This window comes from Tachyglossus aculeatus, chromosome 3, assembly GCF_015852505.1.
Source record: "Tachyglossus aculeatus isolate mTacAcu1 chromosome 3, mTacAcu1.pri, whole genome shotgun sequence".
Lineage (NCBI taxonomy): Eukaryota > Metazoa > Chordata > Mammalia > Monotremata > Tachyglossidae > Tachyglossus > Tachyglossus aculeatus.
The window spans coordinates 105220331-105364509 of NC_052068.1; the positions used below are offsets into that span (position 1 = coordinate 105220331).

At 42.7% G+C, this 144179-nt stretch overlaps 2 protein-coding genes, 1 non-coding gene and 4 pseudogenes across 3 annotated transcripts; all 7 read left to right on the forward strand.

Annotated features, from left to right (window-relative positions):
- Positions 1-15661: 15661 nt before the first annotated feature.
- Positions 15662-19301, forward strand: LOC119925349 (annotated as a pseudogene).
- A 1762-nt stretch (positions 19302-21063) lies between these two features.
- On the forward strand, positions 21064-22035 carry LOC119925872 (annotated as a pseudogene).
- An 11770-nt stretch (positions 22036-33805) lies between these two features.
- Positions 33806-34769, forward strand: LOC119925810 (annotated as a pseudogene).
- A 20769-nt stretch (positions 34770-55538) lies between these two features.
- LOC119925350 (olfactory receptor 502-like) lies at positions 55539-56465 on the forward strand. The gene has a single exon (XM_038743438.1). It carries the CDS (start codon positions 55539-55541, stop codon positions 56463-56465), a length of 927 nt encoding a protein of 308 aa, XP_038599366.1.
- Positions 56466-70847: 14382 nt separating this feature from the next.
- LOC119925351 lies at positions 70848-82774 on the forward strand (annotated as a pseudogene).
- Positions 82775-83906: 1132 nt separating this feature from the next.
- On the forward strand, positions 83907-84044 carry LOC119926449. The gene has a single exon (XR_005450324.1). It is a non-coding gene; the product is annotated as a small nucleolar RNA SNORA7 (small nucleolar RNA).
- Positions 84045-131512: 47468 nt separating this feature from the next.
- LOC119925352 (olfactory receptor 1052-like) lies at positions 131513-132451 on the forward strand. Its single transcript, XM_038743439.1, has one exon. The coding sequence runs from the start codon at positions 131513-131515 to the stop codon at positions 132449-132451; it is 939 nt and encodes a 312-aa protein (XP_038599367.1).
- The last annotated feature ends 11728 nt before the right edge of the window (positions 132452-144179 follow it).

The following is a 144179-nucleotide window of genomic DNA, read 5'->3' on the forward strand; positions in this document are numbered from 1 at the left end:
TGTTATGCTTGCAAGGAAAGAATTGATACAAATTATGGTGGTAAAATGAACACAGGACATATCCAAAATTTTAATAAGGTGATACTCAAAAAAGGGCCAATCAATAGTATTTACTGATCGCTTAGTGTGTGAAGAGCACTATGCTAAGCACTTGGGAGACACAATCTCTACCCTGACCAGGACCTGAAAATTCAATGGGATGGTGGGGGAGTTAAGGGCTTAGAAATGTGTTTTGCACAAAGTAAGTGCTCAATAAATAGGATTGAATGAATGAATGAATATGAATTTCAGAGTAAAGGCCTTGTTCACGCCATGTGAGCACGTATAGCCGCTAAAATGCTACAGGTGGTGCATATGGTTCAGCACAAAGGTAATTTCATCTGTTACAGTGGTACATTAGAAAATATATCGTTTTTGCTTTTATTGACATGGCTGGGATGACTTTATAGCCTGCATGAAGCTCTTTCTTAAAGTCTCATGTTTTACTGATGTCTTTAAAAGGTTGCTTTAGTTAAAATTTGGGGGATATTTAACAGCTTTGCATTTCTATGGCCTAAAAGAAAGAACACCGTATTCGGAATCCTCACTGTACCATTTGAATGCTGTGTCACTTTAAACGAGTCACTTAGCTTTTCTATGCATCTGCAAAATGAGGATAAAATTTCCATTCTCCCTCCCTCTTAGATTGTGAGCCCAATGTGTGACAGGAACTGTGTCCAATCTGATTATCATTTATCTATGCCAGTGTTTAGCACACTGTTTAGCATAGAGCAAACACTTGAAAGGCACCATCACCATTACATTTAGGATTTATGTTTCTGTATTTTTCCTTTGTTTCTTACCCTTATTTTTAGCTTATTAGACTATTCACACTTTTTTCCTCCCTGCATTTATTCCACTGGAATTTTTATTGAAGGCCTCAAATTTCAGGATGATCTTGTGAATGAATGTTGGTTCTGGTGAACATCATCAGATTTTATTACTTAGGGAATGTGACTCTGGCATCCCTGCCCTTTGACCTTGATCTTTGGGTCATTATCATCTGGCAGATGATAGCCCTAATTACATCAGTCAACCAATCAGTGTCATTAAGTGAGTGCTTACTCTGTGCAAAGCACTGCACATTTGGGAAAGTACAACATAACAGGTAGACATGATCTCTGCCCTTAAGAAACATAATTTAAGGGGATTGTACAATTTATTCTCCCTGTCCATCTGAGATGCTTGTTGAACTCCAGAACGAATCATTCAGTTTAACATACCAGACTCAGCTAGACCCCAAAAGCAAATCCAGCATACACAGCTTTGAAAGAGCAGTAAGAAACAGCCCCAAAACTGTCGGTGAATAAGTAGCCCAAATATTGAGAAACTGTTTGCAGTGTTTATTTCTACCAATCCAGAACCAAAATCTGTAGAACTATAATTTGTTCCATTAATCTTTAATCTAATTCATTTCCCAAAAATTGTACCATTATTTGTACAGGCTTGTTTCAGGCTACAAAGTGCTTACGTTCCTTTAAAACATGGTTGTACTGAGAACAGAACAGAACTGTGAACAGAACTGTACTGAGAAGCAGTGTGGCTTAGTGGAATGAGCACAGGCTTGGGAGTCAGAGGATGTGAGTTCTAATTCATTCATTCATTCAATCGTTGAGTGCTTCCTGTGTGCAGAGCACTGTAATAAGCCCCTGGAAAGTACAATTAATCCAGGCTCTGCCACTTGTCTGTTGTGTGACCTTGGGGAAGCCACTTAACGTCTCTGTGCCTCAGTTACTTCATCTATAAAGTGGGAATTAAGACTGTGAGCCCCAAGTGGGACAAGCTGATTACCTTGTATCTACTACAGTGCTTAGGACAGTGCTTGGCACTTAGTAAGTGCTTAACAAATACCGTAGTTATTAGTGGTAGTAGTAGTAGTAATAATAATGATGGTATTTATTAAGTGCTTACTATGTGCTGAGCACTGTTCTAAAGCACTGGAGTAGTATTAACAGTTGCACTGTAGCAAAGGTTTTCCCATAGATTAACTTGTTATAAATTGGAGTCCATTCCAGAACTGCTGAAAAAGCAATGACATTCCCGTTTGTGCTATATATTGCTCATTCGCCATGAAATTTTAGTGAATCTTTGAAGGAGAGTGCAGAATTAGACCCGTATTCTGCTGTATCAATGGTTTTTCAACTTTTTCAACTTCTTTGGTTTTTAAACCAGTTTGTAGAAATCTAACACTTTCTGAATACTCATCTGTTCCCCTGGGGACTCCGCACTTTAAGAGTCTTAAATTCAGTCATATTTATCAATTCATCATCTTTCTTGAAAATTGCTACAAAATGTTTTCATCTGAAATTTTTGCTGGTGGTGGGGAAGCCTTAACTCCATCTCTTCCATGCCTCAAAAACCTGACACCACATGTAGGCAAAGCTTTAACCAATAACCATTGACTGTGGAGTCCTTAATCTCAGCCCAGGGAGGATTCATTCATTCATTCAATTGTATTTATTGAGCGCTTACTGTGTGCAGAGCACTGTACTAAGCGCTTGGGAAATACAAGTTGGCAACATATGCATATGGTCCCTACCCAACAGTGGGCTGATCAGTGTTGCTTAGTGAAAAGAGCCCAGGCCTGGGAGTCAGAAGTCCTGGGTTCTAACCCCTCTTCTGCCACTTAGCTGTGTGACTTTGGGTGAGTCACTTAACTTCTCTGGGCCTCGGTTCCCTCATCTGTAAAATGGGGATGAAGTCCGTGAGCCCTATGTGGGACACCCTGATTACCTTGTATGTACCACAGTGCTTAGAACAGTGATTTTCACGTAGTAAGTGCTTAACAAATGCCATCATCATTATTATTGTTATTATCAGCTATCTTCATGGGTAAGGCATCAAATAATATAGGTTGGACCCCAGGGGTGGTGAATTAGTTGTAAACAGGAATGGGCCTGTGTAGAGATTTGTTGAAAATTATTGTCAAACTTGACTTAATGTACCTGTTTCGTGGGACCACAAGCTCACTGCCTAGTGGAAAACCTGATGGTTTTCTCCTAATAGAAAGAAGCATCATCACCTAATGGGTAAAGCACAAGCCTGCAAGTCAGATGGACCTAGGTTCTAATTCCATCTTTGCCACTTAGCTGCTGTGTGACCTGGAGCACTTAATTACTCTAGCCTCAAGTTACCTCATCTGTAAAATGGTTGTTTTGGGACATGAACTGTGTCCAACCTGATTAGTTTGTATATACCCCAGCACTTAGTATAGTGGCTAGCACATAGTAAGTACTTAACAAATGCTATTTTTTTAAAAATGAAACCCATTTTCTATGTCTAGCTTCTTTACAGGGAACTCAGGTTGGAACTACTCTTCTCCGTAGCTGGAAAGGAAATAGCTCTTTGTTCCCTCTGCTGCTCTGGGAATTCTCTCATTTCTGCAAAGGCCCTCTGGGTTAAATTCAAGCACAGAGCAACAGAGCATTAGGGAGAAAGAGAAGAGGTACAGGGAGGAGTCAAGGAAAGAAGAAACCTCATGGAGAGGTAAGATGCTCAGCATCCAGGGAAGCGTTGAAGAGTTGTGCACACTGAGACCATGAATAAGTAAAGGTTTGTGAGTGAAGGTTTGTGACTGACATTCTGTATTGTAGAAATTTTGTTGTTAAATGAATGAATAATGTCTATGATGGCTGTCTGAGAAGCAGAAAGGCTTCTGGATAGATCACAGGCCTGGGAGTCAGAAGGCATGGGTTCTAATTCCGGTTCTGCCCCTTGTCTGCTTTGTGACTTTAGGCAAGTCACTTCACTTCTCTGTGCCTCAGTTACCTCATTTGTAAAAAGGGAATTGAAACTGTGAGCCTTACGTGGGACAGGGACTGTATCCAACCCGATTGCTTGTATCCACCCCAGTGCTTAGTATGGTGCCTGGCACATAGTAAGCTCTTTACAAATATCATGATTATTAGGTATGAATATCTCTATTCCTCATTAGTTTCTTTCAAAGAAACTTAAAACCCTGCCTCTGACCCCGATTTTCCCATCCCTGTAGACAGCACCACCATCCTTTCATGTGCCTGTATCCTGAACCTGTAACCTTGACATATCCTTGACCAATCTCTCATTCCACCCACATATTCAATCTGTCACTAATTTTTGTCTGTTCCCATTGCTAAATTTTATCCGTTCCCCTCCATCTAAACTGCTATGATGTTACTCCAAGAAATTATCTTATCCTGTCTTGATTACTGTATCAGTCTCCTTGTTGACCTCCCTTCCTGCTGTCTCTCCCCACTCTAGTCCATACTTTACTCAGCTGTGCAGATCATTTTTCTACAAAAACACTCAGCCCATTTTTCCACTCCTTAAGAATCTTCAGTGACTGCCTGTCCACCCGACAATCAAACAAACAGAAATGCCTTACCATTAACTTTAAAGCACTCAGTCACTTTGCCCATCCTAATTCATCTCACTGCTTTCCAAGCCAGCCCGCACACATCTTCTCTTGCCAATCTACTCTCTGTAACTTGATCTTGTCTATGTAACCTCCGACCTCTTGCCCGTGTCCTGCCTTTTGCCTGGCACATCCTCCATCTTTAAATCCAACAGTGAAGCAGCATAGCCTAGGCAAAAATAGAACAGGCCCGGGAGTCAGAGGACTTGGATTCTAATCCCGGCTCTGCTAATTGCTCTTTCAGTTTGCTAGCTGTGTGACCTTGAGCAAGTCACTTAACTTCACTCTGCCTCAGTTTCCTCAACTGTAAAATGGGGATTCAATGCCAGTTCACCCTCCCACTTAAGATTGTGAGCCCCATAAGGAACAGAGACTGTGTCCGACCTAATTGACTTGGATCTACCCTAGCACTTAGAGCAGAGTTTGACACATAATGAGTACTTAATGAGAACCATGGAAACAAAAAAAGATTACTCTCCAAACCTTCAAAGCTTATTGAAGGCACAATTTCCCCTAGAAGACTTCCCTGACTAAGCCTTTATGTCCTGCCCTCTCCCTGTCCTACCCTGCCCTCTCCCTGACTTTCCCATCTCTGTTGATGGCACTACCATCCTTCCCATGTCACAAGCCCACAACCTTGGTGTCATCCTCGACTCCTGTCTCTCGTTCACCCCTCACATCCAAGCCGTCACCAAAACCTGCTGGTCTCAGCTCTGCAACATTACCAAGATCCGCCCTTTCCTCTCCATCCACACCACTACCCTTCTCGTTCAAGCTCTCATCCTATCCCGTCTGGACTACTGCATCAGCCTTCTCTCTGATCTCCCATTCTCGTGTCTCTCCCCACTTCAATCCATACTTCATGGCGCTGCCCGGATAGTCTTTGTCCAGAAACGGTCTGGGCATGTTACTCCCCTCCTCAAAAATCTCCAGTGGCTACCATTCAATCTGCGCATCAGGCAGAAACTCCTCACCCTGGGCTTCAAGGCTCTCCATCACCTCGCCCCCTCCTACCTCACCTCCCTTCTCTCCTTCAACAGCCCACCCCACACCCTCCACTCCTCTGCCGCTAATCTCCTCACCGTACCTCGTTCTCGCCTGCCCCGCCATCGACCCCCGGCCCACGTCATCCCCAGGGCCTGGAATGCCCTCCCTCTGCCCATCCGCCAAGCTAGCTCTCTTCCTCCCTTTAAGGCCCTACTGAGAGCTCACCTCCTCCAGGAGGCCTTCCCAGACTGAGCCCCTTCCTTCCTCTCCCCCTCGTCCCCCCCTCCATCCCCCCATCTTACCTCCTTCCCTTCCCCACAGCACCTGTTTATATGTATATATACATATACAAATATATATTTGTACATATTTGCTACTCTATTTATTTATTTATTTATTTTACTTGTACATATCTATTCTATTTATTTTATTTTATTAGTATGTTTGGTTTTCTTCTCTTTCTTCCCCTTTTAGACTGTGAGCCCACTGTTGGGTAGGGACTGTCTCTATATGTTGCCAACTTGTACTTCCCAAGAGCTTAGTACAGTGCTCTGCACACAGTAAGCACTCAATAAATACGATTGATGATGATGATGATGTCCTCTTTTCCCACTCCCTTCTGTGTCACCCTGATTTGCTCCCTTTATTCACTCTCCTCCAGACCCACAGCACTTGTGCACATATCTGTAATTTATTTATTTACACTAATGTCTGCCCTGCCCTTTAGACTGTAAGCCCACTGTGGGCAGCAAATGCAACTACCAACTCTGTTCTATGGTATTCTCCCAAGAACTCTGCACACAGTAAGCACTCAGTGAATACAATTGACAATGAATACAGAATACAATGAATACAGAAAGATACTGAAATTGATTGACTCGTCTTTCTGTCAAACTTGTTCTTTCCTGCCTAGATGAAAATTAAGTTTGGATATAATTGCATGAGACATGACTACTAGTCTTAATACAATATACATGCAATTATGGTCTCAAAGTCAATATCCATATTAACGCAAATCATGCTAGTCAGTATGAATGGGGAGGAAACTAGTACCTGTGAGTAATAGGCTTAATTCACCCTCAATCAATAATTCACAATGGACTGTACTAAATATGGGAGAATGTCTCCTTTTCCATTTTGTTCATTTTTCTAAAATCCATCTTTTTTAAAAACAGATACATCATCATGAGATAATGGCTGATGGAAATGACACTTCAGTGTCAGAGTTCATTATTTGGGGATTAACACAATTTAATCCTCTGTATCTTCCTCTTTATGTTCTTTCTAGTGGTTTATGTTGTCACTGTACTGGGCAGTTTCAGCATTATACATCAATTGGGGTAAGTTCCCAACATCATACATCAGTGTACCATGAGCCATCTGAGCCATTTAGGATGCTCCTGAGCTTCTTGGTGGAGAGAAGCACAATAACCTTTGCTAGCTGAGCTGCCAAGTTCTGTTCTATCTCTGTCTTTGGGACCTCAGTGGGAATCTTGCTGGCTATGATGGCATATGGCCGTTATGTGGCCATCTGTAATCCCCTGCTCTATGCCATCTCTGTGTCCAATAGGGTCTGCATCCAGCTCATAGCTGCTTCCTATTTGGGGGGCTGTTTGAATGGCATGCTATTAACCTCTTTTTATTTAGTTTAGCCTCTGTGGACTCAATGAAATCAATCATTTCTTTTGCGATGTTCCCGTCTTAATGGAACATTTGCTCTTACATTCACCTCATACAAATTCTTTCTTCCATCTTTGCTGCCATCATTATATTGAGCACTGTCCTAAACGTAGTCTCACATCTTAATTACCATCATGAGAATCCAGGAAAGTGATGGGAGACAGAAAGCTTTCTCTACTTGCACCTTCCACCTGACAGCCTTTATTTTATATTATGGAACCCTCACATTCACTTACATGCAGCCCAGTTCCAGCTACTCTTTGGAGCAGAATAAAGTTGTTTCTCTGCTCTATGCAGTAGTGATCTCCATGATGAACCCTCTAATCTACACTCTGAAGAACAAGGATGTGAAAGGGGTAGTGATTAAGATAATGGGAAAAAATGTTTGTTCTTTTTAATACTGGATAATAACATTTTGATAATGGAACTGGGTTAGTATGCATTGTGTGACATTTTGGGATTTGGGGTCTGTTTTCAACCATAAATCGCTTTTGTGAGTTGTGGGTAGGGAACGTGTCTGCCAACTATATTCAGTCAATCAATCAATAGTATTAATTGAGCACTTAATATGTGCAGGACATTTTACCAGGGGCTTGGGAGGGTACAACACAATATTATAACAGACAAATTCCCTGCCCATAACAAGCATACAGTCTAAAGAGAGAGACAGACATTAATATGAACAAATTATTGGTATGTACATAAGTGCTGTGGGGCAGGAGGTTTATAAATGAAACAAGTAAGGGTGATGTAAACAGAAGTGGGAGAAAAGTAAGAGCTCAGTCAGGTAAGATCTCTTGGACGAGATGTGCCTTTAGTAAGGCTTTGAAGTGAGGGGAGATTATTTGTCCTTAGAATAGGAAAAGGGAAGGTGTTCCAAGCCAGAGTCAGGGCATGGGCAAAGGGGCGGTGGTGAGATTGATGAGATGGAGATGCACTGAGTAGTTGGGTGTTAGAGGAGCAAAGTGTGAAGACTGGTCTATGTAGGAGAGCAGCGAGATGAGGCAGAAGGGAGCAAGGTGACTGAATGTTTTAAAGGTGATGGTAAGAGGTTTCTGCTTGAGGCAGAGGTGGATGGGCAACCACTGGAGGCTCCAACCCATTGCTAAGTACAATGCCTGGCTTCTGGTGAGAGCTTAACAAATACCATAAAAAATACTAATATACGGGTGTGTGTTAAGGCAATGTTTCACTCAGCTCAGTGTTCTGTTCCCCACATGGACTCCAGGATTCTTGGAGGATTCATATGAAAATGGCCCTCCTTAACTATAGAGCCTAGGAGGATACCATCCACTATTCATAACTTTCATCGCTAAAACCCATTTTGTTACATGTTCCCATGCATTATCCAACCCCCTCTCGAACCCAGTGATTTTTTTGGCCTATATAAATTCCTATCATAATTAATTTCTTATGCTAACTATCCCAGGTGTGAAGAATTTTTCCTTTTGTTTACTGTGAATGTCCCACTTTCAAATTTAATGTCTTGTTATCATGGAATTTAGTGAACAACACATTTTTTTGTGCCCAAATCCTGCAGGTTTCAGTAAACTTGCATCATATTCATGCCCAATCTTTTCTAGACAGAAGAGTCCTATTATTTTCCATTTATTCTCAAGCAGATCAATCAATCCATCAGTGGTATTTAATGAACACTTACTGTGCACAAGCATTGTACTTTGTTCTTGTGAGAGGATAATATGAAGGTTGGTGATGATGATGATGATGATGATGATGATGATGATGATGATGATAATAACAACAATAATAACATTGGAATTTGCTAGGCGTTTGCTAGGTGCCAAGCACTGATCTAAGGGTTGAGATAATCAGGTCATTCCACGTGGTACTCACAGGCTTCCTCCCCATTTTGCAGATGAGGTATCTGAGGCCCAGAGAAGTTAAGTGACTTGCCCAAAGTCACACAGCTGACAAGTGGCAGAGGCGTGATTAGAATCCATGACCTCTAACTCCCAAGTCTGTGCTCTTTCCACTAAGCCATGCTGCTTCTCCATATAGACTTGGTCTCTGCCTAGGCCGACCTTCAGATACTTCCACATCGTCCTCACAGCAGCCACCTCGATTGCCCTTCTCTGTCCTATCTCCAGGTGCTTTATATTGTTTCTAAGGTATAGCATGCAGAACCATCCACAGATTTCCAGGTGCAGACAAATCATGCTTTTACACAGGAGCAAAACTCATTCAACTCCTGCATTTTGAATCTCCTTTTTCAAACCTCATCCTTGCTTGCTTTTTTTGGCTGCTTCTGTATACAATATTAATGATTTAATACATGCAGCTATCATATCTCTAAGAGATCCCTGTTGATAGACCCCCACACTGGATCTATCTTCCCCTTTCACACTGCCCAACCCATTTTCCACTCCCCAGTCCCCTATCCTCAAAAGCCCAGCCCCAGGTAAAATGAAACAGTGGCCCTGATGGAGGTGGTTGATTCTGTTTATAGTCACTTTTCAATTCATAGAAACCAGTTAATTAACACCCCCCATCCCCCACCAGGTTCTCCAGCCTACCTTCCCATACATTCAGTTAGGTAATAGAGGCTGATCACGTGGAGCTTGTTCTCAAAGCTATAGTAACCAAAAATTCCCTTAATCAGAGCCAGTAGAGAAGAGAGAATTATTTGTTTTACTCTCCTCCACCCCTCCAAAAGAACTCTGGGGGCGTGGTTCCATCCATGATCACTCTTTACTGTGGTAAAAGGTTTGGGGTAGTAAAAAATGTTAATTGATCAGGGCCTTTGATTCCTGGGTAATGTGGTTTCTCCTTTCCACCTCAATGAATCTCTTACCCACTTTCAACAAGACTGTTGGCTGAATATTTTGAAAACACAACTAGCACCCAACACTGAATTTGCTGCACAATCTAATAGGTGTGAAGAAGGCTGATACTTACTCACTGACAGGCTTGGCTATTCCTTATACACTCACATACACAGCCCTTTTTCAGGATGTCACAACTGTTGTTGGCTGCACCAGTCAGAATCATCAAAAAGAGCTATTTTTAAGAATTGCAATGCACCAGCCTTGTCTAATAGCTTTCAACTTTCCTGCTTTCATTGGTGATACCACATTGTCTTGGTTGCTTTTCCTTCATTTGTACATTATTTTGCTTGCTTCAGTTGCTTTCTGTTGTCCAATACTGCTCAGCATACAACAACTGGGTATCTTATTTTCATCCATTCTTCACATATGTTCCTCCTGACAAAGTCGTGTTAAGATGAGTATCGCTTCAAATCTTGGAAACTGACTTCACGTGAGGATATCACTGTTTGTTGCCCACGTTTTTTAATGGTGTCTGTTAAGAGCTTACTATTTGCCAAGCTCTGTACTAAGCACAAGCTTGTTCAGGTTGGATCCAATCCATGTCCTGCATGGAACTCAGTCTCAAATCCCCATTTTACAGATGAGGTGTCTGAGGCAGAAAGAAGTGAAGTGACTTACACAAGGTCACAAGTGGCTGAGTCAGAATTAGAACACAGGTCCTTCTGACTCCCAGGCCCACCCTGTATCTACTAGACGACACTGCTTCTATGTTGGGCCAACTATTTCCCCTATCATGCTACTATTTTCCCTTTCCCTAATCCATTTTAATGTCTGTCTCCCCCTAAATACTGTAAGCTTCTTGTGGATCGAATCTACCAACTCTGTTGTATTGAATTATACTTCCCAAGCATAAAGAACAGTGCTCTGTAATCGGTAAGTGCTCAATAAAAAATACCACTGATTGATTGATTGAATGAGTGTTCATGGGTCCTTGGACTTCAGGACAAGAGTCCAGAGAGAAGCAGCTTGACTTAATGGATAGAGCACAGGAACTAATCCCGGCTCCAACACTTGTCCACTGTGTGATTTTGGACATCACTTCACTACTCTGGGCCTCAGTGACCTCATTTGTAAAATGGGAGTTAAGAGAGTGTGCCCCATCTGGGACAGGGAGAGTGTCCAACCTGTTCACCACCCTAGTTCTTAGAACTGTGCTTGGCACATAGTATGCCCCTAACAAGTACCATAATTATAATTACTATTCCACAGACGCAGCACTCAATGACCATTGAGCCTACAAGGCTGTTTCCGGGAGCAACTGGTGCAGTAGCTCACCATAGAATTGAAATCATAGGACAAAATCTCTCACATCAATTTGATGGATCTTATTATTAATAACAATAATGATAATGATAAACTGTGGTATTTGGTAAGGGCTTCTTTTGTGTCAAGCACTGTACTAAGTGCAGGGGAATCAATCAATCAATCAATCAATCATGTTTATTGAGCGCTTACTGTGTGCAGAGCACTGTACTAAGCTCTTGGGAAGTACAAGTTGGTAACATATAGAGACAGTCCCTACCCAACAGTGGGCTGGCTCACAGTCTAAAAGGGGAAGTCACAAGACCTGACATTACTGCAAGGAGAGAGGGTGTTCCTTTTCATTGTCCAGTTCAGGTGTGAAGCCTCGGAAAAGCGATTTTGAGGACACTGCCTGCAAATATTCTCAACATCAAACAGTCAATAACTATGGGTGTGTTCTGCCTTTAATGAGGTGCTGTGGGTGGGAAGGATTCTGTGTCTTAGACATTTCTTTAATCCCTTATCCCATACTGAAGAATTATCTTGGGAAATTATGGAAAATGTTTACAGAGTCCTCAGCAGAGATCTATTCATACGGAGGCTCATGAGACCCGGATTTAAGGCAACACACTTTGGTGGGCAGCCCGGTTTGCCATTTCTGCCTTTACAGGCCGAACCCATCAAACGTAGCCATAGACTTTAACTGGTGGTGTCAATCCTTTCCCCAGGCAAGAGGAACAGAAAGGCAAGGGAAAGTGTATCTCTCCAGGATAAAAATAGAGATGTCAGGCAGGAGAGAGAACCTGTGGGAAAGGAATTGATCATAATGCTAATCGTCTGTACAGCACCTCTTGCTCTCTCACCCCTGCCACCCACAGGGACCCAGATTGCCAGGAACATGCAGGTGGTCAGTGTTGTTGCAAACGTTTACAAAATTGAACATATGAGGAAATGTTGTTAAAAATGGATACTAGGAGGTAAAGTTGATGATGAATTAACAAAGGTCTTGAAAAGCAGCATGGCCTAATGGAGAAAGCATGGGCCTTGGAGTTAAGAAGACCTGGGTCATAATCCCTGTTTTGCCACTTGCCTGTTGTGTGACCTTGGAAAAGTCACATAACTTCTTTATTCCTCAGTTTCCTCATCTGTAAAATGGGGATTCAATACCTACTTAGACTGTGAGCCCCATGTTGGATAGGGACTGTGTCTAATTTGATAACCTTGTGTCTATCTCAGTGTTTGACACATTGTAAGTAATTAACAAATACTGTTAAAACAAGTCCTTAAATTTTCAAAAGTTTAGTAAAAGAAAGGCTAGGAATAAATGTTATTCAACACCATGTGGAACACACTTAGATAAAAAGGGATTTATCTGGAAGGAGATATATTGATGACTTTACATTGGGTATGAGAGAATTCCTGACATGGGAACAGGTTAGTGGATAGACTTGAATAATGGGAAAAATATTAATTTAGTCTCCTATGCCTAGGTGGGTAGTTCTTATTTCAGTTTCTGCAAGAGTAAATACTTAGTTTATTTATTACGTCCCTGTAAGCTCCTTTCTAGACTCTAAACTCCTTTTGACCAGGGAACATAGCTACCAACTCTCTTATATTGAACTCTTCCAAGTGCTTAGTACAGTGTTCTGCACACAGTAAGTGCTCAATACCACTGATGGATACTATGAACAAAGTGTTGGGGACACAGTCATTGTCCCCTTCAGAGGTAACAAACTAAGAGGGAGGGAAGGCAGATATTTGATTCCCATTTTAGAGTTAAGGAAACTAAGACCTACAGAGATTAAGTGCTTTCTTTCTCAAGTTCGTGCTTTCTTTCTCAGGTCAGTGACAGGGCTGGGATTAGAACTTGACTTCTAGTCCCAAAATCTATCAATTGAATAATTTTTTGCTTCTTTTGGGGAAATGAAATGGAAAACAAAAACCTTAAAAAGCAATGAGGTTTATAGAGGTAGAGTTGAGCTAACATTTACAATTAATTTTGCTGATATTTTTATCTGTTCTTTTCCTTCTTCAGCAGAAATGGCTCCAAACCATCTTAAACTAAGACCTGAATTCTTCTTCTTGCAAGATCCAGGAGTGATCACCAAAATAGATTAGCCACCAACTCTCAAATCATCAGTGTTAAGTTTCATTCAATTTTACCACATATGAAAAAAGGACATTTTTTATGTCCTACTAAGAGATGTAACCCTGGCTTGTAGCTCCAAGGTATACATTTCCTAAATGCCCTAAACTCATGGCACACATGATAAAGCGCTATTTATACTCCAATAATCCCTTTGTGATCCAGAGATGTTTCTTTCCTGCTCCAAAGGTGAGTGTCATACTTCAAAGGGATTTTAAAGAATTATTTTCAGTAGAGCTGATTTTAGATTTTAAAGCCATAACAATGCAGCAGACTTTATTATTATTGTGACACTTGTTAGTGTTTACTATGTGCCATGCACTGTACTAAGCACTAGGTGTAAATACAAGATGGTCAGGTTGGGCACAGCCCCTCACAGTCTTCCCAGATTTTAATGAAGTGATAAAAAAGGACAAGAATATGAAAATTCTAAAGACTTTCTTAGGTTATAAGGGGCTATTTGGATTTCAGATTAGAGAACTAATTTCCAGAATTGAATTCTCACATACGGTGCTAAAAATACTAGAGATAGTGGATCTTGTACAGCTCAGAAGCAGTTAATTTCACCAAGTGAGTGTGCTTTAGAAAAATCCACTGTTTTAGTATTTTCTGCACATCTGAAATGAATTATAGAGTTTATAAACTTCTTTGATAACAATATCTATCAATGAATCTATCATATTTATTGAGCACTTACTGTATGCCGAGCATTATACAATCTTTATAGTTTTCTTTGACTTCTATTGCTCAAATCATTAAATATAAGATACTTTCTGGAGCTCCAGTAGTGTTTAGTACCACAAATACAACAGATCGTTCCAATTTTTGACACAATATCCTAGTTTATACTGTTGTACTTTTTCGTTTATATTTAGTTTCCTATCCTTCCTTTTAGTTTACTTCCCTAACTCCTCTTTTGTCTCTGTGACTTTTATTGAAGTAAATGTTCAGTTAGATTGCAGTAACTCAGAAAGCCCTGTTACTATGACAGCTACTATAAAAGGTTCTGGGATTCCAGGCTACCATTGCAATTACTGGCTCCAGTAAATGCCCATTTCTCTCAGCATGTGATAGTATTATAATATTAAGTGAGTGAGACCGGTTGCTGAGACTGGCATTACAGTATCCCTGTCCTTATACTGTGGTCTAGTAAGTAATAATGATAACCATATGATATAATTGTGGTATTTAAGCACTTATGATATTGGCAAGCATTGTACTAAACTTCGGGAACTATGCAAGATAAGGAGATCAGACACACTTTTTGTCCCACTATCAGCCACATTAGACTTCATTATGTGCAAGGGGCCTCTATGGCATTTATCATTTCTGTCAAACTCATTGTTGTCAAACTGTGTAATGAATCATTTGGTTTAACAAACTTGACTCAGGTAGAGTCTGAAATAAACCACAGGGCTCAATCCTGAAACCATCGAGGAAGGTAGTGAGGAAACTATTGTCACCTACCTAATATTAGGAGCCTCTTTGCCATCTCATTTCTCCCACTCAAGGAGCACAATGGGTAGAATTATCGTTACAGCCAATATATTTGACCTAAATAACATTCTGCAAATACACTAATATTTTCCATCTTTTGCGGAGGAATTTTTTGTGGGTGAATTTCAACTAAGTCTAAAGTATATATTCCAGGAAACCAGAAGACTCACTGTTTCATGGACAGTCTAATAATAATAATGATAAAAATAATTATGGTATTTTTTAAGTGCTTACTATGAACTGAGCAGTGTTCTAAGCACTGGGGTGGATACAAGGTAATCAGGTTGTCCCACGTGGGGCTCACAGTCTCAATCCCCATTTTTACAGATGAAGTAATTGAGGCACAGAGAAGTTAAGTGGCTTGCCCAAGGTCACTCAGCAGACAAGTGGTGGAGCTGGGATTTGAACTCATGTCCTCTGACTCCCAAGCCAATGCTCTTTCCACTGAGACACACTGTGGCAACACATTGTCCACACCTCACTCCTTCACAGAGCATTCAGGGCAGAATTACTGCTCCCTGTAGCTAAGAAAGAAGCATAGCTTTCTGGCCCAACTTCCAACTCCATTTTCTGCCTGCCATTATTCTCTGGCTTCTTAATAGCCCTACTGGGATAGTGTCTAGCAAAAGGAGTCAGAGAATAGAGGAGAGATAGGCAATCTTGATAACACCAGTCTTTTTGCTTTTAGTTTTGAACAGGTAGAAGACTGGGCAGAGAGAAGTGGATGAGGAAGACACTTTTCTGAGAAGAAAGACACCCAGCCAACAGGAGACCTTTGCTGAGTTGTGGTGATTGAGTAGGTAACTGAGTGCATGTGATGCCACCCTAAGGATGCCACCATTAGGGATGTCATTCTATGGAGGGAGGCCATTTCCTGTCCTCAATTTGGAAGGAATTGGCTATACCCTCTTTGGAGCTGCATTACCAACGTATAAAGCACTCTGGGTTTAGTGCAGGGCAAACAGGGCTGCACAGTGATGTCTTGTGAAACATTTTGAACATTGCAATTGAACACATCTCAAGAATATATATGATAGCATTAAAAAGTGATGTGTGGTCTACTAGTAATTTTAATCGTCCAATTATCAAATGTTAAAATTGCAATTCTTCAAAGTTGCAAAATGAAAATCCTTGCATTTTTCAAGGTTGTCCTGCCACACCCACACCATTTGCTGCATCCTGGTGACAGTGCACTCTGTGAGCTGTCCCTGTTTGTTATCATCTGAAGGCAATCCTGTTTTGAAAGAGCATGTGTGGAATCTCTAGTGAATGACATTCTGTAGTTAATATTGCAGTGGAATTTGACAAAACTTTGAAGATCTCTGCTTTTTTTGAATGGCATCTTATGTTTTCTGTCTTTTATCTGCTAGCCTGACAACTGAATTTGTAGATAGTATTACTGGTCTTTATACAAAGAATTAACTTCTCATGAAAGCACTCTCTGTATTTACCCAAATTAGGCTAGTCAGTTTTACTAGAGAGGAAATACAAAGCTGTTATTTCCAAACAATACATTTAGTTTGTTGTCTGCTAATGCATTTTTTCAATTATTAGTAATTCTAAACTCCATTTTTTATATATTTTATATTAAAAATGGGTGAAGAATGTATTTATATCAATCTGTCAATGAGGTTTACTGAGTACCTACAGTGTGTGGAACACTGCACTAAGCATGTGAAAGAGAATGTTGGATGCAAAAGATGCAATCCCCACCCTCAAGTAGATCACAGAATAGAGAGGGAGATGAATGCAAAATTGTTTAAAGTGAGGAAGAGAAAAAGAATGAAAAGATGAATAATGGAATATATGTCCTTAAATTATGTAGATTGATATATGCAAAATGCTATGAGCAGCTGAGTTCTCAAGGCCTGAGACCTCTTTCTTGACTAAACCCTATTTCCCCTACTTCCCCTCCCTTCTGCATTGTCCTTGCACTTGGATTTTTAAGCTTCATTCACCCCACCCTCAGCCCTCAGCACTTACGAATTTTAATGTCTGTCTCTCCCTCTGTACTGTACACTCCTTGTGGGCAGGGAGCATGTCTACCAGCTCTCTTCTGTTGTTCCCTCCCAAATGTTTAGTACAGTGCTCTGCACACAGTAAGCACTCAGTAAATCCGATTGATTGATTATTAGTTGGGAAGAGAAAACCTGGGGAGAAGAAAATCAATGGAGGAATTCCTCCTGGAGGTGGAGGGTCAACAGGAGGATTTTGAGGCTGAGGAGAGCTGTGGCCTGAAAGATTCGAAAGGGATGTAGCTTCGGGCAGAGGGGAGGGCATGAGCAAAAGGTGGGGAGCTGGAGAAAGTGTCCACTATAGTTCTCTCCTTTCTACCTATTCTTGCTCCTCTCCCCCTACAGCTCAACCCACACTTGGCTTTTCTAATACCAACCTACTTACTGTGCCTCAATCTGGTCTTCCTTTCCATCAGCCCTTTGCTCCCAAGCTCTTTCCTTACTGGAATTCTCTCCCCACCTCTTATTCAACAGGCCACCAAAACACTATTAATTGTGGTATTTGTCAAGTGTTTACTATGTGCCAGGCACTGTACTAAATGCAGGTGTGGATACAAGCAAATCAGGTTGGACACAGAGCCTGTCCCACATGATGCTCACAGTTTTAAAATCCATTTTACAGATCAGGGAACTGAGGCACAGAGAAGTGAAGTGACTACCCCAAGGCCACACAGGAGACAAGTGACAAAGCTGGGATTAGAACATATGTCCTTCTAACTCCCAGGCCTCAGTTCTTTTCCAGGAGGACTTCCATGACATAATAATAATAATAATAATAATAATAATAATAATAATAATAATAATAATAATAGTACTTGTTAAGCACTTACTATGTGCCAAACATTATTCTAAGCACTGGGGTAGATAAAAGTTAATCAGGTTGGACACAGTCCCTGTCCCATTTAGGGCTCACACTCTTAATCCCCATTTTACAGATGAGGTAACTGAGGCCCAGAGAAGTTAAGTAACTTGCCTAAGCTCACACAGCAAACATGTAACAGGTCCAGGAATAGAATCCAGGGCCTTCTGACCCCCAGGCCTGTGCTCTATTCATTAAATCATGCTGCTTCTCTGCACATTCTCCTTCCCCCCTGCCTCGTCTTCACACCTTGGTCCTTTCCTTCAAAGCATTTTGTTAGGCACTCCATCCACTCAGCACTTGAGAACAGATCCTTACTCTTTGTTGCCTCCCTTGGTCGTAATTTTTTTAGTGTCTATCTTAACCAAAAAACTGTAAACCCCTTGAGAGCCAGAATCATGTCTACCAACTATATTGTTATCATTATTATTATTATAAATTTTATGGTGCTCTCACAAGTATTTAGTACAATGATCTGCACACAGTATGTGCTGAATAATTACCACTCACTGATTGAGAGTTAGGGATGGTTACAATACTTGGCAGGTAGGACTAAGGCTGGCAAATAGTGGGTGAAGGGGAAAGGTAAGTATGAAGGCGAGAGCTGGAACAACTGGAATCCTTCTAAAATCAATGTTTTTCATTCAGAGTCTTTATCCTGAACAACGTGGCTGATGGAAATGACACTTCTAAGAGAGAGTTCGTTATTTTGGGATAAACAGATGATCCTGTCCTCCAGATCTTCCTTTTCACATTGTTTCTCGTGGTTTATGTTGTCACAGTCGTGGGTAATCTCAGCATTATCATGTTTATCAGGGCCAGTTCTCAACTTCACATGCCGATGTACCATTTTCTGAGCCATTTGGCTTTCATTGATTTTTGGTATTCATCAACTGTCACACCAAAGATGCTTAAGGGCTTCTTAGTGGAGAGAGACACAATATCCTTTGCTGGCTGTGTTGCCCAGCTCTGTTCTGTCTTTGTCTTTGGGACCTCAGAAGGCATCCTACTGGCTATGATGGCATATGACCGTTTTGTGGCCATCTGCAATCCCCTGCTCTATACCATCTCCATGTCAAATAAAGTCTGTGTCCAGCTCATAGCTACCTCCTATGTCGGGAGTTGTTTAAATAGCATTCTATTTACTATTTGTGTGCTTGGTTTAGCCTTCTGTAGATCCAAAGAAATCAATCATTTTTTTCTGTGATTTCCCTCCATTAGTAGAACTTGCCTGTTCTGATGTTTTCCTGGTTCAAATCATTTCTTTTATCTCTGCTGCCATCATTATTTTGAGCACCGTCCTAACCATAGTTGTCTCTTATATACACATCCTCTGTGCCATTGCGAGGATCCAGTCAACCGGTGGGAGACAGAAGCTTTCTCTACCTGCACCTCTCACCTGATGGCTGTTATTCTATATTATGGAACCATCGCGTTCACTTATGTGCAGCCCAGCTCCAGCCACTCCTTGGAGCAGAATAAAGTTGTGTCTCCATTTTACACAATGGTGATCCCCATGCTGAACCCCCTAATCTATACTCTGAGGAACAAGGATGTGAAAGGGGCAGTGAAAAGGATAATGGCCAAGTATGAATAATTATTTTTAAATAAAATTTGGGGTAATCCATTGATAATTCATGGGCAGTCAGAAAAAAGTACGTGATTGTTGTTTGGATGACACATTCTAATTGTGAGTTTGAAAGAAATGAAAAATTGGGTACAATTCGTGGAAAAGTATCATTTTAGTTAAGAAAAAAGTCATTATAATTAACGTCTATATCCCAGGGATGTACTCTGTACTAAAATTATGATGCCAGAAAATTAATTTTTCTTCGATTAACACTTCCTTTAGACAATGTTGGGAAGCAGTATGGCCTAATGGAAAGAATACAGGCCTGGGATTCATAAGAAAAGTGCTTGGCATATAGCGCTTCACAAATGCCATTGTTATTTTTATTATTACTCTCCTAAGCACATAGTAAAGGGACTGCACTCAATAAATATCATCGATTAATTGAATGATTGTAACTTTATCTTGCTTTCTAAATTCATTTTTTCTTATCTAATCTTTACTGAGGCTTTTTTTCCTACTATAATGTCTCCATTTTTTTTAAAAAAAATGTATTCTTTCTGGAAGCTTTCCCATGAATTGTAGATACCCTTCTTTAATGCTGTGTTCTGATTTATTCACCAGTTTCATCTCCCAAAACAGAGGTGACTGATAAATGGCTGGGGGAAATCAATCTATGGTCATGGGATTCATTCCTCTTGGATTAACAAATGATTCAGTGGTCCAGATCATCCTCTTTGGGAGGTGTCTAATGACCTATGTGGTCATCATGTTGGGGAACTTTATTTTTCCCTTAACCACTTATCCTCAACAGATGTATGTAAGTTCTCAACCACCACTTATAAATTACTTGAGAACAAAACTTTTGGAGAAGAAAAGCATTTCACATATGGACTGTGCTGTCTAATTCCTTATCACTAAAATCTCTGGACAGGCTAAGTGCCCCCCTTTTAACTATGACGGCATGTAACTGATACATAGTCATCTGCACCCACTGGTTTATCCAATGACTATGTCTAAGAGACCCTAATGGTAGTAGGCTCCTATTTAGGAAATATTTTAATGAATGAATCAATCATTTTTCTTAAGCGCTTACTGTGCATGGAGCACCATATTTAGGAGTTTTGATTTATTTATATGATCCTTCAGAGAACCTAATGTAATCATCATTTATTTCTGTGATTTTCCCACATTACTGAAACTTCCTTGCTCTCCCAAGACGTTTACTAAAATAATTCCTTCAGTCTTAGGGTCCCTTATAATTCTACCCACTCTGGAGAATCCACTTGATTTTTCTTGTAGATGCTGTTGACCAGTCTCAGAATAAAGTCATCCAAAGAACAAAGAAAATCCTTCAACACCTGTGCCTCTCATTTGGAACATGGTCCCTCTATTCTATGGGTCTTCAGCTACCAGGAAGGGCCGTGGGTTTGTAAATGACTCTTTTAACCTCAATCTCTAAATTTGAAATCTAATCTATACATGTTTCGTAGTACATGCATGACTTCTTGGGAACTGTTTCAGGTTCTTCCCATATTTCCCTCTAGAGTGTAAGCTCGTTATTAGCAGGGAATATATCTGTTACATTGGTATTATTTTACTCACCAAATACTTAGAAAAATACCCTGCACAAAGTAAGTGCTCAATAAATACTATTGATTGATTGATTGATTTCCCTGAATCTAATGAATACACCTTTCAGGAGAGAGACATTTTTATGAAAATTTGTCAAATAATTACCACATTGATCTGTTGTTTAGTGAAAGGTCCCCTTTTGTTTCAACAGAAACTATTTCTAGAATACTTCATGACTGGAAGAAACCAGAGCACTGTAATGGAATTCATTTTTTGGGGGTTAACTGGAGATGCCACCCTTCAGGCCATCATCTTTGTGATATTCCTAGGGATTTATGTTGTGACTTTAATGGAAAACTTCAGTATCATCTTCTTAATTAGGGTCAATTGCCAAGCTTTATACCCCAATGTAGTTTTTCCTCAGCCATTTGGCTGCTGTTGAAATTGAGTATTCCTCCTGTGTAACGTCAGTAATGCTTGGAAGCTTCTTGGCTGATCTCTACACAATGCCTTTGGCCAGTTGTATTGCTCAGCTGTGTTCTGTGGTGACCCTTGGGACAACTGGATGCTTCTTATTTGCTGCTATACGATTGATGATGCTATGGCTTATGACTGATATATGGCTATCTGTAGCCCTGTACTGCACTCTGGCAAAATATCTGACAATGTCTGCATCCTGATGATAGTTACTTCCTACATAGATGGTTGTATGAATGCTTGGACATTTACCAGTTGCTTATTAAATGTACATTTCTGTGGGCCTAATCAGATAAACCACTTTTTCTGTGATTTTGCTCCACTTTTGAAACTTTCTTGTTCAGACATTTCAGTTATTAAAATCATTCCTTCGATCTTCTTGGGGTCAATAATAGTTATCACCATACTTGCTGTTGCAACTTCTTATGTATACATCATCTTGACAATAATGTGGATGAACTCAAGGGACGGGAAACACAAAGCTTTCTCCACTTGTATCTTCCACCTCACTGCTGTCACTTTGCATTATGGGACCATCACTTTCACATATGTGGTGACCAAATCCAGTTATTCAATCAATCAGAATAAAGTGGCGTTTGTGTTCTACACCAATATGATCCCGAGGTTGAACCCTCTGATCTAAAGCCTGAGGAATGAGGATGTGAAGGAGGCCCTGAGTAAGGTGATTAACAGGAAAAAGTTTTCTTAATCATGATGACGATTTGGCAGTGTTACAATGAGGGATATTCCCAGGGTCTGTTTATTGAAGTTATATAAAGACCTCTTCAAATTAGTCATACAAATACGAATGTCCCTTCAGATCTCCCTTGTCACCCACCCACCACCCTGGTGTAGAATTTTATTCAACATCAAGATCTTGAAAAAAATTCATTTTTTAGAAAAAGTTATATTTTGATTACATTGAAATTTATCTAAAATAACGGATCTTCAGTCCTTTCTCACCATCCCTGTCATTGCTACAATACTGAGAAGAAAAAGAAGGAGTAACGGAATAGCTTGTGGTAGCCTGGGAGCATGAACCATGCTTTAATTACAGATTTTAGTGAACTGTAAATTCATTCAATCATTTATTCAATCAATCAATCAATCAATCAATCGTATTTATTGAGCGCTTACTATGTGCAGAGCACTGTACTAAGCGCTTGGGAAGTACAAATTGGCAACACTTAGAGACAGTCCCTACCCAACAGTGGGCTCACAGTCTAAAAGGGGGAGACAGAGAACAGAAACAAACATACCAACAAAATAAAATAAATAGGATAGAAATGTACAAGTAAAATAAATAAATAAATAAATAAATAAATAGAGTAATAAATATGTACAACCATATATACATATATACAGGTGCTGTGGGGAAGGGAATGAGGTAAGACAGGGGGATGGAGAGGGGGACGAGGGGGAGAGGAAAGAAGGGGCTCAGTGTTTATTGAGCACTTACTGTGTGCAGAGCACTGTACTAAGCATTTGGGAAGTACAATGTTTTCATAAGCTAAATTTGAATTTGAGATGAAGCTATCAGTGATGAAGAATTGTGCTATGTATCGAACCTCATGCCAACCAGTCATACAAATATATCTGTATGTCAGAATTAGAATGATCGGCTCAATGATGAAATTATAAGAGGCCATGACGGTTGTGTTTGATGTGGGCAGGGAAGGTGTCTATCAATTCTGTTGTATTGTACTGACACAAGCACTTAGTACAATACTTCACACACAGTAAATGCTCAGTAAATACCAGTGTTGATTATGTTTCCACCTGGGACTAAGTCACAAATGATAATAATGATGGTACTTGTTAAGCACTTACTATGTGCCAAGCACTGCTCTAAACACTGAGGTAGATACAAGGTAATCAGGTTGTCCCACGCAGGGCTCACAGTCTTGTTCCCCATTTTACAGATGAGGTAACTGAGTAACAGAGAAGTTAAGTGACTTGCTCAGTCACACAGCTGAGAAATGGAAGAGCTGGGATTAGAACCCACAAACTCTGACTCTCAGCCTGTGCTCTTTCCACTAAGCTACGTTGCTTCTCTAGGAACATTCACATGCCTTGGAGTGCCACAAGGGTGCTGAGGGGCTAATTACCAAGTGTAAACCAATAATTAAAATTGTTGGAAAGACATTTTTTCAGTGTCTCACAGAGCACACAGATATTACATTGCCAGCTGACTGTCAAATCTCTCTAGTTATTTTGCTTATGCACATATTTCTTGTTTGTCTTGTGCTGTCGAAGCAGCGTGGCTCAGTGGAAAGAGCGTGGGCTTGGGAGTCAGAGGTCATGGGTTCGAATCCCAGCTCCAACAGTTGTCAGCTGTGTGACCTTGGACAAGCCACTTAACTTCTCTGAGCCTCAGTTACCTCATCTGTAAAATGGGGATTGACTGTGAGCCCCAGGTGGGACAATCTGATCACCTTGTATGACCCCGAGCGCTTAGAACAGTGCTTTGCACATAGTAAGAGCTTAACAAATACCACCATTATTATTATCTGCAACCCATAGCAGCACAATGGGCTCATCTCTCCCAGAATGTCCTACCTCCATCTGCAATTGTTCTAGTAGTGTACTCAAAGAGTTTTCTTGATAAAACTACAGAAGTAGTTTACCATTGCCTCCTTCTGAGCAGTAAACGTGAGTATCCACCCTCGACTCTTTCCCATGTGGCTGCTGCCCAGCACAGCAGGTTTTAGTGTTAACTTATAGCAGAGTGCCTTCCACTTGTTAGGCACTGCCCAAGCTAGGATTGGAATGGATATGCCTCTGCTTGACTCTCCCTCCCGTAGTCGTGACTGATTGAGTACTGGAAACTCTCCAGGTGTGACTCTGAGAGTGGACAAAGTTCTAAGATATCATTTTTTTTTTAAATTTCCTTCTTCAACTGTAGTGATTTACAATGCCTTAAAAAAGTTTTCTATAGAAATTGACGTAATAGCCTAGTGGAAAGTGTGTTAAATATTGCCTTCCCAACCAGAATATGTAGGAGGCAACACTAATAATCTATGACACCAAATCGATATTTATGGAAGTGGCTCTGAAAACCTTGTGACCCCATTTCCTTCTCAAGTCCTCCCTTAGCTCTGATGTTTCCCACTTTAATGAGAGACCGTAATAATTTGGGACCACTCTTCTTGCTCTGCCTTTTGTTTAGATTTCAGCAGTCTTTTCACACTCATTTGCTTGGGGGGCTCACAACTGACCTGATCTAAATTAAACCTTCTAACCCCATCTCCCTCCTACCGTCCCTCTCAAAACTCCTTGACTGAGCTGACTACACTCGCTGCCTTGAACTCCTTTCCTCAAATTCTCTCCTGGACTCCCTCTGATCTGGCTTCTGTCCCCTTCCTCCACTAAAACCACCCTTTCAAAAGGCACCAATGACCTCCTTCTTGACAAATACAACGGCTCCTACTCCATACAAATCCTCCTTGACCTCTCAGCTGCCTTCGACACTGTGGACCATCCCCTTGTCCTCAATACATCATCCAACCTTGGCTTCACTGACTCCATCCACTCCTGGTTCTCCTCTTATCTCTCTGGCCATTCATTCTCAGTCTCCTTTGTGGGCTCCTCCTCCCCCTCCCATCCCCTAACTGTAGGGGACCCTCAAGTTTCAGTTCTTGGTCCCCTTATATTCTCCATCTATACTCACTCCCTTGGAGAACTCATTTGCTCCTATGGCTTCAAGTATCAACTCTATATGGATGGCACCCAAATCTAAATCTCCTCCCCTGTTCTCTCTCCCTTCCTCCAAGCTCACATTTCCTGCCTTCAGGACATCTGTACTTGGTTGTCCTCCTGCCACCTCAAACTCAACATGTCCAAGACAGAGCTCCTTATCTTCCCTCCCAAACCCAGTCCTCTCCCTAACTTTCTCCAACACTGTAGATGACACAACTACCCTTCCCGTCTCACAAGCCCAAAACCTGGTGTTATCCTTGACTCTTCTCTCTCATTCACCCTACATATCCAACAGTCACCAAATCCTGTCAGTCTCACCTTCATAACATCACCAAGATCTGCCCTTTCCTATCCATCCAAACCGATACCACGTTAGTACAATCTCTCATCCTATCCCGACTGGATTATTGTGTCAGCCTCCTTTCTGACCTCCCAACTTCCTGCCTCTTTCCACTTCAGTCCATACTTCACTCTGCTTGCCGGATTATCTTTCTAAGGAAACGTTTAGGGCATGTCACTCCCCATCCTCAGAAACCTCCAGTGGTTGCCTATTCACCTCCGTATTAAACAAAAAAATCCTCACTATTGGCTTTAAACCTCTCAATCACCTTGCCCCTTCTTACCTCATCTACTTTCTCTTCTTGTACATCCCAGCCCACACACTCTGCTCCTCTTGTGCTAACCTTCTCACTGTGCCTCGTTCTCACCAGTTTTGCCACCAACCCCTGGCCCAAGTCCTACCTCTGGCCTGGAACACCCTCCCTCCTCAAAATCTGCCAAACAATCACTCTTCCTCGCTTCAAAGCTCTACTGAAGGCACAACTTCTCCAGGAGGCCTTCCCAGACTAAGCTCCCTTCTCCTCAGTTCCCCTTCCCTTTTGTGTCACCTCGACTCATTCCCTTTGCTCTTCTCCCCTTACTGCCCCAAAGAAATTATGTATACATGTATATATCTATAATTCTATGTATTTATATTGATGCCTGTTTACTTTTTTTGATGTCTGTTTCCCCCCAGCTCGACTGTAAGCCCGTTGCCCATTGTGGGCAGGGATTGTTTTTCTTTATTGCTGTATTGTACTTTCTGAGAACTTAGTACAAGTTCTCAGCACATAGTAAGTGTTCAAAAAATGTGATTGAATGAATGAATGAATGAACGTATCAGAATATACTCAATCCACAATGGGATTCATTTTATAGTCTTCCCTTCCCCACCACTCCTTTCACTCACTCTGTCATTACATCTGAAGCAGCCTCTATGTTTGCCACACCAGTGGAGTTTATTTTGCTTCCCTGAGTTAAGGGGAAATGCTTGTAAGGTAACTCTAGAGTGTGAGGGGAGAAGTGGCTTCTTTCACTCTCCTTCTGTTCTCCTATCCAATCTGGGTTGCCCAACAGGGCAAGAAATTACCCCAAACTCGAATTGCAGCCACGCTCTTGTTTGATAGTTAATGGGTATTAGAAGGGTAGGGGTTCTTTGTCCACTTATATATATACTTGCCTAACCTCCCTCCTCCATGCAGGAAAATAAGGTAATTTGGAAAGGCACTAGGTGGCTGTAGCCCCAATGATATTATTCTCCAAAATCCACCTGGACAACTCATTCTAACATGTGTCGCTTCCCTATCTAACCCTCAAAATAAATAAATATAAGTTCATCTGATAAAGACCATAGCACCAAATTCTCTTGATGACCAAATATATTTTTCATGTTCAGAATAATTTGTATTTTTTTAACTTTTGATTTCAGGCTTAATTAAAACTACAATCAAATATTGGTAAGCCAAATAAACACAAAATTTAAATAACATCATTCCCAGCTCTTCTAAAGTCTAAAAGGGACTTTATATGCTTGTGACTCAGGTGGCCCTGGGAATACAGCTGAGCTTCAAATATTCCATGCCTCAATGTAGCAAATGAAATACAACTGGCTGCATCCTGTTGCAATCCATCTGGAGTTCTTTCCTCTTCTTACCAGAGGTAAGAAGGGGTTTGATTGGGATTTGGATTGTCAGGAATAATAGATGAGGTATAATAATGGGATTTATAGGGAAGTCCTATCTCAAACAGATTCAAATGAATTAAAATGAATTTGCAGAACAACCTCTTAGTTTATTGATGTCGCAACTCTCAATCTATAAGTACTGTTAGGAAAGATGTTATTTTACTTTTCATGGAAAGAAATCTCCATATTAGAATTGGAGATGTTGCTGATTTATGACATTGATTCCTTTTCATTGGCCTCATGAGCAGAGTCATTAGGTCAACACTCACAGTTGGGAGAGCTACCAAGAATAATATTAATTATGGTATTTTTAAATCATGATTTCTCTCTTTCTCTGCAATCTCCTATGTCCCCCCACACTCAGAACCTCTTTACATGGATGTTCCACCTATTCCTCAAACTTAACATGTCCACAACAGAAATCCTTATTTTCTCGCCAATCCCTATCCTCCCCATGACTTTCCCATCACTGTAGCTAGCATCACCATCTGCCCTGTCTCACAAGCCTGTAACCTCATCTCTTTCATTCACCTATATATTGAATCTGTCCCCAAATCCTATCAGTTCAATCTTCACAACATCACTAATATCCACCCTTTCCTTTCCATCCAAACTGCTACCATGCTAATCCAAGCACTTATCCTATCCTTGCCTTGATTATTTCATCAGCCTCCTTGCTGACCTCCTTGCTGCCTGTCCCTTCCCAATCCATACTTCACTCTGCCCCCAGACCACTTTTCTACGAAAATGTTCAGTCCATGTTTCCCCATTTCTCAAGAACCTCCAGTGACTGCCCATCCACTTCCGCATCAAACAGAAACTCCATTCCATATGCTTTAAAAAAATCAATCACCTTGTCCCCTCTTACCTGATAATTCTGATAATTGAATAGCCCAAAGCAAGATGATGTCTGTGCTCTGTGTGGTTATGATCACATTGTTGAACCCCTTGATTCATAGCCTGAGAAACAAAGATATATTGGTTTCTCCTCAGAAAAATGAATGATATAAAATTGTTGTCCTAATATAGTTTATTATATTTTCATAGAATCTCTGACAATAGCTTTGAAAATTTTGTATTAGTAGAGATGAAAGTGCAGATCCGTGACATATGTTTAAGGAAAAATAGAAAGATTTTAGTAGTAGATTGGCTGATAACAGTGAGAAATTTCCATTTTGCTCTCGGCTTGGAAGCCCAGGTTTTTAGGACTTGCTAAGATTTGAAAGGAAAATCAATCAATCGATTGATGATGTTTAATTGGGTGCCTACAACATTCAGAGTGCTGTTTGAAATTGGATTTCTCAAATTGAACCTAATAAACTATTTGTAATACTCTTCATAAAACTGTTCATATCTCTCATAGCTGTACCTCCTTTGAGCACCTTCCACCTCGGTGTGAAAATGCCAGGATTAGACACAATGAAAATCAGCGGACATGGTTGCTTTTTTAAGGAGGTTGCAATCTAAGTTGGGAGAAGACACGGACATGGAAAGGTCCAGCTCTTAAAAGCTAGTGCAGTGCCTAATAACCCCAAATAAACCAATAGCAACAACTGAGATATAAGGCCCTCAGTAAATATGATAAATTGATTGATCCAAACACAAGCACAAACAGCTAGCAGCCTGCCTAGGAACTAAAGTGATTCAATACATGCTAGCATTCTAACCAAAATTGAAGTATACTTTTCTCTCATATCCTCTGCAAATAATTTTCTTGGTTACGAGTTAAAAATATCATAGCGTTTTGAGGATGCTTATTCCCATCCTTTACATGATCTTAAGAATATTCATTTTATTGTTAATTCTGGGAATAACATTGGGGATAGCATTATGCTTTTGGGATTCAGTCCCAGTGCAACACAGAACCTAATATACCCATGTCTGGATGGTTCCCTTTCAATCTTCTTAGAACTTGAGGTGAAATAAAATATTAATGATAATAATGGTATTTGTTAAGCCCTTACTATGTGTAAGGCACTGAACTAAGTGCTGGGGTCTATACAAGGAAATCAGGTTGGACACAGTCCCTGTCCCATGGAAGGCTCACAGTCTTAATCCCCATTTTACAGATGAGGTAACTGAACCACAGCCAAGTCAAGTGACTTACCCAAGGTCACACAGCAGATCAGTGATGGAGCTGGGACTGGAATAATAATAATTATGATATTGCCTGTCTTATTGCTTTGTTTTGTTTTGTTTTATGTCTCCCCCCTTCGTGACTGTGAGCCCTTTATTGGATGGGGATTGTCTTTATTAATTGCCGAATTGTACTTTCCAAGCATTTAGTGTACTGCTCTGCATACAGTAAGTACTTAATAAATACACTTGAATGAATGAGTAAATAAATGAACATTTGTTAAGCATTTATATCTGCCAGGCATTGTACTAAGTGCTGGGGTGGATACAAGTAAATCGGGTTGACACAGTCCCTGTCCCAAATAGGGCTCACACTTTCAATCCCCGTTTTAAAGATGAAATAACTGAGACACAGAGAAGTGAAGTGACTTGCCGAAGGTCACACAGCTGACAAGTGGCAGAGCTGGAATTAGAACCCATGACCTTTTGACTTCCAGGCTTGTGCTCTCTCCAATACACCATGCTGCCTTGAAATGAGTCAGGCAAGGTCTGTAAATTCCCAGAAATTGATCTAATTAGGTTTATTTATTGTTTAAGGTGCCTAATTGATCCATTAGATTAAGTTTCTCCAATAACTAGTACCTGCATAAATCAAATAAATAGAAATGCTGACTGTGTGCTAAACAGGTTTGGGAATCTATTAATAAATAAGGTAGTCAAGGGGATGAATTCAAAGGTCAATGCTCCCTTCGTGTTGATTGCAAGTTGCCTTAATCTTGTTTACCAAAGCAGGGAGTATACGTGATTGTCCATGGGTTTCTCATTTATTTCAACAAAATATCTACAAATTTAGTTAGTTGAATTATGCAATGCTGAGGCAATTCAATTCCACTGAACCTGGAGGCAAAGCTGATAAATTCCCAGTGAGACTCAGATTAGCTAAGGGACTTTGGGAACCAAAGAAATGGGAAAGAAAAAGAAAAGATGGTACAGGAAATAATAATAATAATGGCATTTATTTAGTGCTTACTATGGGCAAAGCACTGTTTTACACACTGGGGAGGTTACAAGGCGATCAGGTTGTCCCACGGGGGGCTCACAGTCTTAATCCCCATTTTACAGATGAGGGAACTGAGGCCCAGAGAAGTTAAGTGACTTGCCCAAAGTCACACAGCTGACAAGTGGCAGAGTCGGAATTTGAACCCATGAACTCCGACTCCAAAGCCCGAGCTCTTTTCTCTGAGCCACGCTGCTTCTCCAATAAAGGATATGGACATTAGAATGCACGGATGCAGGAACCGCAAATATTCAAAGTCGTACTACTCCTCTAAGACTTTACTTGTAAAAACTGGAATTTATTTCATGTCAGTCATTATTACTGAAATGTAATAAATGTATTTATGGAACTAGGAAGCTGAATATGTTACTTAATTTGTTCCTCTGACTTAATGCATGGTCTCACTTAAAACTATCCCTGACAGAAAATAATTGATGCTATTGTTAAATACTTCCAGTGGGGAGAAATTGTCCACTTATGTAATGCATAAGTACCCTCAGGTAATTTAAACTGGTAATCACGAAGGGTATTTTGTTGGGGCCACTGATGAGGGTTCCCCTCTCAGGGAAGCACCTGGAGAGTTTCCAGTACTCCACCGGTCTTGGCTACAAGAAGAAGTATCAAGTAGAGGCCTACACATTCAATTCCTAGCTTGGGCAGTGGCTAGTAAATGGAAGGCAATCTGCTACTTAGAAGCAGCATGGCTCAGTGGAAAGGGCCCTGGCTTTGGAGTCAGAGGTCATGGGTTCAAATCCCAGCTCCACCAATTGTCAGCTGTGTGACTTTGGGCAAGTCACTTAATAATAATGATGGCATTTATTAAGCGCTTACGATGTGCAAAGCACTGTTCTAAGCACTGGGGAGGTTACAGGGTGATCAGGTTGTCCCACGTGAGGCTCAGTCTTAATCCCCATTTTACAGATGAGGTAACTGAGGCACAGAGAAGTTAAGTGATTTGCCCAAAGTCGCACAGCTGACAATTGGCGGAGCCGGGATTTGAACCCATGACCTCTGACTCCAAAGCCCGTGCTCTTTCCACTGAGACATGCTGCTTCTCACTTAACTTATCTGTGCCTCAGTTACCTCATCTGTCAAATGGGGATTAAGACTGGGAGCCCCCCGTGAGACAACCTGATCCCCTTGTAACCTCCCCAGTGCTTAGAACAGTGCTTTGCCCATAGTAAGTGCTTAATAAATGCCATTATTATCATTAATGATATGCATATAGCTATGATTCTATTTATTCTGATGGTTTTGACAGCTGTCTACTTGTTTTGTTTTGTTGTCTGTCTCCCCCTTCTAGACTGTGAGCCCATTTTTGGGTAGGGACCGTCTCTATATGCTTCCGACTTGTATTTCCCAAGCGCTTAGTGCAGTGCTCTGCACATAAGTAAGTGCTCAATAAATACGATTGAATGAATGCTACAAATCAAAACTCACCCTTGCTGGGCAGCAGTGGCATGGGAGAGAGTCGAGGGAGGAGACTCAGGTTTACTGCATGGAAGGTGGCAGTGGTAAACCACTTCTGTGTTTTTACCAGCAAAACTGTATGGATACACTACCAGAACGATTGCAAATGGAGAGCGGGGCATTCTGGAAGAGATTTGTCCGTGGTGTCACTATGGGTCAGAAATGACTCAACGGCATAAGACAAGTGTTGAGGGTTGGGATCATGTATACCTATTCCAGTGTACTCTCCCAAGCACTTAATAGAGGGACTACACTCAATAAATACCATTAGTTGATTGATTGTAACTTTATCTTTCTTTCTAAAGTCATTTTTGTTATCTTAACCTTAATGATTTTTTTTTCTACTACAATGTCTCCTTTTTTAAAAAACGGAATTCTTTCTGGAAGCTTTCCTATGAATTGTGGATACCCTTCTGTACTACTGTGTTCTAATTTAGTCTCCAATTTCATCTCCCAAAACAGAAGTGGCTGATAAATGGTTGTTGGAAATCAAACTCCTGTCATGGAATTCATTCTTCTTGTATTGACAAGTGATCCACTAGCCCAAATCACCCTCTTTAGACTGTTTCTAGAGACTTACATGGTCACCCTTTTGAGGAACACTATTTTTCTCTTAGCCACTTGTCCTTCACAGATGTGGGTAAGTCCTCAACCACCACTTCTAAGTTACTTGAGAACAAACCTTTGGAGAAGGAAAGTATTTCATATATGGAGTGTGCTGTCTAATTCTTTATCACTACTATCTTTGGACCAGCTAAGTGCTCTCTTTTGACCATGATGGCATGTAATCAATACGTAGTTATCTGCCCCTGCTGGCTTATCCAAAGACTACATCTATGAGATTGCATGTCCTTAGGCTAATAGGCCTCTATTTAGGAAACTTGTTAATCAATCATTTAATCATATTTATTAAGTGCTTACTATGCACAGAACACCATATTAGGGAATTTTGTTTATATTAATCTTCAGCAGACCCAATGTTATCATCATTTATTTCTGTGATTTCCCCACCTTACTGAAGCTTCCCTGCTCTTGCAAGACATTTACTAAAATAATTCCTTTAGCTTTAGAGGCCCTTATAATTCTACCCACTTTGGGGTACCCAGTTGCTTTTTCTTATAGATCCTATTGGCAAGACTCAGAATAAAATTATTTGAGGGGTTGAAAATCTTTCAACACCTGTGCCTCTCATTTGAAAACAGTCACTCAATCCTATGGGTCTTCAGCTACCAGGAAGAGCCCTGGGCACACAAATGTCTGTTTTAGGCTCCATCCCTCATTATAAATTCTAGTCCATCTTGTTTTCAGACATCTTTCATAGTACATGCATGACCTTTTTGGAACTGATTCAGGTTCTTCCCATATTTCTCTCTAGTGTGTAAGCTTGTGGGGGGAGGAAGTGTGTCCATTATATGGTTGTACTGTACTCTCCCAAGCACTTAGTTCAATACCATCCACGCAGTAAGTGTTCAAGTATTAATAATACTGAGAATAATAATAATATTTATTGTATTTGTTAAACACTTAATATGTGCCAGACACTCTTCTAATCACTGGGTTAAATACAAAATAGTCGGGTTGGTCACAGTCCCAAATAGGGCTCAGAGTTTTAATCAATATTTTACAGATGAAGCAACTGAGGCACAGAGAAGTGAACTGACTAGGCCAAAGTCACACAGCAGACAATTGGCAGAGCTGGGATTAGAACGCATGGCCTTCTGACTCCCAGGCCCATGTTCTAACCACTTTGCCATGCTGCTCTACAATTAATATGATTCATTCACTCAATCGTATTTATTTAGTGCTTACTGTGTGCAGAGCACTTTACTGAGCTCTTGGGAGAGCACAATACAACAGTAAACAGACACATTCCCTGCCCACAGAGAACTTAGAGTCTAGAGATGGGGAGATGGACTTTAATATAAGTAAATACATTTCAGATATGTACATAAATTTGGTGGGGCTGGTAGGGAGGAAGAATGAAGGGAGAAAGTCAGGGTGATGCAGAAGGAAGTGGGAGACAAGGAAAGGGGCTCTTAGTCAGGATCAATCTCCCTGAATCTAATTAACACACCTTTCAGTAGACAGACATTTTTAAGGGAATTAGTCAAATAATTACCACGTTGATCTCTCATTGATTGAAAAAGTCCCCTTTTGTCTCAACAGAATCTATTTCTAGAATACCTCATGACTGGCAGAAACCACAGCACCATGACAGAATTCATTCCTTTGGGGTTAACCAGTGATGCCACCCTTTGGGCCACCCTCTCTGTGACATTCCTCCGGATCTATATGGTAACCTTACTGGGAAATCTCAGCATCATCATGTTAATTAGGGTCAGTTCCAAACTTTATACCCCGATGTACTTCTTCCTCAACCATTTAGCTGCAGTTGATACTGGGTATTCCTCCTCTGTGACACCAGCAATGATTGGGGGCTTCTTGGCTGATGGCTACACAATGCCTTTGGCTGGCTGTGTTGTTCAGGTATTTTACATTGTGACTTTTGGAACAGCTGAGTGCTTCCTGCTGGCTGCTATGGCTTATGACCCATACACAGCTGTGTGTAGCCCACTGCTCTACTCTGTCAAAATGTCCAACAAATTCTGTGTCCTTCTGGTAGTTGATTCCTACATAGGTGGTTTTGTGAATGCTGGGACATTTACCATTTGCTTATTAAATATAAATTTCTGTGGGCCTAATCAGATAAACCACTTTTTCTGTGATTAGTATCCTTTAATGAAACTTTATTGCTTGGACATTTTGGTTATTAGAATCATTCCTTCTGTCTCCTCAGGGTCAATAATAGTGTTCACTATGCTTGTCATAGTCATTTCTTATGTATATATTGTCTTGAAACTCCTGAGGATGAACTCAAAGGAAGGGAGGCACAAAGCTTTCTCCACATGCACCTCCCACCTCACTGCTGTCACACTGTACAATGGGACCATCACTTTCATTCATGTGATGCCCATATCCAGTTATTCCATAGAGCAGGACAAAGTGGTGTCTGTGTTCTACAATTATGATCCCCATGTTGAATCCTCTGATCTATAGCCTGAGGAACAAGGATGTTCAAGAGGCCTTCAAACAGGTGATTGAAAAGAAAAGGATTTCCTTAACTATAATGATGCATTGACACTGTTATAATGAGGGATTCATAAAGAAGACAAGTTTCCAGAGTTGCTTTATTGACTTTTGCTGATGAGCTTTTTAATCATTAATATTTATTAGAATGTCACTTCATATCTCCCTCCTATCCCCAATGAAGGCCTAGAACTTATTCAAAATCAAGTAGAGCTTCAAGACATGAAGTTATAGAAAAAGCCCGATTTTAATAACATTGAAAATGCTCCCAAATATCTCTGAACCTTATGCTATTCTCATCACCACTGTCATTGCCAAAATCCTGAGAAGAATTAGGAGGAACAGCACAGTCTGTAGAATCCTGGGAAAATCCTGCTTCAGTTACAGACTTTAGTGAGCTGCAAATGTTTTTGCGACCTGTGTTTGAGATGCAACTGTCAATGAAGAATTGTCCTATGAATCGAACCTCATGTCGACCAATAATACAAATATATCCTTATGTCTAGAGAATTACAGTTAATGTGGGACATCAAAAAGCTTGTTGTTAGTAAAGTTTTTCTATTCTATGAGTTGTAGAAGATTGAGTCAGGTTTCACATATTCCCAGTGGCAGACTGGCAAAGATGGTTCCATTAACATACTCTATGAAAGCCTTTTCTGGCCCACCTACTTTTCTCACTCAAATAATTCCTTTACTTTTAGAGATCCTTACAATTCTATCCACTCTGGGGAACCCAGTAGCTTTTTCGTATATATCCTGTTGCCCAGTCTCAAAATAAAATCATGAGGGACAAAGAAAAGTCTACAACACTTGTGCCTCTCATTTGACCACAATTAGACTCCATCCTGTGTGTCTTCAACTACTGTCCCATCTCCCATCTACTCTTATTCAGAAAGTGTTGCCTCAGGGAACACATTAATTCCTCTGCAGTCCTGGACTCTCAATTGCTTTCTGATCTCATGTCTCTTCCTGCCTCCAGAACACCTCCAAATGGTAACCTGTTGTCACTTTCAGCTTAACTGCTCATCTTTCCTCCCTCTTAAACCTTTCCCTCTTCTTATCTTTCCCATTATTATCAGCTCCACCTTCATCATCCCTGCCCCAGAAATCTGTAAACTTGGTGTCCAACCATGCTATTTCCTCTCCACCCTTCTAGCCACCACCTTGAGTCAAGCCTTCTTCATCTTCTGGCTGGATTGCCAACTGCTTCTTTACTTGTCACCCTTTATTCAAATCTCTTTCCTCTTCAATTTAGACTACATTTAGCCGCTCAGATCATCACCTTCAGGCGACATCACACCCCTTCTCAAAAACCTTCAATGGTTACCCATTTCTACTAATAATGGGATTTAAGATTTTCCACCAGTTTTCTCCCTCCTACTTACCTTCTGTTTTCCCTTACTATGACCTATCTCACACTTTCCTCTTCCTAAACCCCTAACCTAAGTTTCTCATTGTTTCATGTTCATGACTGTCAAATTTCTGACCCATTAGTCATACCCTTCCCTCATGCATATGCCCTCCAATCCCTCAAACGATGTTATTGGCCTTCTGATACCTTTCTCCTGCTTAAAGCAATCCTCACTTTACGTATTGGCCACCTTAGTACTTATCTGAATACCTATTTACGTTTAATTTAATTGCCTACTCTTCAACATTTGTACCTCAACTGTTGTTCTTTTGCCTATTGTTTGTCGTGTTTGTCATGTCGTGTTTGTTGTGTATATGTGGCTGCTTGTTTCTCCCATTTTACTGTAAATCAGTGAGGGTAGGGAGCCCTTTAACTCCATCATATGTTTCCAGGTGCTTAGTACAGAGCAAAGAGAAGGTGTTCAGTAAATGCCCTGGATGATGAAGTATGGCACCCATTAAAACCCAGGTATGATATCCAACTGTTATATTAGTTTATATTAGACAAGTGGCAGCATGGGGATTAGAACCCACAAACTCTGACTCCCAATCCTGTCCTTTTTCCACTGTGCCACGCTGCTTCTCTGTAGACTGTAAACTCCTTGTGGGCAGGGACTGGGTCTATTCTATTATTATTATCATTATTGTTATTACTATATTTGTTAAGCACTTACTACATACCAAACACTGTACTAAACACTGGGGTAGATATAAATTCATCAGGTTGGAAACAATCCTTGTCCTATTTGGAGCTCACAGTCCTAATATTCTATAGTATTGAACTCCCCTAAGCTCTTAGTACAGTGCTGTGCACACAGTAAAGGCACAGTGAATATAATTGATTGATTGGCGACCCTATAATCCAATAACAAGTACTTTTTGCTTGAGGCAGGAGAAAATTCACTTTTGAAATGTTTTGAGGAAAGGAGAGATGTGCTCAGTGACATTTCCTGAAGATGATCCAGGCAGTCGTGTGGAGTCTAGTACCAAAAGGGGGAGTTGCTGGAGGCAAGAATACCACCGATAAGGTTGAGACGATACTCTAATAGTGACATGATTTATGTTTAAATTTGAGGAATGGCTTGTGTGGGTACAGCTGAATGGGTAGATCCATGAGATATTTTAAAGGAAAAATTGACAGATTTGAGCTGTAGTTTGGCGGTAAGAATAATGGTGAGAAGTTTCCTATAAATTCTGAATCTGAAAGCACATGATCCTAGAACCCAGTGAGAAACGATGGGGAAATAAATCAATAAATGGTGTTTAATTGAGAGTCCAAGACATGAATAACTCTGTACTAAGCACTTGGGAAAGTAAAGTTGAAGAAGAGAAACATTCTCTACCCAGGTTCTGGCTTGAAAATGAATTTACCAAATGAATCTAATAAATTACTTGCATTAGCATTCACTAAACCTCTCCAATATCCTTCATACCTATACCTCCTTTTGCACTCCTTCCCCCCTGGAGTGCAATACTGGGGATAAATATAACGAAAAATATCAGAAATGGAAGCTATGGTATGGAGGTTGCAATCTAGGTTGGGAGAAACCCTGCACATAAAAAGGTCCAGCTCACAAAAGTCAGCAAAATAAGCCAGCAACCCTCTGAAATAACCCAATAAGAGCAAATGTGGCACATCACAAACACAAATACAAACAGCTAGCATCTTGACCAGGGGCTAAAGGTGATTCAATATGTGCTAACTTTCTATACAAATTAGAAGTAACCTTTCCTCTCTCGCATCCTCTGAAAAAAAATCTTCTTGGTTACCAGTTAAAAATATCATATGGTTTTGGGGATTCTTTATTCCCATCACTTCTGTGAACTGAAGGGTATTCATTGTATTGTTTATTCTGAGAATAACATTGGAGATACCATTATGCTTTTGGATTTCAATCCCAATGCAATACAGAACCTAATATACCCACATCTGTGTGGTTCCTTTTCAATCCTTTTGGATCTCGTGCTGATGGTTGCCTTGCAATGAATCAGGTAGGGTCAGTATTTCTGAGGCTTCACAGAAATGGATTTAATGGACTTATTTTAATTGCTTAAGATGCCTAATTGATCCATTGGATGGAGTGTTTCCATTATTAATCCAGGAATGGTCCGATGTACAGAAATGCTGACTGTGTTCCAGATTGCTTGGAAATCCTTTGGTAAATCTGATGAAAAATTACCTAGTGGACAATGCTCCATTGTGTTTACAGCAAGTTATCTTGATCTTTTTTACCTGAGCATGGACCCTAGGTGTTTCATGTGTGCTTTTTCTTTGTTTCACTAAAGAAAGAATCCCCAATTCTATTGAGATAAAGATTGCAGTTCTGAGATCATCCTATTCAACTGACCTTGCAGGCACAGTTCTGAAATCAAATTTGCTATGTGGTTGAGGAGTCAAAGAAATTGGAAGGAAAAGGGGGAGCAGGTATAGAAAATGAGAGACATGGACATTAGCATTCAGGGATGCAGAAATAGGGCTACCATCCACAATTAACTTTTGTCCTTAGACCTTTTTTATTTTGAAAATTTGAATTCATTTCATATAATTTAATGTAATTTTAAGGAATGAAATGTATTCATAGAATCAGGAAGCAAATATGTCACTTAATGGGTTTCTCTGCCTTCAGGCAGGGCCACGCTGAAACCATCAGCACACAGTTAATTAAATTCCACAATTCAACAACTCCTTATAATGCCTAATTTTCTCAGGAAAGTGAAACCAAGTATCATGGAGGAGCAAAGCATTTTGATTGGGCAAGCTTTGAGTGCAGGGAGCATATCTATTTACCCCTTTGTGCTTTCCCAAGTGTTTAGTACACTGACTTTGGGCAAGTCACTTAACTTCTCTGTGACTCAGTTACCTCATCTCTAAAATGGGGAGTAGGACCGCGAGCCCCACATGAACAACCTGATTACCTTATATCGACCTCAGTGCTTAGAACAGTGCTGCCACATAGTAAGTGCTTAACGAACACCATAATTATTATTACATGATCTGCACACAGTGAGGGTTCAGTGCATACCACTGATTAATTGATTGATTGGAATTTTATCTTGTTTACTGATATTTCTCTAGTTATTTTCTTTTTAATGCTGCTCTTGCTACTAAATTGTCTCCATCATTTTGTTTATATTCTTTCTTCAAGTGATCCAATGAGCTGTGGATTCTCTTCCTCACTGCTAAATCCTCTCCATTTTTTTTATTAATTCTGGAAGCCTCCTTATGAGCTGTGGATTCCTTCCATGCTACTGCATTCCAATTTAGTCTGCAGGATTCTCTCCTCAAAGGAGATCTGGCTGATAAATGGCTGGTGGAAATCAGACCGCTGTGGTGAAATTCATTCTTCTTGGACTAACAAGTGATCCAGTGGCTCAGGTTATTCTCTTTGGGCTATTTCTAGGAAGCTATACTGTCACCCTGTTGGGGAACTGTAGCATCATCTTGTTAATCGGGATTCATTCTCACCTCCACACCCCCATGTATTTCTTCCTTAGTCACTTATCCTTCATAGATACGTGTATCTCCTCAGCTGCCACTCCAAAATTACTTGAGAATGCACTAATGTAGAAGAAAAAGTATTTCCTATGTGGAGTGTGCTGTGCAGTTCTTTATTGCTAGTATTTTTGGACCTGCTGAATGCCTCCTTTTGGCCACGATGGCATATGATTGATTCGTGGCCAACTGCAAACCACTGGATTACCCAACATTTATGTCTAAGAGATTCTGTCTTCTTATGGTAGTGGGCTTATACCTAAGAAGTTTGTTAACTGCTTTCATATTTACAAGTAATTTATTCAGATTATCCTTCTGTGGGCCCAATGCTATCAATCATTTTTTCTGTGATTTCCCTCCACTATTGAAGCTCTCCTTTTCTGACATGACACTTGTTAAAATAATTCCTTCGTCTTTTGCCGCCCTTCTAATTCTGTCCACATTGGCGATCATAGTTGTTTCTTACCTATATATTATGTCGGCCATTCTCAGAATCAAATCGTCTGTAGGGTGAGGAAAGCCTTCTCCACTTGTGCCTCCCATTTGACCTCAGTGACTCTAATCTATGGGTCTTCAACATTAATTTATATGCTGCACAAATCCAGATACTCAGTGGATCAGTAGAAAGTTGCTACCATGTTCTACATGGTACTGATGCCCATGTTGAACCCACTGATCTACAGCCTGAGGAACAAGGAAGTGAAGGAAGCTTTGAAAAAGACACTTGGTATCAAATGGGATTTACTTTGGGCAATTCTAGTCAGAAAGGATAATGCAAACTATGTTCTCAGTGTCAGCAAATTCCAGGGTAGTTAATTAATTATGGTAATGATAATAATAATAATAGTTATGGTTATCATTTAGCATTTATTATGTGCCAAGCACTGTTCTCTAAGTTGTAAGCTCACTGTGAGCAGGGAACGTGCCTACCAACTCCGATGTATTAAACTCTTAGTGCTTAGCACAGTGCTTAGTACAGCACTTAATATGGCTTGGTACAGTACTCTACAAGCAGAAAGTGCTCAATAAATAATATTGATTTTTTATGATATTCATTAAGTGTTTATTATGTGTCAAGCACTGTTCTAAGCACTGGGATAGATACACTTTCAACAGACAGAACTGATTGATTGATTAATACTTTCTAAGTACTCAGTACAGTGCTCTGCACACATTAAGTGCTCAATAAATGCCACTGATTCATTGACTAGTTGTTCTAAGCACCTGAATAGATACAAGATAAGCAGGTTAGACACAGTTCCATGGCCTAGTGAATAGAGCAAAGGCCTGCAAATTAGAAGTACTTGGGTTCTAATTCTGGCTCCACCACTTGTCTGCTGTGTGGCTTTGGGCAAGTCACTTAACTTCTCTGTGCCTCAATTACCTCATCTGTAAAATGGGAATTAAGACAGTGAGCCCCATGTGGAACATGGATTGTGTCCAACTTAATTTCCTTGTATCTACTCCTGCTCTTAATAGAGTGTCTGGTATATAGTAAGTACTTAACAAATATATTTCTTTAAAAAAAAGTTCATGTCCAACTTGGGGCTTGTATTCTATGTAGGAGAAAGAATAGGTACTGAATCCCAGTTTTACAGATGACAAACATGAGGCACAGAGAAGTTGAGTGATTTGCCCAAAGTCACCCAACAGACAAGAGACAGAGCCAGGAGAGAAACCAACTTGCAAAATGAAGACCTTTCTGCATTACTTAGAGAGATAATATGTCCAAGACTAAACTCCTTATCTTCCTTGAATGAGTTGTCTACACGCGCTGTCTCGAATTCCTCAACACCAACTCTCTCCTCGACCCCCTCCAATCTGGCTTCTGTCCCCTAAATTTCACGGAAACTGCCCTCTCAAAGGTCACCAATGACCTCCGGATTACCAAATCCAACGGCTCATACTCTATCCTAATCCTCCTCAACCTCTCAGCTGCCTTCGACACTGTGGACCACTCCCTTCTCCTCCACATGTTATCCAACCTTGGCTTCACAGACTCTGTCCTCTCCTGGTTCTCCTCTTAACTCTCCAGTCGTTCATTCTCAGTCTCTTTTGCAGGCTCCTCCTCCCCCTCCCATCCCCTTACTGTAGGGGTTCCTCAAGGTTCAGTTCTTTGTCCCCTTCTGTTCTTGATCTACACTCACTCCCTTGGTGACCTCATTCGCTCCCACGGCTTCAACTATCATCTCGACGCTGATGACACCCAAATTTACATCTCTGCCCCTGCTCCCTCTCCCTCCTTCCAGGCTCGCATCTCCTTCTGTCGTCAGGACATCTCCATCTGGATGTCTGCCCGCCACCTGAAACTCAACATGTCCAAGACTGAACACCTTGTCTTCCCTCCCAAACCCTGCCCTCTCCCTGACTTTACCATCACTCTAGATGGCACTCCCATCCTTCCCGTCTCACAGGCCCGCAACCTGGGTGTCATCCTCGACTCCACTCTCTCGTTCACCCCTCACATCCAAGCCATCACCAAAACCTGCTAGTCTCATGTCCGCAACACTGCCAAGATCCGCCCTTTTCTCTCCATCCAAACCGCTACCCTGCTCGTTCAAGCTCTCATCCTAACCCGTCTGGATTACTGTATCAGCCTCCTCTCCGATCTCCCATCCTCCTGTCTCTCCCCTCTCCTATCCATACTTCACGCCGCTGCCCAGATTGTCTTTGTCCAGAAATGCTCTGGGCATGTTACTCCTCTGCTCAAAAATCTCCAGTGGCTACCAATCAACCTACGCATCAGACAGAATCTCCTCACCCTCGGCTTCAAGGCTCCCCATCACCTCGCCCCCTCCTACCTCACCTCCCTTCTCTCCTTCTACAGCCCAGCCCTCACCCTCCGCTCCTCTGCCTCTAATTTCATCGCCGTGCCTCGTTCTCGCCTGTCCCGCCAACGACCCCCGGCCCACGTCATCCCCTTGGCCTGGAATGCCCTCCCTCCCCACATCCCCCAAGCTAGCTCTCTTCCTCCCTTCAAGGCCCTACTGAGAGCTCACCTCCTCCAGAAGGCCTTCCCAGACTGAGCCACCTCCTTCCTCGCCCCCTCCTTCCCCTTTCCATCCCCCCTGCCTTACCTCCTTCCCCTCCCCACAGCACCTGCATATATGTATATATGTTTGTATGCATTTATTACTATATTTCTTCCTTTCTTTATTTTATTTGTACATATTCTATTTATTTTATTTTGTTACTATGTTTTGTTTTGTTCTCTGTCTCCCCCTTCTAGACTGTGAGCCCTCTGTTGGGTAAGGACCATTTCTATATGTTGCCAACTTGTACTTCCCAAGCGCTTAGTACAGTGCTCTGCACATAGTAAGTGCTCAATAAATACAATTGATTGATTGAATGAATGAATGAATGAATCATGGTGTCGCAATGGGTCGGAGACAAATCAACAACATAAGACAAGACAAGGGGAAGTGATGAGGAGGAGAAGATAGAGCTATCACTCAGTAAAGGCGTGAGAATTACTGAAATGCCCCATTTTCTGCGAAAACCCATTCAACTGGAAAAATTGAAGACAAAGGAATGGAGCACAACACATGGCAAAGAGCTCCAATCCCATACCTGGTTATATTGGAAGGATACATGGGCAGTAGAGACGTTGATTGATAGGAAATGGAGAGGTGGGACAAAGCAGGAAAGTATCTCTGAATCATAGAAGCCAGAGTGGCCTAGTCTTTCCCTTATTAAAGATCCCCAACACAACACTCAGGAGCTTATTAAAATGTTTTATCATCATCACCAACAACACCAACTGCTTATTTTATTGTTCCCATCGAATGCTAATTGTTAACATCTCTCGATGATATCACCATCTGCTTATTTTACTGCCATCGCATTTTGTTAACTGCTGTCTGTGATGTCATCATCTCCTTATTTTTTGCCATCACTAGCAATTGTTATCTGCTCTCTGTGAGATCATTAACTGCTAATTTTATTATTGCCATAGCATGTTAATTGTTAACTAACGTCTGTGATGTCATCACCTACTTATATTGTTGCTACTGCATTATTGCTACTGCATTTTAATTGTTAACTCCCACTGTGCTGTCATTTACCTTGCTGACCTCACCATGAACTATCAATTCCCCTGCTCCCAACTGCCATTTTCATTCATCACCTTCCCTTTCCCCTCTCCCACCCAGCTCTTTCCCTCCCTTCCCCCCCCCCACCCCTCCCCCTCACTCCCTACCCAGGATCCCTCTGTACCAGTGCCAACCTTCAGCTCCTCCCTCTCAGCCCCCTCCCTCCCCTCCTCTGCGCCCTCACCCCATCCCAGTTCTCGTTTCTCGTTGCCACCCCTTTTCCCACTCTCCCCGCCCAGGCCCCCGCCAACTCATCCCAATCCAAACCCTCCCCATCACTCGCACCCTTACTCCTCCCTCCCCTCCCTCCACAGCTGCTGCCAAGTGTGGCCTTTGGAACCCTAGCTCCTTTATAGGTAAGCTTCCTTTCATCCTGGACCTATTCCTTTCCAGCTCTCTACTCCTCCTTGCCCTAACTGAAACATGGTTGTCTCTGGACAACACGGTCTCTTCTGCTGCTCTCTCCAGTGGAGGCCTCTTCTTCTCCCACTTCCCCAGACTCACCGGAAAAGGAGGAGGTGTCTGTTTCCTTCTCGCTCCCCAATGTTGCTTTTGCATTATCCCTCCTCTCCCTCCCCTTTCCTTCCCCTCCTTTGAAGCCCACATTATTTGCCTCTACCCCCTCCAGATTCTTGTAGCCATCATCTACCACCCCCCCGGTACCACCTCCAACTTCTTTAACGATTTTGACCCCTTTCTCACCTTCCTTCTCTCCTTTTCCATGCCTACTCTGATCCTTGGAGTCTTCAACATCCACATGGACGTTCCTGGTGACTCCTCTGCCGCCCACCTTCTATCTCTCCTTGACGCTGCCAACTTCCTGCTCCACCCCACCTCGCCCAGTCACCAACGTGGTCACACCCTCGACCTCATCATCTCCTACCACTGGACTATCTCCACCCTCACCAGCTCTGAAATCCCTCTCTCTGATCATAACTTTCTCACCTACCTCCTCACTCACACTCCTTTCCCCTATAAATCTATATTACTACCTCACAGAGACCTTCGCTCTCTCGACCGCATCCATCTTTCTGAGCATCTCAATCAATCAATCAATCGTATTTATTGAGTGCTTACTGTGTTCAGAGCACTGTACTAAGCGCTTGGGAAGTACAAGTTGGCAACATATAGAGACAATCCCTACCCAACAGTGGGCTCACAGTCTAGAAGGGGGAGACAGAGAACAAAACAAAACATATTAACAAAAAAAAATAAATAGAATAGATATGTACAAGTAAAATAAATAAATAAACAAATAGAGTAATAAATATGTACAAACATATATACGTATATACAAGTGCTGTGGGGAAGGGAAGGAGGTAAGACGGTGATGAAGAGGGGGACGAAGGGGAGAGGAAGGAGGGGGCTCAGTCTGGGAAGGCCTCCTGGAGGAGGTGAGCACTCAGTAGGACCTTGAAGGGAGGAAGAGAGCTAGCTTGACGGATGTTGGGAGGGAGGGCACTCCGGGCCAGGGGGATGATGTGGGCCGGGGGTCGACGGCAGGACAGGTGAGAACAAGGCACGGTGAGGAGATTAGCGGCAGAGGAGCAGAGGGTGTCAGCTGGGCTGTAGACGGAGAGAAGGGAGGTGAGGTTGGAGGGGGCGAGGTGATGGAGAGCCTTGAAGCCGAGGGTGAGGAGTTCCTGCCTGAGGCGCAGATTGAATGGTAGCCACTGGAGATTTTTGAGGAGGGGAGTAACATGCCCAGAGCGTTTCTGGACATAGACAATCCGGGCAGTGGCATGAGGTATGGATTGAAGTGGGGAGAGACACGAGGATGGGAGATCAGAGAGGAGGCTGATGTAGTAGTCCAGACGGGATAGGATGAGAGCTTGAATGAGCAGGGTGGCAGTTTGGATGGAGAGGAAAGGAAGGATCTTGGCAATGTTGCGGAGCTGAGACCGGCAGGTTTTGGTGTGATGGCTTGGATGTGAGGGGTGAATGAGAGAGCGGAGTCGAGGATGACACCAAGGTTGCGGGCTTGTGAGTCGGGAAGCATGGTAATGCTGTCAACAGTGATGGGAAAGTCAGGGAGAGGGCAGGGTTTGGGGGGGAAGACAAGGAGTTCAGTCTTGGACATGTTGAGTTTTAGGTGGCGGGCAGACATCCAGATGGAGATGTCCTGAAGGCAGGAGGAGATGCGAGCCTGGAGGGAGGGGGAGAGAGCAGGGGCAGAGATGTAGATTTGGGTGTCATCAACGTAGAGATGATAGTTGAAGCCGTGGGAGTGAATGAGGTCACCAAGGGAGTGAGTGTAGATCGAGAACAGAAGGGGACCAAGAACTGAACCTTGGGGTACCCCCACAAGAAAGGGAATGGGAGAGGGAGGAGGAGCCTGCAAAAGAGACTGAGAATGAACGACCGGAGAGATAAGAGGAGAACTAGGAGAGGATGGAGTCTGTGAAGCCAAGGTCGGATAGCGTGTTGAGGAGAAGGGGGTGGTCCACAGTGTCGAAGGCAGCTGAGAGGTCGAGGAGGATTAGGATAGAGTATGAGCCGTTGGATGTGGCAAGCAGGAGGTCATGGGTGACCTTTGAGAGGGCAGTTTCTGTGGAATGTAGGGGATGGAAGCCAGACTGGAGGGGGTCGAGGAGAGAGTTGGTGTTGAGGAATTCGAGGCAGTGCATGTAGACAACTCGTTCAAGGAGTTTGGAAAGGAATGGTAGGAGGGTCTCACACCCCAACTAGCCTCCCTTTCCTCTCTACCCAGTCTTGATGATCAGATTATTGCTCTCAACTCCACCCTCTCTCAGCTCAACTCGCTTGCTCCCCTTTCCCTTCACCGCTCTTGTACCACTACCTCACAGCCCTGGATCATTGCCACTGCTGAACGCTGCTGGTGAAAATCTAAACACCAAACCGACCTTGTTGACTTCAAGTTTATCCTTTCCTGCCTTAACTCTGCCCTCTCCTCTGCCAGACAAAACTATTTCTCCTCCCTTATTGACACCCATGCCAGTCATGCCCATCAGCTCTTCCGTACATTTAACTCCGTTCTCATGCTCCCTGTTCCTCCCACTCCTCCATCCCTCACCCCCAAAGATCTGGCCACCTACTTCATTAGTAAAATTAACTCCATCAGGTCTGAGCTCTCCAAAGTCACTCCTCCCCCTTCTCCAGCCGCCCTGATCTCAACCCTCTCTGCTACTCTCCCATCCTTCCCAGCAGTATCCTCAGATGAGATCTCCTCCCTCCTCTAAAGTGCTACTCCAGCCACCTGCGCTTCTGACCCCATTCCCTCTCACCTTATGAAATTTCTCGCCCATTCCCTCCTCCTTTCCTTAAATTCCATCTTCAACCGCTCACTCTCCACTGCTTCCTTCCCAGCTGCCTTCAAACTTGCCCATGTCTCCCCCATCCTAAAAAAACACTCTCTCGACCCCATCTCCTCTTCTAGTTATCATCCTATCTCCCTCCTACGATTCCTTTCCAAACTCCTTGAACGAGTCATCTACACCCCCTGCCTCGAATTCCTCAATACCCACTCTCTTCTAGACCCCTTCCAATCTGGCTTCCGTCCCCTACATTCCACCGAAACTGCCCTCTCAAAGGTCACCAATGACCTCCTTGTTGCCAAATCAAACGGCTCCTACTCTATCCTAATCCTCCTCGACCTCTCAGCTGCCTTCGACACTGTGGACCACCCCCTTCTCCTCAACACGCTATCCAACCTTGGCTTCACAGACTCTATCCTCTCCTGGTTCTCCTCTTATCTCTCCGGCCATTCATTATTAGTCTCCTTTGCGGGCTTCCCATCCCCTTACTCTAGGGGCTCCTCAAGGGTCAGTTCTTCGTCTCCTTCTGTTCTCTATCTACACTCACATCCTTGGTGAACTCATTCGCTTCCATGGCTTCAACTATCATCTCTACGCTGATGACACCCAAATCTGCATCTCTGCCCCTGCTCTCTCTCCCTCCCTTCAGGCTCGGGTCTCCTCCTGCCTTCAGGACATCTCCATCTGGATGTCTGCCCGCCATCTAAAACTCAATATGTCCAAGACTGAACTCCTTATCTTCCATCCCAAACCCTGCCATCTCCCTGACTTTTCTGTCACTGTAGATGCCACTACCATCCTTCCCGTCTCACAAGCCTTCAACCGCGGTGTCATCCTCGACTCTGCCCTCTCGGTCACCCCCCACATCCAATCCATCACCGAAACCTGTGGGTCTCACCTCCACAACATCGCCAATATCCGCCCTTTCCTCTCCATCCAAACCGCTACCTTGCTCGTTCAAGCTCTCATCCTATCCCGACTGGATTACTGCATCAGCCTCCTCTCTGATCTCCCATCCTCCTGTCTCTCCCCACTTCAGTCTATACTTCACGCTTCTGCCCGGATCATCTTTGTGCAGAAACGCTCTGGGCATGTTACTGCCCTCCTCAAAAATCTACAGTGACTACCAGTCAACCTACGCATCAAGCAAAAACTCCTCACTCTCGGTTTCATAGCTCTCCATTACCCCGCCCTCTTCTACCTCACCTCCCTTCTCTCCTACAGCCCATCCTATGCCGCTAAACTCCTCACTGTGCCACGTTCTCACCTGTCCCGCTGTCGACTCCCGGCCCATGTCCTCCCCCTGGCCTGGAATGCCCTCCCTCCACACATCCGCCAAGCTAGCTCTCTTCCTCCCTTCAAACCCCTACTGAGAGCTCACCTCCTCCAGGAGGCTTTCCCAGACTGAGCCCCCTTTTTCCTTTCCCCCTCACCATCCCCCCCGCCCTACCTCCTTCCCCTCCCTACAGCACCTGTACATATGTTTGTACAGATTTATTACTCTATTTATTTTACTTGTACATATTTACTATTCCATTTATTTAGTCAATGATGTGCATCTAGCTTTACTTCCATTTATTCTGATGACTTGACACCTGTTCACATGTTTTCTTTTGTTGTCTGTCTTCCCCTTCTAGACTGTGAGCCCTTTGTTGGGTAGGGACTGTCTCTATATGTTGCCAACTTGTACTTCCCAAGCGCTTAGTACAGTGCTCTGCACACAGTAAGCGCTCAATAAATACGATTGAATGAATGAATGAATGAATTTACTGAGCACTTCCTATGTGAGGATTATCCATTATTCTCTCTAGGAGACTCCATCCAGAGTGTGCAGTATGCTGAATTAGGAGTTTGAGAACTTATAATAGGAATAGAGGACTTGGTTATTTGTGTTTTAGGAATTTAAAAATAATATTTAATCACATTTTAATAAAGGAAGTCATCTTCAAGTGTAATTTAATCTTATGTTTTCTTGTTGGCTCCTCTAGTGGCATGAGGAATAACATCCTCAATCAATCAATCTATCAGTCTAAGCACTGGGGTGGATACAAGGTGGGCAGGTTGGACACAGTCCCTGTCCCACATAGGGCTCACACTCTTAGTCCCCATTTGACAGATGAGGTACCTGAGGCTCAGAGAAGTGAAGTGACTTGCCCAAGGTCACACAGCAGACATGTGGCAGAGCCAGGATTAGAACCCATGACCCTCAGACTCCCAGGTCCATGTTCTATCCACTACATCACGCTGCTTCTCTCTATGTATATCCCCTAGAGATGCAGGTTTTAAAAAATTCCTTTAGCCAGAACAGCCAGCTGGCATTTCAGGAGCAGCTAGGGGTGGCAACAAGTGGCAAATAAGAGATATCCAGGGAAGGGGCTGTGGGCAGCACCAAGCACTGTCCCCTACCTGGGTCCGAGCTCATGGACAGCAAAATAAATAATAAAGCAAAAGCGAACATGCAAGACAGCAACCATGTAGCTGTTTGGCCACTCCTGGTCTATTACAGTTCTTGTAGACCTCTTTCTGAGACCGTTTACCCCCTAGTCTGTAAACTCCACAAAGGCAGGGATCATGTCTATCAACTCTTTCAAGTGCTTAGTCAGTGCTCTTCATAAGTAAGTATTCAATAAATATCAAAATACCAATGTATGAATGAATACATGAATGAATAATATAATTGTGGTATGTGTTAAGTCCTTACTAGGCACCGTTCTAAGTGTTTGGGGTGGCTACAAGCAAATTGGGTTGGACACAGTCCCTGTCTCACATGGGGCTCACAATCTTAATCCCCATTTTACAGATGAGAACTGAGGCACAGAGAAGTTAAGTGCCTTGCCTGATGTCATACAGCAGACCAGTGGCAGAGCTGGGATTAAAGTCCACGTCCTTCTGACTCCCAGGTCTGTGGTCTATCCACCAGGCCACACTACTTCTCTTTGATTGACTCTGGACCATGATTTTTCTAAGATGTGCTCATGGAACACCACTTATTTTCATGCCTGGACTAATTTGTAATAAAACATGGCTACCCCAGCTCCTTGCTGAAACAATCCAGGAAATTTAAGTCATCATTAATAACAGAATTTTCTGTGTTTCCATATAAGCAGGGCATATAAAGATACTTGGAAGGACCCAATTAATTCGTATCTACCTAATGCCTAATCAAGTACTGAGGATCCTCTCTTCAGAGCGCCGCTATAGACGTCCGGGACTCCGCTCCCTAGAGACCCGCCCGCCATCACACCAAGTGGTCCTGCTCCGGAAGGCTCCTCTCCTCAGAGCGCCGCCATTGACGCGCGGGACTCCGTTCCCGAAAGGCCCACCCGCCATCACACCCAGCGGCCTTGCTGCTCCCGGAAGAATCCTCTCCGCAGAGCGCCACCATAGAAGCCCGAGACTCCGCTCCCGAAAGGACCGCCCGCCATCACACCACGTGGCCCCGTTGTTCCCGGAAGGATCCTGTCCGCCGGTTGCCGCCGCGGGGGCCGGGGCTTCCCCATCCTCCCTCCCTCCGTCTGTCCGTCCCCCAGCAGCCCGCTATAGGGTGCTTATGCCCCGCGGCCGGGCTCCTGGCGGCCCCCCTCCCGTGCATCTGCATCCCCGCCCGACCACGCCGAGGCCCTTGGGCTGGGCCCCCACCCCACCATCATCGCTACACTCACCCCTAGAAGCCACCTCCACTCTGTCCAAGTAGCCAACTGGGATCGCGGGACTTTGTTTCCCGCTGCTTCCACCGCTCCCCACCGCTTAAGCGACTATCCTTGAAGAGCCCCCCAGTGCCCCCTTTCCCGGTCCGGACCTGACTGATTCCCCCCTCACCCCTACAACCTCCCCTCACCCGGGAAAAAGGCCTTGTTATCACCAAGGTACTTTAAGGATAACCTCATTCGAACCTACCCAGCCCTCCCATGCTATTTGGCTGTTCACTCCTCTCCCCAGGCAATTCTGCTCCCTGAACCCCCTTAACAGTTCCACCCTACTCCAGAGCGTTCCACCCTACTCCAGAGCTAGCATCCATAGAACCCCATCGTCCTCCACCTCTGAGACAAGTTTCCTAAGAGCCCCGAGAATCTACTTGCCATTAACCTCTTTGACCTGATTTGACTGACCTATGGACAATTCATGGTCACTTCTGCATGTTAATTGTTAACTGCTCTCTGCGACGTCATCTTCTGCTTATTTTATCATTCCCATGTTAATTGCTAACGTCTCTCGATGATGTCATCACCTGCTTTAGTGCCATCGTATGTTCAAAGCCCTACTGAGAGCTCACCTCCTCCAGGAGGCCTTCCCAGACTGAGCCCCCTCCTTCCTCTCCCCCTCCTTCCCCTCCCCATCCCCCACCTTACCTCCTTACCCTCCCCACAGCACCTGTATATATGTATATATGTTTGTACATAGTTATTATTCTATTTATTTTACTTGTACATATTTATTCTATTTATTTTATTTTGTTAATTAATGTTTTGTTTGTTGCCTGTCTCCCCCTTCTAGACTGTGAGCCCGCTGTTGGGTAGGGACCATCTCTATATGTTACCAACTTATATTTCCCAAGCGCTTAGTATAGTGCTCTGCACACAGTAAGCACTCAATAAATACAATTGAATGAATGCATGAAAAGTACTTAATATGGTGTATGTTCTTAGCAAATACCACACATAATTAATGGAAAAATACAAGAGAAGTGAAAGATCCATGCCCTCAAGAAAGTTACAGTGTAACAGGGATGATGAATACACATAAATCCCAAATGAGCAATATGGTGCTCTTCATACACAGTGATAATATCAGATCATTGAAATGTTAATAATAATAATAAAAATAATGATTCTTGTTGTATTTGTTAAGAGCTTACTATTTACTGGGCACTGTACTAAGCTCTGGGATGGATGCAAGCGAATCAGGTTTGACACAATCCCTGTCCCACATGGGGCTCACGTTCTCAGTCCCCACTTTACAGATGAGGTAACTGAGGCACAGAGATGTGACTTGCCCCAGGTCACATAATGAACATGTGGCATAACCAGGATTAAAACCCAAGCCCTTCTGACTCCCAGGCCCATGCTCTATCAAGCCATAGATGCAATCTAGAGAGCATCCCATTCATTCATTCATTCAATCGCATTTATTGAGCGCTTACTGTGTGCAGAGCACTGTATTAAGCACTTGGGAAGTACAAGTTGGCAACATATAGAGACGGTCCCTACCCAACAGTGGGCTCACATCTCGTTTCTAGGCAAATTCTATCATAACACCCAGGACTCTGGAGAACCTGTAGATTCCTTAGACTGAAGGGAGGGATAAATCCCTGATGCTAGAGATCATAATGGGCCTTGTATTCACAATTTATTTCTACCCTGGATTGGGAATTGCCTGTACATCAGGGATCAAGAACCTGACTGTGTCTCAACCAATATAAACAGAACACTGTTGTAGAGATGTACCTCTTTCTGCTCAAAACACATACTTCTATTTCATCAGGTAATATTAATCATCTAGATAGCTGCATTTTGCAATATTTAAATAAAATATCCTACCATAGACCAAATTAAAATGATTCAGGACTTTGTACTAGAGCACTCTTGCTATCTGCTAGGAAGATAGAGACTTTGTATTAAATTAAGACTGAGGATGTTCACAGATTTCTCCAGCTGATGTGGGGAAGTGCACCAGAATATTGGGTAGCACGTAGTATTGATATGTGAACTTGTTATGGTTATGGTGTTGGAGCCAATTCACACTTTCATCAGAAATCTGACGTGCAGTTCATTCTGGGAATACTCAAATTGATAGCCTCATTCAGGATGAGATTGGAATTTCTTTAGATTGTAAACTCTGTTTTATGGGCCTTTGGTAAGCTCTTAATATGTGTTTTAACACTGTTATAAGATCTGGGGTAGATACAAGTTAATTATGTAGGACATAGTCCCTGTCCACATGGGACTCACAGTCTAAGTGGGACTTAGTTAATAATAATAATAATAATAATAATAATGATGATGATGGCATTTGTTAAGCAATTACTATGTGCCAAGCACTGTTCCAAGCACCAGTAATCAGGTTATTCCACTTGGGGCTCATTTTACAGATGAGGTAACTGAGGCACAGAGAAGCTAAGTGGCTTGCCCAAGGTCAAACAGCAGAAAAGTGGTGGAGTGGGATTAGAACCCATATCCTCTGACTCCTAGGTCCATGCTCTCTCCACTAAGCCATGCTGTTTCTCTGTGGGTAGGGAACGTGTCTACCAACTCTGTTGTATTGTACTCTCCCAAGTGCCTTAGTATAGTGCTCTGCCCAAAATAAACACTCAATAAAGATAATTGATTGACTGATTAATTATAATAAAAATAATACTTGCCAAATTTATTAAGTCATGGGTTCAAATCCTGGCCCCACCAATTCTCAGCTGTGTGACTTTGGGCAAGTCACTTAACTTCTCTGTGCCTCAGTTACCTCATCTGTAAAATGGGGATTAAGACTGTGAGCCACCCCCCCTGCCCCGTGGGACAACCTGATCACTTTGTAAATTCCCCAGGGCTTAGAACAGTACTTTGCACCTAGTAAGCGCTTAATAAATGACATTATTATCATATTATTATTATTAAGTGCTTAGAAAGATTCATGGTATTTGTTAAGCGCTTACTATGTACCATCATCATCATCATCAATCGTATTTATTGAGCGCTTACTCTGTGTAGAGCACTGTACTAAGCGCTTGGGAAGTACAAATTGGCAACATATAGAGACAGTCCCTACCAAACAGTGGGCTCACAGTCTAAAAGGGGGAGACAGAGAACAAAACCAAACATACTAACAAAATAAAATAAATAGAATAGATATGTACAGGTAAAATGAATAAATAAGTAAATAAATGAATAGAGTAATAAATATGTACAAACATATATACAGGTGCTGTGGGGAAGGGAAGGAGGTAAGATGGGGGGATGGAGAGGGTGATGAGGGGGAGAGGAAGGAAGGGGCTCATTCTGGGAATGCCTCCTGGAGGAGGTGAGCTCTCAGCAGGGCCTTGAAGGGAGGAAGAGAGCTAGCTTGGCAGATGGGCAGAGGGAGGGCATTCCAGGCCCGGGGGATGACGTGGGCTGGGGGTCGATGGCGGGACAGGCGAGAACGAGGTATGGTGAGGAGATTAGCGGCGGAGGAGCGGAGGGTGCAGGCTGGGCTGTAGAAGGAGAGAAGGGAGGTGAGGTAGGAGGGGGCGAGGTGATGGAGAGCCCTGAAGCCCAGGGTGAGGAGTTTCTGCCTGATGCACAGATTGATTGGTAGCCACTGGAGATTTTTGAGGAGGGGAGTAATATGCCCATAGCATTTCTGGACAAAGATAATCCGGGCAGCAGCATGAAGTATGGATTGAAGTGGAGAGAGACACGAGGATGGGAGATCAGAGAGAAGGCCGATGCAATAGTCCAGACGGGATAGGATGAGAGCTTGAATGAGCAGGGTAGCGGTATGGATGGAGAGGAAAGGGCGGATCTTGGCAATGTTGCGGAGCTGAGACCGGCAGGTTTTGGTGACAGAACTGTACCAGGAACTGTACTAAGCACTGGGGTGGAATCAAGCAAATTGGATTGGACAAAGTCCCTGCCCCACGTAGAACTCACAGTCTTAATCCCCATTTTACAGATGAGGGAACTGAGGCCCAGAGAAGTGAAGTGACTTGCCTAAGGTCACACAGCAGACAAGTGATGGAGCAGGGATAGAACCCAAGACCTTCTGATTCTCTGGCCCTGGCTCTCTCCCCTAAGCCATGCCACCTCTCTGTGCTTACTATGTGCCAGTCACTTTGCTAAGCATTGGGGCAGAGTCTGGACAATCAGATTAGACAAGGGGCCAGTCCACCCAGGGCTCATTTTCTACAGAAGAGAGAGAATCAATGGATAAGAATAGGAAAAACCAAAGGAGTTTCTACAGGGACAAGGATAAGGAAGTCAGGATCCCTGATCAGCTTAGACACAAAACTTGCAGTCAGAGCCAGAGTTGGCTGAAGGCCTAATAACTCATCTCTACCTTAGTAGCCTTTATAGAAATGAAACCACCAAAACCAGCTTTTTCTATTCATGGGTGCCAAATACCTGACAGGGATTTCTCCTGTTCCAAGGACATAGACTATATTTATTAACAATGATAATTATAATAATTATTATATTAGTTAAGTGCCATGTGCCAGGCTTGTACTAAGCACAGGAGTGGATACAAGCAAATCGAGTTGGACACAGTCCCTGTCCCATGTGGGGATCACAGTCTCAATCTTCATTTTACAGATGAGGGAACTAAGACACAGAGAAGTAAAGTGACTTACCCAAGGTCACACAGCAGAGAAGTGGCAGAGCTGGGACTAGAACCCGTATATTTGATTTTTATTTAACAAGAGAAAACCAAAGCATTCTCTCTCAGGTTTTTTTTTTTTTTTTTTTTTGGTCTTTTGTGTATTCTTCCAAATTCTGGAAACCCAGTCTTTTGGATGGGGAAATTCTAACAATTGTACCTTTGGCCTCTTTGTTTTTTCTCCACAGATATTGGGCAGTAAATAGATTATGAAAGGAAATCAGTCAAGGGTGACTGAATTTGTTCTTCTTGTATTAACAGATGATCCCGAGGTTCAGACTGCCCTCTCTGTGGTATTCCTAATGATCTACTCTTTTAGTCTATTGGGGAATTTAACTGTCACAACGCTAATGAAGATCAACTCTCAGCTCCACAAACCAAAGTACTTATTTCTTAGTCATTTATCTCTCTCTGACACAGGCTTTTCCTATTCGGTGACACCCAAGATGCTGGTAAATCTCTTGGCTGAGAAGAAAACCATTTCTTTACCAGCCTATGCAGCGCAGCTCTTCACTGGGGCTACTTTTGGAGGCTCAGAGTGTTTCCTGCTGGCAGTAATGGCGTATGATCGGTATGCTGTGATCTGCAAACCACTGATCTATATGGCCATCATGTCCGAAAAGAAATGCGTGGGCTTGGTAGTTCTTTCCTACCTAACAAGTATCACAAACGCTCTGATGTATACCAACTGGGTTGTTTGCTTACGGTTCTGTGGCCCGAATGAAATCAATTATTTCTGTTGTGACTCTTCTGCCCTCTTGAAGCTTTCTTGTTCTGACACCCATCTAGCTAAGATCTTCCCATCGATCTCTTCAGGGGCCATGGTGACCATCAGAACTGTGATTATAGTCATCTCTTATCTCTACCTCTGCCATTCTGAGCATCCACACTATGGAGGGAAGATACAAATCCGTTTAACCTGCTCCTCTCATCTTTTGACCATAATGCCGTACTTTGGGACTGTCATATTTATCTATGTCAGTCCCAGTTCCAACTACTCGATGGATCAGAACAAAGTGGTGTCCGTGTTCCACGTGGTGGTGATCCCCATGTTGAACCTTCTGATTTATAGCCTGAGGAACAAGGAAATTATGGATACTCTCAGAAGAATGGTTGCTAAGGGAAGTCTTTCCTGATATTATGAGAAAAAGTATTGTTTGAAGGACATTATTTTCCTCCTGGGATGAAAATCATTAGCCCAGATGCATTAGCAACACTATGAAATATATAAATGTGTGTGTGTGTGTGTGTTTGTAAAAGTGGTAAATTCCAATTTCCCTTTAAAATCCTTTTTGACTTGACTTGACTTGACTTGAAACCTTGGGCTTCAAGGCTCTCCATCACCTCGCCCCCTCCTACCTCACCTCCCTTCTCTCCTTTTACAGCCCGCCCTGCGCCCTCCGCTCCTCTGCTGCTAATCTCCTCACCGTACCTCGTTCTCACCTGTCCTGCCATCGACCCCCGGCCCACGGGGGTCATCCCCCGGGCCTGGAATGCCCTCCCTCTGCCCATCCACCAAGCTACCTCTCTTCCTCCCTTCAAGGCCCTACTGAGAGCTCACCTCCTCCAGGAGGCCTTCCCAGACTGAGCCCCTTCCTTCTTCTCCCCCTCGTCCCCCTCTCCATCCCCCCACCTTACCTGCTTCCCTTCCCCACAGCACCTGTATATATGTACATATGTTTGTACGTATTTATTACTCTATTTATTTATGTATTTATTTTATTTGTCCATATCTATTCTATTTATTTTATTTTGTTAGTATATTTTATTTTGTTCTCTGTCTCCCCCTTTTAGACTGTGAGCCCACTGTTGGGTAGGGACTGTCTCTATATGTTGCCAACTTGTACTTCCCAAGAGCTTAGTACAGTGCTCTGCACACAGTAAGCACTCAATAAATACGATTGATTGACTGATTGATTGACTTCTTTTAAAATCATATTTTTTTTAATTCTAGGAGCACTATAAATGTCTTCAGAATGAGAATTTGATTTTTAAGACTTGTGAATAAAAACCTTTTATTTCTTATATTAGGCATCAAATTTCCATTTTGAAAATCTATTGAAATTATCACTTGGTCATAGTTGCCTAAACTCTTCCATATAATCTTTGTCATCTATTCTTTCTAGAAATGCTCTGAATACAAAACCTTAATACACTTATCCTATCCCTGCCTGGATTACTGCATCAGCCTCCTTGCTAAACTCCCAGCCTCCTGTCTCGCCCCACTCCAGTCCATGTTTCACTCTGCTGCCCGGATCATTTTTATACAAAAAAGTTTAGTACACATCATTCCCCTCCTCAGAAAACTCCAGTTGTTGCCCAACCACCTCCACATCACACAAAAACTTATCACCATTGGCTTTAAAGCACCTCACCACCTTGCCCTCTCCTACTTTACCTTGCCTCTCTCCTTCTACAACCCAGCCCGCAGACTTAGCTCCTCCAGTGCTAACCTTTTCAATGTGACACGATCAAGCCTATTTCACCACCGACCCTTAGCCCATGTCCTGCCTCTGGTCTGGAATGTCATTCCTCTCCAAATCCAACAGAAAATTACTTTCTGTGCCTTCAAAGCCTTATTGAAAGCACATCTCCTCCAAGAGGCCTTCCCAGACTCAGCCCCACCTTACCTCATCTCCCACTCCCTTCCGAGTCGCCGTGACTAGTTCTATTTGCTCTTCCCCCTTCCCAGCCCCACGCCACTTATGTACATATCTGTAATTTTATTTATTTATATTCATATCTGTCTCCTTGCCTCTAGACTGTAAGCTTGTTGTGGGCAGGGAATGTGTCTGTTTATTGTTGTATTGTACTCACCTAAGCGCTTAGTACAGTGCTTTGCACGTAGTAAGCACTCAAAAAAGACAATTGAATGAATGAATAAATATTCAGGATCAAGAAATTGATAAATGAAGGAGGCACTAAAGGGGTTGGTGAGCCAATTTTTCATATATCGAGGGAATTCATTCATTCATTCAATCATATTTATTGAGCACTTACTGTGTGAAGAGCACTGTACTAAGCGCTTGGGAAGTGCAACGTTTCTTTGAGGGTAAATGATTTGACATTGAGCTGAGAGTAAGAACTATGAAAAGGGCTCTCAAGAAAAAAAAGAAAGAGGGGGAGGAACAGAGAGGAGGGCAGGAAAAGGAGAGTTGGAACAGGGGAGGTAGAGAAAAGTAGCCTAGCCTAGTGGAAAGAGCATGGGCCTGGGAGTCAATCATAGGCTTTGGATCCTAATCATGGCTCTGGTAATTGCTTGCTGTGATTTGGGGCAAGCCACTTTGCTTCTCTGTGCCTCAGTTACTTCATCTGTAAAATTTCGATTAAATGGTCCTCCCTCCAACTAGAACTGTGAGCCCCATGTGGGAGAAGGATTATGTCCACCCTGATAAACCTGGATCTACCCTAGCACGTAGAACAGTATTGGACACATAGTAAGCACTTAAAATCATTAAAAAGGGATATATGAAATTTTACCCATAAAAAATGGTTTTGCTCCATCTTCAAATCTTTTCTAAAGTCAAATCACTTCCAGGAAGCCTTCCATGATTATTTTCTCATTATCCACACTCTATATGCCCCCAAGTTAAGAATCTATGTGCCCTAATGGAAAGAACATGAGCCTGGGAGACAGAGGCCTAGGATTCTATTTCCAGTTCTGCGTGACCTTGGGCAAATCATTTAACTTCTCTACTCCTCAGTTACCTCATCTGTAAAATGAAGATTAAGACTGTGAGCCTCCTGTGGGACATGGACTTTGTGCAATCTGGTTTTCTTGTATCTCCTCCAGTGCTTAGTATAGTGCCTGGCACATAGTGCCAGTTTAACAAATACCACAAGAAACAAACCAACTTGCACTTTGGCATGTCCATGCCACCTAAGCGCTGGGTACTCACACTCACCCCAACCTTCACCCACCAGAGCATTTGCCTACATAACTTAATACACTATTACCTCCTCCTAGCTATAATTTATTGTCCATCTCCTCTGTTAGAGTGTAAGCTCTCTGAAGACAGGAATCATGTCTACAAATTCCATTGTAGTTTCCCAGATGCTGAATCAATGTTATAGACTGTGTAATAATTCTTGAAACCTTCAGGATTTACAATTTTTCATCAAATTTCTGGGACATTGCCTCCTATACAACACCCCTAACAATTTCATATTTTTCTCATTTATTCCATAGTTGCATTTCATTATACACTAATGTATGAGATGCTTACTGTGTGACCCAAAATTTATTTTGAATATATATTTTTTAAGTCTGTCACATTTTTACTTTAAAATGAAATATTTCTTGTTTTAAAAATTATTTGATGTAAAGGGACCAAAATCTGAGAGGAATGGATCTTTTCTGTATTTGAAAAGACAACTGAATGGCGTTGAAACACCACACTGAATAAAGTGGAGATTCTAAAAGCATAAAGGCAATAATTGAGTGAAAATATCAAAGGATATCTATTCTAAGTAGAAGAGAATCTGAAACTATGTGGTACATAACAAAAACATGACAAGGCGATGCCCATTTAACCCTTACTTACAACTACAGCATAGACTTTTTTAGCTTCTATTTCTTATTTTTTGTATTTTATTCAGCATTCTCAGTTTTTGTGGTTGCTTTATATCACATTTCTTTCATCTCATCGTGTGTTCTTCATTTCTGGAACTGGCGTTACTGACTGTAGAGTCATAATTATTCAATAGAGTGAGTGTTTCACTTTTCCTCATTTCTGAGAAAAATTAAATTGATGGCTAATTAAAACAGAGTTTGTGTGACTGACATTATTCTCAAAAGAGTCCAAGCTCCAGGTGACCTTGCAAGGATTGTTCCTTGCTCCTATTCTACAGTTAGGCTCAGCTCATAACCCTGCACAGCCATGCCCATTCATCTTTCTGTCACGTCTTATTTATTGTCTGTCATGGCAAAGATCTCATTTCAGGAGAGGAAAATAATTTCTTACCTTTGGAATTCTGCAAAGCTATGCATTGCAACTGGGTACAGGTACAAGCTTCTGCAGTCAATCATTCGGCCAATGGTATTTATTGAGAGCTTACTGTATGCAGAGTACTGTTTTAAATGCTTGGGAGAGTACAATGAGAGTACAATACAACAAAATTAGCAGAAACCTTCCCTACCTATAATGAGCTTACAGCCTAGAGGGGGAGAGACATTAAAATAAATAATATATTATGTTCTTTAATTGCTAAAGCACCTTACATTAGTTATTTTAATTTGCTACCCACAACATCACTGTGAGGTAAGGTTCAGATATTATTATCCCCACTTTATAGTTGGGGAAGTTGTCATGGGTGAAGTTAAGGCCACACAGTGGACAGGTGTCCACTCCATCACCTTGGTCCCTCCTACCTCACCTCACTTCTCTCCTTCTATAACCCAGCCCACAAACTTCACTCCTCTTGTGCTGACCTTCTCACGGTACCTCAGTCTCACCTGTCTCGCCACCAGTCCCTGGCCCAAGTCCTACCTCTGGCCTGCAATGCCCTCCCTCCTCAAATCTGACAATTATTGAACTTACTCAATTGACCTTCTTTGATCATATCTATTTCTCCTCCATGCTAAACTAACTGCTATTATTATTTATTCTGAAAGATACGATAATGTCACAGATTTTCAAGCAATTTTTTTGGTTCCTCAGTAGGCACTAAATTCTAAAGGGAAGATCCTGAAAACATCATTCTGTAAACTCCCTCAAGCCCAACAGGTTTGGGGAAGCTCCACCACAATTCTTGTTTCACATTCATTGCTCTCCATTTCTCCTCTTCCCTCCATTCTCAACCATCTACCTTTACAGCTTTGTGTGGCAGATGTAAACAGTAAGCTCCTCAAGGGCAGGGATTATTTCTACTACTACTTCTGTTGTTCTCTCCCAAGTCTTAACTATAATGCTCTACATACAGGAGATTGATTCACTGCATAAACCTAGAAATGAAATAATGAGTGCTTGGTTTACATATGAAGCAGCATGGTGTAGTGGATAGAGCATGTAGCTGGGAGTCAGAAGAATCTGGGTTCTATTTCCAGCTCTGTCACTTGTCTGCTGTACCACTTTGGGCAAATCACTTCACCTCTCTGTGCCTCAGTTTCTTCATCTGTAAAATGGGGATGAAGACTATGAGCCCCAGGTGGGGCAGCAACTGTGTCCCTCAGTCCCTTGGGTTGCTTGTTAAATAACAGTAATAATAATTATCATTATGGTATTCGTTAAATGCTTACTAGGTGCCTGGCACTGTACTAAGGAAATTGAGTTGGACACAGTCCCTGTCCCAAGTGGGGCTAACAGTCTCAAACCCCATTTTACAGATAAGGTAACTGAGGCTCAGAGAACTGAAGTGACTTGCCTGAGGTCACACAGCAGACAAGTGGTGGAGCCGGGATTAGGACCCCTGACCTTCTGACTCCCAGGCCCATTCTCTATCCACTAGGCCAAGCCGATTGAAGATGATAAAATACATCTTTGCAAATTACAAAGAAAAACTGTTTCAAGTACTGTAATCTGTAGGAATATGAATTTCAAAACAGAAGCTTGTTCCATTTTCTTCTTGCAAGTAATCCTTCACTGACATTCCATTTCTATTGTATGATTATGTGGTGTTCGGTTATTTTTCCTCTCACCCATGCTTCTTTCTTCCTCTCTTTCATAAAGAACTATGATGCCGGGGCAGTTCACTGACTTTAGTAGCTAGACTGCAAATTCCTTAAGAAGAGGGAGTCGCTGCCCTAAGTCTATTGCATAGTCACAACATTTATTAAGGTAAGGATCAATAAATGCAATAGGTTGATTGAGTCTCTGTTTCTATTTCTGCGGACTGCCAACAAGCAATAATGGCAAATGGAAACAATACTGCAGTGACAGAGTTCATTATTTTAGGATTAACAGGTGACCTTAATCTGCAAGTGATGTTCTTTTTAGTATTCCTAGTTGTGTATTCTGTTACTCTGCTTGGAAATGTAGTCATCATTATATTAATCAGAGTCAATTCTCAACTTCATACTCCAATGTATTTTTTTCTTGTCCTTCTCAGATATGTGTTTTTCCTCATCTGTCACACCCAAGATGCTGGTAAACTTCCTAGCAGAGAAGAAGACAATTTCCTACCCTGCCTGTGCCACTCAGTTCTGGTTGACAGCAACTTTTGGATTCTCAGAATGCTTTCTCCTGGCGGTCATGACATATGATTGATATGCTGCAATTTGCAGTCCTCTCATCTATATTCATTCAGTGGTATTTATTGAGCACTTACTGTGTGCAGAGCACTGTACAAAGTGCTTCTTATGTCTGAAAAGGCTCGTGCCTCATTGGTTTCTGTATCTTATGTTGCAAGCTTTATGAATTCTCTGTTATGTACATATGATGTGTTTAGCTTATTCTTCTGTGGACCCAATCAAATTAACCACTTCTGTTGTGATACACCTGCTCTGTTGTAATTATACTGTTCAGACACCCACCTATCAAAGATCTTTCAGTCATCTTCGGCTGGCATCACTGTCAAAATTACATCTGGGACGATCATCACCTCTTATGTATATAGTCTCATTTCCATCTTGAGAATTCCTACCAAAGGCAGAAGACACAAAGCTTTCTCCACCTGTGTGTCTCACCTATTAGCTGTTAGTCTCTTCTATGGCACAGTCACATTTATCTACGTGATACCCAGCTCTGACAACTCAATGGATTTGAACAAAATGGTGCCTGTATTTTGGTCATGATCCCCATGCTGAATTCCATGATCTATTGCTTAAGGAACAAGGATGTGATGGAGGCCCTAAAAAGAACGGTTCTCATCAAGGGAGTTTCCTAATGCTAAAGGGCAGTCAGGTCAGGTGTAGAAATTAATGGGATGAAGGATAACATGTAAGAATTCATTATATTGAATACCGAATATAGCTGTGTGAGCATTCTGTGGGAAAACCTAGTGGTCAGCGTGGCTCAGTGGAAAGAGCACGGGCTTTGGAGTCAGAGGTCATGGGTTCAAATCCCGGATCCACCAACTGTCAGCTGTGTGACTTTGGACAAGCCACTTCACTTCTCTGTGCCTCAGTTACCTCATCTGGAAAATGGGGATTAAAACTGTGAGCCCCCCGTGGGGCAACCTGATCACCTTGTAACCTTCCCAGTGCTTAGAACAGTGCTTTGCACATAGTAAGTGCTTAACAAAATACCATCATTATTATTACATATAAAATCATCTAGACTGTGAGCCCGTTGTGGGCAGGGATTGTCTCTTTTTGTTGCTGAGTTTTACCTACCAAGCGCTTAGTACAGTGTTCTGCACACAGTAAGCTCTCAATAAATACAATTGAATGAATGAATGAATTTAACTACACATGTGAACTTGCACATGCTTTGCTTTACCGCATGAAAGCAGTAGGGGGCTACAGGTCAAATCATCCCATGTTGCATGATGGTTATCACAATCAGGATATTAATTCACAAAAATTAGGGGACTCTTCAGAAAGATCCTTACCCATTGCCAAGTAATGTACTTCCTTTAATCTATGATCTTCATGTAAGGAAATGGAAGTATAAAGAAATGTGAAGTGAAATGTGAAAAGGAAGTGATTTTGATTAGTAAAGGATGGAGCCTATTGTTAGTTTAATAAATGAAAAAAAAACATATCTCTTTACTTTCACAAGACTAAAAGTCGTTGTTATTGGCTTTAATCAGCCATAGACTCTCTGCTAGTTTGCTTGAACTAATATTTTATTTAAATGTCTGTGTCAAAGACCCAACAAATACATATATGGAATACATAAAATGTCAATTATAAGGAATTGAAAAAAAGTCTGCCATTTAAAAACCTTTTGCTCATTGGTTTAAGTCGTAGGCCTTGTTGGATTTTTTTAACTGAATCTCTGCCAATTCCTTGCATTCTGCCTCTGACCTGGAACTTGCTCCCTCTTCATATATGACAGACCGTCACTCTTCCTTTCTTCAAAGCCATATTGGAAGCACACTGTCTCTAAGAAATCTCCCCCAGCTAAGCCTTCATTTTCCCTACTCCTTTTCCCATCTGTGTCATTCTTGAACTTGGATTTGTACCATTTATTCACCCCACCCTCAGCCTCTCAGCACTTATGTACAGATCCATAATTTATTTTAATGTCTGTCTCCCCCTCTAGACTGTGAGGTCTCTGTGGGCAAGGAATGTGCCTATCAATTTTGTTGTATAATGCTCTCCCAAGGACTTAGTGCAATGCTGTGCACTCAATAAATATTATTGATTGATTGATAATCTGTACCTCACTTTAATGCCAAACATACATGAGAGGGATTTGCCAATGCCAATTCAGCACATGTTACTCCAGTCATAGGCCACAAGTCCTAATACAGTGCCTGGCACAGGAACCTTCACATCAGCATCTTCGCTTGATTGCTGGATAATTTTCAAGGTGTTTGCAGCCTCCAAATCTCTCCCAGACCCTGCCTCTTCATGAGGACCAGGGCCTTTGCTAGCCTCTAAGCTGGTGTTGGGGGAGACAGTTAAAGAGCAAAAGCAGCACAGAGGACCAGGAAACAGGACACCTAGACAGTGACAGCCTGGTCAGCAGGTTCTTCCACTAAGCATGAAGAGGCAGTCTTCTAGAAAGACCTTGTATGTGCGATCATAGCCAAAAGCTTGGATAGAGTGGGGACCAAGAAGACTTCTCTTTAGTTGCCTGGATAATGAAGAAAATTTTTAAAGGATATTCAGAAACAGGAGGATTCAGGAAATAGTTCCGCATTCTTTTTCATTCTGTCTTACGCAGATTGAGCCAAAATTTTGAAATTTTTGCGGGAAGAGGAGAGAAGGTATTTTCTTGAGTTATTTTGTACTTTAATTAATGCAAATGTAGCCTACGAAATTAAATCAAAGTGATCCTGAGCGACTGACTGAAACTGAGCCCCCCTTTTTCCTCTCCTCCTCCCCATCCCCACCTGCCCTACCTCCTTCCTCTCCCCACAACACTTGTATATATATATATATATATATATATACATATATATATATAATTGTACAGATTTATTACTTTATTTTACTTGTACATGTTTACTATTCTATTTATTTTGTTAATGATGGGCATATAGCTTTAATTCTATTTGTTCTGATGATTTTGACACCTGTCGACATGTTTTGTTTTGTTGTCTGTCTCCCGTTTCTAGACTTTGAGCCCGTTATTGGGTAGGGACCATCTCTATATGTTGCCGACTTGTACTTCCCAAGAGCTTAGTACACTGCTCTGCACACAGTAAGCACTCAATAAATGATTGAATGAACGAATGAATGACTGCGCCTCTTTCCATAATTGTGCAGTAAAATTTTGATGTCAAGGAGATTTCATTTCCTGTAAAATACATAGATTTCATTTCAGAAATCTACTTTTCTAGGTGCTCACAACTCCTGGTAATCATAGAGTCTTTCACAGAAATTTAGTGCTTTAGCTGACCTACTCACTGTGCTTTGTTCATGGTTCTCTGTTTCTAATCGTTTGCCCATCAATGTATGGCAGATGATAGCTTTTTTTTAATGGTACTTGTTAAGCACTTACTATGTGCCAGGCACTGTAGTAAGTCCGGGGATAGATATAAGCTAATCAGGTTGGAAACGGCCTGTGTCCCACATGGGGCTCAGAGTTTTAATCTCCATTTTACAGATGAGGTAACTGAGGCACAGAGAAGTTAAGTGATTTCCCCAAAGTCACACAGCAGACAAGTGGTGGAGCCAGCATTAGAACACAGATCCTTGCTCAAACTACTAGGCCATCTTCAAAGCCTTTTTGAAATCTCATCTCTTTCAGGAGGCCATCCTGATTTAATTTCTCCTCTTCCCTCCAGGTTTATCCCCCATATTCCACCCAGGTATTCTGCATCAACCACATAGTTAAGAACTCACAGACACTTGTAGCACTTTCATAGAGACCAACTGACTTAATTATTCACTGCTTTATCATCCAACTATCTGTAAATCATTTTAGTGCCTGTCTCTCTTCCTAGAGGAGAAGCTTTTGAGGGCAGAGAGGGCATTTCATTACTCTATTGTACTGTCTTGAATACTAATGATCGGTTCACAGATTATACTGTCACTAGCACTTGCAACAGAGTTCAGATCACAGTTGTGTTCATTAAAGTCTATTGTTAGATTGGTTAAGTGACACATTCACACCTCATTCTCTTTGATGGCAAAAGATATGACAACTCTCTTCTGAAACAAAGCGGTCAGACTCTCAGAATCCCTTGATTCATTCATTCATTCATTCAATCTTATTTATTGAGCGCTTATTGTGTGCAGAGCACTGTAATAAGCTCTTGGGAAGTACAAGTTGGCAACATATAGAGACGGTCCCTACCCAACAGAGGGTTCACAGTCTAGAAGGGGGAGACAGACAACAAAACAAAACACATTAACAAAACAAAATAAATAGAATAAATAAGTACAAGTAAAATAAATAGAGTAATAAATATGTACTAACGTATATACATATATATATATATATATATATACATACATATATACAGGTGATAACTAATAACTTGATAACTAATCATTACTGGACAATGCCCCTAAATGGCTCCAGAATGGTCTAAAAGGATGTAGGTACCTTTGTAACCCTGCAACGTATCATCAGGAGGGGCTTTGGCTGGAGGAAAGTTAGAGCCAAATATTATTATTATAATTAGAAAGGCAGTGGACAGAGCCAGAGGACCTGAGTTCCAACCCCAGTTCTGCCACTTACATACTGTGCGATCTTGGGCAAGTCACTTAACTTTTCTGTGCCTCAGTTACCTCATCTGTAAAATAGGAACTCAATAGCTATTCTCCCTCCTACTTTGGTTGTGAGACTCCTGATTATCTTGCATTTGCCTCAGCGTTTAGTACAGTGCTTGGCACATAGAAAGTACTCATTCATTCATTTATTCAATCATATTTATTGAGTGCTCACTGTGTGGAAAGCACTGTACTAAGCACTTGGGAGAGTACAATGTAATAATAAGCAGACACATTCCCTGCCCACAAAATGCTTTGTTAAGGTAGATGTCTGCATCAGGAGGCTGAGGTGTAGCCCTATGAAAAAAAAAAAAACTTGGCTACTCCATTCTTTCATGTCCTATGGGATTTTTCTGAAGGATGATTCAGATTTCTGGAGTTGAGTAAGAGAGAAATTCATTTCAGATTCAAAATGAGTCAACCAAAAAAGACTCCATCCCTTGGGAGTCTGGAGAAATTTTGAAGTCCTGCAACTGCAGAATTGTTTTCTGCACCTAGATGATCTAAACAATTAATTGATGCCTTTCATTTCTTGCAGTATCATGGGGGTCTCAGAGGGTTTCAGGAGCTCAGTCCCCAAACACCACTAAGCCCGATACAAACATGAAATTGTTACCCAGTGTAATTCTTTTTGAGCTTCAAGTAACAGATCTTTTCCTCCCCAGCAACATACTTGTTAGACAGATCTTTGATTGGATCACTGAAAGACATGGAATTTTGTGAGATTTAATCTTCTTCTTCCTTTTGTACCTCTTTCCCTTCCTGGAAGTTAGAATATGACTATATAAATCTACAGATATCAGTCCTTCATGCTGATGGGTGCAGGAATGGGAAAAAAGAGTAGGCCTATTCTTAGGCTCAGGATTGCTTTCAGTTGAGGCTAGAAATTCCTTTCCCCTCTCTATCAGGGAAAAAAGCTCAATTTTTGCCCTTCCTCACTACCCTAGGACATTAGCTATCAATAGATTACAATGTTCGTGCCTGCTGATGGTTAGATTTTCTAAACATTCCAACAGTATAGATGTCTTTCCAAAAGGCTTCTGATCAAAGAAAAAGAGAGTCCTGTTGACTGGACATTACAGTTGGCCTCATTTTTTTGCACTCCTTTAAAAATCTATCAGACATTGTTTCTGTGTGTGAATTGGCTGCAGGCTTTTCTGACTGCATTGCACATTCATTAAAATTTTAATTTTAGAGCGGAAATTTGACCAAATGTGGAGAGGCACCAAGTTGTCAGGCAGAGCCCTGTTGAAGAGAACCTCCACTTGATTTTCTAAATGATAAGAAGAGCAATTTATTTCATAGTAAATACTTTCCTACAGGACATCGTCATTTCACAGTTTGTTGAAATGGAATAACACAAATATAGTGTCAAACAATTTCGTAGTATTTTTTTAAATGAAGCACTTGAATCTAAAGGTTGTAAAGGTTGTTGGAAAGTGTAGAATGCTGCTTATATTATAATTTAAGGAAGCAGCTTCTGTGTTTGCTTAAGCGGGTTCATTGCCAAAATACCCCCTTTGGTTGAAGACTTTCAGGTCATTCTTTGTTCTGCTTGATTTCCAGATCTATAAAATTCCTTCATGATATGACTTACTTTATCTTCACTGACTACTAAATGTTCTTGAGAGAAGAAATCTTTCTAAGAGATGGAGTGTCAGAAGAAAGTGAAAGGAAACATTGAATGTTAGATAACTGGAAGTTCAAATAAAAAAAGGCAGGCTTTTAGAAAGTGAAATAAGGTAATTTGGTGAGTATGACAATCTAATACAAATTCCCTATTTAAGTACATTAAGGGATGTAGTGGAATAATTACTATAATTAATATGAGTACTGTGGGTAATATACTCTTGAGGATGAAAGAAATGGAGTCAAGATGATTAGGACCAGAAGCAAGAATGATTGGGCTCTGTGGGATAGTAGAGGTTTGGAGTAATGTGCATTGGTTTCTGGGAAGAAATCTTCCTTGAGTGAACTAAGAACTACTGTGAGAAGCCATTATTTTCATCATAATCATAAGCATCATCATTATTATTACTATTATTATCATTTTTATTGCTATAATGATTGGAGTAGATACGAGATAATCAGATTGGACAAAGTCCCTGTCCCACACAGGACTCACAGTTAATGTAAAATTAAATCTCCATTTTAATGGTGAGGGAACTGAGGCTCAGAAAAGTCAAGTGAGTTGCCCAAGGTCACACAGTAGACAAGTGGTAGAGCTGGGATTAGAAGCCAGTACCTCTGACTCCCAGCCTGTTATCTTTCCCGTAGACCACCTTTCAGTACGTTGTGGCTTTAATGGGAGACCTGAGGGCCTGCAGTCCAGACCAGTGATCCAGTGGTGAAGGTCAATCAGTCAACTGAATTTCTTGAGAATCGGTTTGTGCAGAACACTGTACCAAGCACTTGGGAGAGAAAAATCGAACTAGTGGGTATCATTCCTACCTTTGAGGACCTTACATTATAGCAGAGCAGATAGACACTAAAATAAATTACAGTTAGGAGGAAGATGAAAATATGGATAAGGCTATGTATTTCCGTTTAGTTGACAGGGTATGTTTTCCATATACAAAAGTATTAATGGTGGAAGCATAGCTGGTGTAGTAGATAGAGCAAGGTCCTGGGAGTCTAACCCGGGTTCCACCACTCCTCTGCTGTGTAGCCTTGGGTAAGTCACTTCACTTCTCTGGGCTTCAGTTCCCTCATCTGTAAAATGGGGATTGAGACTGTGAGCCCCACATGGGACACGGACTGTGTCCAACTCGATTTGCTTGTGTCCACCCCAGTGCTTAGTACATTGACTGGTACATAGTAAGTGCTTAACAAATACCATTATCATTATTATTATTATTATTATTAAGTCCTGAAGTGGTGGTTGAGCTCCTCTTAGACAGTTAGCCCATGTAGGACAGGGATTGTGTCTGTTTTGATTATCCTGCATTTAATGTAGTGCTCAGCCCAGTTCTTGGTCCAGATTAAATGCTAAATAAATATCCCAACAATAATAATTGTTATTATTTAATTTGTAGATGAAAAATTAATCAGAAAATGTCTCATGGATGATACATGATATCATAAGGGTTCTGGAGGTGGAGTGAGCTATGGTTTGCCAGAATTGACGTGGGAGGGAGTTACAGGCAGAGGGATTGAAAGTAAGGGAGAAGATGAGGATAATGCCAAGTAATTGGGCATCTGACACAAGGAAGTTGGTAGTGTTGTCAACTGTGTTTGAAAAACAGGATGGAGGAGAGGATCTGGGAGGAAAACAGTTTTTCATATATTAAGCAGGATATCTAGTAGAGATGCAAGGGAGGCAAGAGGAAATAGGACATTTTAGAAAAGGTATTTACTGGGCACCTACTATGTGCAGAACAATGTGCTAAATACTAAAGAGTGTACAATATTTGGTGGAGACGTGATCCCTGCCCACAACGAGCAGCATGCATTCCTTCAATGCCATTTATTAACCACTTACTGTGTGCAGAGCAATGAATTAAGCACTTGGGTGAATACAATATAACAAAGTTGGTAGACATGTTCACTGCTGAAATGGATTTAACAAATAAATAGCATTGAATGATTGAATGAATGGAACATAAATATTTGTAATTTCATAAAAAATCTTGTTCTCTTCCATTTTCCAATCTTGGTTTTGAATAGAAATACTACATCCATGAACCTCAGACCACTACAATGTTCATAGTGTAGTTCATTTTCTTCCCATCTAACAAAAGGACACTGAATGGCAAATGGAAATCACACCACTCTGAGTGAGTTCATTCTGCCTGGGTTAACGAGTGATCCAGTTATAGATCACCCTCTTCATGCTGGTCCTCGTCATCTATGCCGTCACTCTATGCAGTTTACATCCTGCTGGCTATTTTTAATATCTGCTTTGCTTCTGCTGTACTTTCCAGACACTCAGTTTAATGCTAAACACTCAGTAAGTCTGGATGAAAATCATCAAATGATTTATTGATTAATTTGAATTTTCCTTCAATAAACTGGTTTGAATGATCTGCAATGAAACTCTGTTTCCAACCTGGGTTTTTTCATTTCTTAAAGGCATGTCTAGTGGAAGTCTAGTCACAGCATATTCTCATATTCCTCTCTGGAGGAAGACAAAAAGACTTCTCAACATGCACCTCTCACCTAAAGATGATCACTTTATTCTATGGAACTACAATGTTTATTTATCTGCTACCCAGTTCCAGCTTCTCAGTGGATCAGAAAAAACTGGTGTCCGAGTGCTATATGATACTGATCCCAATGCTGAACCCAATGATCTGAGGAACAAAGAGGTGAAAGATGTCCTATGGAAGGTTATGGCCAGGGAATGGATTGGCTAATTCTGCCATAGTGTACTCTCCCAAGTGCTTAGTACAGTGCTCTGCACAAAGTAAGTGCTTAATATATACCATTAATTGACTGATTTTAAATGTCAAGAATCACACAATAGAGTGTGAATTACTTACACTGGTAAAATCATAAAAATAAACAGGATTTTTGCATTTCACATCCATCCTTTTCTAATGTGAGGGTTCTGTTCTTGCAAAACCCTTTGTTGAGGAGAACTCATGCTATGGCATGTGCTATGCTAGATTGGTAGCTCATAGTGGGCAGGGAATGTCTGTTATATTGTATACACACAAGTGCTGAGTAGAGTGCTCTGCACAGAGTAAGCACTCAATAAATATGATTGACTGACTAACTCATTCTGCAGCTATGCTCACAGCTCGTTTCTTCTGACACCACAAGAAGTTTCCAGTTAGGCCCACATTTCCAGAGATTGTTTCCTAATTGCCCAATAATGCTCTAGCTAAAAAATGTAAAAAAAAATCGTGTGCTATAATGGAATTGGAAGTTTACACATACTCAGTGGTATATTTCATTACATATTATGTTATTTCATCTCAACATAGTCATTCATCTACCAATTATATAATTCTTTTTCCTCCTGCTCTCATTGTAAACAATTGTAGACTGTCTCTCCCATAACATCGGAAACTCCTGGATGGCATGTAACGTCTGCTTTGCTTCTGCTGTACTTTCCCAGACACTCAGTAAGTCTAGATGAAAACCATCAATTGATTTATTGATTAATTTGAATTTTGTTTCTATAAAGTGGTTTGAATTATCTGTAATGAAACTTTGTTTCCAACTTGGGTTTTTTCATTTCTTAAAGGCATGTCTAGTGAAAGTCTAGTCACTGCATATTCTCATTTCCCTTTTCATTTCTCTCTCCATTGTCAATAGCCAAGAAAGTAATTGCTTGCAAGTCCTGAGGAAATCTCTGTTGCACTTCTAGTCTTCTTCACCTTTCATCCACTTTCCCTACTTAGTGTTATTGACAAATAGCATGACCTCTCCATTTCTTAGGTATCTTTGAACTGGTTTTACTTTTCTTGCTAACCTTTCAATAGAGTAGGGCTAACTTTGGAGAGCAAGTTGGGAGACTTGCCCTAAGCCATTGGGCAGAGCTTCTCAGTTACAGAGCCTTCTGAGGAAGCATTTCTAGGTAGGGCACCCACAGAGTGGATGTTCCAAATCAGAATGTTATTCAATTCAGATACATTTTGAAGACTAAAGCATGATTGAAATTGCTTAATCCATCAAACACTTCTTCATTTTAAATCTGTGAAAGTTTCAAATGTGAGGAAGTATTATTGTCCTGAGTATTCATTAAGATATTGATGATATTAATATGATTATCAATCAATCAATCAATTGTATTTATTGAGCACTTACTGTGTGCAGAGCACTGTTCTAAGCGCTTGGGAAGCACATGTTGGCAACACATAGAGATGGTCCCTACCCAACAGTGGGGTCACAGTCTAGAAGGAGGAGACAGAGAACAAAACCGAACATATTAACGAAATAAAATAAATAGAATAGATATGTACAAGTAAAATAAATAAATATATAAAGTAATAAATATGTACAAACATATATACATATATATATACATATATACAGGTGCTGTGGGGAAGGGAAGGAGGTAAGGCGGGGGATGGAGAGGAGTAGGAGGGGGAGAGGAAGGAGGGGGCTTAGTCTGGGAAGGCTTCCTGGAGGAGGTGAGCTCTCAGTGGGGCCTTGAAGGGAGGAAGAGAGCTAGCTTGGCAGATGTGCGGAGGGAGGGCATTCCAGGCCAGGGGGATGACTTGGGCTGTCATAATAATAATAATAATATTATTATTTAGAGAAGCAGCAGGGCCTAGTGGAAAGAACCTATGAGTCAGAGGACACGGGTTCTGATCCCTGCTCTGTGACGTATCTGCTGTGTGACTTTAGGCAAGTCTCTTAAACTTCTCTGTGCCTCAGTTCCCTCATCTGTAAAATGGGGATTTTGACTGTGAGCCTCATGTGGGACGGGGACCATGTCCAACCTAATATCTTATATCTACTTCAGTGCATGGCATAGTTAAAAGCTTAATATACATTAAAAGAAAATGACTAACACTGCTAGTCCTCTGAAATGTCAGTTCCAGATATGCCAAATCTGAGCTCCTCCCCCTTCCCTGCCTCCAGCTTTGGGGATTGGGTTTATGCACAAATATTGCAGCTGAGTAAAGAATCAATCACTAACATATACTGAGCAGTTATTGGTGTTCAGCCCTGAACTAAGCCCTTAGGAGATTTCAATAGAATTAGTAGACTTGATCCCTCCCATTAAGGCACTTGCCAAAGTGTGTGTGTGTAAAGACAGGAGAGGAGGAGACTCTTCTATAACCTCTCCAGGTCCCTCTGTACAAACCTGAAGATGGCATATTTATGATGTTGTTCTACAGATGCCTGCTTCTCCCTCCCATCTTTCCACCCATAGTCACTAGAGTATTGGGAGCGTTGTTGCTGAAACGACTGGGAGAGTAAGCTATCTCCCTTGCTCAGCTAAGGGGATCCTGGGAGACAAAAATCACCTTTTAGTGTTAAATCGTTTTAGAACTCTTCAGAAGATTCACTCTGCTGTTTAAAAGCACTATTAGAGTACAGGTTAATCGACCCATGGTGTGTGGTGTCTATGATAACCTGTCACAGGAATTGGGGTCACAGAATTTTCAAAAATCCTCCTTTTCCCAAATGGTGCAACTATTTTAATCTGTGGCTCTAATGGGAAGAATATTAATCTGATAATGATTTGCATTGTGTTGCAGTTAGTGCAAGTTTAGTAAATGGAAATCAATCAATATTATTTACTGAGTCCTTACTATGTGCAGAGCACTGTATTAAGAGCTTTGGAGAGTACAATACAACAGAGTTTGTAGACACATTCCCTGCCCACAGTGAGCTTACAGTCTTAGAAAACAAAGTGATATCTGATATCTATACTTGTTTTCCTAAGAGCAAAATTGGTTAGTACTGATTTTATTTGTTGTTAAGCACTTACTATGTTCCAGTAATAAACTCTGGGATATATACAATGTTGGACACACTCCATGTCCCACAAGGGGCTCTCAGTCTTAATTCCCATTTTACAGATGAGGTAACTGAGTCACAGAGAAATTAAGTAACTAGCCCATGGTCCCACAGCAGACAAGTGGTGGAGCTAAGTTTAGGAACACAGGTCCTTCTCACTCCCAGACCTAGGCTGTATCCACTAAGGCAAGTTGCTTCTTGCCACACCCTCTCTGATAGTTTGTTTACCTCCTATAATTTGTTCCAATTTCTCTGTAAAAGACCCAAGAAAAACAGACACGGAAATATTTACATAGAAGTGACAAAAACAAGTCTACTTAAAAACAGATTCACTAACTGATTAATTCATTTGCCAATTCAATTTTTTAAAGGAATCTTCTGGTGGTAATCTGTACTTCCCTTTAATGTCAAACCTATGTGAGAGGTAGTTGCCAGTACCAATTCAGTAAATATTACTCCAGCCATAGATAATGTCTTGATGTAAGCATCTTTACTTGATTGATTTGTCCCCTTCTACATCACCTCACTTCTCCCCTTCTACAACCCAGCCCACACACTTTGCTAACCTAGTGCTAACGTTCTCACTGTGCCTCGATCTCGCCTGTCTCACTGTCGACCCCTAGGCCAAGTCATGCCTCTGGCCTGGATGCCCTCCCTCCTCTAATCCGATAGACAATCACTCTCCCCACATTTCAAAGCCATATTGAAGGTACATCTCCTCCAAAACTAAGCCCCATTTTTCCTCATCTTCCACTCCCTTCTGCATTGCCCTGACTTGTTCCTTTTGTTCTTTCTCATTCCCAGCCTTAAAGTACATATGTACATATATGTAATTTTATTTATCCCTTTGATCCTCCTCCCTCCCAGCCCCATAACACTTATGCACATATCCATAATTTTATTTACTTCCATTATGTCTCTCTTCCCCACTCTAGACTGTGAGCTCCTGTGGGAAGGGAATGTCACTGTTTATTGTTGTATTGTACTTTCCCAAGGGCTTTGTACAGTGCTCTGCACACAGCAAGTGCTCAAGAAACATGATTGAATGAATGAATGCAACTGACAGATGACATTCAAGATGTTTGCAGCCTCCAGGTCTCTCCACTAACTCTGCCTCTTGATGGTGGCCTGGGGCCAATTCCTAACCTCTGGGCAAAGAGGCAGTTGAGGTGTGAAGGCAACACAGAGGTCACCAGGACCCCTCAGCAGTGACTGTCATTCAGTCAGGCTCCTCCATCATATATCAAGAAGCAATCGTCTAGAAAGACCCTGCTTGTGCGATTGCATTCTAAAGCTTTTCAGTCCTTGGATGGGGACAAAGCAGACTTCTCTTTGGATGGCTAGAAAATGAGGCAAGTTTGTAAGGTATAGTAAAATACAAGAGGATTCTATAAGTTCCTTGATGACAAGTATCATTTCTTTTACTTCTACTGTACTCTCCCAAATGCTTAGAATAGTGCTTGGCACAGAGCAGTGAAAAGTAGCATGGCCTAGTGGAAAAAACATGGGCCTGAGCATCAGGGGTCATGGGCTCTAATCCCCGATCCATAACTTGTCTGCTGAATGATCTTGGGCAAGTCACTTAAATTATCTGTGCCTCAGGTACCACATCTGTAAAATGGGGATTAAATCTTACTCCATCCTATTTGGACTGTCACTTGCATGTGGGGCAGAGAATGGTTCCAAAGTGATTATCTTATATCTCCCCTGGGAGCTTAATGCAGTGGCACACTGTAAGTGCCTAACAAATTCCACAGTTTTAAAGATAAGTAAAAGCATTGTTTGACTGATATTTCCAATTTGTTTTTCATTTTATCTTATGTAGATTTTCCTAGTATATTGGTTTTTGAAGGCAGAGGAGGTATGTTCTTGATTCAATTTATTTAGTTGCCCAAGAAACTAGATTGACATGATCCTGAGTGACTGAACTTCTTTCCCTAAATGCACAGTATACATAGATCTTAGGGAGACCTCATTTCCTGTGAAATTCATAAATTTCATTGCATATTTTTCCTATGTTTCAGAATATACACAATTCCTGTCAATCTTAAAAATCATTACCAGGAGGATAATTCTCAAGCTAACGTATATACTGTGCCTTGTTCCCATATCTCCCTCCCCTGATGTTTGCTTATATAATAATAATAATAATGGCATTTGCTAAGCACTTACTATGTGAAAAGCACTGTTCTAAGCACTGGGGAGGATACAAGGTGATCAGGTTGTCCCACAGGGGGCTCACAGTCTTAATCCCCATTTTACAGATGAGGTAACTGAGGCATAGAGAAGTTAAGTGACTTGCCCAAAGTCACACAGCTGACAAGCAGCAGAGCCGGGATTTGAACCCATGACCTCCGACTCTTAAGCCTGGGCACTTTCCACTGAGCCCACGCTGTTTATATTCTTCCTTCTTCCTGGAACTCCCCTCTCTCTCATCCCCTCCAGAAAATCTTCCCTGATTAATTTACCTCCCACACCACCGATGTTATGCCCACAACTGCTATCCCAGCCCTTTGTACCAACCTTGCATTTGTATACTCTAAATCAATCAGTCAATCGCTTAATGATTTTTACTGAGCAATTACTGTATGCAGAGCATTGTCTGTATTCAGAACACTGTACTAAGCACTTGGGAGAGAGAAATACAACAGAGTTAGTAGACATGTTCTCTAAACCACAAGGAGTACTTGCATACACACCCAACTCTTAAGAACTCACATATAGAGCTCTTAAGAACTCTTAAGGAACTCACTTTCCTCTTTCCCCCTACCTGCAAATTATCTTAGTGTCTTCCCTAGATTATATGCTCTTTGAGGTCAGAGATGGTGTCTAGTAACTCTTTATTGTAAGCACTGATTACAATGCTCTCCTCACAATTGGTGTTCATTAAAACTGTTGATAGATTAAGTAAGGAACACAATCTCCTGTCCTCGTTTTGGGTTCCAGAGGTAAGAACACTCCTTCTGCTGTGAGGAAGTGATCAGATTTAAGGTCCGTGAGGCAGGGACCATGTCTACAAACTCGACTGTATTGTTCTCTCCTAAGTGCTTAATACAATTTTCTGAACACAGAAGGCACTAAATAAATGTCATTGACACCCAGAATCCTTGCTTCCTAATCATTACTGGTACTGCTATAAATGGTTGTTTATCCTAAAAGAGTGAAGGTGTTTCCCAAAGTCTGTAACAAATTACCAGGAGGGGCTTTAAACTGGGAAAATTTAGAACATAGAAATTTGCTCTTTGCTGTTTTTTCTATGAAATTTGTTAAGTGCCTGCTATGTGCCAGATACTGTACTAACCGCTGGGTTTGATAAAAGCTAATCAAGTTGAGTGCAGTCCATTGTCTCATATGGTGCTCACAATCTTAGTCCCCATTTTTACAGGTAAGGTAACTGAGGAACAGAGAAATTGAGTGACTTGACCAGGGTCATACAGCCGATAATAGTGGAGTTGGGATTAGAAGCCAAATCCTTTTGACTCTCAGGGTTGTTCTGTATCCACTAGGCCATGCTACTTTGTTTAGATAGACAATAATTAATAATTATTATGGTATTTGTTAAGCTCTTACTATGTGCCAGGAACTGTTCTAAGCCCTTGGGTGGATAGAAGCAAATCAGGGTGGACACAGCCCCTATCCTAACTTAGGCTCACATCATTATGAGGTGATTGAGGTGAAGTCCTTGATTAAGAAACCTTGGTAGCTCCACTCAACGCTGTGTAAGATTTCTCTGAGGGGTAGTTTAGATTTCTTCGTTGATAATATGGAAATTCCTTTTTAGCAAAAATGACCCTATCCCTTGGGATTCTGGAGACATTGTGAGGTCCTGCAGGTGATTATTCTCAGCCCCTGGGTGAATCTAAAGAGCAATTAAATAATGTTTTTCACTTCGGTGACAGAGGAATTGAGGGACTTAATCCCCAAACACCACTAATTCCAATATAAACATGCCTCTGTTATCTAGTGCAATGCTTTTTGAGCCTTAGGTGGTAACTCTTCATACCCAACATCATTCATTGAACTCTAGGAATTTCAGTCTTGAAAAATGTTGAATTTTCTGAAGATGTCACGCCTTCGGCCTTCTCTTCCTCTGCCTCCATAGCAGAAGGTTAGATTGAGATTATGTAAATCCTCAGAGGTCAGCTCTTCTTGAGTTTATGCTGTCAGGGTGCAGGAATGGGAATGAAAGCGTAGTCTCATTCTTAAGCCCAGGGTTGCTTTGGCTTGAAGAGGATAATTGTCCCTTTCCCTTCTTCATCTGGGAAAAACTCATTGACTTGTCCCTCCACCTCCTCAGTCAATCAATAATTGGCATTTATGTTGTGCTTACTGTGTGCAGGGCACTGAACTAAGCTCTTGGGACAGTGCAATACAATAGAGTTGGTCCCAGCCACGAAGCTAAAAGCATCTTACAGTGTCTGTTTCTGTTGATGGTTAAGAAACATAAGCTTTTTCCAGACACTTCCACAGGTATAGATGTTATCCCAAAAACCTTTTCATCAAAAAAGGGGAATTTATTTTGCAGAAGATTACTGTTGATCTTATCTTCTAGATTCATTTAGAAATCAGTTACGCGTTGTTTCCTCTGTGTGCGTTGGCTACAGGCTTCTCGGATTACATTAATTATTGTCAGGATTTCTAATTTCAATCAGAAAAGTCTATAGTTTAAGTGAAGAGATGCACTGAATTGTAAAGCAGAGCCCTTTTGAGATAATACTCTATTCTGCTACTGGATAGAGTAATTTATATCATAGTAAATATTTTCCTAAAAATATCATGGTCTTCCCATACTTACTTTCACTGAAATAGCTCATAAATGTGCTAAGATCAATTTTGAGGAAATTATTTTCTTTTTGTTTCAATTTTGGTAGTAATGGTGCATCAAGATTTTTCTTAATGAATTGATCATTGTAGCTATTTAGAAAATCATCTGGGGAAAAATATTCAAAAATGTAGTTGTTGAAAAGTGTAGACTGCAGCTTGTTTTTATAATTTAAGGAAGCAGTTCCTGAGTTTACTAACATGGGTCTTCTTCAGGAGAAGAATTTCAGGTTAATTTTCTCTTCCATTTTATTTCTAGACCTCACATCATTTTTAATATTTGAAAATAGTCTACCTTCATTAGCTACTAAACTTTTCAACCAAAGAAGAAAGTTTTCAAAGAAGTGGAATGTATGGAAGACAGGGAAGAGAAGATTCTGAATTTTAAGTGGAGGTTTATAATGAAAAAAATGGGAGATGGAGAAAAAAATTGAAATAAGGTAATTTTGTGAGTGTGACAAAGAAATTCCCCACTGAAGTTTATTTAAGAATATGGTGGAGGAGCTGCTACAGGTAATATGTGTAATGGGGAGAAATGAAATCGTAAGGATAAAGGAAATGGAGTCATGATAGACAGGGTCAACAATAAGGTTGAGTGAGTTCTCCAGGAAAGTAGAGAGTTGGAGTAGTGTGTACTGGTGCCTTGGAAGAAATGTTCTTTAACTGAATTAAGAATTGCTGTGAGAGGGAACCATTCAGTAACTCCTGGCTTCAGTGGAAGATCTGAGGGCCTGAAGCCCAGACCAGTGACTTAGTGAGTACCTGTTATGTGCAACACACTATGCCAAGTATTGAGGTGAGTATAATAGAATTAGTAGTCATGACCTCTGTCCAATAGGAGCTTATAATGTAGCAGGGAAGATAGATGAATAGGATGTAGAAAAAGTGAATAGGGATTAGTGCCTACCGAAAATAAATGCTTATGTAATTTTGTATGTAAGATACGTAACAAGTATAATGGGTAATCGATTGCTCAAAAGTCTTCAGTAAGTCCTGGCTTCAATGGGAGATCTGAGGGCCTGAAGCACAGGCCAGGGACTTAGCAACTACCATTCTTAGGCAGTGGTGAAGATCAATCAATCAATTAAACTTATTGAGGATCTGTAATTGCAACACATTGTACCAAGCATTGAAGAGAGTACAATTCATTCAGTAGTATTTATTGAACACTTACTGTGTGCAGAGCACTGTACTAAGCTCTTGGAAGAGTACAATACAACAATGAACAGACACATCGCCTGCCCACAATGAGCTTACAGTCTAGAGGATTAGTAGACATGAATTATTAGCATGACCCCTGTCCAATAGAAGCTTATGATGTAGGATGGAAGAGAGATAAAAAGGAATTAGAACAAGTGGAGAGTGTATGAATTAGTCCTTAACTAATTTTGTACATAATATGTAAGAAGTGTTGTGGGTTGTTACAGAAGTATTTTATTGAAGTGGTTGTTGGGGCACTTTCAGACTGTGAGCCTTATGTGGGACAGGAACTAGGTCCACTCTGATTATCTTGGGCTGGGTATGTAGGAAGTGCTTAGCACACGTTATCATCATCATCATCGTCATCACCATCTGGGTAGATAGCAAACTAATAAGAGAAAGACCTTCTGGCTGAGACCTTATGGATAAGATGTGATTTTAGAAGTGCTCTTTAGATAGAAAGGGCTGCGATCTGGACAATCGAGAAGAGAGAGATTTCCCGGCAAAGGGATCTTTATCAGTTCTTCAAGTTCTTTGGTCTTTCCAACTTTTGGTTTTAATAGGAATGCTACTTCTCTGGACCTCTAAGCACTGCAATGCCAATGGTGTAGTTCATTTACTTCCCACATAACAGAAGGACACGGAATGGCCAACAGAAATCACACACTTTTAAGTGAGTTCGTTCTGTCTGGATTAACAAGTGATCCCAGTTACAGATCCCCCTCTTCATGCTGTTCCTCCTCATCTATGTGGTCACTCTTCTGGGAAATCTGCTCATCATTTTAATCATTAGAGTCAGTTCACAACTTCACACTCCCATGTACATTTTCCTTACTCATTCATTTAATCGTATTTATTTAGCACTTAGAGCACTGTACTAAGCGCTTGGGAAGTACAAGTTGGCAACATACAGAGATGGTCCCGACACAACAACGGGCTCATAGTCTAGAAGGGGGAGACAGACAACAAAACAAAACATGTAGACAGGTGTCAAAATCGTCAGAACAAATAGAATTATGGCTATATGCACCTCATTAACAAAATAAATAGAACAGTAAATATGTACAGGTAAAATAAATAGAGTAATAAATCTGTACAAATATATACAAGTGCTGTGGGGAGGGAAAGGAGGTAGGGCAATGGGGGGAAGGGGATGAGGAGAGAAAAAGTGGGCTCAGTCTGGGAAGGCCTCCTGGAAGAGGTGAGTTCTCAGTAGGGCTTTGAAGGAAGGAAGAGAACTAGCCTGGCAGATGTGTGGAGGGAGGACATTCCAGGCCAGGGGAAGGATGTGGGCCGGGGGTCGATGGCAGGGCAGGTGAGAACAAGGCACACTGAGAAGTTTAGTGGCAGAGAAGCCGAGTGTTCAGGCTTGGCTGTAGAAGGAGAGATGGAAGATGAGGTAGGAGGGAGCGACGTGATGGAGAGCCTGAAGCCAAGACTGAGGAGTCTTTGCTTGATTCGTAAGCAAGTATTCATTGATCCTTGGCCAACCGTCTTTCTCTGATTCATGTTATTCATCATCTGTCACCCCTAAGATGCTGGCAAATTTCTTAGTGGACAAGAAAACCATTTCTAACCCAGGATGTGTGGCCCAGCTCTGTGTTGTGGCTGCATTTGGGGTAGTAGAGTACTGTCTTCTAGTAGTGATGGTATATGATTGATAAGTAGCAATCTGTAAACCCCTGCTATATATGGTTTGCGGGCCTCAGAGGCTGTGTGCTTTACTAGTTACTGCTTCTTACTTGGACAGCTGCCTGAATACTGTGATCTGTGCAGCAAGTGTATTTAGTTTGTCCTTCTGTGTATCTCATGAAAATAATCACTTATACTGTGACGTCCCTCCATTGTTGAAGCTGTTCTTTCAGACCCCAGGCTTGCCCAAGTCCTTCCTGCTGCTTCCAGATATGTCAATATGCTGGTTACCATTCTGACCACACTGATATCGTATGTGTACATCCTGCTGGCTATTTTTAAAATGCACTGCCCTGGAGGAAGGCAAAAAGCCTTTGTCACATGTGCTTCTCATCTAATGACAGTCACTTTATTTTATGGAACTACAATGTTTATTTATCTGCTGCCCAGTTCCAGCTTCTCAGTGGTTCAAAAAAATCTGGTGTCCATGTAATATATGATACTGATCCCCGTGCTTAACTCAGTGATCTATATAGTCTGAGGAACAAAGAGGTGAAAGATGCACTGTGGAAGGTGATTGCTCTAAAAAAACGTTCTTTTTAAAGTCAAGAATTGCAAACTAGATGTGAATCAGTCACATTGGTCCATTCATAACAATGAACAGGATTTTTTGCATTTCGCATCTATCTTCAGCCCAGATGTCTAAAACCAGTGTTCTTCTGAATGTGAGAGTTGTATCCTGTGTTCAGAACTCAAGCTGTGTCACATGCGTTGCTCATTCTGCAGGTATGCTCACAGCCTGATTCTTCTGATATTCTATCAGGCTGTTCTAAAGGTGTAAAGAAAACTTGGACAATAGCAGAATTAAATGTTCATTATCATTTATTCCTATACCTCATTATGTATTCAGTTGTTTCATCTTGACATATTCATTCATCTAATGATCGTATCATTCTATTTTCTCCTGCTTTCATTGTTTGTGAACAATTTTTGTCTGTCTGTTTGTCTTACCTACCTATAATAAAGAGAACTTCTTGAGAAGCAGCGTGGCTCAGTGGAAAGAGCCCGGGCTTTCGAGTCAGAGGTCATGGGTTCAAATCCCGACTCCACCAACTGTCATCTGTGTGACTTTGGGCAAGTCACTTCACTTCTCTGTGCCTCAGTTACCTCATCTGTAAAATGGGGATTAAAACTGTGAGCCCCACGTGGGACAACCTGATCACCTTGTAACCTTCCCAGCGCTTAGAACAGTGCTTTGCACATAGTAAGTGCTTAACAAATACCATCATTATTATTAGTAGTAGTAGTAGTAATGTGTGCTTTCTTCTGCTGAACTCTCCCAAGCATTTAGTATAATGTTAAGACTTGAATAAATTGTGGATAAATACCTTTGATGGAGTGATCAATTTGAATTTTATTCTATTAGATCGGTTTGAATAATGGGTACTGAAATCTTTTATCCAGCTCTGCATCTCACTTTGCCTTCAGAGAACCTCTGGTGGAAGTCTAGTGAAAGTGTAATCTCCTTTCCATTGTAATTCCTGTCCCCAGTGGAAATATCCAATAAACCAATTACTCCCAAGTCCTTGAGGTAATCTTAATTGCTTCTCTAAGCTTCTCCACGACCATTCAACCAAGTGCTTTATTTAGTCGATTCCCCTGCCAGTTCCCAAATCGAAACCATAGGTGTCTCTGAACTAAACTATACTATATTTTTCTTGCTAGCACCTCAGAAACTCTCTCACAATTACACCTGGAGGGTTTTCAATACTCTACCAGTCTCAGCTATGGGAGGGAGAGTCAAACAGAGACATACCCATTCCATTCCTGGCTTGAGCAGTGGCTAGTGAGTGGAAGGCAATCTGCTAGAAGTCCAAACTCACCTGATCTGTGCTGGGCAATAGTGGCATGGAAGAGAGTTGAGGACAGAGACTCTGGTTTACTACCCAGAAGGCAATGATAAACCATTTACCAAACATGCCCACGTCTCCCCCTTTCAAAAAAATCCCTCCCTTGACGCCACTGCCCCTTCTAGTTATTGTCTTATCTCCCTCCTACCCTCCCTTTCCAAGGTCCTAGAACGAGTCATATACACCCTCTGCCTCGAATTCCTCAACCCCAACTCTGTCCTAGACCCCCTCGAATCTGGCTTCCGTCCCCTACACTCCACCAAAACTGCCCCCTCAAAGTTCACCAATGACCTCTTTCTTGCCAAATCCAATGGCTCCTACTCTATCCTAATCCTCCCCTATTTCTCAGCTGCCTTCGACACTGTGGACCACCCCCTTCTCCTCAACACACTATCCATCCTTGACTTCACAGACTCCATCCTCTCCTGGTTCTACTCTTATCTTTCTGGCCGTTCATTCACAGTCTCCTTCGTGGACTCCTCCTCCCCCTCCCATCACCTTACTGTAGGGGTTCTGCAAGCGTCAGTTCTTGGTCCCCTTCTGTTCTCCATCTACACTCACTCCCTTGGTGAACTCATTTGCTCCCACTGATTCAACTATCATCTCTACGCTGATGACACCCAAATCTACATCTCCACACCTGTTCTCTCTCCCTCTTTCCCGGCTCGTATTTCCTCCTGTCTTCAGGACATCTCAATCTGGGTGTTTGCCTGCTATCTAAAACTCAACATGTCCAAGACGGAGTTCCTTATCTTCCCTCCCAAACCCTGTCCTCTCCCTGACTTTCCCGTTACTGTAGATGGCACTACCATCCTTCCCGTCTCACAAACCTGCACCTTGGTGTCATTCTTAATTCCACTCTCTCATTCACCCAACACATCCAATCCATCACCAAAACCTGCCCGTCTCACCTCCACAACATCGCCAAGATCTGCCCTCTCCTCTCCATCCAAACTGCTGCTTTGCTGGTTTTCTCTCTCATCCTATCCTGACCGGATTACTGAATTAGCCTCCTTTCCAATTTCCCATCTTCCTGTCTCTCCCCACTTCAGTGTATACTTCACTCTTCTGCCCTGATTATCTTTGTACAGAAATGCTCTGGCATGTCACTCCCCACCTCAAAAATGGTTGCCTATCAACCTTCAAATCAAGCAAAAACTCCTCACTCTTGGCTACAAAGCTCTCCATCACCTCGCCTTCTCCTACCTCAACTCCCTTCTCTTCTTCTACAGCCAAGCCTGAACACTCTGCCACTAACCTCCGCACTGTGCCTCGTTCTCTCCTGTCCTGCCATCGACCCCTGGCCCACATCCTACCTCTGGCCAATAATACCCTCCCTCCACACATCCCCCAATCTAGCTCTCCTCCTCCCTTCAAAGACCTACTGAGAGCTCACTTCTTCCAGTAGAACTTCCCAGACTGAGCCACCCTTTTTTCCTCTCCTCTTCCTTCTCCCCTCCCCATTACCCCCCATCCCTCCCTCTGCCATACCCTCTTCCCCTCCCCACAGCATTTGTGTATATTTGTACATATTTATTACTCTATTTATTTTATTAATGATGTGTATATAACTATAATTCTATTTATTCAGGTGGTATTTACATCTATCTAGTTGTTTTGTTTTGTTGTTTGTCTCCCCCTTCTAGACTGTGAACCCGTTGTTGGGTAAGGACCATCTCTACATGTTGCCGATTTGTACTTCCCAAGTACCTAGTACAGTGCTCTGCACACAGTAAGCACTCAATAAATACGATTGAATGAATGAATGAATGAATTTCCACATTTTTACCAAGAAAACTCTATGGATATGCTACCAGAACGATTATAGGTGGGGGTGGGGCAACCTGGGAGAGAGATAGTCATGGAGTTGTTAATGGGTTGGAGGTGATGTGACAGCACAAGACAAGGATCTTAGTAGGGTGGGGCCAATTATTGTGACCCAGTTGGGAAATTTTCCCTAACCCATGTCATGGAACAGACCTTCTTAGTAGCGCATTCTTCTAGGAGGCATTTCTCAGTAGGGCAACAAGATAGAGGCTGTTCCAAATCAAAATTCTACCAAATATAGTTTCATCTAGAGAATTAAGACATGCTTGGAATGGCTGCCGCATGGCTTAGTAGGAAGAGCACGGGCTTGGTAATAACAGAGGTCGTGGGTTCTAATCCCAGCTCTGCCACCTATCAGCTGTGTGACTTCGGGCAAATCATTTAACTTCCCTCTGTTTCAGTTACCTCATCTGTAAAATGGGGATGAAGACGGTGAGCCCCACATGGGACATACTGATTACCTTGTATCTACCCCAACTCTTAGAACAGTGCTATAGGTTGCCAACTTGTTCTTCCCAAGCGCTTAGTACAGTGTTCTGCACACAGTAAGTGCTCAATAAATACGATTGATTGATTGATTTCTAGGTACATAGTAAGCGCTTAATGAATAGCATTATTATTATTAATATATATTTTTCATCTTTAATCTGTGAAGACTTTGTGTTATCGTCATTATTTTTCTATGACAATAGCATTGTGAGCAGTATTAAATGTCAATTCTTGATGTGCCAAATTTGAACTTCAGCAACACTGGATACAAATTAAAGCCCTGGATAGTTTTTAAAGTAATTCTCCAAATTTTTAGATTTTGTTCTCTGCGTAGCCACCTACCCTCTTTCTCAACTATACTTTCTCCCTTACTGACCGTTTCCTATTCATCCTTGAATCTCTCCCCCTGCACCCCAAGGAGTCTCCCATCTTTAGACCAACTCACCTCCTCTCTGCCAACTGCCCTTACTTTTTCCACTGCACTTTTCTTCCAGGTTTTCTGCTATCTATTCTATCTTTCACAAACTGATTAATGGATTCCACAAAATCTCACATTCACTCCATGTTTCAAACTCTTTCCTTCCCTTTATCTTTCTTTCATTTTTGCTGGACCCTAGCCTTCTATAAGTAGTAGCGGTAACATTATTTTTAAGCACTTAGTGGGTGCTCACCACTGTACTGAGCACTGGGAAATAGTATGCAGGTGGGAATTAGACACAGACACTTTCCCTTGAGAGGCTCACACCCTATCAATGTAAGCGTGTGGGGCTGGGGGAGACAGGGCAAGATGGTGGGGAGAAGACTGGAGATGGACATAATGAATGGAATGAAACACTAAAATATTAAAAGAGCATAAGGAATAAAGACAAATGTGCAGTGCACAAAATATGCTTCCTGTTTAATCTCTGTGTTCCATTTTGTTTAGATTTGTAATTTCCCATTATCAATTGTTCTTCTGAACCTTTTCCCAAGTTGATCTACATGTGATGAAAACACTCTGGTGTCTAGAAGCCAACCTCTGATGCTTATTTCCTTTAAGTCAATCACAGCTCAACAATGTCTACTCCTCCTTAAAATCTTCTACAGTCAATATCAGCTGTACTCTGGCATATCAATATAATTCCCACGATCCCCCACATCTGAATTCAGAGGCAATTTCCTCACAATTTCCCCGCTGCATTAATGATCTTACCCAATATAAAGAGACTCCCAGTTACCCTTCCTAAACTTTATTGGCACATACTGCAGCATTGTTGACGGCATTAGAAAAAACCTGGATTCATAAATACTAGCTCTTGGTATCACATCCTCTTTATCAGCAGATGAGTGAGAGATGACATTACTTTTGAGATGGCTTTACAGCATTTCTTATAGAATTCCCCTAAGGAATTTCCCATTAGGCTGTGTAAACATTGTTGTTAGGAATCACCTAATCATATTTCAGTTAAGGTGGAAAGACCTTAGAAAGACTTCTTCCAAACTTCATGAAGTCCATAAATGTAGCTATATGTTTATCTCCTCATATGTGGAAATCTTAGGATGGGACTAAGCAGATTCCAATGATGTGAAAAATGAACAATGCAAATCTTAGGAAAACTAAATTAGAGAAGTCAGTAATGAGACAGGATTATTAAGAAGATGAGTTTATCAAGAAGAGGAGATTTGGGAGACACTAGGAATGTCACATCAAGTACAAGTATGGTCCCTATGCAGGGATCTATTTATCAGAGTTTGCATGTTGTCCAGTAAGAGGAGGTCAATTGATATTATGTCAAGTGCTAGAACTGGGCCTCGTTGCCTCTAAATTGAGAGCAGGTTCTATTACCAGAGAGAAAAAGACAGAGCCTAATAAATGCAATGAGCCTCACTACTCTCCATGTACAACCCAGTCCAGACACTTTACTCCTCTAACGTTAACCTTTCCACTGTGCCTCAGTCTCACTTACCTTGCCTCCAATTCCTAGCCCACATCCTGCCTCTGACCTGGAAAACCCTCCCTCCTCAAATCCGGCAATCAATTGCTCTCCCCACCCTTCAGTGCCTTATTCATTCAATTGTATTTATTCAATCGTATTTATTGAGCACTTACTATGTGAAGAGCACTGTATGAAGCATGTATTGAAGGCACATCTCCTCCAAGAGGCCTTCCTAGACTAAGCCCCTCTTTCCTTTTCTCCTACTCCCTTCTGCATCACCTTGACTTGCTCCCTTTGTTCTTCACCCCTCCCAGCCTCACAGCACTTATGTACATATCTGTAATTTATTTATTTGTATTGCTGTCTCTCTCTCTGCCTCTAGAATGTAAATCTGTTGTGGACTTGAGTATTTATAAGTAAACCTGTGGCCAGCATTTTTTCCCTGCAGCTTGTGCTCTGTGCTCTACTTTCTGTCTTCTTCAGAAATTATTATATCCTAATAATGTATTGTCTCATTGGAACAGCATAGTTTTAGGAATATTTCTCATGCACATTCTAGTGTCAAGAATGGGTCATTGCTAGCCTACATGTAGAGCAAGAACCATAAGAATCTAGAAGGAAAGAAGCATTTTCGAGGGAAAGATGATTCTGATGCCTTTGTCTAATCAATTAATAGTATTTATTGATGCCTTACTGTGGGCAGAACACTGCCCTAAACACTTGGGTGAGTAAAAGACAGTAGAGTTGGTAGACATGATTCCTGCCCCAAACCAGCTCCAACTGTTGGGGCCTGCTCACCCTTTCCATGTGCTTATATTGTGGTGAGAAATTAGCTAGACAATAAATATAATATACTGTTTTTTTATCATTAAAACATCTATTTATACTATATTTTCACTGATATGATTTCCACCCAGATATACAACATTTAACAGTAACAACGGTCAAAGATCTAATTTTTTACTAATAGGTAATTTTCATCTATTGTTATCTCTGTTTTGGAAAATGGTATTGGTATTAAATGGTATTTGTTAATAAAGAATACTTAATAATGATTTACTTATACATCGTGTCTTTTGAATGACTAAAAATATTTTCCTTCCACCAAACAATATGCAAAAACCTCAGTGCAGTCTAGATCAGCAAGAGCTCATTTCCACCATGTGTTTCGCTTTTTCATTTTTTATGGTATTTGCTATGTTCTAGGGACTGTACTGTATGCTCTGGTGTAAATACAAGTTAATCAGTATGGACACAATCCATGCCCCACATGGGGCTCACATTCTTAAGCCCCATTTTATGAATGAGGTAACTGAGGCACAGAGAAGTTAAGTGTCTGGCCCAAGATCACAAAGCAGACAAAGAGAGGAGCCAGGATGAAAAGTCAGGTTGTTCTGACTCCCAGTTCCGTGTTCTAGCCACTAGGCCAGGCTGCTCCACACCCATGCACTCCAATCAATCAATCCTTCATAGCATCACTAAAATCCATACTTTCCTCTCCACTCAAACTGTTACTATGTTAATCTTAGCACTCATCTTATCCCGTCTTGATTACTACATCAGATTCCTCATTGTCCTCCCGGGTTCTTGTCTCTTCCCATTTCAGTCCATACTTCACTCCACTTGCCCAGATCATTTTTCTACAAATCCATGTTTACCCACTCCTCAGGAACCCCCAGTGACAGCCCATTCACCCCGCATCAAACAGAGCTCTTCACCATAGTATTTCAAGTATTCAATCACCTTGCCCTCTTCTACCTCACCTTGCTACTCTACTACTACAATCCAACATGCACACTTTGCTTCTCTAGTACCGACCTACTCACTGTAACTCTATCTTGCCCATTTTGCCACCGACCTCTTGCTCACGTACTGCCTCTAGCCTGGAATGTCCTCCCTCTTAATAACCAACAGGCAATTAATCTCCCCACCTTCAGGCCTTACTGACTGCACATCTCTTCAAAAATATCTTTCCTGGCTAAACCCTCGTTTGATTTTCTCCTACTCCCTTCTGTATTGCCCTGACTTGCTCTTTTTATTCACCCCCAAATACCCCCACAGCACTTATATACAATCTGTAATTTATTCATTTACATGAATGTCGGTCTCCCCCTCTGGACTGTAACATCAATGTGGGCAGGGACTGTGTCTGTTATATTGTTCAGTCATACTCGCCTACGTGCTTAGTACAATGCTCTGCACACAGTAACTACTCAATAAATACAATTGATTGATGGATTGAAAATGCATAAATCAATCAATTGTACTTAATAATAATAATGATGATGGTATCCGTCAAGCACTTATTATATGTAAGGCATTGTTCTAAGCACTGGGGTAGATACAAGGTAATCAAGTTGGGCACAGTCCCTGTCCCACATGGGGCTCCAGTCTTAATCCCCATTTTACAGATGAGGCAACTGAGGCCCAGAGAAGTGAATTGACTTGCCCAAGGTCACACAGAAGACAACTGGTGGTACTGGGATTAGAATCCATGACCTTCTGACTCCATGGCCCGTGCTCTATCCACTATGCCATTCTGTTTCTCTATTTATTAAGCAGTTACTGTGTGCAAAGCACTGTAATAATGATGGCATTTATTCAGTGGTCTTACTATGTGCAATGCACTGTTCTAAGCGCTGGAGAGGTTACAAGGTGATCGGGTTGTCTCACGGGGGTCTCACAGTTTTCATCCCCATTTTACAGATGAGGTAACTGAGGCACAGAGAAGTTTCCCAAACTTCCCAAAGTCACACAGCTGACAATTGACAGAGCAGGGATTTGAACTCATGAGCTCTGACTCCAAGGCCCGTGTTCTTTCCACTGAGCCATGTTGCACTTCAGAAAAAACAATACAACAGGAATTGGTAGGCATGTTCTCTGACAACAAGGAGCTTACAGACTAGAGGAGGAGCTTTTACGGTCCATGAAAGGCACCTCCCAACATCATCTAGCCTTCATGCTGACCTCTGAAAGGGGCTTAATGGCCTAGTGCTTTTCTCAAAAGCCACCTCCCTAGAGGAATAAAAGAAACACTTCTAATCCTAGAAGATTTAATTGGTACTATACTATCTGCTGCTTCTTGGTTAAATGGATCTGCTCTGGACAGTTCCGCCCCACCTGCCCACCTTAACCAACAAAATTCAATCAGATTATGTGATTGCTTCATTGCACCTGATACCCACGTCTCAAGGTTCTAACACAACTCTTACTTAGAGTTAATATTGTACTCTTTTTGTATGCTTTTCCAAGTGCTTGGTATGGCACTTTGAACTTCCTAGGTGCTCAATAAATACCATTATTAATCATAATAATAATTAATTAATGACTGTTCTCTCACCCCACATTTGAAGGATGTGATGTCTGTCCTGTAGGATTGCTTATAGAGAAAATTGGGTTCAAATGGTAGGTAGTTGGAGTTTTATTCAGTTTGGCAACTATTCTGACATTAAACTTTCTGGAGGTTCTAATGAATTAACCAGAGGAAAAGAAATTGAACATAATAAAATATGCAAATAAAGAAGAGATGGCAGGGGTTCTATCTATCTACTTTATTGTCTTGTATTTTCCCAAAAATGTACTACCATGCTCGGTACACAGTAAATGATCAATACGTACAATTGATAGATTGATTGATAGACTGATAAAAGACCACTGTGAGGGGGATCAGTATTAGAGGAAAAACCAAGGGGAAGAGTGAGATGGAAGAATTGATGTGTAAATGAATATCCCCAGAGAGGAAGGATGGAAAAACCTGCACTGAGCACCTTCCCAGGCCCTTCAGGACCATACATAGCAAGTGGTCTAAGAGAAAGATGATAATGCACAAAGTGAAACTTTGATAGGTAAACTCAAGAGAATTCAAGCTCTACCTCACTGACTAATGTACCTGAGGTTTATTACGAAGTCAAGAATAAACTCAAGGTACGTTGTGAAAACATGAAGTATGCCTAACTAATGGGTGCTAAACACCTACTCTGCTTCATTTTTCTACTCCACAACATATGAATAGCAATATCCTTCCCATACCTACCTCTTGTTTTTCTTACTACACTTAATCCCAAGATAATAAAAGCAAATTAAAGATTCTCTATGGCTTCCAGGACAAAAAAAAAAACTATCAAAATATCTAGGAATTCAATCCCCTAATGCCACCTGGTAGAGTATGAATATATCTCTTCAGTTCTCAAGGACTTTCTCAGAATCCATAAAAACAATACTTTCATGACTGGGTAACATTTTCCTTTCCATTGGGTCATCTCAGACTTCTGCTTTCATGGTATTCATGGGAATAAGTAGGGTGTCTGTGAATAGGATTAATGGTGTGCAAGATTCAACAGCTTGTGGTTTATGTACTCCCAGGTATGATGAGTGTTTGATCTAAATGGAGTTTGGGTCCTTTCTTTCTTCTGAAGAGTATGAAATGCATTCAATTCCTTTCCATCTAATTGTGACCAATGTCTCTGAAAGTGATTGGAAGTTCACCACTTCTGCAGAGAAGAGATACTTTAGCAAACAACCCGAGGAGATTACATGTTCAAGATCTTTATCAGGATTTCTGTTATGGATTTTAACTTTAGTTGTAGAAAATAGAGAATGTTATTTCCTTTATGAATCAATTTGATGTGTACCTGAAGGTAAATAGGAGCTCTGTTCTCACACAAACATGTGAGAGTTACATTACCAGTATTGTTCATGCTCTACCTACGAGTTATATATTTTAGCAGCAGTGCACCAGTGCTTCTCTTACTGCTTCTTGCTCACTCACTGCTATAACCAGTTGATTCACCAACAATTATTTCGAAGTCTGAAGACTGAGATTCATCTGTTCATCTTGATGGGAGGCTGCATCAGAGACTCCATAATCAGTTTATCAAAGATGGAGGAAATCAGGTAAACAGAGGTTAGAGTAGGTGAGAATAGGATGGGAAATGCATGGAAAAAAGGAATTTGTATTTCAAAGCTAAGTTTTAAAAAATGTATTTCATTTCAAATATTTTCCTTAATTCCAAGCAGGACATTATTTTCAGCATTTCAGAGATCTTGACTCAGGACATTTTATTTTCATTCACTTGCTTCAGCTGAGCAACTTTGAAAAACATTCCTCTAAACTTTCCTAGGCTAAAGGAAAATCACTGTAATTCTGGCACAGTTAGTTGGTTAAGAATAAAGTGGAATCTGAAGCCAGAGTATAAGAATTGTAAGGATTTTGAATTGCAAGGATTTGATTCTTCAAAAGGTTTCAGTCCATCGAGTGGGATTGTTTGGGTCTCTCTGTTGTTTTTTGGTTTTTTAGTCATTCTGGTGACTCCATGTGGATAAGACTTGTTCCATCTTCAGTTCTATTTTAGGAGATAAAAATTATAATAATGGTGGCATTTGTTCAGTGCTTACCATGGGCCAAGCTCTGTTCTAAGCACTGGGGTAGATACACGGTAATCAGGCAGTCCCATGTGGGGCTCACATTCTTCATCCTCATTTTACAGATGAGGAAACTGCGGAACAGAGAAGTTGTGACAGACAAGTAGTGGAGTCGGGATTAGAACCCACAACCTCTGACTCCCAAGCCCGTGCTCTTTCCAATAAGCCATTCTGCTGCTCATAATCTCAGATAAACCTTTTGGATTAAATAGCAGACAACACTAGCTCTCACGTTCTTTCCGTTAGGATTAACTGTAGACTGGGAGCTGCAGGTCATTTCTGTGCCGTTTTGAATATCTATATTGTTACCATCATGGAGAACCTGGTCATTACACTGTTAATCATTTTGATGCCAGTTCTCTCCCCTCTTTTAAATAGTCTTTGCTACACTACCACTATGGAAGGACAGCAACTACATTCTCCTTTCACAACAGATGAAAGGGAAGACTCTAATGGAGGCTGGAAATGGCACTTTGGTGACAGAATTCATTCTCTTTGGGTTCACTGATGACCACAAGTTACAAGCCTACCTTTTTGGGCTTTTTCTAATGATCTACATGATCACCTTGATGGACAACCTTGGGATAATTATGTTAATTCAGGCCAGCCCCACAGCTGCACATCCCTATGTACTATTTCCTCAGCCACTTGTCTCTCTCTGACGTCAGTCACTCCAAAGATGCTGGAGAACCTCCTGCAAGGGGAAGAGAACCATTTCTTTTGGGGGTTGTGCTGTTCAGTCCGCTGTGACTGCAACCTTTGGGACCAACTAATACTTCTAACTAGCAGTGATGGCTTTTGATCATTACTCTGCCATCTGCTGGCCTCTGCTCTATCCGCTCATCATGTCCGACAAGGTACATTTCCAGCTGGTCGTGGCTTCCTATGTAGGAAGATGTGTCAATGCTATGATTTTTGAAAGTTCTATGTTTAGTTTGTCCTTCTTTGAGCCAAATGAAATCAATCATTTCTACTGTGATTTGTCTCCTTTGCTAAAGCTTGCCTGTTCTTTCCCCCGAGTGGCTCAAATCTTGAAAACTATCACTTCGATTTTCATGATTTTGGTCACGATTCCCATCACAGCCATCTCCTATTTTGCGTATACTCTCTGAAATTCTCAGAATCCCCTTCACTGAGGGTAGACACAAGGCTTTCTCCACCTGTGCCGTTCATCTGACCGCCATCACACTGTTCTATGGGACTATCAGCCTTCTCACTGATTTCCCATCCCCACTTCAATCCATACTTCATGCTGCTGCCCGGATTGTCTTTGTCTGGAAACGCTCTGGGCATGTTACTCCCCTCCTCAAAAATCTCCAGTGTCTACCAATCAATCTGCGCATCAGGCAGAAACTCCTCACACTGGGCTTCAAGGCTCTCCATCACCTCGCCCCCTCCTACCTCACCTCCCTTCTCTCCTTCTACAGCCAACCCTGAACCCTCCGCTCCTCTGCTGCTAATCTCCTCACTGTGCCTCGTTCCCACCTGTCCCGCCATCGACCCCCAGCCCACGTCATCCCCCGGGTCTGGAATGCCCTCCCTCTGCCCATCCACCAAGCTAGCTCTCTTCCTCCCTTCAAGGCCCTACTGAGAGCTCACCTCTTCCAGGAGGCCTTCCCAGACTGAGCCCCTTCCTTCCTCTCCCCCTCGTCCCCCTCTACACCTCCCTCATCTTACCTCCTTCCCTTCCCCACAGCAACTGTATATATGTATATGTTTGTACATATTTATTACTCTATTTAAGCCCTGATTATATGCTCGTAATAAATCAATGGAATTTACTGAGTAAGCGCTCAATAAATACGATTGATTGATTGATTGATTGAGTGATTGACTCTGACGTTTATTTATATGCAGCCAAGCTCCAGGTACTCAATGGATAAGAAGAAAGTGGTGTCTGTGTTCTACATGGTGGTGATCCCCGTGCTGAACCCTCTGATTTACAGCCTAAGGAACAAGGATGTGAAGGAAGTGCTGAGATGAATATTGACTCAAAAGATTTCCTCACTGATTTATGCAGTGAACAAGAAGCCTTTTTGATCCTCACACAATTAATGGAACTGAGGCTAGTTGTGGTACCCTAAATCAATGAGGTTGTAAATACTTCCCTTTGCATGTGGAACATTCTTTCCAGGTGAAGAGAAGAGAAGACCACACGCAAAGAGAAGTATTTACAACCTTATTGAAATATTCTGTGGCTCAGCTCTGGGCACTCCCGGGAGCAAGCTCACACACAAAGTGATCCAAGCAATCCCATAACCCTTAAATGAGTTAGGCTTGGCTTTATGCAATGTCATTATTTGGAAGGAGCATTGCCTAGTGGACAGTTCAAGGGCCTGGAAGCCAGAGAATCTGGTTTCTAATCTCAGTCATATAACCTGCTGGGTGATCTTGGACAATTTGCTTAACTTCCCTGTGCACTCATCTTCAGAATGGGGATATAGTACTTGGTGTCCCTCCTTCTTAGTCCTTCTTAGCTCCAGATGAGACCTGTTTATCTTAATACAGTGCTTGTCACTGTAAGTGCTGAACAAATGCCACGGTTTGTATAAACAGGTTTGTAAGTGCTTGGTTCTATGATTGGCACACCGTTAGCACTGAACAAATACCACAATTATTATACTTAGGTCTTAACCAGAATCACTGGAATAGTAAATACAGTACTTCCCCTTATTCAGTCTCCACCAAACACAAATGAACTGTCCTTGTGACTGCAGCTGGGGTGATGGGAAAGAACAAAAACAACCTCACATCCCAGACTGAGCCACAGATTTGGCCTAGTTTATAACCGATTCATTTAGATGACTTTAATATTTATAAGTGAACCTGTGGCCCATACTTTTTGCCCTGCAGTTTGTTCCCTGGGCTCTACTCTCTGTCTTCTTTAGAAATTATTATATCCTTCTAATGTATTGTGCTGTTGGAACAGCAAACATTTAATGATACCTGTCATGTACTTTCTAGTGCCAACATGGGGTCATTGCTAGCCTAAATGTAGAGTAAGGTCCATAAAAATATAGAAGGAGAGAGGCATTTAGGAGAAAAAGATAATTCTGATTCCTTTGTCAAATCAATTAATCAATGATATTCACTGAGTGCTTCCCGTGTGCACATGGGTGAATAAAAGAAAGTAGAGTTGGTAGGCACGACCCCTGTCCAAAACCAGCTCCTACTGTGGGGTTGCCCACCCTTTTAATGTGTTTATATGATGATGAGATGCTAACTATACAATCTGTATGATAAACTATTTTATTATAATTAAAACATCTAATCATACTATATTTTCATTGTGATTTCCACTCAGATATATATCATTTTACTGTAACAACTGTGAAATGTCTCATTTCTTATTAATAGGAATTTTTCATCTATTGTTGTCTTTTTTTCAATATATAAAATGATATTTGTTATTAAACGATACTTAAATAGTGATTACTTTCACATCATGACTTTTTAATGAGTAATAATATTTTTATCAGTACCCACAAAATGCCAAAAACCTCACTGAAATCTAGATTAGCAAGACCTTGTCTCCACCATGGCTATCACTTTTTCATTTTTTATGGTACTTGCTATGTTCCAGGCACTGTACTATGCACTTGGGTAGGAACAATTTAATCAGGAAGGACACATTCCAGGTCCCATGTGGGGCTCACAGTCTTAACCCCCCCATTTTACAAATGATGCAACAAGGCACAGAGAAGTTAAATGTCTTCCCCAGATCACAAAGCAGACAAAGTGCAGAGCCAGGATTAGAACTCACGTTGTCCTGATTCCCAGGTCTGTGCTCTAGCCTCTAGGCCAGGCTGCTCCCCAGCCAGCCAATCCAATCAATCAATCCTTCACAAAGTCACTAAAATTCACCGTTTTCTCTCCATCTAAACTGTTACTACATTAATCCAAGCACTTCTCCTAACCCATCGTGATTACTACATCAGTATCTTCACTGAACTCCTTGGCTCTTGTCTCTCCCCAGCAGCGTAGCTCAGTAGAAAGAGCACAGGCTTGGGAGTCAGAGGTCATGGGTTCTAATCCCAGCTCTGCCACCTGTCAGCTGTGTGACTTAGGGCAAGTCACTTAACTTCTCTGGGCCTCAGTTCCCTCATCTGGAAAATGGGGATTAAGACTGTGAGCCCCACGTGGGACAACCTGATCAATCAATCAATCAATCAATCGTATTTATTGAGTGCTTACTGTGTACAGAGCATTGTACTAAGCGCTTGGGAAGTACAAGTTGGCAACACATAGAGACGGTCCCTACCCAACAGTGGGCTCACAGTCTAGAAGAGGGAGACAGAGAACAAAACAAAATACATTAACAAAATAAAATAAATAGAATAGATATGTACAAGTAAAATAAATAAATAAATAGAGTAATAAATACGTACAAGCATATATACATATATACAGGTGCTGTGGGGAAGGGAAGGAGATAAGGCGGTGTGGGTGGAAAGGGGGAGGAAGGGGGGAGGAAGGAGGGGGCTCAGTTTGGGAAGGCCTCCTGGAGGAGGTGAGCTCTCAGTAGGGTCTTGAAGGGAGGAAGAGAGCTAGCTTGGCGGATGTGGGGAGGGAGGTCATTCCAGGCCGGGGGATGACATGGGCCAGGGGTCGACGGCGGGACAGGCGAGAACAAGGCACGGTGAGGAGATTAGCTCCAGAGGAGCAGAGGGTGCTGGCTGAACTGTAGAAGGAGAGAAGGGAGGTGAGGTAGGAGGGGGCGAGGTGATGGAGAGCCTTGAAGCTGAGGTTGAGGAGTTTCTGCCTGATGCGTAGATTAATTGGTAGCCACTGGAGATTTTTGAGGAGGGGAGTAACATGCCCAGGGTGTTTCTGGACAAAGACAATCCGGGCAGCAGCGTGAAGTATGGATTGAAGTGGGGAGAGACATGAGGATGGGAGATCCGAGAGGAGGCTGATACAGTAGTCCCGACGGGATAGGATGAGAGCTTGAACGAGCATGGTAGCAGTTTGGATGGAGAGGAAAGGGCGGATCTTGGCAATGTTGTGGAGTTGAGACCGGCAGGTTTTGGTGATGGCTTGGATGTGAGGGGTGAACGAGAGAGTGGAGTCAAGGATGACACCAAGGTTGCGGGTTACCTGATCACCTTGTATCCTCCCCAGCACTTCGAACAGTGCTCTGCACATACTAAGTGCTTATAAAATACCATCATCATCATCATTATTATTATTCAGTCCATACTTCACTCCACTGTCCATATCATTTATATACAAAAACGTTCAATCCATGATTCCCCTCTCCTCAAGAACCCCCAGTGGTTGTCAATGCATCTCTACATCAAACAGAAGATCTTTACCATAGGCTTGAAAGCATTCAATCACTATGCCCCCTCTTACTTCACCTTGCTACTTTCCTACTACAAACCAACATGCACACTTTACTCCTCTAATGCCAACCTACTCACTGTACCTTAATCTTGCACCTTTCACTCCTGACTTCTCGCCCACATCCTGCCTCTGGCCTGAAATGCCCTCCCTCGTCACCTCCAACAGGCAATTAATCTCCCCAGTTTCCATCCTGAATCCTGAATGAAGGCACATCACTTAGAAAAGATCTTCCCTAACTAAACCCTCATTTCCTTTTCTCCCACTCCCTTCTGAATTGTCCTGACTCACTCCCTTTATTCATCCTCACCCAGGCCCACAGTACTTTTGTAGATATCTGTAATTAATGCATTCTATGTGAATATCTGTCTCCCCCTCTAGACTGTAATCTCACTGTGGACAGAGAATGTATTTGTTATATTGTATCCTCCAAAGCGTGGAGTACAGTGCTCTGCACATAGTAAATGCTCAATAAATATGATTGATTGATAGATTGAAAATACATAAACCAATCAATCATATTTAAATAATAATAATGATGATGGTATTCGTTAAATGCTTACTATGTGTCAGGCATTGTTCTCAGCACTGGGGTAGATACAAGGTAATCAGGTTGGACATGGGGCTCACAGTTTTAGTCCCATTTTACAGATGAGGTAACTGAGGCCCAGAGAAATGAAGTGACTTGCCCAATGTCACACAGCAGACAGGTGGCAGGGCCGGGTTTAGAACCCATGACCTTCTGACTCCCCGGCTCATGCTGTATCCACTATGCCATTCTGGTTCTCTATTCATTGAGCACTTACCATGGGCAGATCTCTGTTCTAAGTGCTTGAGAGAAAAAATGCAACAGGAGTTGGTAGAAATATTCCCTGCCCACAAGGAGCTTACAGTGTAGAGGAGGAGCCATTACAGTCCAGGAAGGAAACCTCCCAACATCATCCAGCCTTCATGCTGAGCTGCAGAGGAGCTAAATGGCCTAGTGCTTTTCTCGACAGCCACTCCCCCCATGGAAAAAAAGAGCCTCTTCTGTACCTGGAGGCTTTCATAGGTGCTCTACCATCTGCTTCTTCTTGGTTACTTAGATCAATCAATCTATCAATTGTATTTATTGAGCACATACTGTGTACAGAGCACTGTACTAAGTGCTTGGGAAGTACAAGTTGGCAACACATAGAGATGGTCCCTACCCAACAGTGGGCTCACAGTCTAGAAGGGGGAGACAGAGAACAAAACAAAACATACTAACAAAATAAAATAAATAGAATAGATATGTACAAGTAAAATAAATAAATAGAGTAATAAATACATACAAACATATATACATATATACAGGTACTGTGGGGAAGGGAAGGAGGTATGGCGGTGGGGGTGGAGAGGGGGAGAAGGGGGAGAGGAAGAACGGGGCTCAGTCTGGGAAGGCCTCCTGGAGGAGGTGAGCTCTCAGTAGGGCCTTGAAGGGAGGAAGAGCGCTAGCTTGGCGGATGTGGGGAGGGAGGGCATTCCAGGCCAGGGGGATGACCTGGGCCGGGGGTCGATTGCGGGACAGGGGAGACGAGGCATGGTGAGGAGATTACTGGCAGAGGAGCGGAGGGTGCGGGCTGAGCTGTAGACAGAGAGAACGGAGGTGAGGTAGGAGGTGGCGAGGTGATTGAGAGCCTGCTTAGATCTGCTTTGGGCAGCTCTTCTCTACTTCGACCACTTTAACTATCAAAATTCAATCAGATTATGTGATTGCTTCATCGCACCTGATCCCTGGGGCTCAAGGTTCTAATGTATCTTCCCACACTTGATTAGAGTTAATATTGTACTCTTCTTGTATACTCTCCCAGGTGCTTGGTACAGTACTTTGAACTTCCTATGTGCTCAATAAATACCACTGATTTATTATAAAAAATCTCAAGAATCTTCTCCCATCACACCACCTTGGAACGGTGTGATGTCTGCTGTGCAGGGTGACTTAAAATATAGAGAAATTTGGGTTCAAATTGTATTCAGTTATTTTGACATTAACCTTTCTGGAGGTTCTAATGAATTAACCAGAGGAAAAAAGATTGAGAATAATAGAATTAGCAAAGAAAGAAGAGAGAGCAGGGGTCATGTTTATCTATTCTGTTGTCTTGTACTTTCCCAAGTACTTATTACAGTGCTCAGTACACAATAAATGCTGAAGATATACAACTGATTGATCCACTGATTTATAGAAGACCACTGTGAGGGAGATCAGGATTAGAGGAAGACACAAAAGAAAAAGATGGAAGAATGGAGGAGGGTAAATGAATATCCGCAGACTGGAAGGATAGAAAAATCTGCACTGAGCACCTCCCCAGGCCCCGTACAACTATACAGGACAAGAAAGTTAAGAGAAAGATGATAATGCACAAAGTGAAACTCTGATAGGTAAACTCAAGAAAATTCAAGATCTTCCTCATTGACCAATGCATCTGAGGTTTATTGCAAAAGTCAAGAATGAACTCAGGGGACTTTATAAGAAAACGAAGTACTCCTAACTGAAGGATGATAAACACCTGCTATGATTCATTTTTCTACTTTACAACATAGAAATAGAAATAACCACCCCCTACCTACCTTGTTTTTCTTATTACACTTAATCTCAAGATAATAAGAATACTTTAATGATTCTCTACAGGTTCCAGGATAAAAAAAATAATTAAATTATCTTGGGATTCAGTCTCCAAATGCCACCTAGAATTGTATATAGTACGTTAATTTTCAAGGACTCTCTCAGAATCCATAAAAACAATACTTGGGTAAGGTTTTTCTTTCCATTTGGTCATCTCAGACTTCTTCTGTCATGGTGGTCATGGTAATTGGTAGAGTGCCTGTGAATAGGATTAGTGGGATGCAACATTCTTTGGCTTGTGTTTATGTACTCCCATGTGTGATGTGTATTTGATCTAAATGAAACTAAGGACCTTCATTTCTTCTGAAAAATATGAAATTAATTCAACCTCTTTCAATCCAATTCTGACAAATTGTCACTGAAAATAATTTGATGCTTACCACCTACGGAGAGAGAAGAGACTAGGGTGTCTTAGGTCTTTAGCAAGCATCACGAGGTGATTATATGAGGAGATATTTATCAAGATTTCTGTTATGGATTTTACTTTAGGTCGTAGAAAATGAAGAATGTTATTTCCTTTATGGATTAATTGTTGGTGTATCTGTATGTTCTTCTGAACTCTTGTTTCATACAAACATTTGAGACTTAATTTACCGGTATTCTTCAAGGTCTACCTATGATTTCTGTGTTTTGGTAATGATGCACCAATACTTCTCTTACTGCTTCTGGCTCATTCACTGCTATGAACAGTGGATTAACCAACAATTATTTGGAAGTGTCAAGACTGAGATTCATCTGTTTTTCCTGATGGGAGGCTCCATCAGAGACTCAGTCATCAGTTTATCAAAGATGGAGGCAATCAGGCAAACAGAGGTAAGGGTAGGTGATAATAGGATTGAAAATGCAAGGAAAAAAGGAATTTGTATTTCAAAGCTAAGTTATAAAAAATGTATTTCATTTCAAATATTTTCCTGAATTTCAAACAGCACACTATTTTCAGCATTTCGGTATATTGATTTAGGATACTTTATTTCCACTCAGTTGCCTCAGTTGAACTACTTTGAAAAACATACCTCCAAACTTTCCTAAGCCAAATAAAATCCCTGTAATTCTGGCACAGTTAGTCAATTAAGCATAAAGTGGAATCTGCGGCCAGAGTGTAAGAATGGTAAGGGTTTAAAATCGTAAGGATTTGATTCCTTAGCATGCTTCAATCAACTGAGTGGGATTGTTCGGGTTTCTCTGTTTTGTTTTGTTTTGTTTTTTAATCATTCTAGTGATTCCATGTTGCTAAGACGTGTTCCATCTTCAGTTCTATTTTAGCAGATGACCCTTTTGAATTAAATGGCAAACAAGAATAGCTCCCATGTTCATTCTGTTAGGATCCAAAGACTCGAGCTACAGGTCATTTTCGTGCTTTTTCTGATCATCTATATTGTTACTGTGGTGGGGAACCTGGTCATTATACACATAATCATTTTAACTCCGGTTCTCTCCCCTCTTAATAGTTGTTGCCACTTCTGCCAGTCTGGAAGGACAGCAACTCCACTCTCCACTCGCAGCAGATGGAAGGCAAGATTCTAATGGCAGTTGGAAATGGTACTTTGGTAACAGAATTCATTCTCTTTGGATTCACTGATCACCAAAACTTACAAGACATCCTTTTTGGACTCTTTCTAGTCATCTACATGACCACCTTGATGGACAATCTTGGCATAATTATGTTAAATCGGGCCAGCCCCCAATTACACACCCTTATGTACTATTTCCTCAACCACTTGTCTCTCTGACATGTACTATTCATCGCTACTATTTCCTCAGCCACTTGTCTCTCTGACATGTACTATTCATCATCGGTCACTCCAAAGATACTGAAAAACTCCCTGCAGGGGAAGAGAACCATTTCTTTTGGGGGTTGTGCTGTTCAGTCAGCTTTAGCTGCAATCATTGGGACCAGCGAGTGCTTCTGACTAGCAGTGATGGTGTTTGATCGCTACTCTGCCATCTGCAGGCCCCTGATCTACCTGCTCATCATGTCCATCAAGGTGCATTTCCAGCTGGTCGTGGCTTCCTATTGAGGGAGCTTTGTCGATGCCATGGTTTTTGAAAGTTCAGTGTTCAGTTTGTCCTTTTGTAAGCCGAGTGAAATCAATCACTTCTGTGATTTCCCCCTTTTGCTGAACCTTTCCTGTTCCGACACCTAAGTGGCTCAAATCTTGAATCCTGTCATTACGACTTTCATTATTTTGGCCAAGATTCTCATCATAGCCATCTCCTATCCGTGTATTCTCTCTGCAATTCTGAGAATCCCCTCTACTGAGGAGAGACACAAGGCTTTCTCCACCTGTGCCTCTCATCTGACCACTGTCACACTGTTCTATAGGACTGCATTGTTTATTAATATGCAGCCAAACTCCAGGTACTCAATGGATCAGAAAAAAGTGGTGTCTGTGTTCTACATGGTTGTAATCCCCATGTTGAACCTTCTCATTTACAACCTGAGAAACAAGGATGTTAAAGAAGCTCTCAGAAGAAAATTGGTTCTTAAAAGATGTCCTGATTGATGCAATGAAGAAGTGTTTTGATCCTCACACAATTAAGGGAACTGAGGTTAGCTTTGGTACTCTAAGGCTTTGAAATCAATAATGCATAAGATTTTTCCCTTTGTATATGAGGAAGCTGGGTATAAATAATTCTTTTCAGGTGAGAATGGGATAAGAACTTCCCTCTGACTTTTTCAGAATCTCTCTTAATGCTGGGTCTGGTCTGGGATTATTACTGCTGCCGATTTCAGTGACCAACAAGCCAGCCAAGTGTGTTGGTACAGGATGTGTCTACCAACTCTTTGCATTATCTTCTCCCAAGCACTTCTGAGGCTCAGCTCTGGGATATCCAGAGACTTGACATACAAAGTGATCAAAGCAATCCCATTAACCCTTAAAGGAGCTTAGCTTGCTGTTTCTAATGCCATTATTCAGAAGCAGCATGGCCTAATGGATAGCACATGGGCCTGGGGGCCAGAGAATCTGACTTTTAATCTCAGCCACATGACCTGCTGTGTGACCTTACACAAATAACTTAACTTCTCTGTGCTATCTTCTGTAAAATGGGGATTCATTCATTCATTCATTCAATCATATTTATTGAGTGCTTACTGTGTGCAGAGCACTGTACTAAGCACTTGGAAAGTACAATTTGGCAACAGATAGAGACAATCCCTACCCAACAACAGGCTCACATTCTAGAAGGGGGAAACAGACAACAAAACAAAACAAGTAGATAGTCATCAATAGCATCAAAACAGATGAATAGAATTATAGATATATACACCTCATTAATAAAATGAATAGAATAATAAATATGTACAAATACACAAAAGTGTTGTGAGGAGGGGAAGGGGTAGAGCAGAAGGATGGATTAAGGGTGATGGGAATGGGAGGAGAAGCAAAGGAAAAGGGGGGTTCAGTCTGGGAAGGCATCTTGGAGGAGGTGAGCTCTCAGTAGGGCTTTGAAGGGGGGAAGAGAGCTAGTTGGGCAGATGTGAGGAGGGAGGGCATTCCAAGGCCAGAGGTAGGACACGGACCAGGCGTCGATGGAGGGATAGGTGAGAAAGAGGCACAGTAAGGAGGTTAGCGGCAGAGGAGTGGAGTGTGTGGGCTGGCTGTAGAAGGAGAAAAGGAAGGTGAGGTAGAAGGGAGCAAGGTGATGGAGAGACTTGAAACCAATAGTGAGGAGTTTTTGCTTCATGCAAAGGTTGATAGGCAACAGCTGGAGATTTTTGAGGAAGGGGGTGACATGCCCAGAGCGTTTCTGTAGAAAGATAACCCAGGCAATATCTGATCTCCCTCCTACTTAGTCAGTGAGCTCTACGTGAGACCTGTTTATCTTGTATATACCGCAGCACGTAGTACAGGTCTTGGCCCTATAAGTGCCAAACAAATACCACAGTGCTTATATGAACATCTGTAAGTGCTTGGTTCTATTATGTAAGCATTGAACAAATATCAGTTATTATTATGAAGGTCTTACTAGACACTGGAATAGTAAACACAGTACTACCCTTTACCCAGTCTCCACCAAACCCAAATGAACTGCCCTCATGACTGCAGCTGGGGTGATGGGGGAAGATTAGGTATAGAAGAACCAGAACAACCTTACATCTCAGACAAAGAATCCCAAATTTAGCCATCATTAAACTGATTCATTTAGATGACTTGAGTATTTCTAAGTGAACCTGTGGCCAGCATTTTTTTTCCCTGCAGCTCGTGCCCTGTGCTCTACTTTCTGTCTTCTTCTGAAATTACAGTACTCTGTTAGTGTATTGTCTCATTGTAATGGCATACTTTCAATTATATTTGTCATGCACTTTCTAGTGCCAAGATTGGGTCATTGCTAGTCTACATGTAGAGTAATATCCATAAGAATCTAGTAGGAGAGAGGCATTTAAGAGGAAAAGATTACTCTGATTCCTTTATCTAATCAATCAATCATTGGTATTTATTAAGTACTTACTGTGTGCAGAGCACTGTACTAAATGCCTGGGCGAGTAAAAGACAATAGAGTTGGTAGACACGATTCCTGCCCAAAACAAGCTCCAACTGTGGGGCTTGCTCACCCTTCCAATGTGCTTATGCAGCAGTGAGATGCTATCTATACAATCTATATCATATACTGTTTTACTGTTTTAATATAATTAAAACATCTAATTGTACTATAGTTTCATTGTTGTGATTTCAACCCAGATATACAACACTTAACTGCAACTGTGAAATATCTCATTTTTTATATATGGGAATTTTTCATCTATTATTTCTTTTTTCAAATGGTATTTAATGGTATTAAATGGTATTTTTTATTAAAGACTACTTTAATAGTGATTACCTGTACACCGCATCTTTTGAATGACTAAAAATATTTTTACTTCTACCCAACAAAATGCAAAAATACTCACTGAAGTCTAGATTATCAAGACCTTGTCTCCACCGTGGGTATCACTTTTGTATGGAATTTGCTATGTACCAGTACTCTACTATGTGCTGGGGTAGATACAAGTTAATCAGGATGGACACCAAACATGTTCCACATGGGGCTCATAGTCTTAACCCCCATTGTACAAATGAAGTAACTGAGCACAGAGAAGTTAGGTGTCTTGCCCAAGGTCACAAAGCAGACAAAGGGCAAAGTCAGGATTAAATCTCAGATCATTCTGATTCCCAGGTCCGTGCTCTAGCCACGAGAACAGGCTGCTCCACATCCATGCAGTCCAATTGATCAATACTTCACAGAATCGCTGAAGTCTGCCCTTTCCTCTCCATCCAAACTGTTACCACGTTAATCCAAGCACTTCTCCTACCCATCTTGATTACTACATCAGCCTCCTCATTGAACTCCTCGGATCCAGCCTCTCCCCATTCCAGTCCATACTTCACTCTGCTGTCCAGATCGTTTTTCTACAAAAATGCTCAGTCCAAGTTTCACCCCTGCCAAGAATCTCTAGCAGTTGCCCATCCATCTCGACATCAAAAAGAAGCTCTTTACCATAGGCTTGAAACCACTCAATCACAATACCCTTTCGTACCTCTCCTAGCTACTCTCCTCACACTTTACTCCTCTAATGCCAACCTATTTATTGAACCTCGGTCTCCCTCATTTTGCCGCTGACCTCTCGCCCACCTCCTGGCTTTGGCCTGGAAAGGCCACCCTCTTCGTATCCAACAGACAATTAATCTCCATGACTTCAAGCAATATTATAGTCACATCTCTTCAAAAAGAGCTTTCCAGTCTAAATGCTCATTTCCTATTCTCCCACTCCCTTCTGCGTTGTCCTGATTTCCACCCTTTATTCATTCCCACCCAGCCCCATAGCACATATGTACACATCTGTCATTTATTCATTTAAATGAATGTCTGTTTCCCCCTCTAGACAGTAATCTCACCGTGGGCAGGGAATGTGCCTATTATATTGTATAGCTGTACTCACCCAAGCACTTAGTAAAGTGTTCTGCACATAGTAAGTGCTCAATAAATATGATTTATTGATGAACTGAAGCAGAGCACTGTACTAAGTCCTTGAGAGAAAACAATAGAACAGGGGTTGGTAGACATGTTCCTTGCCCACAAGGAGCTTACAGATTACAGGAGGAGTTTTTACAGTCCAGGAATCATCTAGCCTCCATGCTGAGCTACAGAGGAGATTAATGGCCTAGTGTTTTTCTCAACAGCCAACCTCAAGTGGAAAGAAAGAGCCTCTTCTGGCCCTGGAGGCTTTAATAAGTGCTCTACCATCTACTGCCTCGTTTACTTCAATCTGCTCTGGACAGTTTCACCCTACTTGGTCCACTTTAACTATCAAAATTCAATCAGATTATGTGATTGTTTCATCACACCTGATACCTGATTTATAATAATTACTGTATTTATTATCTGACCTTTGACTGTGTGGATCACTAGAAACCCTGGAGAACATTAAGGAAAATGGGGATGCTGGATCATTTAATTGCATTAATATGGAACCTGTAATCCATACAGCAGGCTACAATAAGAACAAAATAAGGAGTAAAAGATTGGTTTCCCATTAGTAAGGGTGTAAGACAAGGATGTATCTTATCACCGTATCTGTTCATCTTCTATACCAAATACATAATGAGAGTAGCTGGGCTGGATGAAGATGAATGGAGAGAAAAGATTGGAGGAAGGAATATAAACCACCTTTGTTATGCTGCTGTTACTACCCTACTAGCAGAAAGTGATGAAGTTTTCAAGGCCTTATTATTATAAGTTAAGGAACAGAGCAAAATGATGAACCTATACTTGAATTTCAAAAAAACAAAGATCATGACAACTGGAAGTTTTAATATATTTGTACTGGATGCAGAGAAGATTGAAATAGTTGACGATATTTCTCTCCTGGGATCGGTAATCAATAATAAAGACATGCTATGAAGAGCCTGGAAAAAGTCACAAAATGGGCTGGTGGAACAATTGCCACGAAAATACAAATTGTTAATTTTATGGAGTTTCCAATGACAATGTAAGGATCCAAAAGCTGGACAGTGAAAAAACAGGATAAAGAGAGCATCAATAATGTTGAAAAGGGTGCTGGAGAAGGCTTTTGTGAATACCATGGACTGTCCAAAAAGCAAACAAATGGATTTTGGAGCAAATTAAGCCAAAATGGCTCAACTTAGATTAGCATATTTTGGAAAAGTAATCAGGAGGACTACTTCTCTGGAGAAGACACTAATAATGATAGTAATAATAATGATAATGGCATTTATTAAGTGCTTACTATGTGCAAAGCACTGTTCTAAGCGCTAGGGAGGTTACAAGGTGATCGGGTTGTCTCACGGGGGGCTCACAGTTTTCATCCCCATTTTACAGATGAGGGAACTGAGGCCCAGAGAAGTTAAGTGACTTGCCCGAAGTCACACAGCTGACAACTGGTGGAGCTGGGATTTGAACCCATGACCTCTGACTCAAAAACCCGGGCTCTTTCTACTGAGCCACGCTTCTTCTCTAGGAACAGTCCAGGGAAAATGTGGAAGAGGCAGACTAGCAGCTAGATGGATAGAGACCATAACAGCAATAATGGAATAATGGTTAGAAAGGTTTCAGATTAAGAGAGAAGTCAAGACGTTCTGGAGGAAATATATCCATAGAGTTGTTATGAATTGGTAATAACTAGATGACACTTGATGATGATATCACTATGTGTCAGGCACTGTACTAAGCGCTGGGTTGGATTCAGGAAAATCAGGTTGGACACAGTCTGTGCCCCATGTGGGGTTCACAGTTTCAATCCCCATTTTACAGATGAGGGAACTGAAGCACAGAGAAACAAGTGACTTGTCCAAGATCACACAGCAGACAATGGAGGAGCTGGGATTAGAACCTATGATAGTCTGATTCTCAGGCCCAGGCTCTATCCACTATGCCATGCTTCTTCTCATTGTTCTTACATAACTACACACACTTCTTCATAGCGAATATTGTACTATTCTTTTGTTCTCTCCTAAGTGCTTAGTACAACACTTTGAGCTTCATAGGTGCTCAAGAAATACTATTGATATACTATAACAATCTCCAAACACTTCTCTCACCCCATTTTTGAAGGATTTGATGTCTGCTCTGTAGGATGGCTTAAAATATAGAGAAAAGTGGGTTCAAATGGTAATTAGTCGGTATTTCATTCAGTTAGGCAAATATTCTGACATTGATCTTTTTGGAAGTTCTAATGAATTAACGAGAGGAATTGAGACTGAGTATAATAGAATGGGCCAAGAGAGAAGGGACAGCAGGGGTCATGTCTATGTACTCGATTCTACTGTACTTTCCCAAGCACTTACTACAGTGCTCAGTACACAGTAAATGTTCAAGACATGCAACGGATTGATTGATTGACTGACTTATAGAAGACCACTGTGAGTGGGATCAGGATTAGAGGAAGACCCAAGAGAAAAAGTAAGATGGAAGAATGGAGAAGGGTAAATGGCTACCTAGAGTGGAAGTATAGAAAAATCTGCCTCTCAGGACCATACAGGACAAGAGAGCTAAGATAAAGATGATTATGCACAGAGTAAAACTCTGATAGGTAAACTCAAAATAATTCAAGGTCTGCCTCCCGGACCAATGTAGCTGAGGTTTATTGCAAAAGTCATGAATGAATTTAGGGGACTTTGGGAGAAAACGAAATACTCCCAGCTAAGGCATGATAAACTCCTTCTCTGATTCAGTTTTACAACTTCACAGCATAGAAATAGCAATATCTACCCGCTACCTACCTCTTGTTTTTCTTATTACACTTAATCCCAAGATAATAAGAACACTTTAATGATTCTCTGTGGTTTCCAGGTTAAAAAAAAGTATCAAGTTATCTAGTAATCAAGTTCCCAAATGCCACCTAGTATTTAATTCTCAAGGACTTTCTCAGAATCCATAAAAAAAAATGCTTTCATGTTTGGGTAAGGTTTTCCTTTCCTTTTGGTCATCTCAGACTTCTTCTTTCATGGTGGTCAGGGGAATGGGTAGGGTGCTTGAGACTAGGATTAGTGGAGTGCAAGATTCAGTGGCTTGTGGTTTAGGTACTCCCAGCTGTGATGTGTATTTGATCTAAATGAATCTTGGGACCTTTCTTCTGAAAAATGTGAAATTAATTCATTCAACCCCTTTCCGTCTAATTCTGACCCGTATCACTGAAAATCTGATCATCTATATTGTTACTGTGGTGGAGAACCTGGTTATTACACTTTCAATTGTTTTGACTCCAGGTTCTCTCCCCTTTTTTAAATAGTCATCACTGTGCTACCAGTCTGGAAGGACAGCAACTCCACTCTCCACTTACAGCAGATGAAAGACAAGACACTAATGGTGGCTGGAAATGGCACTTTGGTAACAGAATTCATTATCTTTTGATTCACTGATGACCAAAACTTACAAGCTATCCTTTTTGATCTGCATGATCACCTTGATGGGTAACCTTGGTATAATTATGTTAATTCAGGCCAGCCCCCAATTACACACCTCTATGTACTATTTCCTCGGCCACTTGTCTCTCTCTGACATGTGCTATTCGTCGTGGGCCACTCCAAAATACTGGAGAACCTCCTGCAGGGGAAGAGAACCATTTCTTTTGGGGTTTGTGCTGTTCAGTTTGCTGTGACTGTAACCTTTGGGACCAACGAGTGCTTTTTACTAGCAGTGATGGCGTTTTACCACTACTCTGCCATCTGCAGGCCTCTGCTCTACCCGTTCATCATGGCCAACAAGGTGTGTCCAGCTGGTCGTGGCTTTCTATGTAGGCAGCTGTGTCAATGCTGTGATTTTCGAAAGTTCATTGTTTAGTTTGTTCTTCTGTGGGCCGAATGAAATCGGTCACTTCTCTTGTGATTTGCCTCCTTTGCTGGAGCTTGCCTGTTCCAACCCCGAGTGGCTCAAATCTTGAATTCTTTCACTTTGATTCTCATCATTTCAGTCACGATTCTCATCTCTTACCTGTGTATCCTCTCTGCAATTCTGAGAATCCCCTCCACTGAGGGGAGACAAAAGACTTTCTCCACCTGTTCTTCTCATCTGATCGCCATCATGTTGTTCTATGGGACTCTGCAGCCAAACTCCAGGTACTCAATGGATCAGAAGAAAGTGGTGCCTGTGTTCTACATTGTGGTGATCCCCATACTGTACCTCCTTATTTACAGCCTGAGGACTAAGGATGTGAAGGAAGCTTTAAGAAGATTATTTGGTTCTTAAAAGATATCCTGGCTGATTGATTCAATGAACAAGAAGCTTTTTTGATCCTCACACAATTGAGGGAACTGAGGTTAGTTGTGGTACCCTAAGGCTTTAAAATTGGTTTTGGGGTAGAATCTTCCCTTTTTGTGTGAGGCAATTGGGTATAAATGATTCTTTCCAGCTGAGGTGGGGATAAGACTTTCCCTCTAACCCTCTCTTATTATTGGGCCTGGTCTGGGATTATTACTGCTGCTGCTTTCACCAAACAGCAAGCCAGGGAGGGATATGGGCAAGGGAAGAAACATGGCATGGTGGATAGTGCCTGGCCCTGGGAGTCAGAAGGTCATGGGTTAGTACAATGTTAGTACAATCATTCATCCTATCCCGAATGAATTACTGCATCAGCCTACTTTCCAACCTTCCATCCTCCTGTCTCTCACCACTTCAGTGTATACTTCACTCTGCTGCCCAGATTATCTTTCTATAGAAACGTTCTGGACCTGTCACCCCTCCTCAAAAATCTCCAGTGGTTACCCATCAACCCCCATATCAAATAACAACTCTTCACTATTGCTTTAAAGCTCTCCATCACCTTGGCTCTTCTTAGCTCACCTCTCTTCTCTGCTTCTACAGCCCAACCCACACACTCTGCTCCTCTGATGTCTTGATCTCTCTTGAGTCACTGTCGACCCCTGGTCCACCTCCTACCTCTGGCCTGGAATGCCCTTGCTCATCAAATCCGCCAATCACTCCTACCTCCCTCCAAAGCCCTACTGAAGGCTCACCTCCTCCAAGAGGCCTTCCCAGACTAAGCCCCACTTTTCTTCAGCTCTCCCTCCATTCCATGTCACCTCGACATGCTCCCTTTGCTCTTATCCACCTCCTCATCCCTCAGCACTTACATATGTACATATATATCTATAATTCTATTAATTTATTCATATTGCTGCCCATTTACTTGTTTTGATGTAAACCCTCTCTCCCTCTACCTACCCTCCTGCGTGGCTCAGTGGAAAGAGCCCGGGCTTGGGAGTCAGAGGTCGTAGGTTCTAATCCCAATCCTCCATTTATCAGCTGTGTGACTTTGGGCAGTCACTTCACTTCTCTGTGCCTCCAGTCCCTCGTCTGTAAAATGGGGATTAAGACTGTGAGCTCCACGTGGGACAACCTGATTATATTATATCTACCCCAGCGCTTTGAACAGTGTTTGGCACCAATGCTATTAGAGAAGTGACATGGTGTAGTGGATAGAGCATGGGCCTGGGAGTCGAAAGGTCATGTGTTCTAATCCCAGTTCACCCATATGTCTGCTGGGTGACCTTGGGCAAGTAACGTCTCTTCTCTGGGCTTCAGTGACCTTATCTGGCAAATAGGGATTGAGAATGTGAGCCTCATGTGGGACAGGGACTGTATCTAACCTGATTTTCTTGTATGTACCCAGCATATAGTACAGTGTCTGGCACATAGTAAGCGCTTAATGAATACCATGATTATTATTATTATGTACATATATATCTATAATTACATTTATTTATATTGAGCCTGTTTGCTTGTTGTGATGTCTGTCTCCTCCCTAATAGTCTGTAAGCCCACTGTGGGCAGGGATTGTCTCTATTGCTGAATTATATTTTCTGAGACCTTTGTACAGTGCTCTGCACACAGTAAGCACTCAATAAATACGATTGAATTGAATAAATGGGTTTAATATCCAGCTCTTTCAGTTGTCTGCTGTGAGCCCCATGTGGGACTTGATTATCTAGTATCTACCCCAGCACTTAGTACAGTGCTTGGCACATAATAAATGTCACAATTATTATATAGAGGTCTTAACTACCACTGGAAGATTAAATACAGTATCTCCCCTTCTCCAATCTCCACCAAACCCAAATGAATAGACCTCATGACTCCAGCTGGGGTGATGGGAAAGATTAGTTATAGAAGCCCACATCCCAGACCAAAAGCCGCAAATTTAGCCCAGTCATTAAACTGATTCATTTAGATGACTTGAGTAGGTATAAATGAATCTGTGGCCAGTATTTTTTTGCCTGCAGCATGTTCCTTGTGCTCTACTCTGTGCCTTCTTCACAATTTGCTAAATCCTGCTAGCATATTGTACTGTTGGAACAGCATAGTTTTAATAATATTTATCATGTACTTTCTAGTGCCAAGATTGGGTCATTTGCTTGCCTACAGGTAAAGTAATATCCATAAGAATTTAGAAGGAGAGAGGCTTTTAGGAGGAAAAGATGATCCTGATGCCTTTGTCCAATCAGTCAGTGGTATTTATTAATAATAATAATATTAATAACTGTGGCATTTGTTAAGCACTTACTGTGTGTCAGGCACTATATTAAGTCCTGGGGTGGATACAAGAAAATAGGGTGAGACGCAGTCCCTGTCCCAACTGGGGCTCATAGTCTTAATCGCCATTTTACATATGAGGTAACTGAGGCCTAGAGAAGTGAAGTGACTTGACCAAGGTCACAAAGCAGACAAGTGATGGAGCCAGGATTAGAACCTTTTGACTCCCAGGCCAGTGGTCTATCCACTACATCAGCACTGTCCTAGATGCTTTGGTGAGTAAAATACAAAAGAGTTGGTAGACACAATCCCTGCCCCAAACCAGATCCAACTGTGTGGCTTGCCCACCTTTCCAATATGCTTATAGTGTGGTGAGACACTAGTTAAGCAATCTGAATTGTATCATAATTAAAACATCTAATTGTACTATATCTTCACTGTTGTGATTTCCCCCAAATTTACACCATTTTCCTTGCACTGTTACAACTGTGAAACATCTCCTTTTCATTAATAGTATTTTTTCATCTACTTTTAGGTTTTTAAAATGGTATTTAATGGTATTAAATCATATTTGTTATTAAAGATACTCAGTGATTATTTGTATAGCATGCACTTGGAATGATTGAAAATATTTTTCCCTCTATTCAACAAAATGCAAAAAAATTCAGTAATCAAGATCTTGCCTCCACCATGGGTATTACTTTTTCTTTTCCTTTTTTTAGTATTTGTTAATCAGGATGGACATAGTCAATGTCCGTCATGAGTCTCACAGTCTGAATCCCCATTTGACAGGTGAGGTAATTGAGGCTCAGATACGTTTAGTGACTTTCCCAAGATCACAAAGCAGGCAAGTGGCCTAACCAGAATTAGAACCCAGGTCCTTCTGACTCCCAAGTCCTGTTTACCATGTCTGTGTTCTAGCCACTGGTCGATGCTGCTCCAAGAGATTTTTTCATTACAGAAATGCTACACTCCTAGTTGAAGAAAACTTTCACTGTAACAGAAGTTGGCAAGAATGAAACCATTTTACTAACACACAGATGCAAGTATGCACGCAAACACAAGAACACATTTATACACATGTGGGAGAGGATGGCTTTTAGATTATCAGTGGAGTGACTGGATCATGTTTGGGTTTGAAAAAGATTCATATTCCTATGGATTAATATTTGCATGCAGACAAAACCTACAGAGAACAGTGATTTTTCACTTTTTTAAGCAATAAAACAATGTCACAGTCTAGACACTAAATGATAAACAGATAGAGAATTTGGAGAGGGCCTGGAAATACCAAGGCTATAATATTAACTTCGTTTTTTGGAATTTTGAGCTTTTGATAAAGCTGGAAATGATGTCTGCATGAATAAAATATGGAGATGATGTCTTTTTGTATCCCCATCCTTAATTAATTAATTAATCATTAAGCAATCCAGCAATGGTATTTATTGGACACTTGCTGTGTGCAGAGTGCTGTATCAAGTGCTTGGGAGCATACAATACAATAGAATTGGCAACCCCCATCCCTATTCTGAAGAAGCTTCGAAGACCTTGATTATCCCTCTTACAGTCAAACAGCTGGCAGTAGAGATCTTGTCTAATTTACACCTGTGTATTCTTTCTCAGCACTAAGTACATTAAGTGAGAAGCACCACTGCTTAGTAGATAGATAAGGCCTTGGGAGTCAGAAGGACATGGTTTATAATCCCAGCTCGGCCACTTGTCTGCTCTGTGACCTTGGGCAAGTCACTTCACTTCTCTGGGCCTCGGTTACCTCATCTGTAAAATGGGCATTAAAACTACGAGCCCGATGTGGGACAGGGACTGTGTCCAAGTAGATTTACTTGTAAACTCCCAGCACTTTGTACAGTGCCTGGGATAGACTGTAACCTCGTTGTGGGCAGAGGGAACATAATAATAATAATGGTATTTGTTAAGCACTTACTATGTGCCAGGCACTGTAGTAAGCCCTGGGGTGGATATAAGAAAATCAGGTTGGTTACAGTCCCTGTCCCACGTGGGGCTCACAGGCTCAATCTCTAGTTTACAGATTATGTAATGGAGGCCCAGAGAAGTAAAGTGACTTGACCAAGGTCACACAACAGACAAGTGGCAGAGCCGGGATTAGAATCCACATCCTTCTGACTCCCAGGCCTGTGCTCTAAACACTATTTCATGCTGCTTCTCTTTGTCTATCATGCCTATCTATTCTGCAGTACTGTACTCTCTCAAGCACTTAGTATAGTGTTCTATACACAATAAGTGCTCAATAAATGTTATTACTTGTTACAGTAGTTTGCACACACTTAAGAACTTAATAAGGATCATTACTACTACTATTAGTTCTGAAAGGAGGATGACTGAGGCAAGTCTGGGGCAGAGGTAAGGTCCATTAATCCATCAATGATATTTATTGAACTCTTACTGTGTGCAGAGCACTGTTCTAAGTGCTTGGGAGAATACAGTACAATAGAATTAGCAGACATATTCCTTGACCATATTGAGCTTATGGTCTGGAGAGGGAGATTAAGTGTTGACATAAAGAGGAGAGTAGAGCCCAAAAGGTATGGTTCACATATAGGATATCTGGCACTTACCTAGGGCTATAAGTGTGTCTCAGGTACAGAATGGCCATTTAAGTCAGTACCAAAATTTTTCCATCTGAAAAGTAGTTAGATTCACTTCCTGTTACATTTCCAACTGGTAGTGAACATACGTCCAGAACATAACTGCTAAATAATTTAAAATGCCCCTTCGACTCTCCCAGTGGCAATTCTGCCCTGAGAATCCTAAGGTGTAAGAGGGTGGGAAGACCAACTTCCAAGGGAAGAAGAGGGAGGAGCAGACACACATAACCAATGTGACTTGTAGAAGTTGGAGTCCTAGAGGCAGGACTAGTAGCTCCTGGTTCCAAAAGTGCCTCTGTCTAATTGGCACAGCCACAGAGACCAAGTAGTGACTTTGTATAAAGCAGAGGCCAAAATGATCTCTTGTACTGGAAAATGATCTCCCTAGTACATCTTTACCTTGTGTGGAAGGGACAGAAATCTGATTTTCCACAGGCTACCATTCCTTTAGAACTAGATTTAAAAACTGCTTTCCAACAAATGTCATAGTTTAACTCAGCCCCCAGGAGCACAATTGATAAACGCCATCTACTATTCTGTTTACTTGAGTAACAAGGCCTTTATTTTAAGAGTAATTGCAAGGAGTTGAAATGACACCCAGATATTTCCACAATATGAGAAAATAACCTCTATGCAATTATTTAGTGTTGAAGCGTTCACTTTAGTAACCCATATGGGCCTGGATTAGACAGGGATGCAACAAGGATTTTGTCTCCACGTGCTGCTCAATGAATGTAAGCACAGCCACAGCATATATTCCACTCAAACATCAACTGCACCAAGAGTTACCGATCAGAAGGAAGATATTGGGTGTGCGCAGTTGGACAACTTCATACTTTTTCCCTTTTGTTCAATTTTTCCTTGAAAATGCTATTTTTCCCCATTTATTGGATTTGAAATGTTTTCACTTCGCAGAATAAGTAATAATGGAAAAGTCAAACATGGGTACAAGCCACTGAGTGGGTGGATAAGAACACAGCATCTGCGGTATCTTAGAACTTTAAGAGAGCTGGTGAGGTAATTTAGTTCATTCCTCCATCTCCAAAGACAACTTACAATCAAAAAAAATTTGAAAGATCTGAAACAAAACTGGCAGAACAGAAAGTTTAACCTCTCACCTCAGTTAATAAGGGCAAATTAGCCCTATGGACTTTAAAATTACAGACTCAGAAGTATTGAGCAACCCTATTTTATTCTTGGCAAAAGAAGTAGAGAGATTGTGTAGAAAAAGGAGGGCAGTGAAGGGCATGGTTTTCTACAGTATACTTCCTTGTAGTCAGCTGTCACAGTCTTTGCCTTCTAGGGAAGGGCAAAGCCAGAGGAAATTTAGGAAATGAGTGAAGATCTTTATATGCAAATAGGTGATCCACTGAGGGTACAAGGATAAAGACTAATCAAACTATCTATAATAGGCTCCTGATAAAATTTCTCTCTTGACAGGGGGGGCTCAGCCACTAAACCCTGGGTTTTATCTGGTATAATTAAATTCATTCATTCAATTTTATTTAGTGAGTGTTTACTTTGTGCAGAGCACTGAACTAAGCACCTGGGAGAGTACAGTATGATAGTAGACACATTCCCTGTCCACAATGAACTAAGAGTCTATCAGAGTTCCTGGGACTGTAAAATCTCAACCCCTTCTCAAATTGGGAAGCAGTATGGCCTAGTGGATAAATTGCAGATCAGGGAGCCAGGGAACCTGGGTTCTAATCCTGGTTCTGCCATTTGCTTGCCCTAATACCTTGGGCAAGTCACTTAAATCATCTATGCTTCAGTTCCCTCAACTGTAAAATTGGGATTCAATACCTGGTCTCCCTCCCACTTGCCTCTGAGCCCCTTGTGAGTCAAGGACTGAATTTGACCTAATTAATTTATATCAATCCCAGGGTTTAGAACAGTGTTTGCCACATAGTAAGCACTTAACAAATACCATTAAAAAATTAAATCGGGAAAAAAACCATTTACTGTCATGGATCTGAGTAGAATGTGAATGTGACTGAAAATGCCTAGTGTATATATACTAGATTATGAACATCTTGAGCAAGAAGCATGGCCTAGTGGAAAGAGCAGTGGTCTTGGAGTCAGCGAACCTGGGTTCTACTCCTGGCTTTTCCAGTTGCCTGCTTTCTGACATTGGACAAATCACTTCACTTCTCTGTGCTTCAGTTTCCTCATCTGCCAACTAGGCATTCAATACTTGTTCTCCTTCTTACTTAGGCTGCGATCTCCATGTGGGACAGGGACTATGTTTGACCAGACTATCCTGTGTTTGTCTACTTCACCACTTAGTACTCTTCGTGACACATTGTAAGCATTCAACAAATACCACAGTTATCATTGTTAGTGAGGGCGGAAACTGGGTCCACCCACTCTATTGTACTTTCTCAAGTGTTTAGTATAATACTCTGCGCAGAGTAAATGCTCAATAAATACTGTTGCTCAATTGATTAATTGGATGAAGTGTGGTAAGCTCATCTGGGATATTACGTGGGATCAAGCAATAAGCTAAGGGGCTTGAAGCTACCAGGTCCCCACTCCCTGGATCCTCTCCTCAGAGCGCGCCATAGACTCCCGGGACTCCGTTCCCGAGAGGCCCGCCCGCCATCGCACCGCGTGGCCCCCGCTGGTCCCGGAAGGATCCTCTCCTCAGAACGCTACCATAGACGCCCGGGACTCCGTTCCCGAGAGGCCCGCCCGCCCGCCATCACACCGCGTGGCCTTGCTACTCCCAGAAGGATCCTCTCCTCTGAGCGCCGCCATAAACGCCCGGGATTCCGTTCCCGAGAGGCCCGCCTGCCATCACACCGCGTGGCCCCCGCTGCTCCCGGAAGGCTCCCCTCCTCAGAGCGCCCCCATAAACACCCCCTGCTTCCACCCCACCCCCAACTTAAGCGACTTCCTTACAGTGCCCCCCATCCTCCCCCCCCCTTCCCGGTCCGTTCCTGACTTACTCTCCCCCCGACCCAACCCCGGAGAAAAGGCCCTTGTTATCACCAAGTTACATTAACGACAACCTCATTCTCACCTACTCAGCCCTCCCATGCTAGTTGGCTGTTCGCTCCTCTCCCCACGTATCTCTGCTCCCTGACCCCCCTTAGCAGGTCCACCCTACTCCAGCACATAATAGTTTGTATCTGCTCTCTGTGACATCATTATCCGCCAATTTTATAATTGCCATAGCATATTAATTGTTTAACTACACCCTGTGATGCCATCGCCTTCTTATATCATTGCTACTGTTTAATTGCTTCTGCATCTCTATTGTTAACCTCCCGCTGTACTGTCACTCGCTGACTCACCATGAACTTTCAATTCCCTTGCTCCCAACTGCCATTCCCGTTCCTCACCTTCCCCTTCCCCTCACCCACCCAGGTTTTTCCCTCCCTCTCCCCTACCTAGGATCCCTCTGTACCAGCGCAGGTCCTCCGCTCCTCCCTCCCAGCCCCCTCACTCCCCTCCACCCCGCCCCCACCCCATCCCAGTTCTCCGTTCCCATTGCCACCCCTCTTCCCACTCTCCCCGCCCAGGCCCCCGCCAACTCGTCCCAATCCAAATCCTCCCCACCCCTCGCACCCTTCCCCCCCGCTCCCTCGACAGATGCTGTCAAGTGTGGCCTCTGGAACCCCCTCTCTGTTTTAAGCAAGATCCCTTTCATCCTGGACCTATTCCTTTCCAGCTCTCTACTCCTCCTCGCCCTAACTGAAACATGGCTGTTTCCGGACGACATGGTCTCTTCTGCTGCTCTCTCCAGTGGAGGCCTTTTCTTCTCCCACTCCTTCAGACTCACCGGAAAAGGAGGAGGTGTCGGTTTCCTTCTCGCCCCCCAATGTCGCTTTCGCACTATCCTCCCTCCCCCTTACTTTTCCTTCCCTTCCTTTGAAGCCCACATTATTCGCCTCTACCACCCCCTCCAGATTCTTGTAGCCGTCATCTACCGCTCTCCCGGCCCCACCTCCAACTTCTTTAACGACTTTGACCCCTTCGTCACCTTCCTTCTCTCCTTCTCCATGCCCACTCTGATCCTCGGAGACTTCAACATCCACATGGATATCCCTGATGACTCCTCTGCCACCCGCCTTCTATCTCTCCTCGGCGCTGCCAACCTCTTCCTCCACCCCACCTCACCCACTCACCAACTTGGTCATACCCTCGACCTCATCATCTCCTATCTCTGCACTGTGTCCACCCTCACCAACTCTGAAATCCCTCTCTCTGATCATAATCTTCTCACCTGCCTCCAGACTCACACTCCTTTCCCCTGTAAATCCATATTACTCCCTCACAGAGATCTCCGCTCTCTTGACCCCATCCATCTTTCTGAGTGCCTCACACCCCACCTCGCCTCCCTCTCCTCTCCACCCGGTCTTGATGATCAGATTACTGCTCTCAACTCTACCCTTTCTACTCAGCTATACTCACTCGCTCCCCTTTCCCTTTGCAGCTCTTGTACCACTAACCCACAGCCCTGGATCACTGCCACTGTCTGCCTCCTTCTCTCTTATGCTCTAGCCGCCGAACGCTGCTGGCGAAAGTCTAAACACCATGCCAACCTCGTTCACTTCAAGTTTATCCTTTCCTGCCTTAACTCAGCCCTCTCCTCTGCCAGACAAAACTATTTCTACTCCCTTATTGACACCCATGCCCATCACCCCCGCCAGCTCTTCCGTACATTCAACTCCCTTCTCAGACCCCCGGTTCCTCCCCCTCCTCCTTACCTCACCCCCAACGATCTGGCCTAATACTTCATTAACAAAATTAAATCCATCAGGTCCGACCTCCTCAAAGTCACTTCCCCCTCGTCTCCAACCCCCCGGCTCTCAACGCTCTCTGCTACTCTCCCATCCTCCCCAGCATTATCCTCAAAGGAGCTCTCCACCCTGCTCTCAAGTGCTACTCCGGCCATCTGTGCTTCTGACCCCATTGCCTCACATCTCATGAAATCTCTCGCTCCATCCCTTCTCCCCTCCTTAACTACCATCTTCAACCGCTCACTCTCCACTGGTTCCTTCCCCTCTGCCATCAAAGATGCCCATGTCTCTCCCATCCTAAAAAAACCCTCTCTTGACCCCACCTCATCTTCTAGTTATCGCCCCATATCCCTCCTACCATTCCTTTCCAAACTCCTTGAACGAGTTGTCTACACGCGCTGCCTCGAATTCCTCAGCACCAACGGTCTCCTCGACCCCCTCCAGCCTGGCTTCGGTCCCCTACATTCCACGGAAACTGCCCTCTCAAAGGTCACCAATGACCCCCTGCTTGCCACATCCAACGGTTCTTACTCCATCCTAATCCTTCTTGACCTCTCAGCTGCCTAAGATACTGTGGACCACCCCCTTCTCCTCAACACGCTATCCGACCTTGGCTTCACAGACTCTGTCCTCTCCTGGTTCTCCTCTTATCTCTGCAGTCGTTCATTCTCAGTGTCTTTTGCAGGCTCCTCCTCCCCCTCCCATCTCCTTACTGTGGGGGTTCCCCAAGGTTCAGTGCTTGGTCCCCTTCTGTTCTCGATCTACACGCACTCCCTTGGTGACCTCATTCGCTCCCACGGCTTCAACTATCATCTTACGCTGATGACACCCAGATCTACATCTCTGCCCCTGCTCTCTCCCCCTCTCTCTAGGCTAGCATCCCCTCCTGCCTTCAGGACATCTCCATCTGGATGTTTGCCTGCCACCTAAAACTCAACATGTCCAAGACTGAACTCCTTGTCTTCCTTCCCAAACCCTGCCCTCTCCCTGACTTTCCCATCTCTGTTGATGGCACTACCATCCTTCCCGTCTCACAAGCCCGCAACCTTGGTGTCATCCTCGACACCGCTCTCTCATTCACCCCGCACATCCAAGCTGTCACAAAAACCTGCCGGTCTCAGCTCCACAACATTGCCAAGATCTGCCTTTTCCTCTCCATCCATACCGCTACCCTGCTCGTCCAAGCTCTCATCCTATCTCGTCTGGACTACTGCATCAGCCTTTTCTCTGATCTCCCATCCTCGTGTCTCTCCCCACTTCAATCCATACTTCATGCTGCTGCCCAGATTGTCTTTGTCCAGAAACGCTCCTGGCACGTTACTCCCCTCCTCAAGAATCTCCAGTGGCTACCAATCAATCTGCGCATCAGGCAGAAACTCCTTGCCCTGGGTTTCAAGGCTCTCCATCACCTCGCCCCCTCCTACCTCACCTCCCTTCTCTCCTTCTACAGCCCACCCTGTGCCCTCCGCTCCTCTGCCGCTAATCTCCTCGCTGTGCCTCTTTCTTGCCTGTGCCGACATCGACCCCTGGCCTACGTCATCCCCCGGGCCTGGAATGCCCTCCCTCTGCCCATCCGCCAAGCTAGCTCTCTTCCTCCCTTCAAGGCCCTACTGAGAGCTCACCTCCTCCAGGAGGCCTTCCCAGACTGAGCCCCTTCGTTCCTCTCCCCCTCGTCCCCCCTCCATCCCCCCATCTTACCTCCTTCCCTTCCCCACAGCACCTGTATATATGTATATATGTTTGTACATATTTATTACTCCATTTATTTATTTATTTTACTTGTACATATCTATTCTATTTATTTCATTTTGTTAGTATGTTTGGTTTTGTTCTCTGTCTCCCCCTTTTAGACTGTGAGCCCACTGTTGGGTAGGGACTGTCTCTATATGTTGCCGATTTGTACTTCCCAAGAGCTTAGTACAGTGCTCTGCACACAGTAAGCACTCAATAAATACGATTGATTGATTGATTGATTTAATGACAGATTATTTATCCTTTATTATTATTTTTTTGAGAACAATATTCTGTTTTCATGCACTCATTGGATTTCTTTTTTTGCTTTTCTATCTCTTTTATATATAACTGACTTCCTCTTTTATCCTACACTATTAGATAATCAGAATGGCATAACTTGGTATCCTCAATCCCATTCATGTTTAGACTGGTTTTCATTTCCAACAACATAACAGAAAGAGTCAGAATGCATTCCATTTTACTGCAGGCCTATTTTCGATTTAGAAAATTAAGATTCATTTCCTTGGAACAACCCTAATGCACAGCAAGGACTTTTTAAATCTGTTAACTCCTTAAGGGCCAGAACCATATCCCCTAATTCTATTGTACTATACACTTCCAGGCACTTAATACAGTGCCCAGCACAGAGTAGGTGCTCAATAAATGCAAATGATTGCTTGACTGATTACAAGCTGCACTCTTAGGTGCTCATTTGTTCTCATTTCTAGATGCTCATTCTAGCAGATCCTAGCTAGGGATATCGCTCTCAATGCTGAAATAAATGACTGACAGGGAGCATACTGCTAATTCTGTTGTATTGTGCTCTCCCAAGTACTTAATACAGTGCTCTGCACATAGTTTCTACCCCAGTACACATAGTAAGCGCTCAATAAATACAAAATTGATTGATTGAATGGTGACTGCATCAATGGACACTTTCCAGTCAGGGGACCTGCGATCTAATTCCAGCTCTGTCACCTGCCTGCTATGTGACCTTGGGCAAATCACTTAACTTCTCAGGGCCTCAGTTCCCTCAACTGTCAAATAGAGATGAAATACCTGTTTTCCCTCCTTCTTAGATCTTAGATTGTGAGCTTTATGGGAGATAGGGACTGTGTCTGACCTGATTAAATTGTATCTACCCCAGTGCTTAGCACAGTGCTTGGCACATAGGAAGTCCTTAAGAAGAACCACAGTTCATTATTATTATTGCTCTTATTTTGACTACAATCTGTAACTTATTTTTTCTTCAATTTCCAGGATATGAAAGTCCCAGAAATGGAGGAGAGAAACTGCAACATGGCATCCCAGTTCATTCTCTTGGGATTAACAGACCAGCCAGAACTGAAGCTCGTTGTGTTTCTGATGTTTCTCCAAATCTATATGAGCAGTCCCCAGCTTCATATCCCCATGTACTTTTTCCTCAGGAACTTGTCTCTCTTAGATGCGGTCTATTCCTCTGGCATTGTCTCCAAAGTTCTGATCAACTATGTATTGGAAACCAAGGTCATTTCATTTGGTGAGTGTGGTTCAGTTTTTCTTTCTTTCTTTATCTCTGTGAAAATACTGAATTGTTCCTTTTAGCTGCAATGGCATACGATCAGTTCATTGCCATCTGTCACTCATTGCTTTACACGGTGATGATGTCTAAGGAAGTCTGTATTCTTTTGGCTGCTAGCTCATACCGGCTTTCCTGTGTGAGTGCAGCTGTTCACACTAGCTCTTTAAGCAGCTTGTCCTTTGGAAGCTCTAATATCATCAACCATTTTTTTCTGTGACATTCCTCCCCTCCATACAATCTCCTACTCTGACACCTACATTGCTGACTTGGTCCATTGTGTCTTTGCTTTATTGGTTTAAATAATCACCATCGTATCCACTCTCCTTTCCTATGTCTACATTGTGGTTACTATCCTGAGGATCCATTCTGCTGAAGGGAGACGCAGCGTATTCTCCACTTGTACATCTCGTCACTGTGGTCTCAATATTGTACGGGACCCTGTTCTTCACGTACTTCAGGCCCACCTCCACCAACTCTGTGGAACAGGGTAAGATGGTGGCTGTGTTTCACATCCTGGTGATCCCCATATGCAACCCTCTGATCTACAGTCTGAGGAACAAAGAAGTTAAAGAGGCCTTGAAAAACACAAACGTCTGGAAAATCTTGAGTCATTGAATGTTATCAGTAATATTCTTTTTCAAAAAGTTAACTGTGGGTTATCTTCTCCATTTCACTCTCCTATATTGTACTGTATCTAATGTTTAGTACAGTGCTCTGCACACAACACATATTCAATAAATATCACTGATTGATATCCACGTTGATTGAACACGAATATACTATTTAGTCCTTTAATACGGAAAGCTTGCATTTTCTGTAGTGGTACTCTCCACAGAATTGCTTAGCTCTTGAGGAAGCAGCACAGCCAAGGGAAGCATTATGGCCTCTTGGCAAGAGCATGGGCTTGGGAGTCAGAAGACATGGATTCTAATCCTGACTCCACCACTTGTCTCCACCTTAGGCAAATCATTTAAATTCTCTGTGCCTCAGTTTCCTGATATTTAAAATGGGGATTAAGACTGTGAACTCCATGCGTGACAGGGACTGTGTCCAACCTGATTACCTTGTATCTACCCCAGCACTCAGAACAGTACTTTGCTCATAGTAAGTGCTTAACAAATACCATAACTATTAATATTATTATTTAATCAATCAATCAATCATATTTATTGAACGCTTACTGTGTGCAGAGCACTGTACTAAGCGCTTGGAAAGTACAAGGTGGCAACATATAGAGACAGTCCCTACCCAACAGTGGGCTCACAGTCTAGAAAGTGGGCTCACAGTATTTAGTTAGAATAATTACCAGTTACTGTCCCTAGCACTGTGCTAAGTACTGAAGTCGATGCAATATGATCAGTTTGTCCTTTTGAGTTTAAAATCATATGGTCAGTTCATAGAGCACACGAGAATTCTTGGGAGAATGGGAGTCATTCCATTCTGAGCATTCAGGGAGATTTCTGAGAACCTGAACCAGTACCAGAAACTGAAATGAGGAGAGGAGAAATCAGAGAGACTTGCCCACTGGTTTCTAAAACAGGCCCAGCAATAAAACTAAATATAAAGGCTCGTTTTGTTCCCCATTTCAGCCTCTGACTTTACTGACTTTCCCATAATGATTTGTTCATTCTTGTTTTCCCATCCCTAATTCTGGCTTTTCTCCCTTTCACCCTTCAGTAAAGTTGCCTCTCTGATCTTTGCACCCGGGTTTGCATCCTCTGGCTTGGAACTCCCTCCACTTTAATTACCCAGAGACCAACACTCTCCCCACCTGCAAAGTCTTATTAAAATCACATCTCCTCCAAGAGGCTTTCCCTGACTAAGTCAATCAATCAATCATATTTATTGAACATTAACTTTGTTAAAGTAAGAACACAATGAATATGATTGATTGATCTAAGAGGGAAGGAGAACAATACTTCATCCCTATTTTACAGTTATGGAAAGTGAGGCAGAGAAGTTAAATGACTTGCACTAGTTCACAGAGCAGACAAATTAACTTCTGAAGTGAACATTGGGTCACATTTATATTACTCCAATATGAAGGTTTCATAGGGAAAGGAGTTCAAGGAACTGTAAAAATCAATAAAAAAGTCAAATTTTTCTTCCATGCTATAAGTTTGCTGACAAAAGTGGTCTTTGGGGAGCGCAGATTATCCAGATTATCCAGAACACAGATTTCTTGCCACAACTCTGCTTCTCGGATCAAAAACCTTTGCTTAAGATTTCAGAGTGGAATATGCATATAGATCCAGCACCTTGGACATGAACCCCTGACATGCCAGGGGGAAAATCTAGTGGTGTTTGAAGACCTATGTGTCTCCAAGCCTACCCTGACCCTGACAAACGATGATGATTGACTTAGGGGAAATTGGTATGTATATTTTGCTTTTAAACTATCAAAACAATTGCCTTCTCATCTTTCTTTTCCTCCATAATCTCTAAGATGGTGATTCTGAATTAATCAGAATTATATCACAAATTATTATGATATATTATATTGATATTATATAGTCATTACTATATATTATATTAATTCTATCTTCTTGCAAGTGCTATGTTTCCTGTAAAGCTTTCAGACACTTTAAGCTTTCTGGCTGTGCTGATTGATTTGAAAGAAGGAAAAGGGGGATCTTCAGAAAACCCATTTCCACATACAAACATATCTCATGAGATGGCAAATCAGAGGTAAATCATTTTCCCATCCTCCCAAAGGACAAGTGGTACTCTAAAGAGTTCCTGGAATGAGATCTGGAGTACAGAGCTGCCTTAGGGACTTACTCCCTCCCGCTCCTCCTGGTGACAAAATTCCACCAATCAGAGCATAAAGCAGGAATCATCTTCCTATTGAGTTTGAGGAAACCATCGTATGTCCAACGGAAGTGCAATGAACATCCTTCCATTTCCATCTGTGAATTTTACCTCCATTGCTTTTTTATCCCTTTAGTTTCAATTTTCCTCCATTGCAATTGAAGCCTGCTTCGATCTATTCGGACCAAGTTACCTCCTGGATTCAGATCATGCGAGGATAAAGTTACAACAATTTTTTATATTGATAAATAGAAGGTGTCCGGTGTATAATATTTGTATATAGAATTTTTGTTGGATTTGGTGAGGTGGAGTAGGAATCCCTGTTTGTTTAAAGAGAAGTACAAGCTCTTTGGGTGAAGAAACTTCCTTCTGAGTTAATGCCTTATCCATATTTGTAAACTAGGAGGTCAATGTCTTCAGGAGATTGGAATATTTATATATATTCCATGATATGAACCCTCCCTCTGCACGTTCTCCATGCCTTCCAGCATTTGATTTATGTTTAATTATGAGAGGGAGAAAAAAGTTTGAAGAAGGAAGGTGTTGGAACTGGGGATTTCCTTTGGCTGCCTGATAATTTACCCTACATTTGTATTTTTATGTGTTTTTGAGTCTGTGGGTTGCCATCCCTATTTGTGGTTTTGTGTGTCCTTATGTGTTTTTCTGGGAGTAGTGGGATGGGATGGAGATATATGCATTTTCCCACAGTTACGAATGCGTGTATCTCTGTGTGTGTTCAGGTATGTCTACCTGTGTGTGTTCATGAATGTCCTTGGACATTTCTCAGCATCTCTCCATAGATTGTTTAATGTGTGAGTCTCTCCCTGTGAATTTTAAACGTGTCTCTCTCTTGGTTTTTGTGTCCATGTTTGTTCTCCTGTGGGTGGGTGTCCATGTATCTTTTTGTGTGCTTTTCTGTCTGTATCTCTGTGCATCTGTCATTTGGTATTTGCACATTCTTGTGTGTCCACATGTTTTTCTCTCTCTGGGTGTTTGTTCATGTTTTTTTTTTTACTTTTTCTTTGTGCATTTGGGTGTTTTTCTCTGCACTTGTTTCTGCTACGCATGTTTTCACTGTGTGTTTTACCTAGAACATTGCTAGGGAACTAGAAAATGTTCTTCCAACAATGTGAGTCTGTTAAATTTAGCATACCATGGTGCTGGAAGAAAATGTGCCCCACGCAGTGCCTGCCACAGTAAATACTACAATATGAGCTTTCCTTAACCCAGAGTTTGCAAGAAAGCAACCTCCCTCCATTATGACAGGACTGGGTTTATTTTTTATCTCTGTGTGTGTGTGTGTGTGTGTGTGTGTGTGTGTGTGTGTGTGTGTGTGTGTGTGTTCAAGCTTTGTAGCCAGGCTCTGTCTCTCACCCATCAGATCTCTCCAATCCTACTTTTGGGATTACTTGTATTTGGAGATGATGGTTTTGAGCTGCACGCGGAGAGCTTCCTTTCATTCATTCATTCATTCTTTCATTCATTCATTCAGTTGTATTTATTGAGTGCTTACTGTATGCAGAACACTGTACTTCCCTGCCTCCTTCCCTCCTGCTTTATGCTCCAGACACTGTGGCTGCCTTTGACACTGTGGACCACCCCCTTCTCCTCAACACGCTATCTAACCTTGGCTTCACAGACTCCGTCCTCTCCTGGTTCTCCTCTTATCTCTCCGGTCGTTCTTTCTCAGTCTCTTTTGCAGGCTCCTTCTCCCCCTCCCATACTCTTACTGTGGGGGTTCCCCAAGGTTCAGTGCTTGGTCCCCTTCTGTTCTCAATCTACACGCACTCCCTTGGTGACCTCATTCGCTCCCACGGCTTCAACTATCATCTCTACGCTGATGACACCCAGATCTACATCTCTGCCCCTGCTCTCTCCCCCTCTCTCCAGGCTCGCATCTCCTCCTGCCTTCAGGACATCTCCATCTGGATGTCTGCCCGCCACCTAAAGCTCAACATGTCGAAGACTGAACTCCTTGTCTTCCCTCCCAAACCTTGTCCTCTCCCTAACCTTCTCATCTCTGTTGATGGCACTACTATCCTTCCCGTCTCACAAGCCCGCAACCTTGGTGTCATCCTCGACTCCGCTCTCTCATTCACCCCTCACATCCAAGCCGTCACCAAAACCTGCCGGTCTCAGCTCCGCAACATTGCCAAGATCCGCCCTTTCCTCTCCATCCAAACTGCTACCCTGCTCATTCAAGCTCTCATCCTATCCCGTCTGGACTACTGCACCAGCCTTCTCTCTGATCTCCCATCCTCGTGTCTCTCTCCACTTCAATCCATGCTTCATGCTGCTGCCCGGATTATCTTTGTCCAGAAACGCTCTGGGCATATTACTCCCCTCCTCAAAAACCTCCAATGGCTACCAATCAATCTGCGCATCAGGCAGAAAGTCCTCACCCTGGGCTTCAAGGCTGTCCATCACCTCGCCCCCTCCTACCTCACCTCCCTTCTCTCCTTCTATAGCCCAGCCCCCACCCTCCACTGCTCCACCGCTAATCTCCTCACCATACCTCGTTCTCGCCTGTCTCGCCATCGACCCCCGGCCCAGATCATCCCCCGGGCCTGGAATGCCCTCCCTCTGCCCATCCGCCAAGCTAGCTCTCTTCCTCCCTTCAAGGCCCTGCTGAGAGCTCACCTCCTCCAGGAGGCCTTCCCAGGCTGAGCCCCTTCCTTCCTCTCCCCCTCGTCCCCCTCTCCATCCCCCCGTCTTACCTCCTTCCCTTCCCCACAGCACCTGTATATATGTAAATATGGTTGTACATATTCATTACTCTATTTATTTATTTATTTATTTTACTTGTACATATCTATCCTATTTATTTTATTTTGTTAGTATGTTTGGTTTTGTTCTCTGTCTCCCCCTTTTAGACTGTGAGCCCACTGTTGGGTAGCGACTGTCTCTATATGTTGCCAATTTGTACTTCCCAAGCGCTTAGTACAGTGCTCTGCACATGGCAAGCGCTCAATAAATACGATTGATGATGATGATGTGGCATGGGGTAGTGGATAGAGCTTGGGTCCAGGAGGCAGAAGGTCATTGGTTCTAATCCCAGCTCTGTCACTTGTCTACTGTGTGGTCTTGAGCAAATCACTTAACTTCTCTGTGCTTCAGTTACTTCATCTGCAAAATGGGGTTGAAACTGTGAGCCCCACATGGGACAGGGACCGTGTCCAATCCAATTTGCTTGTACCCACCCCAGCGCTTAGAACAATGCCTGGCACATAGTAAGCACTTAACAAATACTAGAATCATTATTATTATTATTAGTGCAGTTGGTGCTCACAATAGCCAAGTCTTCCCCTGCCACTCCTGAATGTGCTTTCCCAATTCTGATGGCTGGGTTTGTAGTGACAGTAGCAGACACTAGCAGCTTGTATTTCCCTCCTCCTGCTCTCTGTCACTTGCTGTGGATCAGATCCCAGGTTCCAGCTATTTTTCATAAGATGCCTTACAAGAGTATCTGGGAGTACAGTAAAGTCTCAATTATTCCCTACAGGTTTTGCAATGCAAGCTGGGTATTTATTCTAAATATGGTTTTCCTTTACGGCAAAGAAAGGTCCAAAGACCTTAATTGTGGAGGATAGCTGATACCGAAGAGAGCAGGCAGGAAGATACCAGCCTGCATATGGTTAAATCATATGAATCAAACACATTTATTGTTTCTTAAAGCATACAGTTGCTTATATGATTTTCAGGGGAGATGCATAATCTCAGCAAGGACATTCTGTTAACAACAATGACAGCTCACAGGCAGCCTCATTAGGGTAAACTCTGGCTGATTTGGTTCCATTCTAATTATAAACTGCTTCTTCCTAGTTCCAAGGGGCGTGACAGAATAAATGGAAGAGAAGAACTGCACCAGAGTGACTGAGTTTATTCTTTTGGGATTTATGGACCACCCAGACTCACAGTTTGTCATCTTTCTGCTGTTTTGGGCCATTTATCTCTTCACTGTGGTGGGGAATCTGACCATCGTCTTGTTGATCAAGATGAGATCACAGCTTCACACCCCCATGTATTTTTTCCTCAGTAATCTGTCTCTCTTAGATGTGAGTTATTCTTCTATCATTGCCCCTAAAATGATGGTAAACTACCTTCTGGCGAAAAAGGTGATATCGTTTGCAGAATGTGTAACCCAGTTTTTCTTGTTCTCCCTAGCTGCTAGTGCTGAACTTTACCTGTTGACTGTAATGGCCTATGATAGGTTTGTTGCCATTTCTAAACCATTGCTTTATACTACTTTGATGTCCAAGAAAAGTTGCATCCTTTTGATAGCCAGCTCATATCTCTGTGCTTCTGTCAATGCAATAGCACACACCAGTGTCTTGTTCAGGTTGTCCTTCTGTGGCTCCAATATTATCAATCACTTTTTCTGTGACATCCCTCCTCTCCACGCCATCTCCTCCTCGGATACCCACACAGCAGCGTCGGTCCATTTCATCTTTGCCACCATCATTATCGTAAACACCATGCTGGCCATTTTCCTGTCCTATGCCTACATCGCAGATGCCATCCTGAGGATCCGTTCCACTGAAGGGAGACGCAAAGCCTTTTCCACTTGTGCTTCCCATCTAATGACTGTGTCCATTCTATATGGAACTTTGATTTTCATGTACATATGTCCCATCTCCAGGCTATCGGCATACCAGATAAAAGTAATGTCCATGTTTTATTCTTTGGTGATCCCCATGTTGAATCCCTTGATCTATAGTCTGAGGAACAAAGAGGTGAAAGAGGCCCTGAAAGAGACTCTAGGCTGGAAATTGTCCCTATTTTAATCTAAGCATTTTAGTGGTAATGAATTGTTGAGTCATGTGGTTTCCTTTATTACATATTACCAGGTAAAGGATATTGCAACCTACTAAATAAAGAACTATTTTTTTTTTATTCTGGGATCCAATAATATTACAGTCTCTGAGAATACATATTCAATGTTATTCAAGTACATTATAAATTTCCTATTTATTTCCTGTTTGTTCATGTATATCACATGTATATGACTGTTCTCAATCCACTTACTATTTTTCATATAAATTGTTAATTCCCTGAAATATTTATGGCCACATAAATATCTTTTTAAAATGAATATGCCAATATATTTACTGAGTGCTTACTCTGTGCAGAGCACTGTACTAAGATCTGATCTCTGACCTCAAGGTGTTTACAATTTACCTGGGAAGATAGACCCTAATACAAATTATAGGTAGAAGGAAGCAATAGAATTTAAAGTACATTAGAGTCTAAAATTCATCAGTGCAATGGAGGCTGTGAAGACCCAAGTGTTTAATTGCTGTGGAAGATCTGAGGTAATATTTGAGGGGGTTATAGGGCTTGTCTTTTCTTATGCTGTCAAGTCATTTCTGACCCATAGCAATACCATGGACACATCTCTCCCAGAACGCACCACTCTCCATCTTCAATCATTCTGATAGTATATTCGTAGAGTTTACTTGGTAGAAATATGGAAGTGGTTTACAATAGCTGCCTTCCATGCAGTAAAATTGAGTCTCCACCCTCGACTCTCTCTCATGCCACTGCTGCCCAGCATGGGTGAGGTTTGACTTTTAGCAGATTGCCTTCCACTCACTAGCCTCTCCCCAAGCTAGGAATGGAATGGATAGGTCTCTGCTTGACTCTCCCTCCCATAACTGAGACTGGTACAGTATTACCTGGAAATTCTCCAAGTGTGACCCTGAGATGGGGGATATAGGGCAGGGAGATTAAAAATCGATTAGGGAAGATATTCTGGAGAAAGTACGATTTTAGGGGGCTTTTGAAAATTTAAAAACAGTAATCTGTCATAAACTGAAGGCGGGAGGGAATTGCAGGCTGAGCAGAGAGCAGAAGTGAAGATTCACTGGAGACAAGTAGGAAGCGCAGTGCGTAGATTGGCTTGAGAAGAGCAAAATAAGCAAACTGGGATGTTGTGGGAGAACAAGGATAAGCAGGTGTGGGAGAGCTAGTTGAGTGACTTTTAGCCAAGAGGAATGGGTAGTCACTGGAGGCTTAAAAGGAGTGGGGAGATACACCCAGAATAATGTTGAAAATGGACCTGAGCAACGGAATGAAATATGGACTTTCTAAGGGGAGAGACTAGAGGCTGCGGGGTTTGGGAGAAAGCTGATGACTGTGAACCTGCTGTTGGGTAGGGACCGTCTCTATATGTTATCAACTGGTACTTCCCAAGCGCTTAGTACGGTGCTCTGCACACAGTAAGAGCTCAATAAATACGATTGATTGAATGAATGAATGAATGAATAATAAAATCAGGTTATGACAAATGTATAGACCAAGGTTCCCGGGGGCCGCCTACGGGGCCGGGAGGGGGCCGGGGCTAGCCGAGTGCCGGAAGTGATCGCCTGTCCGGGGAGTGGGCCGACGGTCCCGCGCGCTGCTGGCACTCGGAGAACTTCAGTGCCCTGGTGATTGGGAATACCCGGGGACACCCACGGGTCAGCCAGAGCCCAGGATCGCCACTTGGAGACTCACTCGGCACTGCCCAGAGCTGTGGGGGTGGGCACGGGAAATCCAGAGGGCCCGCCGTCCTCGGCCCGCCAGCTCCGGGAGGGTAACGGCAGAGGCGGGTGAGACCACCCAGAGTGGCTCACTGGATAGATCCCGGGCTTTGGAGTCACAGGTCAAGGCTCTGCCAATTGGCAGCTGTGTGACTTTGGGCAGGGTACTTAACTTCTTTGTGCCTCGGTTCCCTCATCTGAAAAATGGGGATTGGGACTGTGAGCCCCACGTGGGACCACCTGATCACCTTGTATCCCCCCAGCGCTTAGAACAGTGCTTTGCACATAGTAAGCGCTTAACAAATACCATCATCATCATCACCAAGGTGGTGGCAGTTTGGATGGGCAAGAAGGGGTAGAGTCTGTAAATACTGCTTCCTGCTGGGATGGAAAGAACACCACAGGATTTAATTCAAGAGGAAGTGCTACAGTTTCGAAATTATAAAAGCTCTTCTTGTGGATTTTCTCTGTGAAACACTGATACAATATAAAACTTTAACTTTAGAAGAAAAAATGTACAAAAGAATATTTCATTTCAAAAAAAAAAGCAAACATGGAAAACTCTGTTCAGTGAACACCTATCTCCTTCTCTTTTCTAAGACCCCTTCCCCAGAGTTAATTGTCAGTAGGGATAAAAGAATGCGGGAGGAGATGGTTAACAACGACTCAGAAGGGAAGACGAGATGGATGGTGAGGAAATATCAGTGTCAGTAAAGACATGGACTCTCAGATGGCTTCAGTAGTCTTGTATGTGTATTTAATGGGCCTAGTTGAATCGTTGGATTGGGAGCAACAAACCTTCTTTATTCCTTTCTACCCCAGCCATCTGCTTCTCTCTATAGCAGGTTCCAGTCAGTGGTCCCACCTACCCTGGGCTAAAGATCTCAGTATTGTGGGGATGGGAGAGTTGGGAAAGGATAGGACAAGGGAAAAGCAGCAGGCTTAGTGGAAAGAGCACAGTCCTGGGAGCCAGAGGATCTGGGTTCTGATCTCAGCTCAGACACGTTTCTGCTGTATGACTTTGGCCTATCTCTGTACTCAATTACCTCATCTGAAAAATGTGGATTACATGGGCTATGTCCAACTTGATTTGCTTATATCTACCCCAGCACTTAACGCAGTGCCTGGCACATAGTAAATGCTTAACAAATTCCATTAAAAAAATAAGGACAATGTAGGTGGACAATCCAGGTTGGAAAATTGGATCTTGCCCAGTTAACTAATCATGTCCATTGTCAATACCTCAAAGATCTTAAAGAGGCAAAATTATTTCCTTCCAATCTGTCAGGTTCATTCCCTTCCTGTCTGTCTCTCCTCCCCACCTCCATTTTTTTTAAGCTATTAGGAGCTTTATCCTGCCCGGACGTGTGAACTAAGGAGAGAGCTAGAAAGCCACTTTACTCTGCTCTAAGTTAGTGCTTAAGGATAGAAAGAAAATGAAAAGAAAGTGTGTCAATGTGTTTTTGAACATTTATTCACATTTATTTACCTAAAACCTGATTTAATGGAATTACTAACCCTTACAGTACTTTATATTTGGAGATTCTCAGCTTCACACTCAAGCAGCATGGCATAGTGGAAAAGCAGCATGACCCAGTGGATAGTACACGGACCTGGGAGTCAGAAGGACCTGAGGACTCACAACGGCTCCACCATTTGTTTACTGTGGTATCTCAGGTAAGGCACTTAACATCTCTTTGCACTGTTATCTCATTTGTAAAATAGGGATTAAGACTGTGGGCCCTATTCAGGACAGAGACTGTGTCCAACCTGATTATTTTGTGCTTACCCCAGTGCTTTGTACAGTGTCTGACACATTGCAAGTGCTTAATAAATACCATTTTAAAAAAAGATTGTATTCATTGCTCTTAGTATCTGAAAATCAGTCATTAGTGTTTTTGCAGGGAGGAAGGAAGTAAAGCTGTGTGTTCATATTTTCTTTGTTGGTTTTGACTAGTCATATACAGCTGAGTTTTCTATCATTTCAACCATATAGGTCCACCCTTACCAAAATTTCCAAAGATGTTGTTCCATTAAATTCATTGTACTCCTGAAATAATATTAAAGCCCAATAAAGTTAAAAATAGAAGCAAGCAGTTCATATTCCACAAGCTTAAGAAGCAAGGGAGCAAAAGAAGATGTAGTAAACAGCCAAGGGAAATTTGATATATTGTTATCATACAGGTCACACTAAGAACAATAGAGTGCCTTATGAATCAATAAATCAATAGTATTTACTGAGCATCTATTGTATGTAGAACACTGTATGAAGTAGTTGGGAGGGTACAATATAGAAATCATAATAATGATAATAATGGCATTTGTTAAGCACTTACTATGTGTGAAGCACTGTTCTAAGCGCTGGGTGGATACAAGGTGATCAGGTTGTCTCACGTGGGGCTCACAGTCTTAATCCCCACTTTAAAGATGAGGGAACTGAGGCACAGAGAAATTAGGTGATTTACCCAAAGTCACACAACTGACAAGCGGTGGAGCCGGGATTACAACCCATGACCTCTGATTCCCAAGCATAATCCCTGCAATCAGCAATCTCAAAGTCTAGCAAGGGGGACAGACTCTAAAAAAATTACCCGAAAAAAGTGGAGTTCAAAGACATGTACACAAATGCAACTGGGACTGTGAGTTCCCCAAATGCTTAGATGACACTGAAGTGATGAAATATCCTTTGGGAGGAAATGACATGGTGAGAAGAGAAATTAATTGGAAAAGGCCTCCTGTAGGAGGTGGTGCTTCCTCCTGTCTCTCCCCACTTCAGTCTATACTTCACGCTGCTGCCCGGATCATCTTTGTGCAGAAACGCTCTGGGTATGTTACTCCCCTCCCAAAAAATTTCCAGTGGCTCCCTGTCAACTTTTGCATCAAGCAAAAACTCCTCATTCTCAGCTTCAAGGCTCTCCATCACCTCGCCCCCTCCTACCACACCTCCCTTCTCTCCTTCTACAGCCCATCCCGCACCCTCTGCTCCTCTGCCGCTAACCTCCTCACTGTACCTCGTTCTTGCCGGTTCCGCCGTCAACCCCCGGCCCACGTCCTCCCCTTAGCCTGGAATACCCTCCCTCCAAACATGCGCCAAGCTAGCTCTCTTCCTCCCTTCAAAGCCCTACTGAGAGCTCACCTCCTCCAAGAGACATTCCCAGACTGAGTCCCCTTTTTTCTCTCCTCCTCCCTATCCCCCCACCCTACCTCCTTCCCCTCCCACAGCACCTGCATATATGCTTGTACAGATTTATTACTCTATTTATTTTTCTTCTACATATTTACTATTGTATTTATTTTGCTAATGATGTGCATTTAGCTTTAATTCTATTTGGTCTGACGACTTGACACCTGTCCACATGTTTTGTTTTGTTGTCTGTCTCCCCCTTCTAGACCATGAGCCCGTTGTTGGGTAGGGACCATCTCTATATGTTACCAGCTTGTACTTTCCAAGCGCTTAGTACAGTGCTCTGCACACGGTAAGCGCTCAATAAATACGATTGAATGAAAGAATGAGTGCGCTGAGAGAGGTGGTTGGGGTCGAGACAGCCGAGGTCTCTGTTGGGCAGTAATATAGATTTACAGTGGGGAGAAGTTAGAGAGAGGAGACAGGTGAGAAAGTTATGTTCAGATAGAGGGATTTCAAAGTTGGTGAAGGTGGAGATAATGCAGTGGTAAGAAATGATGAGGTCGAGGATGTGACCAAGTGTCACCTGTCGCCCGGGAACGGGTTCGATCAGTAATCGGCGCGGGGGGTGGGGGTGGGAGAGAGAGAGAGAGAGAGAGAGAGAGAGAGAGAGAAGCCGGGGACGGAAAGCCTAAGTTTCATATAAAATTTATTCTGCGAGGCGAATTCAATTATTTAATTGTTTAGGCGCAATGGACTGAACTTCCCTTTTGGAAGGAATGTAATCAATTAACAATATTAGAGCTTCCCTAACGGGAGAAACACAATCATCTGGTACTCGTGTATGGGTGAGGCGGCCAGCTCTCACCCATGTGCACTTCCCATTCAGGAAAAATCCACTTACTTTCCCACACGGGAGGAATCCATTACATTACCCGCGCACGTGGTGGGTGGCTAGCTCTCATCATGTGCTCTCCCTACACGGGAGGAATCCACTTATGTTCCCCATCCGCAGAGGGGCAGCTGTGTCCCACCCACGAACGTTCAGCGAGACATTCACCCGTCCCACGGTCCTTCGTTCAATGTGTTGGTTCTTGTTGCAGAGCGGGTATCTGGCCTTCTGGACAGAGAAATACACGTGGGCTGCTGCTGCGGCTGCTCCTACTGCTGGTGCGTGTCTAGGTGTTCTGCTCCAAGAAGGTCAGAGGCGACAGGTATTTATCATCTATGCTCCTAGGCCATTCCAACTTCCGGCCTAAATTTATCAAATCTCTGCCCTCCCCTCTCCTCCATACCCAATTTGATTGGCACGGGGGCGAGGGACACCTTCTGTATTCCCGGCTTGGGCTGTCAATCTAGCGGTCCAGAAAAGACTCTGGTACCAGGTTTCGGCCCGCTCACGCTCCCTTTGCCTGTCTGCTAAATTTTTCCTCACCAGAGAGAGGCTCTCCTGAACAACTCCAGAGTTATTCGCATAAAAGCAGCAGGCCTCTCCCAGGGCGGCACAGAGGCCACCCTGTCTCAGAAACAATAAGTCCAAACCCCTCCGGTTCTGGAGGACCATCTCCGTCAGGGAGTCAACCTGTCGCTCCAGAATGGAAATGGAGTGCTCAAGGTGGGTGAGGTCAATATCCACCTGGGTGCTGAGTTCTCTGTAGCTAGCCTCCCCCCGCACCAGTGCGGTAGTGCCCAGGGTGGCAGAACCCGCTAAACCCAACCCCACTAGAATGGGGATGAACAGCGGGGCAGCCTGCTTATGACGGAGGGACCAATCCTCCCACCGGGAAAAGTGGTCCCATCCATCGGCGCCAGACAACAAGGACACTCTGGGGATGATGGAGACTAGCAAACAGAGAGGGCCACCGGGGTGAGCAAGGAAACCTCGGGCTGAAACACATCGAGTGATTCCGTCCAAACACGCCCACCAGGTGCCCGGTGGGGCGGGGAAGTAAGCAGAACCGGAGGAGGACTGGACCGTCACATTAAGGGAGCAGACAGGCGAGTATGGGGAAGCGTGGAGGTTCGTGTTATCCGAGATCAAGCAAATACCAGAGCCCTGGACATCCCCAAGAGTCAACCTGGGCTGGTCCCACTCACAGTTGTCAGAAATGGAGGTGGGGGAGATAGAGGTGTTGACAGCCACTCCAACATAGTATGGAGGCTGGGCATCCATGCATAGCCAATAGCTCGGGCCCAGGTCTGGTCGAGTGGAGTTGACCACCCCATAAACGGCTCGTAAGAGGCCCATGACTGAAGGATGAGGGGGTTCTTGGCTGGAGGGCTCCCCCTCACCTGGCTCTTGAGAGCCAATTGCCCCGGCGGGTGTCTGATGAGATTGGACAGTGGAGTATGGGGTCCGTGGTAAGGACTGGACAGTGGAGGACGGGGCCCGAGGTAAGGACTGGACAGTGGAGGATAGGGCCCGAGGTCTAGGGAGGATTTTTGGGGGCAGAGCTAATTCCCCAAGGGGGCCGATTGGCAAGTAGGATGTTACGGGGGATTGCTTAGCAATGGTAAAGATAATTCCAGGGTCCGCCCAGGCCCTATTTCTGCCATCTAATCTCATGCCCCACGAATGGGGAGTATTCCAGAACCTACTCTCAGGGTTGCGAAGGGTGAGAAACAAAGTTGTGGATCCTGGGGTTTCGTCCTTTTGGATAAAGTGAGGATCCGTCCCCACGCAGCCTTCTTTGGCCCCACAAGCCGCCCCGCGGAATGAGGATACTACAATGGTAGTCACACAGGCGCATTTCGGGCAGAAATGGGACGACCTATCCAGGCACCTGGCATCCCAGCCATCTGTAAGGAACCCCGGGCACATTCTTACTTCAGAAAACGGATTACTACGAGGGGAAGCCCCTCCGATCGAGGTGGGGAAGAGGGAGCATAAATCCAACCGAAAATACCGGCCATCATTCAAACCTTGGTTATGGGTCCATGTACCTTCTTCTGCATAGAATGTCCAGAGTACCTGACCCCCCTTCTTCATCGTCCAGGTGTTTTTGGGTTTTGGGGCATGAGGGTTGAATGACATAGAGGGAGAGGGGGTCATTAGGGAAGCGAGGAGGAGGAAATGCGGGAGAGTCTTAGCTTTAGGGGGTCGGCCTGCGCTTCCGCCTTCCATGTCCGGGCCGCGGCAGGTTTCACTCGACTGTGATGGAGCCAGACAGAAACGGAGTCAACCTTGACGGCTGTTGGCGTGGTCAGGACGACGGTTAAGGGCCCTTCCACTTAGGCTCCAAGCCGGAGACGGTGAATTTCTTGACCAGGACCGAGTCCCCGGGTTGGAAGGCGTGTGCGGGTGCAGAGGTGAGAACTGGCAGGGGGTTTCGGACAGATTTCAGGAGTGTTCCCTGTGTTTTCTGGAGACCCTGCAGGAATTTAATCAAGGAAGAATTAGTAGCATCCGCCTTGAGTTCCTCCCTGATTAGAGGGAGGATTGGCGGGGGTCTACCAAACAGAATCTCAAAAGCTGTGAGACCCAATTTATTGGGGGTACATCGGCTTCAGAGTAGGGCCAATGGGAGGAGCATGACCCAATTTTCCTGAGTTTCAAGGACCAGTTTGGTGAGGAATTCCTTAAGAGTTCGGTTGGTCCTTTCTACCTGACCTGAACTCTGTGGTTGATAGGCACAGTGTAATTTCCATTCTATTCCTAAAACTTTGGTTATGCCTTGGGACACTTTGGCTATGAATGCTGGACCATTGTCAGACCCGAGTCCGAGTGGGAGACCAAATCGCGGGAGAAGTTCATTCAGAATCCTTTTCACCACTACCATGGCTGTTTCGTGTTTAACTGGGAAAGCTTCTACCCACCAGGATCCACAAGCAGCAGTACCCCACCGTACCCAGAAACTCACGCACCTCCTATCTCTTAAAAGTACACCTATTTTCCTTGCCCCCAATCTGGGACCCCATCGGGACGAGCTGGATAGACATCCGGATGATCAAATCCCTCCCAACAAGTTTACCCCGGCTTCGGGCATGATCAGGAATTTTCCCGAGAAGTTTGACCCTAGGTATTCTAGTTCTAAGGTCTCTGTAACAGGGACCAGGAAGTTCTCCCCTGCACCCCCGAGATCCTAATGGTTTCCCTCTCGATTCTGGCCCCGATCGGCAGTCTGGTTAGAGACGATCGGGTAGCACCCATGCCTATCAAAAAGGTATAATCTTGTTAATCTTGTTTTTCTCTACCCACCCTCAAATTTGTCAAGGGCTCAGGGTGGGCTTGTTCTATGGGCTCCTGATCCCCCTAGTCTTCCCCCTCCACGAAGGAATTACTAAAATTATCTCCTGTCCCTTCTCTTTCTTCTTCACACACACTTACTCTAACCTTCATACACATACAATTTCCTTCAGAGGCAATCTCTCCACCCCTCATTCCTCCCTTATGGGACACCTGCTTCACAGGGTGTAGATGCCTGAGCAGACAATTTCCTTCACCTGCAATTGCTTCACCTTCCCTTTTCTTTCTTCCCTTTTCCTTCATGTACCTAGAACTCTTTTCTTTTTCCCGCTGAGGACACTCTCTTTTCATATGCCCCTGCCGGCCGAAGGCATAACGTCATGATCGACTTTGCCGCCGCCTGCACGATTTATATCATAATCTTTCTTTGCTTTTCCTGTTGTTTTGGAGTCTGCAACATCACTTTGGCATGCCGGTTTTTCTCTTTCTTCCCCCTCTATTTCCTTTAGCACAAATTTACCCACCGACGGCCGCCAGACTGCGGCATACACAAATTCCCCATCATTCCGGGGTTCCCTCATAATTACATAGATGTTCAATTCTTGGCAAACCCAGTCCTCGGAGGATCCGTACTTTGGCCAGAAGACGTTCCCTCCGAGGTGGGCGCCAGCCCAAGTTAGGCAGTAATATGTAATTATTTAAGAATAATTTTTATAATTAATTTCTTCTCTTTTCTCTTATACTTTGGAAGTTCATCGGACTGCCTTCCGGAATTTCCAGGAGGGACTTCCCACCACTCGGTTTTGACTGAGATTTTTCCTTTTCCCACCTTCGTTTCCTCAAGTCAAACAGACACTCTCGTCACTTTCTAATATCTAGAGAACTTGAACCGTGCACCGACCAAGGTACCAAGTGCTTATGGAAACACGTACAACGATAAATGACCTCCCCCATCCATATTTTAGAGGTCCATCCCAATACTCGAATCTGGGTACCTTTAATGGGGCCTATGCCACTCGACTCTCTCTGAGAGTCCAGGGCGGGCCCTCAAACTGCGGGATGTCCCGAAGGGTGCCCGGGTTACAAGGAGGGGGAAGATCATCCTCCTGGGACTCCTGGACTCCTGGAGGACTCCTCTTGGGACTCCTGGAGGACTCCTCCTGGGACTCCTGGAGGACTTTTTTTTGGGGGGGAGGGGGGTCCCTGGAAGGGGGCCCTTTTTTAGGTTGGACAAAAAGAACTCGGATGCCCCTTTTCAGGGAGCAGTTTTTCAACGAGGGAGGGGGGTGGATAATGAGGTCCAGCCAAACGTCAATATAGGGGAACTGATCGGGGTGGCCGGGGGTCCCAGTCACAATTCTCCAAACCTTGTTTACAATTTGCTTATCAAAACTACCCTGAGGGGGCCACCCCACTCTGAAGGTGGGCCACTCATTCATGCAAAATAGAATGAGCTTCTGTTTCTTTAGGGTAATCCCATAATCATAGCCATCCCGGTATCCTTCTTTAAAATGACTGAGCATACAGCCCAAAGGCGTTTCTGGTGGGCTGGCTGAACCTCCCATTCTTACAGCACAGAGACACAAACAAACAAACAACAACCTGGATGCGAACACATCCTTCCAGTAGACGTTGGAGAAGTTGCCTTGAAGATATTCGTCCCCGATCCAGGTGGAAACCTGCCTGGCGGTCTGTGAGCGAGGCGGTTTCAGACAGACGATCATAAAACAGAATTTCCTAAAGGCAACACTTCCACATATAGAACAGATTCATAGACAACCAGAACCAGAACCAGAACCAGAATCGGGCAGTGACCCAACGTCTTGGGATGCCCAGGGAATCGAGGCGCAAAGCGCTAACTGCCGCGTCCTGCACTCATTCCCTCCAGAAAACAGAAACCAGGTTACCTCCGGAAGTTGTTGATCGTTGCCGATCCCAGGATCCACCAGGCCGAAAGGAGGTTCAGTCGGCGTCAGGGGACAGTTTAGACCTCTCAGCCTTGAGTCCCGGGGCCCTGGAACGTCTCAGGGGCCGGCCCCCCTAGAAGTCAGAGCAGAATGGTCTCCTTCCCCCGAGGCCGAGGTCCTCCCAGTTTGGGTCTCCACGGTGACACGGGACACCGTGCATCTCGCTGGGGCCTCCAAATGTTGGGAGGAAGGGATGGGAAAACAAAATGTAGATCAGACAAACCCGATCACAACAAAAGCGACATTTAGGTGGGAGAAGTAAGCCGACACCTTCTCCTTTCCCGGTGAATCTGGGGGAGTGGGAGAAGAAGAGGCCTCCGCTGGAGAGAGCAGCAGAAGAGACCCTGTCATCCCGGTTGAGCCAGGTCTCAGTGATGGGGAGGAGGAGGAGAGAGCGGGAAAGGAGTAGGCCAAGGATGAAAGGGAGCTTACCTATAATGAAGCAGGGATACCATAGGCCACACTTGGCAGCAGATGTGGAGGGAGGGGAGGGAGCGAGGAGGGTGCGGGGGGTGGGGAGGGTTTGAATGGGAATAAGTTGGCGGGGGCCTGGGCAGAGAGAGGGGGATGAGTGGTGGCAATGAGACAGGAGAACTGGCATGGGACAGGAGCGAGGAGGACGGGAGGGAAGGAGTTGGAAGGGAAGGGACTGGTGGGGAAATGCACAAGGGGAGGTGGATGAGGGCTGGCACTGGTACAGAGGGATTCTATGGA

What these genes read in the sequence shown, in the direction of transcription:
- LOC119925350 (XM_038743438.1), top strand. Translation starts at nt 55,539, where the DNA reads ATGAAAGGAAATCAGTCAAGGGTGACTGAATTTGTTCTTCTTGTATTA.
- LOC119925352 (XM_038743439.1), top strand. Translation starts at nt 131,513, where the DNA reads ATGGAAGAGAAGAACTGCACCAGAGTGACTGAGTTTATTCTTTTGGGA.